Below are 144,179 nucleotides of genomic sequence, written 5' to 3' on the forward strand. Positions count from 1 at the left end.
ATATACCTAGACTGTAGAATATATTCTAAATACATACCTATTAGGTAAATATATATTCTTCTTCAAACAAAATTTATTCAATGTTTTTTATAACCTATCTTCAAACCTTCAAGAAAAGAGCGTACTCCCATCTTAAAGGCCGGCAACGCGCTTGCACCCCTTCTGGTGTTGCGGGTGTCCATGGGCGGCGGTAATCGCTTACCATCAGGTGATCCGTCTGCTCGTTTGCCTCCTATATCATAAAAAATATATAGAACGGTTCTGGTCGGCATGGAAGAAAAATAACGAGAGCTTCCAAGACAAAAAGGAACCAAGACTGTGTGTCACTGTGAAGCTGAATAAATAAACTATGTCCTACGATCTGTGAATAAGGCGCTGTACTTATCGCATTATGCTGACCTGGCTAGTGAGTGCTCCTGGTTTCCTATACAAAGATTGGTTCCGAAATCGGGAATTTCCGGCTCTCACCTTTCATTCGCTAGTCCTGGCGGACGATGTGAAAGAGTAGGTATACCGCTACAAAGACCGCTACGGAATGCTCCGCCGAGAGCGCTGCAAGAGCCTATTTCTGTTCACAGGCGGTCGTGTGGTGTGGTGTGGTCGTGTTTGGGCGCTTACGAAATAACCTGCTGAATTTTGGCACTTAGCAGAGCTATACCGTCTGTGGCCTGAAAGTAAAGTTTTCATTTTTTAAGTCCCTATTTTGCATGTAGTACCATTTGAAATATGGGTCAAAATAATTATATACTAATTAATCTTGAGGAAAACATTCTTTTTTTTTGGTTATGGCAAGATATTTAATGATTCATATCAGGGTACGACTTTATAACGTACTGAAAATATGGTCCAGCCACTCTGACGTTCATCGAATTCAGGGCCGCTTTGAGATCGTCCCGTCACTTTTCTACTCAGATTAATGGAATTTCAACGACCTCTCTGTGCACAGTAAAATAACAAAATCGTTAGCCTGAAACTTTTAGATACGCTGCATCCATCACCCGCCCAATAACTGTGAACTAAGTGAATCAGTTTTTTATGGTATTACGTCACAAAGTAATTAGTTTTTAGGTATGAAATATACCATTTCTTTATTTTTTTAAAGTACTACCATTACCACCTGTCTGGCCAGAGACCAGGCTTGTATTGATTAGTGTAACTCATTGGTATTGAAACATGTAAGTATAGGTACCTAATAATAAATATAACTTTTTAAAGTCGCTTCTACTTATTTCCAAAAGAAAATAAATAAAAACATGAAGAATCCAACTAATATGTCAAAGCCCTTAATTTGGGGATAGCGTGGTGCGCCGTGTGTTGACCGGATTGATTGTAGCAATTCCCGAAATTATATTATTTCTACCGTTAGGATTTTTCTACCGTTTCATCAAGACATGCCGAAAAATATACATATATGTCAAATGTTATAATTAGCGGCAAATAGTGATGATGATAACTATATTGGTGTTTAAGTTTGAAAATAAATAAAAACAAAATAAGAAGTATTGGACTTGAGAGCAAATTCTCATTTAATAATGGTTTTGATACGATTTCAGTGGCGGATTTACAGTCTTTGCCGCCCTAGGCCCCAGGCTCCAGGCCCTGTAGTAAGCACTAGCCACCCCTTCCTCAGCACCTATCATATGTATAGATTGCCGCCCCAAATATCTGGCCGTCCTGGCCTTAAGGCAAATCCGCCACTGACGAGCTTGATGATAGCTCGCGCTGATTGAAGCTAGTAAAATGCACTGTGAAATTGTGTCAAAGTCGTACCATAAAAAGAACAAAACCATAAACATTTGGTAAATAAATCAGAATCGGCATACTAGCGGCGTATTCTTTTTGTAATAACGGGTTATGAATTTAATCTGTATATTGTTAAATACAGTCCGTTAACTTTCAGAATGACCTTCGGATTTTAGAAAGATTCATCGGGTATCGGCGCTAACACACGAAGGTGATACTGGTGTCCTGATTTCTTATTAATTCACAAAAAGTTTAAACTTACCGCAAAAAGTTAAGGATACCTATTGTCTCAATGTAAAAAAGCCCTGATTTAATGACATTATGCTTAATATTCGGTGGATGACTATATTGCGATATATATGACTTTTTGTCATAATCTAAATCCCACCGTCAACTACTTCTGACGGAAATTATATAGAGTTGTAAAACCAGTCACATATTTCAATTCATATGGTAAAATTATGCATTTTATGTATGAAATTAAATATTTACCTACTCTATATAACTACTAACTACTAACTAACTACTCTATATAGTTTAAGGCTGAAAAGACGACTGCACTCTTTAAAATGTCATTCAATAGAACTTGCTAACTATGTAAACAAACCGCCATACTAAAATTGACACTGAATGTCAATTTACTAGTAACTTTTGTTTACATAGTTAGCAAGTTCAATTGAATGACACTTTAGGTGTTGGATTGCAACTTGAGAGTTAAACGGACTGTATTAATTATGATTTGTCAGTCTCAAAAGTGACGTTTCTGGTTGAATTAATTGGTCCATTGTATAGACTCTTATCAGGATATCAATGACGTCCAATGTTACTGAAAACTTTGTGTGGTTTGATACAAGTGAGCCCACGTATTAAACGTAACTTTTAGGGCCGATAAGGTGTATTCGGGTATTTCCGAATGAACGAAAGTGGCGGATAATTCTAAAAGCTGACTCTTACTACAACGGAATATGAGTGATTTTACAATGATTTTCAGGATTACCCGATTTCCGGAATTACCCGAATAAACCTTACAGACTGACTGCAACTTGTATGGGAACTGCACGATGTGCACGCCGATGATGCAGGTTGTAACGGCCCTAAGTCATAAAAATTCGATGTGGATATCTCACAGGTAGGTACACATCTCCAATAGTCTAATTCTGGACGATCATTAAAACATTTTAGTAACTTTCCGTAACAGTATTTAAACATCAATCATCATCAATATTTGATTTACTTTTAACGATTTTATTTGATCGCTGACCCGGATTTGACTTTTAGTACTAAATTTACTAATGTTTTATCTTTTCATTTAAAAATACCTAGGTATCTACCCATATTATTATTCTCTTAGGTACATATATTATACTTATTATTAAAATATTCTTTTTTCGCGGTTATTTCTAGGTAAATAAGTACATTGAATTCTGAAAGATACCTACTTAAATTAGAATTAGTCATACGGTAACCGAACGAATTTTTTCCAGAAACAAAGAAAACCAGGCTTAATGTAACAGAAATACAATGAAAATGGGAAAATTAAAACAAAGCAATTCCAGTTTCTCGTATAATCACAGAGTATAATAGAACAATCTAAGCACCAACCCATTCGTTATCTTGATGACAAGGTTGATGGATTGACTAGTCAATTGTGTCGTTACTAAAATGTCGATGAACTACTATGTATAAGTAAGTATGTAGATATCTTGTAATATGGAACGCGTAAAAATATATATTTTGGCGCGCTTCATTGTGAAATATGTATATGACTGCGGTGACAGTACCAATAAAATCTGTAACGTCGCTTGCGTTGAACCGTCAGTAAACGTAATCTTAAGTCGTTAAATTTTACTTGTATGAAAAGTTTACTTGCTATGTTTAATTATTCCAATATGTTTGATTTTTAGATTCATCCATGACATGGGTCGAGGGCAGCTCTTGGGTAGGTACGGGTCTAGTTGCATTTTGCCATTAAATATGCACTATATTTGCGCCATTGACCTCGAGATTCATAGTAACTGTAAGTTAAATAAAGAACGCTCTCATAATGCAAGCGGTGGGAATCACACCTTATCTTCGTGGTGGTGAAACTGCCCCACCCAACGCTAGTGTACTCATTCTGTGTCTGTCTAGTCTAGGCATACTCTGCACAGAGCCACTGTATGTTATGCCATTTTCATATAACTTTTATTTTATACTTATGTTGGCGCTTCCACACTCTGTCGCATGTCGAGTTGTTGAAGAGTCAACTTCGGTGGATTCTAACACAAATTTATAAACAAACCAAGTTTCACTCGTAGGCACAACATACCCTATGTCATTTATGCATAAATAATTTATGTAGTTAAGTTTAGCCACATCATTTTAGATTTATGACTTCAGATATAACAAAACTTGTTACGTGCTCCTATTCTTGAACTTTTTCCGTGATGTTGTTAGGCTAAATATTAGTGATGTACCGACTATTGATTTGGCCGACTAGCCGACTAATCGGCACTCGGATGGCCGATTAGTCGGCCGACTAGTCGGCTAGTCGGCCAGATCATTAGTTTGGTCTAAGTTCGGTTCAAATCCACTAAAAAACAATCGTTTTACCCTTTCGTCGCGCTATTTATCATATAGTGACGGTAAACAATTAAATAAAAAAATCCTAAGGTTATATTTCATACAGCGACCGCACAATCGGACATAAAATAGCGACCACAAGGTCAATAATTTCGAACAAAAGTTTTCGTAAGCACCCTAAATAAAAATTTGGGTAAAATAGTAAAAAGCTTATGAAACTATGTGCTGTTTATTACTTTTTGCCCTGTTTTTCTGTCACTTATAAAGTGCCGACTAATCGGCCATTTTTGCCGACTAGTCGCCGACTAATCGCCGACTACAAATGAGGCCGAATAGTCGGCTTTCCCGACTAGTCGGCGACTAGTCGGTACATCCCTACTAAATATGTATTTGTAAGTATAATCGTAGTTGTCAGGCAAGGGAACGATTTGCTTGGTTCCGGAATATTATGGTTAGGTATGCAATGTTGACAATGATCTTTGCTGGGGATATTCTAATTTAGCTTGTGGCCATTTGACGTAATGGGATCTATAATATTTAAAACCTTCGCGTTTTGAACACATATTAACTCACATTTATAGACATCATCATTTGATTTTGCTGGGACATCAGTTGGCCGCGACCATGACCAGTGAAACCTGTGTCGAAACGTCGGTATATAAAGGTAATTGAATAAATTTCGCGTTAGACCTGTCTATAAATGTAATGGGATCTAACCTAAAGTAATTATTTTGCTTGAAAGTCTTAACTAAATATAAAAATATAAAATTATAATACATTACCATCATTAGTCTCAACAATAGTTCACTCTACTGGCCAAAAGCTTACATGTGCCATTATCCAACACCATTTGAAAACATAATTTGAAAATGTGATTCGCGTAACAGATGTACTAATCTCGGCTGTAACACACTCACTCATATAAGTTAAACCCACAAATGTTAAAAAAATATCTCTACAGCCACTCTATACTTTTTCTTACTCGTATTTATATGTACCTATATTTTTCAGTTTATGATAAATTGATCATAATTAATCTCATTCCTCGTCCCTGTTAAATTGTCTTAATTCATCGCACAAGATTCACATATTACGTGATTTTACCTGCGTCGTGAGAGCAACATTTACCTATGCCTAAGAACACATGACGTCTGCCATAATTCACAAACAAACCATCTCCGGAGCCCGTCCCTAATATATGTTGACCTCTTGATTCGCGGGAAAGGGGTGAAATCGGTGATCACTATTATTTTTCCGCAGTTATTTTCCCAGTGTGTTTTGTGAATGGGAGCCCAGGAAGCTCAGAAACCGTGTCAACCGCCACTCGTGATCCGCTTAGCGCCGAGACATGCCATTAAATAGGTACGTAATTGTTTTATCAAACACAGTGCCATGACTTCTTCAGGTAATTGTCAAAGAGCTTAACATATTCATTGCCACCCAGCCAAATAAGACATCCGCGCCAGGCCACAACAATTTCGTCATATAAAGCTGTAGTACCACGATCCCGACTATCGGGTCGTCCGGCCTGGGAACGACAGGACATGCAAGGTATGCCTAGCGTGGAAGTCAACATTAAATGTAACACTGTTATTTTTCTATTTCAGAAATAATGAATTTGTAATTTGTATCTTCAGGGTGAACACTAAAAATAAATGTATGGTTCACCCTGAAAATTATAGTATCTACTAAGAAGAAGAAGAACCGTTAAAATAAAATAGTACTTACCGTTACCTTAACCAAATTTTAAGCTATCAAGAATTTTAGGGACATTTTTAATAACACCATAACGCAGTTCTTATTACGCCATGTACGTAACTATAGTACCTATGAAGAGTTATCTACCCATGAGTACCCTCTAGATCTACCCACGCCTGCAAAATGACAATATTTTTGTAATTACGCACGTTAATCAATCTATGAGACCATTATTTCGAATCGATCGGCTGAGGTGTTTCATTATTGCCCCGGTGTCTCAAAGGGGTGGAAAGTTCTAAAATTAGATGTACGAGCCTCAACACTGACTTGGTGTAAAAGAATAAGTAGCCTTGATGGTAGATACTTACAATGGTTTGTGGTTTTACTTACATAGTGATTTATCGTTTGTCTAAATTTTGTAGGTATTAGGCTTATTGTCAGGTATTCTTACCTATAATTACCTCGTACAAGTACCTATATTTCTCTGTTGTAAGCATTTGTGGATTCAATTTACATCGATGTACATGTATGTATAAGGAAAGCATCCACTAAGTAGTTGTGCAAGGTAGCAGTCAATACGCTAGGAAAAATGCATACCTACTTACATTACTTACATGATACCCATCAATAACGCAGCTCAGTACCTACATAGGTATAGGCTTAGTCGAAGAGTGCGGATTTGTATTTTAGATACGTAGTTCACAAGTGTAAAAAATGCTTGGGAATGGTACCTAACTTATATGAAAAGACAAGTAACGCGAGCGAAGACTGTGAGACTCCATATTATGGACATTATGGTGCAGTCCAACTAGGTACCTGCCTCTCGCGGCCACCATGTCACACAAGACTTCCCAACAAACACGGTTGCGCTGTAAACCGTGGAAAACTCGCGTCGAACACAAGTGGAAGGATTCTACACATACCTAACTCGCTCCTCTCATCTTCTTCGTTCATCTCTGGCACGAGTAGAATTGCACACATGTCACATCGTTTCATAGTTTCGATAGGCATCTTCGCTCCGCTCCGCAACCTTGCACAGCTCTGGTGGACGCGCACCTTAAACCATTGCTGGCAGCGAGTCAGTGCACCCGGCCAAATACCTAAAATGGTGACACAGTAATTCGGGTCGAACAGGAACCATTTTTATCAGCTTCCATGACATATTTTCTGTTAAAGCTTTAAGCTTTGACATCATTTGCACAAATACCTCTTCACTACACCTTATAAAATCTAGTGCCCCACGTAGTGATTATATTATCTTTGTGCCCTGCCGCGTCCGTCTGTTTGTGTGTATATATATGTTCGCGATAAACTCTAAAACTACTGAACGGATTTGCACGCGGTTTCCATCTATCAATAGAGTGATTCTTGAAGGTTTAGGTGTATAATTTGTGCAGTTTTTGCGTAACCCGTGCGAAGCCGGGGCGGGTTTAACTATATGGCGTGTCAAACAAATAAATATTACTACATATACATGCATAATAATTAGTCTGGTAAGCCAACTTTTCCAATAAGAAAAGGCGGAAAAATTGTAAAAAGTAGGCGCAATGGGTCGCTCTCCCATACAAACAAGAGCATCGCCAGCCGATGGACCAGGGGGGGCAAGTTAATATCGCCGAAGACCTAGGCGCAGGAGCATTATGTTATGGTCTCATCGGAAGATCAGCGCTGGAAGTTGCCAGCAACATGCTGTGGTGAGACCATTTCGTGGCACTCTATCCTTTTATTCCCTGTTAAGTATAATTTTTAACCGACTTCCAAATCTAAAAGGAGGAGGTTATCAATTCGGTTGTATGTTTTTTTTTATTTTTTTTTATGTTTGTTACTCCATATCTCCGTCATTACTGGACCGATTTTGAAAAATTTTTTTTTGATTGTATGTATACGCATTCAGATTGGTCCCGTTTTTGTCAAAACCCAGTTCTGATGATGGGATCCATGAGGAATCGAGGGAACTCCTCAAATCTTAAAGGCATACATATAGTGATTTTTGTGTTTTTATCAACAAATCAAGCATATACATTTAAAAAAGTGACATTTGATGAAGTGGAACTGCTGATGATGATCAGAACGGAACTCTTCAACGACGCATAGTACACGTTTGACGATTTGTCCTCTTCGTTATGTTTGTTAAGCAAGTTAAGTTTTTAAGCCACATTTTTGTCAAGCTCGAGTTCTGATGATGGGATCCATGAGGAATCGAGGGAACTCCTCAAATCTTAAAGGCATGCATATAGAGATTTTTGTATTTTCATCAAAAAATTAAGCATTTTCATTAAAAACTGTCGCATTTGATGCAGTGGAACTGCTGATGATGATCATAACGGAACTCTTCAACGACGCATAGCTCGCATTTGGCGATTTGTCCTTTTCGTTATGTTTGTTAAGCAAGTTAGGTTTTTAGGCACATTTAGGTGAGGGTGGGGAGGGTCGATCCCTAGGGGACACTTGGTAAACTTCATTTTTAATCAAACCAAACGAGATACAATTTTTTGCGCTGGTAACACTCATTCATTCGTTCCTAACTTCACGTTCTGTCATGGCACTGTATCGGAAAAGTCAGTGGTTCAAAAATGGCGGACGGTGAAAGATTTTCTGCGTACTATATTAAATTTTCGGTAAGCTTTAAATGGATTTATTTTATAATATGAGATGGAAATGATGTTAGTGAGTGTGCTTATTTTATTTGTTGTTTATTGAAGTGATGATTAACTTGGATTACATTGATATACGCGAACACATGTTTCGAGTACGGCACGTTTTATAATCTTACTATGTATGGGGAGACTGTGTCTTTTTCTTCAGGGGAGATATGATTCCGGGATCATGTCACCCCCAAAGCGATCAAGTATACATTGTAATAAATTTACTTACAAAATGATTCATAGAGCTATCATAAATATTTTCTTTTCTTTAGTAAATCATGCCGCGAAAGTACGACCAGAGAAACACTGATTTAAACTTTCAAGGTTTTTGACTCATTATTGTTTATTAAAACGGAATTTAATGGCGTATAATTCAGTTTTTAATTATACAACCGACTCCGAAAACGGAATTATCCCCGTGGCCTTTGAAAAGACTGACTAAAGTTGACATCAACATTTTACGAACTACCCGTACTTGGTCTTTTTTATCAAGTTAAACGTTTTACACACAGGGGATGTTACTCGGTCGACAAAAAACACTTATAACGATATTTGGTTTCCAACCGGCGATATTTGTTTTTATGGATGAAATGCTATTTCAATGGCTTTCCGACCTTATGTATTATAGAACCGACGGTCCATAGAAAGGATTTTAGGATTATGCAGCTCAAACACCGTCCTCGAAACGTGAGCAGTAAATTTCTAAACTTATTTATTATAGTAAACAATAACGACCAGTGATGGGTAAAAAAATTAAAATTGCTGTAGGTATCTGACGCTAAAAATACCTTCATAAGAACTTTAAAAAAAATTAGCTTGTTACAAGAAATTTTATGTTAATAACTTAGATTTTTGTTTTTTTTTTTGGTACAAAAATTGATTCCCTATTTTATGTTGTTTTATGGATAATACGATTACATTGTTTTTTAAAAGTATAAGATTATGGATTAACATGTGTTTGATATCTTCATATATTAATTTTCTGTAGATAAAGTGAATAAATTAATGTAGATACTACCCTCGAAATATGACATTGCCACTTAAAATCATTTTACCAAGTGTCCCCAAATCTGGAAGACTTGATCCCTTCGGCTTAGACATCTGATTACCGGAAATACAATTTCAAAGCATGAAAGATGCAATATATATATGTTTGCTGTGTATTTTACAAATTATAGATGCATTGCTAATAGCGATCCGAGTTATATAATCAATGAGAATCTGGTATGGGGAGACATGGTAAAAATATGTTTACCATGTGTCCCAAGAACCAGGGTCACTTGATCCCCCTAGGATCAAGGTTCCCGACCAGGGGTAAACAAGTCTCCCTTACATAGGGGACACATGGTAAAAGTCAACAGTATGGGTTTTTATTAAATAATGATCTAATTTATTGCACAAATCTGTTCTAATTCAAACTATTAATGAAGAGATAAATTCTGAGTCGTATGGTCTATAAAGTTTTTCAATACTACAAATAGTTAAGAAAATGTATGCTAAAAACAAAAGGGGTGATCAACCCTCCCCAGTTTCCCCTATGTCAATCTCAAGTCCTGAACATGGGATCCATGAGGAATCGAGGGAACTCCTCAAATCTTAAAGGCACGCGTATAGAATTTTATATATTTTCATCAGAAAATCAAGCATTTACATTACAAACTGTGGCATTTGATGAAGCGGAACTGCTGATGATGATCAGAACAGAACTCTTCAACGACGCATAGTACACGTTTTGTGATTCTGAATTTCGATTTTGACTTGGACTGGGCCCCGGACTCCGGACTCGGACCCGTACTCGGACTCGGACCCGTACTCGGACTCGGACCCGGATCCGGACACGGACCCGGACCTTGATCCGGAAAACCACTATGATACCTAAACTAAACAAACCACTATGATTACCATAAAATGTATACATATTACCAAATAAAGTATAAGCGCCGTTAAGTGGGTCCAGGCTAGTAGTTAGAGAAGTCGGTTTTTTTCTATTAAAGATTATCTATTTTGTGTTTGTGCTCACGAATAAATTAATTATATTCTATTCTATTCTAATATTTGGTCTCCAGGGGGTCCCTGCCCCGGGGGACGCCCTTGCATACCAGATTTGAATTTCACGCTTTTTTTCTACTTTGGTCAGCCCTACTCCATTTTCCGTACCGGGCAAATACTTTTCAAACCGTTCAAACTCCAATGTATACTTAAGTGTATCCTTCCTATAAACGCCCTTACTTATGCGTCGGGAGTGTTAGACACACACCAAGTTGACAAATTCTACAGAACTTTAGTTTGCTTAGGACCCGTATCGTCAAACTTCGCTGTCAGTCTATCGGAGTTTCAGTAGGTAATGTAGCATCTCGAATATTATGGCGAATTTGTGAGAAACCCTACATTATAATTAAATAAGTTCCATCTCTACATTCTAGTACGAATTGAAAATCATTGGGTTAAAAAGGTTCTTGGCTTGACATAGGTTAGCTAAACACTGGACAGAATCAATAAAATTTATTTTAACGAGCTTTAAACATAATTCACTTATTAATTAAACATAATTCACTTATTCTAGAGTAGGTATCTACGATCTAGCAACTATCGTTTTCATTAGGTAACGTTTTGGTTCCAAGAAGGAATCAATTCTAATGAAGGTTGAGCAATTCAAATGGGATGAAGTTAAATCCATAACTAGGTACCTAAAGAAAATTGGGTACGGTATTTTGTTCAAAAGAGTACTTAATTTTAATGAAAGCCTCTTACTAGCCAGGGAAACGATCCTGGGGCCGATTTTGATGAACATTTTTTATGGTGTTGATACGATCTTGACGATAATCTTGGTGATTGATGATCATCTCACACAGCGTGAGTAATCTTCAAGGTCGTATCAAAACAAGATCAAACTGTAACAAATTTGTTAAATCAGAATCGGTCTCCCTGAACAAACTTTTTTTATGAAATTAATACTGGTATTGTGTTACCAACGATCAAAACAATATGCCTTTTGATTTTAATTATGGATTTGACTGTTTTTTTTTTGCCGACGGTTTATTCTTTGGAGGCTTTAGTTTTATTTTCTAAAATCGGGTTTGCGCCTCCTGAGAACATCACGTGTCATTGTTTCAGATTTCTACTCATTGTCCCATTTTAATGCTCGCCTTATATAATTTAAGTTTTATTATCTTATAGAAATATTATGCCGTGCTACGCCAAAAAATTGGTTTTAAAACCAACCAATCCTAAACTACACGCCCCTAAACCTGCACTAATAGAATGTATTTAGATGTAGGTAAGTGTAACGCCTTGGCGGAGCGTGTAGTTCAAAATTGATGTTAAACAACTTATTTGTAACGCTTTGATATATAGGTAGGTACTTTTCATTCCTTGTCTAACGTAGAGTCATTGGGTGCGGACATAGGTGATACCTAATCATGAGAAAAGTCGGTAGCACATGTCTTACGTAATCTTATGAGAATCAACAATGTACTTATATAGAGAGCGCGTACTTATTGCGCAAATAACTATGTATAATATTATGATGAGTGATGACAACACATCCTGTTAAAACGAAACTAAGGTACGCAGCATGTCCAGCATAGGTATATTTAGATTCAACGATTGCTTAGGTTTTTTATATCTACCCATGTATACTGACCAGGCATTAGGTTTTTTAAGGAACTTTCTTATAAGTAATTCGAAATGCCTAACTAGAAGTCTGCCAGTCTGCCTCCAAGAACGTATTAATGTCAAATTCGGAACGCCAGGATGAATAAAAACAGTACCTAACTTAAGTGCACGCGATAGTTCCTTTTCGGTTTAAAAAATAAGTAACTGAAAGTGTTACACACACAGTGTCACATCGCAATTTAGTACACTTTTTATGCCAGTCTTTTAGTACGAGGTTGCATCAGTATTTTATACTCAGCATTGTCGTACCACGTGGTGAGTATGCCCTTCGGCTGGCAATCAGAATACACCGTGTTTAGTCGCATTTCGGTATGCACAGCTTAGTATCCCAGTCTCTTAATAAACCGGGGTTGCACCAGCATTGGCACTCTGTACTGGCGTGCCACGTGGCGGTATGGAAGCCCCGAGGCGGACAGGTGGGCTCCAATCCGCAGCTGGGGCCGCCGGGGTGGTACTCGCCTAGCGGGCACTGCTCGGAATCTGAAATTTAGATTTACAATTCAAAATTCTATAGGTAGGAGTCGAGTGCTCTTTTACATGTTTGAATTAGTCTATAATGTCTCCTGTTGAGTAGGAATGCAGCCAGAAATTCAGCAGAAAATGTTGGCATTAAGTAGTAGTATTCAGAGTAGGTAAGCATATTAAAACATTTTGACTTTCAATTGTACTTAGGTAATAAAGATACCTATATTTAATTTGTTTACTTATAATCTTCAGACTTTCGTTTCGTCAAACTTTACCTACACTAGCACTATAAGAAGGTACCTAGAGTCAGACCAAGAAAAGTCTGCAGCGGATTTGACAGCCCTCGCAGTGCCAGTGTTATTATAAACGTCAAACTTCTATGAAATTATGACGTGTAAATAACACTTGCACTGCGTGGGCTATCAAATCCGCTGCAGACTTTTCTTGGTCTGACTCTAAGTATGTGAAGATACCTAAGTATGAACTTTGTTGTAGGTATTACCTATCTAACGCGATAGATAGATTACTGATGTGCCTAAGGAAACTTTCCAAAATTGCGAAATGTTTCGGAAATTTAACGTAGGAAAAATTCGGATTTTTTTTACATTTTTGTATGAGAATTGAAACTTTCCAATTTTAAATTTAAATTTCTTATATTTCCTAGTGAAAGTTTCATAAAATTTCCGAGAAATTATAGAATTTTATGGAAACTTTCCGCAACTTGCACATCTGTAGGATAGATGAACCTTGCGTTCACCCTGAGAAAGATGGACACTCATGTTTCCATACCGGTCGGGAAAACCCGACTGCTTCCTACAAATAGCTACGTCGTTGACTATGTCGGCTATGATCTAACCAATTCGTGACTATTGTATTAGATAGCCGGTTTAATTAATTGCAGAAATAATCGGCTACAAATATATTTACTTACTCTATTATAACAATTTACAGTAAAGGCACCATAATACCTATTAATTAACTGGCTCCATAATATGTTGGTGCGATTTTTTTCTATGAGCTAACCGTAGCCGGCGTAAATATTTTCTGCAACCGACAAGTACTGTCAAGTACAGTCAGCAAGAATAGTAGCAGATAGAACGACGCGCTAAAATGCGCTGAGTTGCTACCGCAAAAACGAAAATCAAAATTTCGTTATCTGGCTCTTAATCGCACGAATATGGAAAAGCGATAGAGAAGCAGATAACGATATTTGGATTTTCCTTTTTCTACGGTAACTCCTCAGACTCTGATATCCCTTAATAGACTTACGAGTAGGTACAGTAGACGTCAAAAATATGTTTACATTTTTCGCCTTATTTACAAAAGAGTAAAGTGCAAAAGTGTAAACATATCTTTGACTCTGTAGAAATAACTGCGTAAGAATGGTAATAACAAATTAAAATTATGTACAAATAAAATATTTAATCCGGCACACTTACATACCTCATTCGTAGGGTTGATTTAAACCCTATTTCGTAATAATGCACTATGTACCGTATCAAAAAAAATGCATATCACACACATTATAACTTAAAACCCAAAAGGTACCTAGTACGCTCCCTTTTCTTTGTAGGTAGATAAAATTTAAAATACATTTGAAATATCAATTAATTTCGCTATGTTTGCCCAAATACGTTATTGCATTTTTTTCTCAGTAACTGCAGAAAAACAAAGAAGTTAAGCCGTAATGAAGCCAACAAAGCCAAGCTAATTACTATCATTAATTAAGAGTTGATTTTATAGGTAAAACACATTAATTAGGTACGTACCTTCTATAACATTCGATTCGGCGGCAGGCGCCGCCAAACTTGCACACCACAAGTTTAAACAAACCACAAACACCAAAACACAGGTCTTCATCTTCGTTATTAATGACACTACCTTATGTTGTGATATGTACTCGAGCGTTACTAACGAGTAAATGACGATGTTTTCCACATCCTATTCAATAAGTACGGATCACATTAGTACTGCTAACTAATTCACAAAAAAAAATGTCTGACTTGTAATAACTAGTATAATTTAACCTCCATATTGATAACAACGCTGCAGAGTTAAAGTTCACACTTAAACTGGGTGGCTTGAGTACGCTAGGTGAGAATGAATAACAGCCTTGTACAGTTTTAAGATCATAATGCGATTTCCATGGCTCTTATTACCTTCATCACAAAGGCTAGTTTGGAAAACATATGTGCGTCTTTACATGATTATTATAATAAGCTTGAAGCAAATGAAATGAGTAATCAGTATGACGCTATTTGCAGATGAGGTTATCAAAATTACGATGTATCTGGATTGGAGCATAATATGAGCAGTATGGTTTATCTAACTAGTTTAGTGGGTCTGTCCATATATCACAAGGTCTGGTTTTTTTATTATTCGACTTTGGCCCACTGCCTAGTTCCCGATTGGGTTGAGATGTTACATGCCTACCTGTCTAATTTACGTACCTGTATTCGATGACAATGCAATATTATATTGCTATTAAAGTTTTGACCGCCACAGGGAAAATCGTAAAGTTTAAAATGTTAGGTTAACCGCAACATGTTCCAAGGTTAACCGAATATCGAAGTTTTAGTATTTTAATTAAAATTATAATATTGATTTGCTAATCGGCGATTATAATAACGTGCTAGTCAAATCACTGCTAAGGCTTAACCCTTTTCCAGGGCGCACTAATCTACAAGGACTACAAGGTTTTGGCAAGAAATCCAAAAATATTTAAATTAATCCAGCTTTGACAATTAATCTGAAGACGTGGCTTGCGTGCGTGACTTCGCTTCCCGAAGGTGCAATCTAATTTGAACCTTAAATGGGAAAGCTAAAGTTGAAAGTCTGTTGGCGTGTATGTGGTCGATAAATCGTACTATGCCTGGAAAAGGGTTAACCCGTTATACTTAGGTCCTTACGGATTGTTTACGGGTTGTGTAAGGTGGTCTTAATAAATATATTGAAATGACCTGTGAGGGCTGTGAGCATAGAAATTGCACTACAACAACGCAATCTCATTTTGTTCGAGCTCGTTACAATCATCTTTTTGAGTACCTACCTACTAAATTTCTATCTCAAATCGTACACTCTTAATAACAGCAACACCTAGGTATCTGACCATTTGCATACCTTATTTCTTTACAGTAAGGTTTAGTTTAGTGTCAGTTAAAACATACTTTATATTATAGAAGACTTGACAAAAAGTTGTAAATTGGAAGCGAAGACTTCACAATGACCAACGACCAGCGAGTGGCAAATTCTCACCGATAACATCAGTGGGAAGCCCATGCCTATTATGGTACGCTGTACCCACATAAAAAGAGGTCATAATTAACACCTACTTATGTTTAGTTAAAGGTGACACAGGAGATGTGATTTGGCGGCATTCGAATTTATTCTGGCCCACCCACAGGTCTACAATGTAGGTACAGTGGACCAAGAAAGTGGTCTACCACCCTACGGTTGAGGTTCGTTTGAACGTCATGAGACAACAAGGTCGATTTACGTTAAACGTCAACGTTAAAAGTCAACCTTAGTGATCGTTAGATCTCGCAGAAACTTTTGTCAAAACTGGTAGACCACTTTCTTGGCCCACTGTACAAGATTGACCCAATATCGGAATGATGTCAAATGTCATTGGAAGTTTTGAATTCAGAATATGTGCTGTCTTCTAAATGCAGCGTTTCGTATTTTCCAGTCCGCTAATCTTACGTTTTGTACAGTCACCTGCACCCCTAGCACATGATTGCCGGTTTGCCGCGACAGTATCTCGCGGCAATCATGTGCTAGCCCGGCTGCAATAATATGTTACTCTTCGAAGGCTGCAAAAATATGTGACACGCTCTTATGGCTCTACAAATAAAATCGTGTCAGATAATTTTGCGGCCTTCATTGTGTAACATATTATTGCAGGTGACTGTACACGCTACGCTATGGAGCGCATATGTGGTCACTATTTTTCATTTGTAGTCTGCCTTTTTTGCACTCGTGAAATGTTTACATAGTTACATGATGGCTTCCCTTTTGCACACTTCAATTGTCTTTAAGCGTAAGCGACATTCTAGATCGGTGGGCCCACCACACATAACAACCGTAAGTGACATTAGTAAATCAGTTTGAACTTGAAATTTACTTCATAAACGTGGTAAACAATTCAATGAGTTTGCAGAAAGATTTGTGATATTGGGTAATGATAAGTGAAAGTTGCATAGACACTTATGCAAATACTTAGGTACATACTTTGAAAACATGAAAGAGGAAATTCAGTTGATAGCTTAGAACTCAAAAACCTATAGGTACATACGGGATACAAGCCGCATCCGCATTTCAGAAAAAGGTCCCTTCTGTGGACATAACAAAAGTTGCCAATGCCGACCCAGGTGCGCATATAATTTATATCATGTTTTTCGTAGTCAGACCAATAATTTTGCTTTCTTTTTTGGTGAAATAAATAATATTTACTTACAATATCTTCTGTTGATGTTTCAGGGAAAACTCATGGTCTCTTTACAAATGGAACTCTATAAAATGCTAAACAATTAGTAGTATCTATTCAAAATACATAATTTATTAAAAATTAATAAAAGGTAGGTAGGTACATTAATGACTTACATTAATCAAATTAAACTTATTGACTAGCTTGCCGCAGGTGCTCCCAAGGATCTTTTAGCATTGAAGGGTGCAAATATGCATCAATATTGCTTTTATCTCTGCCAAAACTACTGTTGCTGTCACTCTGAAACAAATACGAGTCATTTATTTATTTAAATACTGAAATATGATATAGCAGCAAATTCAATAGTATTATTTTGTCTATGACTATAAGGTTTTTCTCAAGATTAGCAATGCGCTCCAAAAAACTGCAAACGACTAAAATTTCTCGGTAATAGTAAAATATCAATATCAGAAAAGCCATATGAAAAATAGTTTCAGACACACACTTTGCAATACCTTATGGGGGAGGGGAATCTATCCTGGAAGATAGCATATGAAGTTACAATTCTTAGTATTTTAAATGACTAGAAGTAAATGTGCTAACATCTATAGCGTGGGCTGCATGAAGGCAAAGAATAATGGAAAAGTTGGCATACAACTTAACTCCGGAATTATCTATTAGGTAAATAAAAATTGTAATCACTAAAGGCAACCATGCCAACCAATACACATACTCACACACACACACACACACATACGAGCAGGCCAAAAGCACTTATTATGTTTTCTCGGATATTTGTATTAGTTAGATTTAGTTTTAGTTATAGTTTTTGTTTTATCAGGCCTCACTGAAAATCAGCGTCACTCACTTCGTGACATCAAGCTGAGTGAAGAACTTTTAGCACAATGTTCTTTTTTTCTTCTGTTCGTCCTAATGAATTTTTGTTATTAGGTATATTTTGTTAATTTTTGTGCTAATAAATATTACTTACAACGTAAATACCACGCTGCCATATCTAATGATTAACTTACCCCAAAACTACTGTTCCTTTGAGAATTATTAGCCCATCTGTTATTGTAACCACTTCCTCTTCTATTGCCGTTCTGAAATCTGTTATTTTGATATCTTGGTTGACTTTGGTTTTGTTTCCTGTCTTGCCATTTCCCTTGCATTGGCGTGCTCTGATTGAAAGGTATAAAATCGTCGGACATATTTATAGTCAAAATACAAGTTGAAACAAAACAAAGGAGTTGTTTTACCACACAAAATATAAAATCACAAAATAAACACGATTGATTTTTTATTGCTATAGCATAGCTTTATTGACTTGACAGTTGACACTGACTCACGTCGTGTCAGTTTGACGTAACTACAGATGGTATTTCCAAAGCACAATTCAGGGGGGGGACACTAGGAATGTAGTTAACGTCAGTAAAGATGCAGGCGATTTCTATATTTTGCTCCCGACAACATACTATTGCGTAAAGTTGACTTCCGATTACACAAACTACGTCACCAGATGTCACTATAAAATTCATATAATTTTGGTGGCATTAATAATAAAATTAAAATAAGTACGAATTAATATTTTTAATTATTATAATTTTCAATTAATTTTGCGAAAAAATAAGAGTTTTGTTAAAATGTGATTTAATTATGCTGTTTGTTTATGCTGGCAACATTGCATAACCGCCAAGACCATAGAGGTATCTACAATGTACAATCATAATTATATAGATGAAATGGGCGAGGAGCCAGTTGACCGAACGAGATGCACTTATAGAACTTTTAGTATGGAGTAGCAGAGAAAGCGCTTTTGAAATAACCCGACCAAATTACGTAGGTTATGTTTGGTAGGTTGTCAGGAACGTCAAAAAGTGTTTTTAATTTGGTCGCATCACGTATGTTCTGTCCCTCACGGGCGCACGCGTATAGCTCATCTAAGTATATAATACTAGGTATATGGCCAAGACATGAAATTTTTTAGCTGTCACTGGAAGAGCGTAAATTAAAAATATTTTAGTGATGGTTGAGCCATTTTCTTCGTTATGGTTTGGTTATGGTGCTGGAGGAAATTAGATTATAGCCCGAATGAAAACACATGCCTGCCCTGCCCTGCCATGCCCTGTTGTGAAAACCTCCAGAAAGTGCGTTGAGTTCTGTGTTATTTTGTGCAATATGGACGCTATTTTAGAGTAAATTTATTTCGTGGTAGGTATCTAATAAGTACCTACTTTTGATAAGGCACGCCACTATCGATAAATCTGCTACAATGCCTAGACTATGTGCTTGTATTGTGCGTAGTAAATTAATCATATTTTCTTAATCATGTATTTTCTTGTGTGTGAATGCTTTTTCACCACACTCGCTTTGTTTTCTATTGTTTACCTAAAACTGTACTTTCCTAGCGATAATGTGATGTAAAACATGTATGCAATAAACATATTGAATTTAATATTCTGTTTTTTTCTTTATTCCATTATTGATAACATTAACCTTTTCCACATAATGTTAGGTCTACTTGGGCGGTTTACAAGTACATTTGTTGTTTGATTTCTTGTAAATAATTAAAGGTTTTTGTTACAAGAAACCAAACAAAAAATGGACTTGTAAACCGCCCGAGTAGACCTAATATTATGTGGAACGAAAGTACACGTATGGATGCATATGTAGTTGTGCACGCACACAAACATACTTAGTATCGGCGGAGAATCAGAGATGGCTCTTTCAAATGAGTTTCCATAAAATGCTTCAAGAGGGCTCTCTTTACCTATATACTTACTTTACTCTTTGGCACAATTATTCGAAACAAAATATATATGACCAACGTAATAAAAAAAAACGGCCAATTGAGTATCGGGTCACGGGTGAAAAGAGAATAATCGTGGAATGTATTGAGCCCCATATATTCCACGACATTTCCGCACAAACTCTATAAAGCTGTATCCAAACGAGACAATTTTTCGCCAATCTGATGAAATTGTCCGATTAAATCAGGACGTGCGGACGCAAACGCCAATTTGGCTCGCCGAATTCGACCGCCGATTATGACCTATATCTGGTCAACCAAATCTTCATCATCATCTTCCTCGCGTTGTCCCGGCATTTTGCCACGGCTCATGGGAGCCTGGGGTCCGCTTGGCAACTAATCCTAGTAATTGACGTGGGCACTAGTTTTTACGAAAGCGACTGCCATCTGACCTTCCAACCCAGAGGGTAAACTAGGCCCGTATTGGGATTAGTCCGGTTTCCTCACGATGTTTTCCTTCACCGAAAAGCGACTGGTAAATATCAAATGATATTTCGTACATAAGTTCCGAAAAACTCATTGGTACGAGCTGGGGTTCGAACCCGCGACCTCCGGATTGCAAGTCGCACGCTCTTACCGCTAGGCCACCAGCGCTTCTCAGATCTGGTCAACCAAATCTTGTCAGTAAAAAAAGGCGCGAAATTCAAATTTTCTATGGGACGATAGCCTACATTTTTCAAATTTGCCGCCTTTTTCTACTGTCAAGATCTAGTTGACCAAGTATATATTACCGATAAAAATGGGGTGCGGACGCAAGAATACCAATTTGTGACGCTAGTATTTTCGTTTTGGAGTATTTTTTTCAATTAGAGGACTCAAATATCACCATAAATCTTAAATTGGCGATTAAATTGGAGATGGCGCCAATTATTTGATTATTATTATTATTCTATAAGCAGGCAGGCAGTTGTGACAACTGATATTGCCTGTATCCAGTAATCATTGACAGTTGTCATTGACAAGTAGATGTATAGGTGTGCTTGTCTAGTTGATTTTTAAATTGGTTCACATTTTGTGCTGAGACCACATCTTCAGGAAGTTTGTTCCAAGCCCTCACTACTCGGTTGCTCAAAAAGTGTTTGTATGGGTTACTGTGGGACTTATGCCTTTCTAACTTTAAGTGATGACCTCTCAGACGGGTGTTGTTGTTGCGCTTGAACATTTCATGAAAATCCTTGAGGTCATAGTGCCCAGAGAGTATTTTATACGTCTCTATTAGGTCTCCACGTTCTCTGCGGTGCTTAAGAGTAGTGAGCTTCAGTTCCTTCAGTCTCTCCTCATATGGCTTGTTCTTAAGTTGCCTTGGTAATTTCGTGAAACTCCGTTGCATCTTCTCCAGCATATCTATGTCCTTGGTAAAGTAAGGGCTCCAGGCTTGAAAAGCATACTCCAGTATGGGTCTGACGTACATTTTGTAAATTTTTAACATCATTTCTGGTGTCAAGGTTTTGAAAGCTTTTCTAATGAGGTAAATGAGGCTTCTGGCTTTTTTTACCATTGTAGAGATGTGCTGTTCCCACTTTAAATCCTCTGAGATCTTAACGCCTAGGTCAGTTTGTGTTTTTACAGCCGTTAGTGGGGTGCCATCCAAGTTGTAAGTCAGGCGGGGGTTCCGATTTCCTATGTGAAGTATAGTACATTTGGCAGAGTTCAGATTGATTAGCCATTCTTTAGACCAGCTTGTTAATGCCTCCAAATCATCTTGTAGATGGCTGTAGTCTACGAGTGGGTTAGCAAATAACTTGGTGTCATCCGCAAAGGCACTAATACTGCATTTTAGGCGACATGGAAGATCAACAGTATACAGTATATAAAGCACGGGGCCCAAAACTGAACCCTGTGGTACTCCACTATGTATCTCTCGTTGCCGTGACTTGGTCTCACCAACTCTAACTTTAAAGGTTCTGTGCTTTAGGAAGGCCCTTATCCATAATAATATTTTCCTGATCAAATCGGTCGATTTGCTCAGCTCGTCTGAACACGGCTTAAGTGGATACAAACGAGACAATTTTTCGCCAATCTGATGAAATTGCCAGATCGAATCAGACCGTGCGGACGTAAACGCCAATTTGATTCCCCGATCAAATCAGTAGCTGCGGACACAAAAATGCCAATTTTTGTAGTTAGAAGCCGGGGTTTTTAAAATTGGTGATTAAATTGTGTACGCGCTAGATGAGCTTGGTGCCAATTATTTTCCTGATCAAATCGGTCGATTTGCCCAGCTCGTCTGGATACGGCTTTAATGGTTCGGAAGTGGTTGTGTCCTAACAGGGCCCAATATAACTGTGTAAGATTTTATCAAATTCAATTATTTAGTACTAAAGTCCGTCAACCAAATCTTGTCAGTAGTAAAAGGCGGCAAATTTGAAAAATCGCGGGTTAGCAACACTGTGTTCAAATAATTCCAAAACGCGTGTCATCTGTGTTTTATCTGTGGAATGTGGATCGTGAATAACAGCCGTCACCTCATGGACCTAGAATATTACGGACGGACTGTCACCTAAGACAAACTGTGACACTGCAATGGCGGACGGTTTGAATGTGTGCGTGTAGACGAGTGTTACCATGTAACACAAATTCTCCCCTAATGGTGAAACAATTATTTTTAATATCGTCCTTCTTTTCAAATAGATAAAATAGGACAGTTTTACGTTAGACAATAAAAAAGGTGTGTACGTATCTGATTTTATAGGTCTTGAAAATGCGCAATATTGCACAATTACTTTGTGCAAACATTATTTTCAATACCTAATGATACTTAGCATCGTAATGAAATCAGTTCGTCATGTTTTTTTAATTTATACGTTTAACTTGAAACATATCTGGTTTTCAACAAAAAAATTATAATACATAACATAACAAACAAACGTTAACTATCAAACATGCATGTAAGCGTCTAATCTCCTTAGTATCGGGAAATTACCATACCGACCTAGTTTGAAATGCACAATCAATAATTTAACCATTTACCTAAATGATCTCTTAATACATAATGATTTAATAAGAAGGGTAGCAATTACCCTACTTTCGGGAAATTACCCTATTCATGTTACTGGTCACACTCCTGTTTTGCAGTTTGATAATTTATAAACAACAAATTATCGTGATTTTACGTACTAATTGTTAAATTTAAGTATGAAAAGTTATTCCGTGACTTTTTTTCTTTCGATCGGTACAATTCTAGAGTCAGACCAAGAAAAGTCTGCAGCGGATTTGACAGCCCTCGCAGTGCCAGTGTTATTTTAAACGTCAAACTACTATGAAATTATGACGTGTAAATAACACTTGCACTGCGTGGGCTATCAAATCCGCTGCAGACTTTTCTTGGTTTGACTCTAGCAGGATTTAACTACGCATGCCGGCATATTTTATATTTTTCTTCGACATGTTTACTTCAATGACGTTTCGATTCGTCTGACGGCAAACTGGTGGATGTGGGCTGTCAATGTGTGTGTGTCACGCGTAAATACTATCAAACTGGTGGATGTTGGAATCACAGTTGTGTTGTAAGCGAAACTCTGTCCGTAATATTATAGGTCCATGCGTCACCTTATTTGTTTTCATTTGGTTTTCATTTTGAATCGTTTCTGTTTCAAGAGATATTTCTGCTGTCACCATTAAATACCAATACATTAAATAAGAATAAGCAAAGCTAAGGGGCCTACAATGTACAATCATGCTCGTTGATGGTAAACATTACTAAAAATTGAGGTTATGACAAGTACTGGAAGAACTCTTTCGAACTTTTATGATTATGTTTGTTTTAGGGTTAAAAGGCATAAATAAAATTAATACGTATGCCTAAATCTATCCAACAAGACCATAAATTGTGTACTGGAAACCGTCCATAGGCCCACATGTCTAATATTTTCAGCAATCAGTTGTGACTATTTACAAAGGTAAACCTTTTAAACAGTATTAAGAGCCTTGATTATATCGCCGTTCTTTCGCAATATCTACCTAATCCATACATGTTTGTTGCAGAATTAAATCTTGCCCAATATAAGGCGTTCGTAGTAGGTAGTATCTTTTCAGACAATACTTACCTATGGCGGTTTATGTACGTGTACAACGCAACCAAGTCGAAAAGTGACCCTTATCTTATTTACCTTTAAATTAAATAAACACCCAAATATCAGTTGTTTTATTTTTAATATGTATATTGTACAATATATACCAATCAAAAAAATTACACAGGTATGTCATATTCATCCAGAACAGTACACTAATTTACATTAACAAGTGGCATATTATATTGTAAATAACAAATATATGCACTATCTAATTATCTGCATTTTGATATGATTTTATTTTAGTAAACTTAGAAGACATAGATAGGGAACAAAGAGAATATAAGCAGTTGTTTTTGATATCTTCAGATTTGTTCATCATTTTGATTAACATTGTTTTAACATCGCTTTTAAATTGTCCGTCCATGTTTCAATTTTTTTCAATAAACCGCGAGTGATAATTTGAATTGACGTAAGCAGGGCGCGCTCAGCGGAAAAACAATCTGTTGGTTCGATGTACATTGCTGCTTTTCTTAGCGCAATACTGCTCTTTGAGTGTTGCCCTACTTTAGTTTGCTTTACATTGCTACTGACAAGATTTGGTTGACGGACTATATTTAATTAATCTTGGTATAATCACTGCTGTCATTGATTACTCTTTTTGCTGTTTTTTTTATTATTTTGTTGGTACTATGCATTTATTCTTTTTTTCGTTGCTTCTTTCGAGTTCTTTACAAAGGTTTTAGTTCTTATCTGTGGTCGAAGCTGTCTAAGACACTGTTTAATAAATCCGATTTTATTTTTACATATTTTAACAAAAGTCAAGGATGCACATTTTTTAAAAGTAGCAACACGCAGAAGATATTTGTCAAATCTATTAGTCGATTCGATTGTCTTTCTTTGAAGCCAATAATAATTATATTGGAGATTTAGTATCCTTTCAAACATTAAACTATTTACGATGTTATTGTGAACTTCTAAAACGCGACAAATTTAATATTGTTGCGGCACAGGATGTGGGTGCCGACTAAGTCTCCTAAATTAGCAGTCGGTAAGACAATCCTTTTAAGTATTCCGTCGGCAATATAATACATCCTGTCCGGAACAGCGGAAACGTAAAAATATGTGTATTATTCATGTTTATATGGCTTTATGAGATATTGTCATACATACATTGTTTGCGTTTATCTCTTTATTATTTACCGGACAATGGTCAGACTTAGTTAAGTATTTTAATTATTAGGATGGATCAATTAGCAATATTGTTAATATTATTTCATAAATCATACATCCTAAATACAGAGGAGTGAAGATTTATTTTTAAATTAGGTTACTGAACTTTAGATGTCAAAGTCCTGACAAAGAAATACTGCATAGTCTTCAATGAAATACAGCCTTTTAACACTTGTTTTTAAGTTATATAACTTGTTATAAAATTGTAATATAGACATAACATGTCTCTGTAACGTTTAAAGTAATTTATATGAATTTATGGATAACTTTGGCATCATGGTGATCAAATCAAATAAAATTCAAGTGTTTATTCTTAGTATATTACATTGGATACACTTCCAATTAACATACACTATAAGGTTGTTAGAGTAAGACCAAGCTAAGTTGGCAGCGATGTTGATAGCTGAGACAGACAGTGCAAGTGTTATTTTAAATGTCAAACTTCTATGGAATTATAATGTTTAAATAACACTCACATTGCCTGGGCTATCCAAATCTCTGCTTGGAAAAAACTTAGCTTGGTTAATGATTAGGGATAAGAATATTTATTTAAAAGAAAAAAATTATTTCCATTTGCAATGTGGCCCCACACTATAGTTCGTTTTTTTAGCATTAGAAAGAACTTGAAAGAAGGTAAGCGATCTTGACATGTCTTTTAATTGAAAAAGGCTTTTTAAAAATCAGTAACTATTACTTATGAAAGCAGAAGAATATAAATGATCGTATTAGATTCATAATTGTTACATATTTGCCGTAACTTATTTTTAAAATGTGTTTTTCTATTAAAAAACACATCAAGATTGTTTACCTTATTTCTAATGCTAAAAAAACGAACTATAGGCCATATTGATTGCATTTCATATTTGTAAAACTTGTAGTAGGACTGTTAATGAAAATTGAAATGCATTGAAATTGATTCATTCTCTTTGCCTGCTTCCACTTAATGAATTAAATTCATTATTTTGTTAGTTGCTCCATTGACTACAAAGTACCTTTATGACAATAAACTGATGACTCTTAAGAATTTGCTAGTTAAGATCTTTCTGGCTCACATTGTATTTTATTTACAGATTTTTATTTTAATCATGAAACTCCATCTGCTCCTAGTATTTAGTACAGTTATAATAATTAATAAAATTATTACAGCTGTTTACAACTGGAAGGGAGATGTTCGGTCCGGGTTGCCGCTGGAGATAGGAGAGACTGTGCAGATACTAGAAGAACACTCAGGTATATCATCAGATCTATCATACCTTGAATACATTCGGAGTTAAAGCATACTTGAGCATTCCGAAAAAAAAAGTACTTTCATTACTTAATGAATTGTCAGCCATTTGTGTTTACATTTACAGGGTCAAAAAGCTCTTTGGATCATAATATTTATAATAGGAGAAAAAAAGTTTCCATGTGCACCCCATTACTTTACCATCATAGAGTGAGCAGCAGAAGTTGCCAAGCGCTCGAGGTGTTCAAAACTACCTTGACACGCTCTTATTCTCTTAACAATAAAGTCGCGTCAAGATCATCACAGATGAAATGCTGGCCAACATAATCTTTCTTTAGGGGTCATCCATTAATTACGTCACACGAATTTCTAGGTTTTTTGACCCCTCCCCCCCTCCTTGTCACACTTGGTCACATTTGGCAAACCCCTCCCCCCTAGTGTGATGTCACATTTTTTCTACGAAATCGCCAAATCTAATTAAGTAAGTACCTAAGTATTATTAATATTGTATCAAAATATTTTTGACGATATAAATATTAGTAATTTTATAACCCAAAACTGCTTAGGAAAGAAAATTAAACGAATAAAAACGATTATCGTTTTAAAAACTTGTTATTTAAATGTACAGCGAATAAAATAATTTAAATAAATTTTCGGTTACTGATGAAGTTAAAGTGACGTCACAAGGTTTGTGTCTCCCCCCTCCCGCATGTCACAATATGTCACATTTTCTTGACCCCCTCCCCCCCCCTAAACGTGTGATGTAATTAATGGATGACTCCTTACCTGACTATGGCAAAGCCAAAAAAAGTGTCTATGATTGAAGCAAGCTTTGGGTTTTATTTGAAATATAAACTAATCTGCAAATTAACTATGATCTTTTCAAACAGTGAAATGAGAAAGTGATTATATCTCTGTTTACTTCCTTTGTCCCCAACAACACAAACAACTCGTTAGGCAAACATTTATGAATGGTAGAATTTATAATTTGCATATTCATAGATTTATGTGATCAACTTATGAATAAGGCGTTTGGTTGGAAAACAGTTTACCTAAGATGAGTTATTTGAATTTGGAGATAAATTTTGAATACATTACTTTATATGAAATAGAAACGTCTGTTTCGTTAGAAGAAATATCTAAGGAAACCACAATAAACTCGTATGAAGGATACGATGGAAATATTCATATAAGCGGCAACTTAGTTGTTAGAGTGATGGGTTGTTGTTGTTAGTCTCCTGGCAGCCACGAGGAAAACTCACACCCTAGGCAGTGAAAATTAAAATGTTTCTTTTAATACTTGATTATAAACATAAAAGCAACATAAGCTTTCTGCTACACCTACTTTTTACATAAATACGTAATTTATACAAATGGAACCAATCAAAGAATTTTAAGACACTGGTTTCGGCTTTAAGAACTATATTGTCTAAGAAAATACAGAAATTTCACTTATAAGACAACTTATCAATAGATAACTCAAAGTAATTGCAAGTTACGCAAATCGCAATAAGCAAGCACTAATGGCAGTGTTTAATTATTTTTTTCTAGGATGGTGTCGCGGCTTCAGTACGAAGGACAGATCAGCATGGGGCATCTTTCCCCTCTGCGTGGTGTCCGTACGGCCCTGCACTGTAAAGGGTTCTGGACCAACAGCAATAGCAGAGTTGAAAGACGATCCTCTAGTTCGCGAGATTGCTGTTGTGCTGAGAGAATGGGCGCGACTATGGAAAAAACTTTATGTGGTGAGTATGTTTTAGTAGCTTTATGAAAAGTATTCAGACATGTCAGAATGGGTTCCTTTCTACGTGGAGTTGAAAAAAGAACCTGTAGTATTGAATGGGCGCGACTCTGAAAAGTCTTTGTCAGTATCTATACAGTAGTCAGTATTTTTTAAAGATTATAAAGTGTACTCATGGTTAGGTTAGACTTTGAAGTCTTCATCTATGAAATCCGTAGTCCCTGCAAAGTGTCCATTATAGAGCTGATACCTTTTGGCTCGTCAAAATGCTTAATTTGTACAGGTTAACCCTTAAAAGCATAGTGATTGATGCAGTCTACACAACAAAAACATACAATTTTATGCATAAGTAATTAGATAAAATCTATATATGATACATACATATTAATTTCTGGCAAAATAAAAAAAAATGCATTTAAGGGTTAAATATGACAAGACTCTCGCAGCAGTATAGTTCTTTTCATTCATGTTTGCTCTGGAAAATCGGTCTCTAAGTAGAAAAGATTCCTTTGGTGCACTAATAAGTTTTAATGTCTAAATGTTCAGTGCACTCAATGGTACAGTGTGTTAGCTATTAGCATCCAATTGTCCCTTAACTATTCAATACCTGAAGGGGTACTGAAGTAAACCCTTTTAAACTTAAACGGTCGGCAACACGCGTGTGTCTCCACTAGAGTTGCTAAGCGCCCATAGGCTGCGGGGCCGTTAAATATCAGACGGGCCGAACCCTTGATTGCCACCGTAATGGTACTAATGGTATTTAAAATACCTACACAACTAGGTATAATGTTACATTAGCCCAACTTTCTGAGGTGCTCATTCCCAATGAATCGGGTGTCGTTAGGTACTTTAATGCTTCTATTTTATAAAAATAATCCTACAAATTAAACCAGGCGTGGCTCACTCCGCGATTTCGTCGCTTTGCTACAGGTAGCTAAAAGTACATCCGTTCTGCCCCAATTTTGGGGAAAGCCATAAGCCGCGCGTGGCGCTGTCGCTGTGCTGTGCTGATCGTAACAGACGCGTTTTGTTAGAGAGTGAGTCTTCTGTACCTAGTACTATTATTTATTCTGTGATTAAACTCAAACCCGAAATCACCAACTAAGCCTCTTTAAATACATAATATATTCACAACGTCAGCGTGTGATTATGGACGACAAAGATGAACAAAAGACATGACTTGCTAAATGCTATTTGCATATTCTAGTAGTTTTTGTTTATCGGAAACATGCTCAAAAGATACCTACTTACTTAGATACATATAACATATGTAGCTTAGCGTAGGTTATTTTTGGAGATTGATTCTGATCTTTAAAAAATACTATAAGGTACTTTACTGTAGATATTAAGAGGAAAGGGGGCGGCCGCTTCTCCATACAAACGTAGTCCCCATTTACCTCTTTGGATATTGATATTATGGAAAATATTTCTACATAATTTGATGGAAATTAAACTTTTGTTGATTTCCTTTTTTGGAATTCACGGGCCTATAAATCCCGGTCTTTTTATAGACTTGCGTGGGGATATAGATCCAACACGTAGAGGCCCTTTGGGGAGCTTTAATGTCATGTAGAAGTCATTGTATTCTTATTTTGATAATTCTTATTTGATTTCATTAGGAGCGGAAAAACAATTACCATGCATATTTTTAACTGCTCCCAACTATAATATTAATTAAAAATTCTAAAAAATCAAACGAAGGAGCATAGCTATAAAGTGTTATTCTATAGAACTTGCTAACTATGTAAACAAAGCGCCGTATTAAAATCGTCTCTGAATGTCAATTTACTAGTGACTTTTGTTTACATAGTTAGCAAGTTCCATAGAATGACACTTTAGTTGATATACATCTCACTGTGTCTAAACAATTTCAATAATGTTAATATCCAGAGAAGAAAATGAGGACTACTTTTGTATGAAAAGACGATTTTTCTTGGTCGTCTACTTTCGTCTTTCACAGAATTTGTATAGAATAAAACGAAAATAACCCAGTTTAACAACAACAACAACAATGTTGAATCCAGAAAAAAAAACGTTAATTTATTAAGTGTACCTAATAGTTCTACGATACTTACTGATTTTCAGTGAATACAAGATGATGAAACTTATTATACTAGTGTTAGTTAAAAAAAAACCGGCCAAGTGCGAGTCGGACTCGCGCACGGAGGGTTCCGCACCATCAACAAAAAATAGAGCAAAACAAGCAAAAAAACGGTCACCCATTCAAGTACTGACCCCGCCCGACGTTGCTTAACTTCGGTCAAAAATCACGTTTGTTGTATGGGAGCCCCACTTAAATCTTTATTTTATTCTGTTTTTAGTATTTGTTGTTATAGCGGCAACAGAAATACATCATCTGTGAAAATTTCAACTGTCTAGCTATCACGGTTCGTGAGATACAGCCTGGTGACAGACGGACGGACAGACGGACAGCGGAGTCTTAGTAATAGGGTCCCGTTTTTACCCTTTGGGTACGGAACCCTAAAACAGCAGTAGGAAATGATTATATTCTGATTAATTTCAACATACAGATTGCTAAAACGTTGCACATATATAAAGAAAAATATAAACAACAAAAAATAAAAAAAACCGGCCAAGTGCGAGTCGGACTCGCGCACGGAGGGTTCCGCACCATCAACAAAAAATAGAGCAAAACAAGCAAAAAAACGGTCACCCATCCAAGTACTGACCCCGCCCGACGTTGCTTAACTTCGGTCAAAAATCACGTTTGTTGTATAGGAGCCCCACTTAAATCGTTACTTTATTCTGTTTTTAGTATTTGTTGTTATAGCGGCAACAGAAATACATCATCTGTGAAAATTTCAACTGTCTAGCTATCACGGTTCGTGAGATACAGCCTGGTGACAGACGGACGGACGGACGGACGGACGGACGGACGGACGGACGGACGGACGAACGGACGGACAGCGGAGTCTTAGTAATAGGGTCCCGTTTTTACCCTTTGGGTACGGAACCCTAAAAACGGTCAGCCGTGAGTCGGATTTAAGGCCAGAAAAAAAAACTTGGTTAGTCTTCTTAGGTAGGTACCGACTGAAGCAATATTGCGAAAGCCTTACCGGAACTTGGCCACATCGCTCATCACATTCCTTTTAGTAATACGTTTTTTTTTTGTAATTAGTCATTTTAACTTATTCCATTTCTTTGTTCTTGAATGAGTCATAATTTGTCACTAAGCAGAAAATGTAGATCTCGGAGCCTTACGTAAGCGTAGACTATATGCTGCAATAATTTCCTTGCAATAATCTAGATGGCGCTAAACATTACTCGGCCCTAAAGGTCTTAAAAACATTATTATATATGTACAGTCAGCAGCAGAAGTTGCTAAGCGGGCGAGGCGTTCATAATTACCTTGACGCGCTCTTATTCTCTTAACAATAAAGTCACGTCAAGATTATTTTGAACACCTCGCCCGCTTAGCAACTATTGCTGCTGACTGTACACTGAAATAAGAATTTCAATTTCTCAGGAACGCGAGACTTACCGGTTCAGTGCCGTGGCGAAGGTCATGAGAGAGCTGCTCAGCGGCCGACGGGCGTTACTAGCTGGCACTCTAACACAGGACCAGACCAGGGCGTTGCGGCTGAAGCTCGTCGCTAAACTCGACTGGGGCAACCGGTAAGTGAATTCTTTACTTAGGACTATTTCTCGAACGATATTAGAATAATATTATTGGTCCACGAATTAGAGTACCGGGCAGCCGGGCACAACTCCTCGGTTCACCGGGGTCTCTCCCAGAAGACGTCGGTAAAAAGGGTCTGCTAGGCTTCTTGGAAGAGTTGGGTTGGCAAGAATAGTGCCACCAACCCTGATAATATTGGTCATCTTCATACCCCGGAACGTAAATTCCCCTATCAGGCGGGCTGTAAGCTTGTTTGACTCGCAACGTGGAATAAAAAATGTTTAGTACTGTTTGAGAAATAGGTCCTAGCCCGAAATATTAGTTGATACAGTGCCGTAGCATAGGTTATGAGGGACAACCACTGCTCTCGCTGGGACTTACACAGGAGCAGCAACGGCGCTGTGTCTTCTTGGACTTGTCGCTGTATTACGGGAATGTGTAAGTGAATAAGTACCTATACTTCTGCCCAGTATTTTCAAACATAGCGAGTGAACATAGCTGAGATACCTAAATGTAATTAGGGTTATCGACGGCTGATGCCCTCACTTTATAGCATCTTGAATATTGGTAAAATTACTAGAACTTTTCACGCTGAACATTGAAACTTCTACTGTAATCAGTAAAGTGGTCCCTTACCCTTATTTTCTGACGTAACTGATCTACTTAGATGACAGAGCATTGGAAACTATTTTATTATTACCACTTACTACCATAAGCTTGCTAAAAACATATTTATTGCTTAAGACAACACTTTGTTCGTTGTAAATAATAATAATCGGTGGTGGTTTATTGGGGTTAACACGAAATAAATAAGATGAAAACTTTTAATTCGTTTATTTGAAAGAAAATATAACCAAACTACATAGAAACTACGTGAAAATGTGTACACACTTTCACAGTAGCAGTCTTTCTTACATAATTGTACGCAATGATCGGCTACAGGTATTTACCATGAAATAATAAAAACAATATCTTGTTTATGTAGTAAAGTAAAATAATATAGTTAATGTCACAGGCATACTGCTAAAACTGAAATAGTAAAGTCTTACTACAACTTATTATACAGGGAAATGTAGGACATTCTTTCAAAATGATTATCTTACTCTTAAGAATATGGCTAAAATGACTGAAAATAATATAAACTACAACTAAGTATATCATTTGCATAAAACATTCGAGATATTAAAATGGAAAACATTGTACAAAGTATCGTAGGAAGTCAGGAAATGCAAATCTGGTGTCCAATTTCATCTAAAAAGGCATAACAAGGATTTGTTACAATGGCACAATATTTCGAGTCACTTACTTGAGTACAAAAATATTCTCTACACGTTTAGTACCTTATAATTTGCACCGAAATCCTACCACTTAAGTAATTAATTTGTACCTATTACTAGTAAAAAGTAAAATTATATCATTTCATGCTGCTGATATGTGTATTCGTCTTTTTTGTGTAAATTTAAGTCTATTATAGGTAATATCGTCAATTATTAGGTGTAAAATGTTAAAATATGGAATTACTCGTTAAAGTGCAAAAGTATTGAGATAAAAGCATTTATTTAGTTATACCACTAATTGCATATTAGAACAAGTCTTCATATGCTTATTTTAAAACTAAAAAGGAGTTATTTTATTATATTTGAACTAGAATAATATCTCTCACATGTTCCGTCTAAACCACCCTGTAAGAGGCCTTCCCTGCGATTTTCCGTCTATGTTAGCAAAGTCATCTTTATTGAGATTGAGTTTTTTTCTTAGACACAAAGTTAACAAACTGCTTCGTTTTGTAACGATAATTGAATTTCTAACTACTAAAATTCGATAATTTCAATGTGTTAGTTCACATATATCATCGTCTTTTACGCGACAGTCTCACACAATTTAAAACATCGTAACAATTAGATCACTCCTTACATCTATCCGTTCACACTATAAAATTCAATTTATTAACTATTTTATTCACAAAATACCAACGTACGATTTTGAAAAAATATTTTACACTAATTTATTTCATTGAGACCCAAAGTTAAAGCTTAAGCTTAGAAAAAAGGCAAATCGAGGCTTAGTTCTTAGCATGCGTAGTCAACGTTTTCGTCTTCTTCTCTATTCTAATAAAAAGGAATGTCATGAACCGTCTATTTTCGTTACCTGGAACATCTAAAGGTTTAAATTAATAAACCCAGTTACAATATAAAGTAATACACATTTCCTTCGAATGCCTCTTTACCAAGAATTAAGATAAAATTATCTTTCCCTGCCCATTATTTGATAATAGAGGCACTATGCCGAATATCAAATGACTACTGGACAAAATTGTGTACTACTTTAAACATATCGTCGCTTACGTCTCTGTTTCCTTGGAGAACTTGTCTATATTGGGGTATATGGGAGCCATCTCGATGGTGGATGGCGCGGAGGGCGGGTTGGACCCGAGGTGGAGCCGCCGAGACAGTTCGTCCAGGACCTCGCCGAATACCCGCATCGACATGTTTTGCCCGAGCAAGTGCAGCAGCAGGAAATCACCCACCTGTTCAAAAAAAAAAATTACGCTTGATTTTTATGGTAAACATATGCGTGTTCAATAGAACGACGAATGATTCTAAAAAAAATTTATGTAAAAAGTTGTGCAGTGTTGCATGCAGAGGGCAATAATATCCTCCCATCGTAAACGTTTTTTTGTAACATAAGTCAGGTGATGCAACTAACGGTGTAATTGATGAATGGATTACAGATTAAATAGCAAACTCGTGAACTTATAACAATAATCGTAACAAATTATAGCTGGTCAACCAAATCTTGTCAGTAAAAAAAGGCGCGAAATTCAAATTTTCTATGGGACGATATCCCTTCGCGCCTACATTTTTCAAATTTGCCGCCTTTTTCTACTGTCAAGATCTGGTTGACCAAGTATAATCTAAACACTTGATCTACATACCTGCGTCTTTCTAACAAGAGCCTCGACACCCTTCGGCGTTCCAAAGCGGAAGCGACGCTTCAGGATTTGTTCACGGGTGCTGGGCAGGAGGATCACAGCCGCTGAGTACACTAGCGCCAGCCCCGATACTATCGACAGGATGATGAACCTGAAACACGTCAAATAGTACCTACATTCAGTCATATCTTATACCTTTACACGAGCAATTCTTGTTATGTCTAAAGTGTCATTCTATGGAACTTGCTAACTATGTAAACAGTCACTAGTAAATTGACATTCAGAGACAATTTTAATATGGCGGTTTGTTTACATAAACACCATATTTTCGTTCTATCATTTCAGTGTTTTGGAACACAACATCCGCTACATAATGATTCTGTGGAATCTGACTACACAGTATATACCTCTCACTGTGTCAGTCCTTCATAAAAGAATATTCTAAGATAATTCCTAAATTCTAGGATGTCCTAACAGGCTTATACAGACCGGTTGATTGATGATTTTCAGTCATATAATCATACAATTAGTTTAGTATAAGTGAACAAAGGAGCTATACGTTAACAATTAGTATACTTATAATGGCATATAGGTAATCAGATATTGTATCTGTCGGCTGATGAATTGAGCTTGTATTATGTCAAATTGCTAATTAATAATAGGGATCAAATTATCAATACTATGCCAAATCTAGAGTTGTCTTTAAACTTCTCGTAATTAAGAGTTGTACACTTACCAAAACCAGAGGAAGATGAATATCTTCTCGTTCAGGATGTTCAAGGCAAGGATGCAGAGTGAGTCGTGTTTCTGAATTGAGCCAGAAGCACCATATTTGTGGAATGTACACTTCGTCAGTCTGGGGAAGACTTCGATCTGGAATTGACAACAATAATATAAACATAGTGAAACAGTTAGAGAAGTATGAGTATGCAAATTGTAGTCGGATAGTGTGTTAAATAAATATGAACGAAATGATTTACGATTTAGAATCACAGTACAAGTAGTCAACTAATGTTGATAACTAATGAGTCTTTGTCAAATAAGTATCCCAACATGCAGCTGCGTTATAGCATTGAAATTCGATAATTCGATATTGATTACTTATTTAGAGGTTACAAGTTGAATCGATAACATAACACTCATGCATGTATCGTTGCTAAAGGAGTCTATTAGGGATAAAATAGGTTAAAAAAAATGTATTTTACCATAGGATCTGTCCTCTGTTCTTGGTTCATGTTCGAAAACCTCACTACATCAGTTCCGTATGTCAAGAAGGCGCCGTTGAGGAACTTGTCTAGGAAGAAGATGTTGCCAACCTGAAATTAATAAGTGCATACATGTCAGTACATTTTGTTCTTTGTTAATGTAGTATGTGTTGGATTGTTAATGTTGGATGGTAGGTACGGACTTGAAGATATTCACTTTATAGTTTTATTTGCGCAAATATGATCCTGCGTCTCATTTGTTTTACTATACTAAGGAAAGAGTTCCAACACGAATATTTGCAAAGGAAAGGCGAAGTTTATTGCTAATATGACGACATTTACAAAGTAGTAAACTGTGCAGCAACTTTTGTTACGGTACTACTATACTAAGTACTAGTTGAGTGAATGGTCCATACTTACAACATTGACAAAGTTCAAGGCTTCACAGAAGAAATATCCAAAGGAATAGGTGTTGTGCATGTTCAAAGTGTCTATAAGGTATTCGACGAGTCGGTTCTGAAAGTAGATAATTATTTGTTTAACATTATATTATTTGCATAGTCGTGATAACAATAGTGTTTTAAAAACAGGCCAAGGCCAAACACAATCACTAAAACAATAACGAATTAGTTTTTTACCAAACACGTGGTGGTATGGACTAAAAAACAATGCCAAATCTAAATCATAATCAAATCGGATTCGTTTGTTTTGTCTCTAGGTATATTTTCAGTGTTCGTCATACAAACTAACTGGTGATGTTCTAACAACAGTTAGAACATCACCAGTTAGTTTCTTCAGGGGTCCGGTTTTTAAAATAATTATGACCATCGCGGTCTGTTTCTACTCGAGTTTATTAAATAAGTAAAATATATTGGTCGGCGGTGCGGATCCGGACCGCGGTCCGCCATTTGGTGACCCCTGAGTTAGGATGTAGATAATAAAAAGGGTTCATATCAATTTTGGTGACTTGGTGCCGTTTACATTTATTCTTGTGTCTACTAATGAGTACCTACTAATGAGTCATTACTTAGAGATAATTAGTAAACCTTACTGTCTAAAGGACTATTTGTGTTTCGTCTTCAAACTCAAGAGCAAAAACACGGGTCACTTGACTTTTACTTGTTTTCAAGTCTACTTTATGTTGTAATTAGGACTTTAAACATTTACCTGTCGTTTATTCCTGTCATCGGAGATGTTGGCCACCGTGCCACGTATGCCATCGGAGATCATACGCACTTTGCCCTCCTCCCAGTTCTTCCAGATCCAGTGGGGGATGTAGAACAGGAGACCCTGACAATTTACAACGCGAATGGGTCATACGAATACAGTTAATGACTAAACATTTGTAATGCATGTATTTGCACGAGTTGACGATTAGGTACGTGCACTTTTCTTGAATATTCAGACATGTAGTCATGCACATGGTACTCAAACTAACTTTTATCTTTTTACGTAGATTAGACGCCTAGCCAATATAGGGAAGGGCCTCTATGTGATTAGTTCGTCATTGAACTTTTCACTGCGCGGGTTTTCATGTTTATTCAATATAAGATGTCGTCATAGTTGCATGTATTTATGCGACATGTACCTATGTATGTCTTCGAGCATCTTACAAAAACGTGCATGTTCTGGTGCGTAGAGAGTGGTTCACTTAATATACATATTCAGTATACACTTTTATAGTTATTAAACTGCCATACTTAAGATAATGGACCTAGCGACCTTACTTAAACCTTCTAAAAACACATCAGTACTTTGCTTTATTGGTCGTTTGCGATCAAAGGTTAAAATGAAACGTAAGTACGGTCTGACATAAATTCACTTGGCTGGTTGTCCAAGTCGATAAAGTATGTAAGAAAACAGTTATTTTGGGACCTGCGCCTACTTGAAATTAGGGGAATAGAGTCTCTTTACACATAAACCCTAAATAAAAGTTGCTAATGTTGGACAATGCCTTACTCTTAGGGATGATCAACAGACCAATAAATGGATCGATTGAAGCTAACTACTATTGTCAAATATATTGTTAGTTCATTCTTACCTGGAAGAAAAGCATAAACGGCACCCATTGATAGTAGGCATGTATGCGTTTGTCATCCGCTCCGTGATTGTTCTCATTGCCAAGATTATTAACGCCGGGATGGGCGTGCTGGACGGCCGGGCTGTACGGCAGTGTAAACGTGTATGTGATCCAGCAGAAGTTGTTTAACACGTGCTGTGGTATCGAGCCTTCGGTGATACAGGAAATTGGGTCGCCTGAAAGAAACAACACATCATATAGGTATTATGCTATTTACAGGCTTTGTAGTTGTATTTGCTAACAGCAACACTTTTAAATGACAATCGGTGAACCTTGTGTTTGCAGTAAAATTTACGTATTGCAAATTAACAGTGTGAACAATGGTACACACAATAACCTTCGTCAAGTGATGAGCACGTATAATCACAAGTCGAAAACTATTATATTCCTAACGAAAAAAAAGCCGGTTGCCCTATGCGCAGTAAACTATTCCTAGAATACTACTTTGTCAACTTTAAAAAAAAAAAACGAATTATCTAACCAGAGTGCCAGTGGAACTCTTAGGATTACTTCTTCAAGCGTCTAGTCGCGAAACTTACAATATGTATTTACTATAATACCTACGAGTATTAAACTTAACTGGTAAATACTAACTAAATCAATATAATTACGGGACAAACAGTTTATCAGACGTTATAACGATTTTAGTTAGTAATTACATAATGTGGGTCGTATCATACGACGTCCATCTTAGTACTAGTTATGCAACTTTATAAAGGCCAACTCCCAGACCCAACGAATACTCAGGGTCGCAACACTCGCAACTAGACAAACGGGTCAGCCGACAGACAAAGTTTATGTTCAGTCCCACTAAAAAGGAAGTATGCACCTGCATTTCGTGACTTGACAATAGCAGAGAACAACTGAAAGCACTGTCAACCTTTTATGGGTAGGTACATAGATGTAGGATAGGTAGAACTAAACTTAAATGATGGTTTACTTATATGGACAGGAAGAACATAAACCGAGCAGTGTCTCAGTAGAACAAAGACTTCACAAAAGTAGTTCCTTTTATGCCGCAAGCAGTTAACAAAGTATGTGAACTAGAATGACAAAAACTATGGCATCATCATAGAATATTAATAGAAGTCTGTGAATAGACGCAAATAAATGCAATCGTAAAGTCTATGTAAGATTGCAATCATTCATTATGTCCGATGACCTCGACATTGTACAATTATGATTAAACGCCTTCTTACAATTTACTTAAATCTGCTTTGGCGATACATAAATAACACGCGTATTAAATCGGCCAATCTTTACGGGTGGCTGGGTAAAAATATTGTACGTAGTATATAAGCAATATTAACATACGCAATTTAAAAGTTCTAAGTTTGGCGAATTTCATACTATAACAACAGACTAGTTTCTTATAAAAAATGCTAAGCATTATTAAATAAAATAAAAAAATACACGAAACAAACATTTCCGTGAGTTATTATCATTTGTCGCATCGAATGTTTGTTAAACGATAAAGAACAAAAACTTGCACAGCAGACGGCCTGGTGATCTTTGCATTTACTCGTATTGACGTCATTAGATGCGTTTTCCTTACAGTCTTCATGGTACCAAATGGTTTTAATAGTCATAGCCGATTTGTCTCTCTGGGGAACAAGGTTCATATAATACTTTGTCGTTCGCTTGTTTCCGATAGTGCAATAGTGCAATAATGATATCCCTCGACCTCGACATTGCACCGGCGGATGGCAGTAATACTGTAATGACTGCAGCTGCCCTGCCGTCACAATTGCGCCCGTGACTCGATCACCTTGCCCGCTGGGGTTACCATGGTATTTATAGAATGCACGTAAATTTATAAATATAACGTTTATGTCCAGTCGGCGGCAAACCGAATTTACTTAGAACTTGCTTGAGACACGATCTTAATGCTTCAGAGGCAAGAATTTGATTTGAGACTGTAGATAAATGATACCTACTTTGACAGAACAAGGTATAGGAATGTAAGTGTCATTATACACATCACGTTTTCATAGAAATTAACCATATATGATGACAATGTTACACTTTGTCAGGGCAACTTCAGTCATGCAAAGTTGGTTTGGTCCGACTCTACTACCCTTATCAATAGCGAACTAGAAGTCACAACTGTTATAATATTTAAATAAAATCAACAATTTTATTTAAATATTTCAAGAGTTGAATGAATACACCCGTATTCATAATGGTACTGTTTGTATTTTATAACGCGGTAAACTAGTAACGCTTGCGCACAGTTTTATTGAAAATACGTATGCTGCGTCAGTTTCCGAGAATGGTGTCAAGCCGCGACTTAAAGTTAAATGCCACATCGGCAATGATAAATATGAGCAACATGTGGGTTCTTCGCGTTGCCCTCCGGCGGCAAACGATAGTGACCAATATTTACGAGGCCGCACCGTTTTTATGACAATGTTCATGTTTTAAATTTTGATAGTGTGCATTTGTTACGAAATCGAAATTTAATCAAATGTTAAAGTTGTTCATATAGTCATTAAGTTTTCAAATGTAATTATTTTTAAGATGCCTTAATGGATTTGCATGCTGTTATATACAGCCGAAAAGGTGAAACAAGCTACTGTTTATTTACATTAAGACCTGTAAACGTTACCCTTTTTTTGAAAAAAAAAAAATTGTTTATTTGTAAATCATATCTTAGAATATCTTGTAACAATTAAACAACTTCCTAGTCCTAATAAAGTTGTAATTTCTTAGTCTGCTAAGAGTTCATTGATCTCTGGTTCTCAGCAACTATCGTGGCTATAAACGTTTTTATGGATAGGTCATGCTGTCTACAGAAAGTTGTCGTTGCTTGCGGTTGCTAAACTAACCTGTCTGCCTTTTCTGGATATAAAAATCTCAGTAAGTGAACGGAGCTTAAATAAAACTATAATGATTTCTTGGCCGTAATAGTACCTACCTACTAGCTAACTCCTGTTGCTTAGTTATATTATTGCACGCCTCAAAACACACAAAAACCACTGATTTAATATAAAAGAAATAGACACACAAAGCAGAACAAAAACGTCAAGAAATGTGGATCCCAATGACGTTTCGCACCATTTGCATTGATGATAAAAACGCTTACGTAAATTTTGAGTCAAGGTAAATGTTTCGTACAGAAAAGAACTTAATGTCGTAAGCATTAAGTGTCAAATTTGCAAACATAAGTACCAACACTGTTAAAAAATTTAGTCCGATGGCACTAAACGTAACGTATTTACGTCAAACAACGTCAAACGAGAATAATGAACGAATGGAGTCACTTTGGTACACTTTAATATGTATTACTGTACAGGAAAACCAATTGAAGTAATAAATAAAACAAATTTAATTTAATCGGGAGCTCAAATAAAATTAATTCGTGGTTCAAATTCAAACAAATTAAATTTTTAATTCGTAAGTATACGTCTTTAAATACTAATTTCCTTGAAATAAATTCTACTTATTAAATAACTGTGTATTTAAGATCTACATTTACTCATAGCACGGGTGCACGGGGAAATTTAGATAGATACTGATTGGATTTTTTTTATAAAGTCTACCTATACTTTATAAAAAAAATCCTGTGGTTGTCACTGTGTTCCGACAGGTTTAGCATTTACAGTTAGTCGATATAAGCCCTTATTGGTGGTGTATATGTCGGAAACAGGGAAATGGGCCGAACACACAAGTGCCGTTTTGCCTTGTTTAAAACTGCATCACCCCTATCTCTTGCTATAATTAAATAGCAGTCCACTTTGCACGTCGCATAGGTTTTCTTGGAAATCTTGAATTTAAACATAATATTATTTCTTATGAATTCCATATAAAAATAAAAATAAATATTGACCTCACATCGACTCATTAGAATTTTGTTCCTTGACATCCCTTCTTTGGTACTAACAAATTAATTTATTCAAAACCATAAAATTACCACCAGATTACATAAATTATGTAATGCTATCCAAAGAACTAACCGAAAGAAATACATTCCATCCTTTTTCCTTGCTTTATCATTGTTATTTTTACATATTTTAACGGCACATTTCGTAATTGTTGACAACTTCACATTTGAGCGTTTCAAACAAGACTAAACGAAAAAGTAATGCATGATCTGTTTTGACATCACTTTTGTGGGGCCATTTTTGGCGGCTGATTGGGTATCCAGTTCTTTATACTATATCAATGACAAAAACATAAGTCTTAAAGGTCCCGGCCGTAATCCAAGTTCAGGATGAGCAAGAAATCAGTTGTTGTGTGGGTACTGAAAGTGGTACTACAAGAATAGTTATATATGTGCTTATAACTAAGCCAAACGGTTAAAAAATAATCTAATTTGGACCCGTGACTTCAGTATCATAAGAATTAAATCCTTCGCAAACAAGGAAAGTACAACAAACACTCAAAACAATGTCTTAGCCCGACACATTACATGACTCACTAATAACAGCCTAGGTGTGAATTTGACTGACTCGCCTCGCGTTGATTGAGCAATAACGAGTATTTAGGGCATTAGTTAGAGCATTTATCATCAGCGCTCGCTATTTATTACCCCGCGTGCTCGACTTCGGTGTTACGCTGAGCGGCCTGAGCGAAGCTTACAATCATTAAGAGATAATACTATAGAGAGGTTTATAAACAGTTATCGCGAGATGGGTATGGCGCTTATGTATGTAAGAAAATATTGAATCGAATAAATATTGAAGCGGTGTTTGCCGGTCGTATGTATGTGTATGTGTCGGTGCAAACAATTGTGATCTCTTATTTAAACATGAAGTAGATGGGGCTGACAATCCATTTACCACACGGCTTTATTTAGAAGGAAAAAGTGGAAGTCATCAAACTGCCATAAAGTAATGTTTTAGAATTGGAACGTGTTTGTCCTGGCTTATATTTCAATTATATTTGAAACTACACGTGCATCGATTATACACAGCATCATAGAGAAAAAAATACATAGAGTGCTCACTCCATACATCAGTTTTAGTAGCAAAAAGACTATTAGCATCTAGCATCGAGTAGCGGAACTATCAGTACTGCTGCTTGACAATAGATGTAGCCGGAAAGTCTTATGCTGTTGAGATAAGACTTTCCGGTCGGTGCTACATCTATTGTCAAGTAGCAGTACTGATAGTTCCGCTACTCGATGCTAGATGTAGACACTGAAATTAATAGTCTGAACTGATGTATGGAGTGAGCACTCTATGTATTTTTTTCTCTATGACAGCATGCAAATATATCATGTATAAGTTCTAGGAAATGGTATATCATTTTCGAAGTTTGCAGAAAGTAATGCAATAGCGAAATCACGAAAATTCTGTTATGATTACGAAAGGACTAAATAGCTTGACTGTTTGGCAATGGTCATTGATTGAACGTTTCGAAGTTAATGATATAATTAGCACGCGAATCGCTTGATAGTAATCGATAGTTAAGTCATCGAAGTAAATATTTTACGACGTTCCCTAGCTCACCCTAAGCTAGTCCCACATCCTTAATTTAATGTTTATTCTATAATTACGTGTTAACTTTGTATGGTGCTGATGATATGTATCTCGTTTCAGCTGATCCTGTCTAAACCGCTTCCTTGACTCTAGCTTTTAATTAATTAATATTGAGAGCATTGACGTATATCTCAGGACAGGCCTTACGGACAATAATAATTGGGTCAGTACAGCGGTGTGCCACCGCTATAACGCGATTGATTGATGAGTTCGCATCACGCGCGCGATTGGTCGCAACTAGTTGCGTTAGACTGCACCATTCTTAGCCCTGAGATATACGTCAATGATTGAGACACTATGGTACCCGCCTCTCCTAAATCCTGTATAACAAGCATGGTTATACCAGCCAGACATGTCCTACTTTACAATATGTTTCCAATAACACCAAACCTTCAGCACCGTGCAATCGATTCAGGTTATTCTTGTTATGGTAATTACATTCGTCTGGGTACCTACATAAAACGCGAGATAAGGGCTTTAATCGCCGTAGGTGACCGCTCGCAGGTTGCACAGCTGCAGGCGGCTGTTACTGGGTCACCGAGAACTTTGCAACGTTTGAAATTTATTGACGACTTCATCATTGTAAATCCAAACAGTGATCAAGATTGTACCTAGTGTAAGAAGTACTGTTCGAAACTTCTCACCTGAACGGTCCGAAAGACTTCACAAGTCTGATTTAAGTCTCAAGGTATGTTAGACAAAAGATGCATTTATAAATTTTATTTGATTATTGATCTCGTATATAAATAGACAAACAGGCTACACAGATGGATGTCTAATTAATTATATATCTGTTAAGCATTTTACTCTACGAGAAATATATATTTTTATCTAAATACGAATATGTATCCGGCAAGACTGACGTGAATAATATTTGCTTCATCGTCATAGATTCGTAATGTTGGAAAATGAATTTTCAATATTCTTATTCACAATAAAAACCTATGACTAAACAGTACCTTATATGAAGGAAGGTAGTCAATTCGCAACAGGAAGTCTTGGTCATCATTTCTTGGAATTCAAATTGAATCGATATATTCTGCAAATCTTCATATAATATATGAAAAACTGCTACCTTGTACTTGATTAATTCAGGTCATAAGGTAACAACGGAAGAATCATTGTTTGGTGGACATTGCAACATCTTCATTGTCAGTTTTTGAAATAAACCTTATTCATAATAACTTATGGACTTTAATTGTTATATGTACAAAATTTAGACCATTGTTGGCCACAGACGATCTATAATATTTTCCAAAAAAAAGTGGAGAGGTCGATACTACTTACACACATGATACATTTTAATGGACAACATTAGATACAAAGAAATTAGTAAGTTTTCAAATTAGAAATGTCGCTTGATCTTTCCATGCCAAAACGGCACAGTCGGTATCGCTTACTTGACTATTAAACCAGTTACATCTAGGCGACCTAGCAACGGCTGACGCACATGATATCAATTGTTTTGCTTATTAACACCTGGAGCACAAATGTGCATGTTTATACCTAATCGTGTTATGGGCAGAGATCACGAACTAAAACGTTGCTATCTTGTAAGGGCAGAGTATTCTAAACATCGTGTTACTAACTGCAATCTGCAATACAAGTGGCATTTGGAGGTAAAATATGCAGCATTACATTTAAAAGAAATTGCCGACTGTCGCTACCTCGCTACACATGTGATAGTAAGCGTTTCATATTGCACAAGTAGGTTAGTGCTCTAATAAGATAGCTGACTTTTAAAAAGCAGAAGGTTCTCAAATCGTCTTCATGTTTCTTATCTTAAATAAATATTATAAATAAATAATCAAGCTTGTGTTGTGGGTACTTAGACAACGATATCAATTTATACTAATAATACTTAAATACATAAAAACACCCATGACTCAGGAACAAATATCCGTGGTCATCACGAATAAATGCCCACACCAGGATTCAAACCCGGGACTATCGGCTTCACGGCAGGGCACCCACTAGGCCAGACCGGTCGTCAACGATCTTAGATCTCCGTCATCTTATATTAACTAATTAATATTTTATTTGAAACAGGATGTTCTTGCCAGAACTGCGATTTGGTAATGACTATAATAGAACAGGACAACTCCCATAATGTTATTGGGATATAGGATAAAGGGACTGCCTATCAGTCAGCCTGATTATGTATTTGTATAGGTATTTTTAGCTTAAAAATGTGCAAACGCAGTGGAAAACTAATTATACGAAGGTCGGAGGCATCTATGAATAAATCTGTAGATCTTCAGGCTGACTGATAGGCAGTCCCTATATACAAATATTCCTAATAAATAACATTATAGGAGTTGTCCTATTCCATTGTCCTAAGGACAACAACGATTATGTATTTGTAGGTATTTAAAGCTTAAAATGTGCAAACGTAGTGGAACACAAATTATACGAAGGTCGGAGGAATCTATGAATAAATCCGAAGATCTAGGACAATGGAACGGGGTAACTTCTATAATGTTATTGGAATATAGGGACTGCCTATCAGTCAGCCTGATTATGTATTTGTAGGTATTTTTAGCTTAAAAATGTGCAAATGCAGTGGAACACAAATTATACGAAAGTCGGGGGCATCTATGAATGAATCTGTAGATCTAGGACTGCCCACTTATTAAATTACCTGTTCCAAAATTGACATCTCATGTCACTCTTAAGAGAGTTACTAAAGTACTTAATCTTAGAGTGGATGAAGTCAATTTTAGGAGCTAGGTTAATTAACAGCCACTTAGAGACAAATTGCGGATGGCGAGTCTCTTATCATATATCATTCTAAATTGCACGGCTAATTCATGCAATTTGCTAAATTAGGCAATCATTTAATAGTAAGTTTTGAATAGAGTAACTCGCCCCGCTAAAATATCAATGAGCATTTTTTTCGATTTTATATCGTAATATTTTAAAGAACTAATAGGTAAAACTGTGCATTGCGTTGAAAATAAATTTGGATTATGTACCTACGTAGGTACGAGTATATATATACATACATACCATAATATATTCTTACACTTTGGAATTTAGCTCGAACGATCTAAAAAGACGGTCGTAATTAATAACCCACAAGACCGACATAATATAATCACGCCGCAACATGTTACAAACAATAGTACGACAATATAGTATTTCATAAGTGGCTATTACCGAATCTGTTTACATCGGCTGAACGAGGGGCATGCGATAACGCGAACATAAACACGGTATACTCGAGTTCCCGCCTTTGTTGCCACTTCACTGCGGCGCTACAGAACAACCTCTAATTACCTACTAGTAGGTAGCTAGCTGATAGAACATCCACTTGAACGTGAACACACACGAATTTATCTAATTTAATAATTGAAATTAAGTAAGAAGAAGAAAGATTAAGTAGGTATTGGTTAAGTAAGAATAATCTAGGCAAGATTTATATAATAGGTGAGCTAACTTTGTTAAAAATTTAAATATTTTTCCTGTTGGTTGACTGAATAATTCTTTTCACACCTCCTATTCAGAAAAGAGCTTTTTCTTCCCTGCTAGGAGGGATCAAAGTGGCACTTTTCCTCCCTGCTAGGAGGGATCAAAGTGGCACTTTTCTGTTCAAGCACACTATTTTTACATTATTTTGCACATTTATTTAGCTTAAATAATCTGTTTAAGCATCAGATTGTGTCAACACTAAGATTTTTTTATTTTCCTCATAGTTGATGTGAAAAGCAGTATGTGTCACACGGTACCTATCAAAATTATTTCGTCTTGGGCGTTAACACTTGAATCCCTCATTGCGCTCAGGATTCTACTTTAGAATTGTAGAATCCATCGCTTCATTCAGGATTCAATGTACGCCCTTGACGGAAATATATCATTTTGATCCCTTGTAACACAAACCACTATTGTTATATAGGGCACAAGATTTTGCGTTTTTCTTTAAGTATATAGTGCTAGTTTATTGCACTGTTTTTACTTTGCGGAGCCGATTTAACGTATATAGGTTCGTAATCCCCTATTAACAACGGGCGTCGTAGGTACCCAATACACATTAATGGGGAACATAAAATAATTGGGTTTATTAACCGTTTAGCAAGAAAGCAGTGCTGGATTTCCAGAGCCTCCTTTCTTTGACTACCTATTTTAATTTAATAACTGAAAAATCTGTAGGTACACGAATGACGAACGTTGCAAAAAAGTCTTAAAAACAAGTCTACATACCTATATCTAAGTTGATTATGCGCAAGGTAGTTATGATTAACAAACAAAAGACATCATCTTGTTAATATTCATGAAGGGAATAGTTCCATAATTGACGGTTTAATTTACAATGGAATCGTTAACATTGAATGATTACCTATCTCAAGTTTCCGCACTTAGCTACACTGTCACAGAATGATTTGGTAATTTAAAACAATAGCACTTGCTACCTGAGACGGTGCACGACAAATCCTTAACTAGCTGCAGTTCACTGACCCGATTCGCTTCAGTGACTCCAACATACGTATTTGAACGGCCATGTTTTGTTTGTACCAGCAATTTGCCGATGACGTATCAATTTGGGTAACTGTTACGTACTGCGTTTCCGCACCACTACTGAATGACCTGAAAATGACTCATGTTACAACGGACTGTTATCTTTCATGAACGGATTCATTGTTATATGTCTAGTTCATCAGGTCAATAGATTTGCGATTTGTGTTAAAGGAATATTGATTACTTTCACTGTATGTCTGGTTAATGTTTCGAAAGTACGAGTAATGTTGTTTCTACTTTCACGTTATTCCCTAATGTTTGTTTTACTTTCGGTATTCGGTGTTGGTTAAAATGTAACTGTTATATTGTCTGTCGATACCTCATTGGGGTTAAGAGGTCGCTTTAAATCACGAGTAATTCTAGTTGTTTGCTTAAAATAGATAAGTTCAACTTCTTGTACAAAGTTACCCCAGCTAATGATATATAATTGATAAGGAAAATAAATACAGCAGTTTTTTTTTCTATTCCCGGATAAACTACGCTTGTTTTAATAATATATTGACACCGGCGCTATGTAAGGCTAGCAATAGTAGCAACGTATATTTTTTTCTATAAATTACACTATAGTTCCTAGTTAATTACTTATTTATTTCTGCTCAAATGCTCATGCTCATCACAAAACTACTAACACTCATCGGGATTTGATCCAGATACCCCAAACTTCCCAACTAGGTCAAAGGTTCCCGAGTATTTTAGATCGCGACCCCTAAATGTTGGAAAGCGGTATCTGCCTTTTCCCCATGGGACGCGCCCCCAGTTTCAAACCTATGAACTAGCCTAATTAAACTTGTAAAAATAATGCAACTCACCAATTAAATTGTTGGCCGTAACGAGTATACAAAACAGGAACAGCATGGCGGATGTGATGCGATAGTGCATCCTGAACACCATGTTGTCGATCACGGCCTTGTCGATCAGGTAGCGGACTTTGACGAAGCCCGCCACCGCGGACACCATACCAAGTACCGCCATCTTGAATTAGCTGAAACAAATAAAGAAATTTATGTACTTACGACATGGATAATGAATGGATAATGGGTAGGAGGGATATGATATGATCCAAGTAAATCACAAATATGTATTGACACTAATCTCGGAATAAATTTATTTTAATTTAGTCTAATTGAAACTTAATTAAATATTCATGATATAGAGATATGGTAATAGACTTTCAACTTTCAAAACATCCCATGGATTTTGAAGTCTATATATAATCTTATCTCGTTATTGACGAAAATAAATTCAAAAAATATTGAATTCGTTAATATAAATATAACCAAAAATTAAATAAAGTAGGTAGGTACCTACGTCGGAATTCATACACTACTTTTGTAAATAAGTTACAAGAGAATCTAACAAATCATATAAACAAATACAGTAGTAAAGGGGACTATAAATAAATTCACGCGTCCATAGCATCCTAGTCGTGACAAGTGCCATGCGCTACCCATACTAAATTAGAACTTTAAACGGTATATTTTACTCTTTCCGATATGATTGGGATCAATGTGTTAAACAGCTGTAGCGTCGTTCGTCGTTCAACATTAATTGCTAGCATCTTAAATTTAACTTTCAGTCTTCTATTGTTGAATGTAGTTGGGCATAAAAACAAAAGCCTATTAGAAATCGTAAGTTAGGTACAGTTTGAATGTAGTTGTAGCTCACATAGGTGCAGCATCCACAGCCGTCTCCCAATCAATGACCTCTCAGCATTATTTAACGATGCGGCTACCTCTCGCCCACGCTTCGCATTAGGCGCTCGGGGTCTATCGCTTTTTATAAACTAATATTTTCGGCCCGGCCCGAACACCTTAAGCATCATAATTTCGATCATTACTTATTTAGAATCCGCCCGTTACGTCTTCTTGTATTACTACTGAGATAAACTCATAAATGAATACGTCTATGAGACAATTTGTGGTTAATGGGTCCAACCTTGGCATGCCAAGTCTGTTCCTGTGCTATATCGCATGTCCAGCACTTTATGCTATTTAGGTCGTTTACTAGGGGGCATAGGCTAATGGACAATTGGAATTGAATATCATTGCTTGATGCCTTGTTACAGAATAAGATTATAATTAAGTCTTGCGTAAGCGTGGTAGTAAGTGGTAGGAAATAATCATCAGTAACAAATAACTTTATCAGATTTAGTGACCTCGCTTTTAAGTAGATTTTTTGCAACTTAATTAAAATTTTGTTTTGTCTCTGTATGTGACTTAGTGCTGTCGGGGAGTTTTATTTTACACCTTAGGACATTTTGCTTTTCGATTCACTGTAGGAAATTCAGTTCTTGTAAAGAATTTCGCCAACGTCGTGGTCGTGTTCGTGTTAGAATAGTCGGCGGTAGAGGCGAATGTTGCGCCGGCGCAGGGCATGCGGCGGGTCGTCGACCGGCCGCTGCTCATGCGCCTCCTGCGTTTCCAACCGCCCCCTCCCCTCATCTCTCCCTACCCTCCTGACCCTGTGCTGATGCACCGCGTGGCAACGCGAATTTTACGCGAAAACCTGTTTGCGCGGCGACAAACGTTGCCCGATTCGCATGGCGCGATCTGCCAATCGATTAATTTTCGGAAATTCTTTACAGTCCGGAGCGTAGCATGAGTCAGCTCAACCATAACTCCAAAAATTACAGTTATTATATGCCGTCAACTTCTTCGAGAAAATATCTCTGAATATATCGACGGAGTGACATGTCCTAAATGAACATTGTTTGCTAACGCGGTGACCGATAATAGGGCCACAGGGCGGGCGCAGCGCGGGCGCGGGGTGCGGGAGCATTCCACCGTTTATGACAGGCACAGGCGCACACGCTGCCGGTAGGATCCATCCCTGAACCTGCTTTGTCACTCGTAACATATTTATTCGTATGCTCGTTACCGAAGCTCTTAAACCTTAAGTGTGTCTCATTCGCAGTTTGCCGCAGCATTTTGCGATAAGCAATAAACATTTTTATCGCGAATAGCGATCTCATGTTTAAATATAAATTGATATCCTTACAGCACCGTCTCGGCGCAAGCAACCCACACAGTGCACACACTTATTGCTGACTTAACAAAATGATAACCAGTTAAAGTAATCAGCTGCTGTACTTATATAAGAGCGCCGGCACGCGTCGACTCGCCGCTGAATGGACACTAATTACGGCAGATGAGAGCGTCCGACAGAGCATCACACGTCTACACAGTCTCACACAATATGGACAACCCGTACGTGGGAAAAGAATCTCGGAGTCACTCGCCGACAAAACACAATATCGATACTCCTCGGACAATAACGGGCTATTTTAAGCTGCAGGCTTAATAAGAGAGCGGTAAAAGCGTGACTAATGACAGGAACGACGAGGTCGGTTGAAATTATTGAGCAACCTGGAGATTTGCGCGTTCCGAGTGAATGGAGAAGTGTCAATTCTGTTGAAATGCATACGTAACAGTGATCACGATCAAGCCATTAATCTCTTTGATTAAAACATTTTTACTATCATCAAGTTTTGAATGGCAGTGGCAGTATGACGCTTCGCTCGGTTTGGGTCGCATTCAGTGACGTCGACTACAATTAACTGTGTTGTCGGCGTATGCTTGTTCCGGTTACTCTTTCATTGTTTACCTCGTAGAAAAATCACGTGCGTTTAGTATCACAGGCTTCATATGGGAACTTTGTATTTGTGATTGGGCGCCTTCGAACTTGCCTTTCATAGTCATGTTCGATGTTCGAGATAAGCTAAGATAACCCGATATCAATTCTACCGCATCCGTTGTTGAATGTTACGCACGGAATACGCCTGTTTTTCGTCATAAGCTTACGTACCTATATGGAGCTGTATAGAAACGATAGATAAGTACTCTGCGGTTGCGATAGCTCGATGAAGCTTGTGCCATACAAGGAGATTGGGTGCTCGGTCAATCATAAACCACATCATAAGGCTTCATATTGACGACTTATATAAAAATACTATACCAAACAATATTTTACAGTGTATCATGAAAAAGATAATTGTTATCAAGCTAAGGTCAAAGTTGCTTAAGGTTGCAAACAAACGCACGCATTGTGGAACATGCGGGTTAATTGATATCGCGTGTGCTGCGTACGGAATGAGCAGGGTCTTATCTGCACACGTACCATTATCGATGAGACCCGCACTCACCCAGCTACGAAATGACGAGTAAATGCCACGCAAGTCACCAGATTGAATACTAAACTGCGAATTCGTGGGTAAAATGGGGCTGTTAAAATTTAACGAGAGGTTATCACCAGGCGCCGGAATCATTGGTTATGCAGGTAGCGTGGTGCAAGCTCCGTGACATGAGTCCAATGACTGTGACCTGTTAAAGATGCTTTGGCCAGAGCGATGAGAACCTCGCACACCGCGCGGTGGGAAACGAATTCCTACGCCACTGGTTGTCATTTGAAATTTAAATGTGTTGCTGCTCAAAATGCAGGTGTTTAAGACTATATAGGATATTTAGCTTAAATGTTCATGCTAGAGTATAACTTTTAACAGAATTTGTCAAAATTTGAAACCCTTACCCTCTATTGGAAAAGCAGGTAATGTACCTACTTGTATCTCCACTTAAATGCTAAGGATTTTTAGTACGGTTTTCTTATGTTTGTTTTTTGTTTTATGGTACCTATTTATTATTTGCCTTGACATAAAACCGATGTATGATTACCCTTGAAACAAAGATAGTAAAATCTTGTAATGATCTTTCATTAGGAACAACAAATAGGACCTAGTTTTAGAGATAACTAAACTTTATTGCTACAATAACTTTTTGAGTATTTCGTATGTAGGTAGGTATAAATGCATCTACATATACTTTATTTCATCGTTGCATACTGATTTCATAAATTTTAATAGCTTATATCCGGGTGATCGGCTGTGAATGGGCAGGTACTGAACATTGACCAGTTTAAATATGTTGTTTAGCTTGTCCTTGGCCGGAACATCTTCAATAAAGACCCGTGGACCGTGACAATTCACGTGCTACCACAAATTCGAGTGTCTACCTGTTTCGGGGCATGTGGGCGATTTTTCGATAGTCGTCGGCGTGAGAAGTTACTTTTGTACACAACCTCCCTTTTTTACGAGAACAATGATCTCTAACTTTATGATTTTCTCGGCCAAGGTGTGAAACACATTCATTACTTAAACCTAGAGTTGCTTTGTCTATTCTATACAAACAAATATTCCCGGTAAAGGGAGCTGCGTCCCTTCCCCTTCGCTTGCCGCACAGGTAAATGGGGACAACGGCGCTACCTGCGAGATACTTCATCCTGATAAGTCAGATTATGCTCATTTCGCAGCATTACTGCTATCATCTCATTAAACACATCGTATCGGTTCCATATTACTCACTGTCGTAGAACATACCTCAAACACAAGAAAGCGAGCGAAAAAAAAGACCAGGGATGACTATGCACAAGGCTTTTGTTCCCGCATATGTCCATTATGCTGTCAAACTGCATTCCTCGCATCGAAGACAGGAGCTACGCGTCTCGATCCGTCCCTAAAACCAAGCTTTTGTGACACAACTTACCTGTTTTAAACCTAACAGTTATTTTTCTAGCGCCACCTCCGGTTTCTCAAAACTTACAATTTCACGTTTACAGTCTAACCACAACACTAAAATACGGTCTCACATTTAATTTAAATAGCACGTTCTCATATTAATTGAACACTGGTTTCTTAGATTCGGAGTATTTCATAATGGAACGATTTAAAATGAGTTAAGTAAAACGGGTGGTCCGGGCGGCTGGCTCGCACACCAGCTGCACGCGGGTCGAGACACTGACTGGGGGATCAGTGCAATCGGTCCGCCGGCCTCCTGCCTTTTCACTACCGAACTTGCGTATGCGCAGCCATGCTGCCTGTCCTTGTCACTCGCGCCTCGCGACCGTCGCTTGCGCTCTGTCTTAAACAAAACCGTAGCACAGTAGTCAGTAGCTCTGAACCAGTTCTGTCGAGCGTTGGACCGCGCTGCGCACCGTACTTGCGTTTTCTCCACGAGCAATATGTCGGAAGTTTCATTATGCCATTTTTTAGATGAGACTATGATTACCGGTTTTAAGAGCTGTAATTAGCCCTGGGCTATTGATTGTCTCGATGAGCCATTTGACTTCTATCTTACGTGCTAGAAGACCTGCTTACTGATGAAGATATACCTATTACGTTCTCCGAAAAAAAATTGCAATTGTAGGTTGTTCAAATGGAAATAAAATAAAGAAAGCCGCTAAATGTATAAGATATGTAATTATTTTATTTTGTTAACATCATTTGACTATTTTTCTAAATTTATCATAACTTAGTACATAAGTACATACCAAATGTGTGGGTCTGCTGTGGGACCATGTCATTGGATAGGCATCTGACCACATGTTCAAAAAAACCCCAGATTTCCGATCGGTCGCATAAAAACTGTAGTCTTGTACAAAAGGAGAGACAAGTAGGGTATTCGGGACGTGTTTTTAACAAAATGTAGATTTTACGTAAAACAAAGTTTTTGACGGTTTTTCAAAACGACAACGCAACCGTAAATATTTATTCGTAATATAAGCCTGAAGCGGTTGATTATTTCAGTGTGTAAATTTTTCCTTTCATTATAATATTTTTAATACATTACTTGAGCCAATCGCAACAAGAACCTTATACCTATCATTATGAAAGCTCGATGAACTAAGTCCACCTTGTTCACCTTGTCCCTTTTGTGTACAAGTGTTACAAATTCCTTTACGATCCATTTAGTTTTTAGCCCGGAGACTTAACTATGTTTAAATCTAATAAACAATAAGATTAACATGCCTGTTATTTTATCTAGCTAGCAATAGACCAGGTATGTTAGAGTCTGTGCGGAAAGAGAACGAGTCGTAGAATGTTTTGGATCCCATACATTTCACAACTCTTCTCTTTCCGCACAGACTCTAAAATCTAAATATGTGTCATGGGAAACTGGATAAACTCGGTTTGGATAATTTTATTTTTTGATCTGCGTATTCAAATATTTCTTAAATTTATCTCTTTATTTTGTAGTTAGTTATTAATTTGTTTCACAAGGGAGATTAAAAAGTACTAAATCATCCATTTTTTTTCAACTGATTTAAAAAAAAATGACATAAATTCTAAGCCGCAAATTTAATACTACTTAATAAAGTGTTAACGGTTAACTTTTACAAAATCACTGATTCACTTCGCACATAAAGTCGTAAAGTTGAATTTACGATGATTAGCGAAACCTCATAGGCATATATTAACTTGAAATTGGTCATAATTTATATAATAACAATCGATGTCTAGTACAGATAAGATTTTTATCTCTGCTCGTTCTGTTGACTCATGATACCTAATATACCAATATATTTTGATGACTCTTTTAGTAAACTGTATCAACAAACCCCGATTTTATGAAGTTACAAGTATCCAGGTGTACGAAAACGGCGAGTAACACACGCTTGTCTAATGGCGAGGGAAGTTTTGGTCACATTGCTCACTTTAGGCTAATACTAGTAAAATTGTTACTTATAGCTTTATAATCATTGTATTTGCAACAATTTTATAAAAGTGTTATTGGTCTTCTTCTAAAATGCACCCCTGGTCATTACAAATTTTAATCATGCCTTCCCCTTATTTCGTCTTCCATTCCTCACGGTTGCGTTTACATAATAGTTCAAGAACTACATAATTCAGATATAGGTACCACTTAGATTGGGTGGCAAGTATGCCGCAAGCTTTGCCAGCCAGACATCTTCCAGTGTCGCTTGACTAACTGGTTTGGCGACCTTTCCGTTGCACACCGATCGGTCCCATGCCACGAGACAATTAGTCTTAATCTCAGTATACTATTACTTATTCTGTGTCTCAGTATTAGTCATACCCTGGGATATATATTTTTAACAGGAATGTGTGGTAATATAGTTTCCGTATTTTAACTTTTCCGCAAACCTGCGATGGGACTTGGTTTTTCGTTTGCGTTTGTATATTTTCCCGATGTGTGAAAAGGGGTTTTTGCAACTCAGTTCATCATCATACTTAGTAGGTATAAAAACAAATAAACCGCAAGTATTTACCTATTACGCTCAGCAGCAATAATGCTTATTTAAATCATCGGAATTAAACTTTTGATATTTCAAGTTTTAGGCTAAATATGGCCACAGCAACAGGTCTAGTTTGGCGGGTTTAGACGACGGAAAGGCTCCGATCTTCGATCATATTTGCGTGAACACCGGCCAAGTTAATGGGGCACATAATTAGCTAATATTTGCCCTCCATCACGGTCTAGTGTTCAATGTAGAATGGAGATTTGAGGTTCTTGCTCATTTGCTTATATCTATAAAATACAAGATCGTTTATAAATACCTGTTGTTTTTTGCATTAGGTCATTGGCCAGATTTTGTAATCTGACAGCCGAAAGGAGTCATAGTTAGTTTTTGCTACATGCTTATTTACGTGGGAACAAGCGTGACTTCATTAATTGTCGCCTTGATTATGCGATTAAGAAATCATGATAGCATCAATTAGTGTTCAGTTTCAGTGTCTCCGCCAGACTGCGGCCAATTTAAAGTAAATTGGCTCTCTGCAAAATGACTATTAAACATCCTTTCTCGAAATCACATTTAATAATTCCACGATTTCACATAAAACACGGTCAATTAAACGGTCTACTCAAATGTTAGTTTAAACGTGAAAGGTTTAAGGCTGGTATTCGCCTGTTCCAGCGCCCTTTTGAATGAATTGATGTCGCCATCAGTAATGAACTTTATTGCTTTGTGATAGGTTTTGTTTTGGCATAGTGCAGAGAAGGGATCATCGGTGTGCCAACCAATACGCGACTTGATTGAAAGCTCGAACTACAACGTCGGTTACGTGACCGATTATCCTCTCATTTGGCCTTTCAAATAGTTTTTCTTAAATAAATTACTTAGCAATTTTAGGCGCATAGTCTTTTTGTACTACTAGGACGGAAAGGAAGATTAATAAAAAATAGAGGAATTAGTTGCCGCGCACTATTAAATTTTTCTACTCCAGCACTTAAATGTGTCAATTAAATGACTGACAGTGATATCTAAAGCAATGTCATTTGAATGATTTGTCTATAGGCTCATAAGATGACTGCTAGCAGTCATCTTATGAGTATAATACAACTGCTTTATTTTTTTTAAAGATACAAGTTCCGATCATCTTGATTGAAAGAGGTATGTTTTCATTTACAATAATAACTCTTTTTTTTTTAAATAATAACTCCATTTTTTTAAATAATAACTCTTTTTTTTTAATAATAACTCTTTTTTTTTTTGCTGCAGCTGTCATAGAAAAAGTAATGTATGCAACAGCTCATAATTGGTTCTTAAAATTCTCGGGTCTTTTTTTACAAAACTCGACTACGTCTCGTTTTGTAACTTCGACCCTTGAATTTTAAGAACCCTTATTATATCACTGTTGCATAAACTACTATTATAGTGCTAATATGTAATAACCATATGCCAAAAATGGGTTTGCTTTAGCAACACCTAAAACACTTTACGTTATGTGTATAAGTAAACATTACAGCCTATATAATTATTGGCTACTAAAAAAAACTTGTTTTATTGTATAGGCATGTAGGTACTGGTAACGTAATGCGATGACCCAGCGCGGCGTCATATATTATGAATATTGTGATCTGCAAAAAACAATGCAGGTATAATGTCACGTACTTTTTAGTCATCTGAGAAGAATTTTCCTTCAGCACTTGCAATGCATCAAACCATTTTCTCGTAGGTGAGATTCTAGATTTTTTTTTTTTTTTTACTTTTTAGTAAGATTAAGATTGCACATGGAATTTTTGACAGAATGTATCAAGTTTTCCAACCGACCCTATTTATATGACGTGATATGTCTTTAAAATCCTTTGAGCTCTTTGAACTGCTGTCCTTGTTAAAGAATTGGATATCCGAATATAAGTACGTTCAAAAAGCATTAGGTACTTATCCTGATTTCATGGTGTTAAGAACATTTTATGGCATAAAATTCACTATACATACCTTATTATCTGGGCAAAAACGCCAATATTCGCGATAAATACGATCCGATGAGCTAACAACGTAGTGTTTAAATATTTACCCTCTCTTTTTTTACTGGCCCAGCCTAAAGCGGTATCCGGTTTAATAATTCTTCGAGACTTTGTCGAGTGATTCATTACGCTCTCACAGCCTTTTCGTAGACAGGTTACATTGCGGTTTATTTTTACAAAGAATTTCGATACCTACGACCGCTTTTGCATATCAAATTGGTATTTGAATGCTGTCCAACACGAAGCTACATTTACACGTATTTAAATTCAACGCATAACGTTTCTTTAAACATGAGCCAAACGAATCGAGTTTTGTCGTAATATGAACTATTTTCAAACGTTTGCGTTTTAAAGCTTTTAACTCCGGTTTCCTTTAAAGGAAAGCGTTTAAAGCTATAAGGCTAACGGCAAGTGTAAGTAGTAGGTATTCTGACCTGCTTTTTCCTCATTATTTAGCCAAGTGCATTTGGGCTTCCCAGACCACACGGTGAATGAATGCTGTCATTGCAGATGACACGTTGGCATTCCAAGTGAATAACTAATTATTACTGCTAATTACGTTTGTTTTTCTTATACTTAACTTATAACAAAACAACAACATTAGGTTCAGAAAACCCATAGAGGAAATTACTTTAAAATCGGTCGCCCAATACATGGCCAATACATTCGCCTACAACTTGATCACAGGCTTCCTACATTAGAGATTATGGGGACACTTGCCTCTCTATACGGATTAGAGACGACACTCAGACCTTTTAGGTTTTATTTCCAAAGGATAATAGCAAAAAGTAAATGCCAAAGAATCTCAAAATGGAACATAGCATAGTAAAATACACTTTACATCTACTATAGCATCTGTCACCAGACACCAGACCCGTCCCTTATCTAAATGTGTTTTCAATGTTTTCATCAACGAAATTTTGTCGTATCTAACTTTTTTTATTTTTTGAATACTTATTTGTCTTTATACTGAAAGAAAATACATATTTAAATACAAATCACTATTACATAAAATGTCTCGTATAGGTAAAAATAATGTCACTCGGGGCAATATACTAACTAGGGGCCCAAGGTAAGGAAACGGAAATCTCGGTCACGGTAGAAAAGCCTTAAGCCTTTATTTACGGTCGTATCTAATAAACTAAATTACTAAAGTAAGCGCAATTGCCACAATGACCGCCTTGTCTCAACTGACCTAATCCATCTATTGCACTAACCCTTATCTGAACAGCGGCATTTTAATGATCTCACACGACCCTCCAAATTTGTAGTTTAAATTGTTTGAGTAAGATTGACAATCCATTGTCAATTTTGAACTGACGCCGACGGACCGGATAAGGGCCAACGTGCAGGAAAATGCTTATCATTTTTCAATTTATTTTATGGCCTACACGCCAAGTTAAGGACACAGTCATTTGTTACATTTATAAATAAGGATCCACAGAAACGCATTGAAGAGTTTTTGGTTTGGCCGTGATAAGTCTCAGCCACGCAATCAAACACCTGATGCTAGACATCTTTAAGTATATAGCATGAGTTGTTACGTATTGTAATTTTACCCCACCCTCTGTTTTAACTTCCTTCATAAGTTATAACATTACTAGTGACCCGCCCCGGCTTTGCACGGGTTAACAAATTATACATAAACCTTCCTCTTGAATCACTCTATCTATTTAAAAAAACCGCATCAAAATCCGTTGCGTAGTTTTAAAGATCTAAGCATACATACAGACAGGCAGCGGGAAGCGACTTTGTTTTATACTATGTAGTGATTGTGCGTTGCATACTTTTTAGGTATTGAAATTTTATAGATTGGTGCTCCTGAACCCTGCATTTATAAAGCGTATTTTAGTTTTCGTTAACTTGTTATAGGAAACTGGGCTTGGAGCTGGTGCCACGGCGGGGAGCAGCGGCGGTGGAACCGGAGGACATGAGTCTGGTGGAACTGTACAGGGTACACGTAGAAAGTGCCGAGCGCGCCGCGGCGGTTCGTATATCTTGATATACATGTTAAATGTGCATTACTTGGATTTGCACTTCATATTCGCACCGAACCACTTACGTCTAGAGGCACTTAGGGTTCAAGCATATTTGGTTGTTCAATACTTACGCTATGAAACATCCAACGTAAGCTGGCTAAAAAAGTCTGTCATGTTACTGTAACCTAACAACTTGAAGACGCAAGTTGGTTTTAAGAGATTTGTTACTAAAATCGTCGTGTTATATTTATTGTAAAAATAGACCTCGCTACAGATAAATAAAATGCTCCGTCTTAAATGTGTTGTGACTAAAGATTAGATTGGTAGTTGTATAAATCGCACATATTTGTTAAGACGTTATTGTCTCGGCGGGCCGCTTGTGAATTCATTGGTATATGCGCAACGGATGCGCACATAAAGACAAGGATAAATCCTCTTGTGCTTGAATTTGAACGGGATCACACGCTATACCCCCATCACTTAGCTATTTAGTTATGTCTTAGACAATTGTCCTAAAGTCGTAGCCATATTTAATGTGTTATTTATCTTAGCGCATTTCGGTCGCAATCAAACAGGGACGCAAAAAGTCTAGTTTTTTTTTGCGTTTCCTAAACGAAACCTTCCCCAAGCAATGTTTACTTTATTATGTGTTACTGTTACAGTGGCGTGGGACCCTGCGCCGCGCCGGCGGATCAGGCAGCAGCTTCAACTCCGGTACCCTCACAAACACCAGTCTCACCAACGGCCCCACCACAGTCCAAAGCCATCACCTCATGTGTAGCATGAGGGACTTCGGCCATACAGCCGGGGGTGACGAAGCGGAACTCTTACTATGGCTACACGATGCGAGAAGAGCACAGCCTTTGTCAGAGAGGTTCAGGGTCAGGATAGCGAGGGACGGCTTCTCGAACTATGTGGACAGGCTGCACGCGAATAGCACCTTATTTGCAGTAAGTATTAAGATTGTTTCAGCTTATCAAAGTCTAGAATCATCGCCTCATGTCGCAGAGTGACTTCTTCGGCGGAGATGAAGCGTAATTTTCAGTAAAAATTAACTAAAACAATTTGAATCAAGTATGTAATTCTCAATTTCACTGTATTTTATGTTAGTCATGTAAGTTTTATATGTGGTTAAGGTAAATGTCAATCATATTATATGTAGTCATTGACGGGAATTGGGAATAACATCTTAGTAGAAGCTGAGGTATTAAGGAAAAGTAAATAAATAAATTATTATAAGTACCATGTTCGTTATAAATTTTGCGAATGAATTGAATTGAATTTTGCTGCACAAAGTATGTACAGACTATTACTAGAGGTATGTATATTTGGATTCCTAAAGGAGGCAAAGCTCTTGATTAAGTCATTCTGGCAAAGGGGTATCAATCAAAGGTACATTAAGTCGCCATGTACTGATAGGTAGGCATTATTAAAAACCTCGGTAGTTTTTTTAAATGCCGAATGCCTAAAAAAACAGCGCATGCTACATTGGCAAACATATACAAATCGTGAGGTATATGTTGGACGTTATCCAAGGACCCGTATTTTTTAACAAAGATATACTTTCATTATCACGATGCCACGTCCGTTTATCATTACTCATTACATCCGTACAGGACTTCAAAATGCATATATATTAAACTTAATCCATCTAAAGAATTATCTTGTCGGTGCCCTGCTTGCTTTGATCTCGGACTGTCTAGAACACAAAATGACTAGTGTAATATTTTGCCTATATCTCTTTTAGTCTACATCGCAAACGGTCTAGAACACAAAATGACCACATATAGGTAGGTTAGGTTCGTTAGGTATCTTCAAATGGCCGAATGCCAAACCGCACAGAAATAGGAGCCCCGCGGGAGCGGGGCTCCGTCGACATCGCTAACGTAAAGATAAACCGACGAAATGTAGGTAAATAAAGGTCTAAATAATTGTAGTCATTTTGTGTTCTAGACCGTTTGCGATGTAGGCTAAAAGGGATATAGGCAAAATGGGGTCCCGTTGTTTCCCATAAAGTTTTAAGTCATAATGTATTGTTTGTCATATTATCATTTGTCATAAAACTGAAACCGTTAACATTTCAGGATTTTCGTTAGGTTATCCTATAGATAGGTTAGGTTAGGTTAGGTTTGTTTTATGGCAATCCTGAAAAGTGACGCGTTTCTGAACCAAATGAATTATGACTAACGAAAATGCGGGCAAACAATACATTATGGCTTAGAACTATTTGGGTAACAATAGAGACCCAGGCAAAATATTACACTAGTCATTTTGTGTTCTAGACAGTCCGAGACCAACCCCTCTGCTTTTCATTAACACTTGTCAATCCCCAGGACCTGTCAACGACTGATCTCTCCCGCGAGCTATGGCTGGTCGCGTGGGTGGTGCGCGTCGGGCGCTGGGCGGGCGCGGGCGGCGGCGGGAGCGGCACGGGCGAGCGGCGCGGCCCCGTGGCGCGGCGCCCGCTCGGGGCCGGGGTGCTGCCGCTGACGGACTTCCTCCGCCAACCGGTGCAGGGCTCCACGGAGAAAGAATACACTTTCAAGGTGGGTGACTAAGAATCCTGCCGATGCTGCCAAAAATACGGGGGTGCGGGGGACGAGGTGAGCTAGTCCCGTGCCGTGATTGGTTCGTTCAAAGACACGGACCAATCACGGCACGGGATTCTGACACTTTGACTCGAAGATGGAGTAAAACTACCGTATATAGTGGCAGAGGGGGTAGCGTTACTATGCTCAGTCTAGAGGATGTCTTGTCTGTGCTAGGAATCCTCTAGACGGAGTTTAGGGCAATTATTTCATGAAACCGATGCTGCCAAAAATACGGGGGTGCGGGGGGACGAGGTGAGCGAATCCCGTGCCGTGATTGGTTCGTTCAAAGACACGGACCAATCACGGCACTGGATTCTGACACTTTGACTCGAAGATGGAGTAAAACTACCGTATATAGTGGCAGAGGAGGTAGCGTTACTATGCTCAGTCTAGAGGATGTCTTGTCTGTGCTAGGAATCCTCTAGACGGAGTTTAGGGCAATTATTTCATGAAACCGATGCTGCCAAAAATACTGGGGTGCGGGGGATGAGGTGAGCTAGTCCCGTGCCGTGATTGGTTCGTTCAAAGACACGGACCAATCACGGCACGGGATTCTGACACTTTGACTCGAAGATGGAGTAAAACTACTGTATATAGTGGCAGAGGGGGTAGCGTTACTATGCTCAGTCTAGAGGATGTCTTGTCTGTGCTAGGAATCCTCTAGACGGAGTTTAGGGCAATTATTTCATGAAACCGATGCTGCCAAAAATACTGGGGTGCGGGGGACGAGGTGAGCTAGTCCAGTGCCGTGATTGGTCCGTTCAAAGACACGAACGTCACACAAAGACACTGACTCGAAAATGGAGTAAAACTACCGTATATTTGTGGCAGAAGGGGTAGCGCTACTATGCTCAGTCTGGAAGATGTCTGTGGATGGGTGGTACTGTGCCGGTTCTGGGCCAGTACTGGCGGCGGTAAAAACGTAGAGACTTTTGACTGTAGCTCGATAGGCTATACTGGTGGGTAGGCTTACACGAATAAGCAACAATATACTCTGTTATCAATATCACCACAATGTTCCACTATCCGCAATAAATGAAGGCAACTATTCCGAGACCTATTTATGTTCCTCACATTTAACTGACATTAAACCTTATTGCAAAGACAAAAGGCCTACCAATGATCGCTTTTAGTTCATATGTTTCAGCACTTTAAGCACTGGCCTGACACAGTATTGCTTCGCAAATGAACACGGACGAAATCTATTAACGGTTGACCTGTATTAATATGACCGCACTGATTGTCAAAGACATAAAAGAACGACTTATGACGATTTTAATATGGCCAATCAAAGTTTCCTTGTGGCATGTTGCCATGGTTACTTTACATGTCTTCAGTGTTTCTTTTTAACTAAATTCATGTAACATATCTATTTTTTTGTATCTAGTTACCTTGATTATAATACAGGATAGGTGTGGAAGTCAGTAGGATCAAACGTTGGTATTCCACCTATCCAATTTCTTGGTCCAATGTGCATTGCGTCTCACTCTTTTACGAAGCAAAATGTGAGACACAAATACACATTGGAGAAAGAAATTGGACAGGGGGAATACCACCCAAAGGCACAAATAGAGAACACTGACAATTTCTTTACAAGACCGCATGGATGACAAAATTGCCACATCATTGTTCTAGATGGCGCTATCTACTCATTGTTTGCATTTTAAAAAACCAATAAAAAATATCACCACATGGTCGTGTGTCCTTCTAGTCTTGGTATGAAAAATGTTTGTTGATAATTTACCTTATGGATTCCTTATCGTTTTCAGGTATACCAAAGCGAAGAAAAAGACTTTCACCAGTTACACGATATGCTGATTAGGAAGCAGACTAATAAATGTAACGTATTACCTGGACAACCAAACTATGGTACGTATTTCATATTTCAGCCTGCAAGCACAGAATAAGTGATAGTATTATCATACAGAACGGGCACGCACCGCCCCGCCCCGACTCGCATTACCTCGCCCCGCGACATGAATCTGGCGGACTTCTGGCGTACTCTCAGTAAAGCGACTTACCCACACATACACAATGACGCGTGTACAGACGTGCCGTGCACACATATAAACGCAAATGATTTTTGATGTATGGCGTGTCCGCCCTGTGCTGCAAGTTATGCTTTCTGTTTTGGGATCTTATGTCCTTAGAGCCCGCGCACACAGAATGCGGTCTGGAGTTCTGCTGACCGCCTGATTTACGAAAGCGTTCTAACGCACACAGAGTGGCGTCCAAAAACTTGCGTTCCATTTTTTTAATGCTATCGTACATGTAACATGTCGTTATATAATAATTAATTAATTTATTTTTTCTACTTCCGTACTTTTATTTGTCATTTAAAGGGTCGTGCACACACCTTTAAACCCCTACCTTATAGTGATCAAAACAAGTCTTTAGTCTATTCCCCAAAAAATAATTTGTGCATACACGCAGTATCTTTTTGGCGATTTTACAATACTTCGTGTAATGACCACTCAAAAAATATGAATGAAATACAGTGTTGCCAACCTTGTTTTAAATGTCATCTCTGACAAATAAGTGAACCATAGACATGTTTTTTTTTAAATTTCATTCATTCATTCATTCTTTTCCCGCCCGTACCCTCCATTTTTGCTACTTCTTGAATTAAAAATATTTGTTAATGTACAATTTTATTTCAAAGTAAGTGCTTGGTTGTAGAAAAAGTATTGTATGCAACGTTGTTTAACTGAGTCAAAAAATACTCGTGGCGTCTTTATTAACAATTTTCGGCTTCGCCTCAAATTGTTACTCACGCCACTCGCCTTTTTTGCCCTCTCTTAAACAACGGTTGCATAAAATACTATTATTTCCAGGCATAGTAGTGGCATTACGACTGCTAACCAACGCAGGCAGCATCAACGAAGCAGTGGCTTCAGGCGCGACGGTGACAGCAAAACGGGGCTTCCCTGACGTCATCATGCCAGGAGACGTCCGAAATGACCTCTATCTGACTTTAGAAAAGGCCGAGTTTGAAAGGGGAGGGAAGAGTACAGCGAAAAACGTCCTGGCTACGGTCACGGTGCATGACAACACTGGACAGACTATTAGTGTGAGTAAAACTAATGTATAAATTGTGTAACAGAGACAAAACGAGGCTTCTCTGACATCGTCATTCCTGAAAATGACCAGCCTAGACAGACTAATGATAAGAGTAAAATTAAATTCTTTATTAGATTAGAAATACCCCATATTTTCTTTAAAAGATAGAAAAACCGACAAAATACATGGATGTTGTATCTGAAACGCTTGAAACAAACAGATGATTAACCAAGTCCGTCAATAGATGGCGCTAGTAGTGATAAGTTCTGAGGCGAGATATTGGTTAAATATAATCCTTAAATCGTCCGTATGTGGAAGGTTAGCGGTACTTTACATAGCATACGTTTTTAATAATGGTTAGTTACGAAAATGGCGAAATTCACTAATGTTTTATCTAAAACGCTTGGAACAGCTTTGTAAAAACGAAAGTTCATCAAAAGATGGCGCTAGTCGTCCTAAACTTTAAGGCATGATTCCATAATTTTGTTGTTGTATATTATTCAAATAGATTTTTAATAACCTAAGCGTAAATAATTCCAGTTTATCGATGTTTTAGGATTGCGTATGGGGCGCGAGCGGTAGTGGTGCGACACTGTACGAGTCACTAGTACTGTACCACAACAACAGCCCCGCGTGGGGCGAGCAACTGCGCCTCACCGTGCCACTGGAGACCTTCACACTAGCACACGTCCGCATCGAGTTCCGACACTGTTCCAGTAAGTGCTGAGATCTAGCTTAACAACGTTTTAGGATTGCGATTGGGGTGGGAGCAGCAGTGGAGCGACACTGTACGAGTCACTAGTACTGTACCACAACAACAGCCCCGCGTGGGGCGAGCAACTGCGCCTCACCGTGCCACTGGAGACCTTCACACTAGCACACGTCCGCATCGAGTTCCGACACTGTTCCAGTAAGTGCTGAGATCTAGCTTAACAACGTTTTAGGATTGCGATTGGGGTGGGAGCAGCAGTGGAGCGACACTGTACGAGTCACTAGTACTGTACCACAACAACAGCCCCGCGTGGGGCGAGCAACTGCGCCTCACCGTGCCACTGGAGACCTTCACACTAGCACACGTCCGCATCGAGTTCCGACACTGTTCCAGTAAGTGCTGAGATCTAGCTTAACAACGTTTTAGGATTGCGATTGGGGTGGGAGCAGCAGTGGAGCGACACTGTACGAGTCACTAGTACTGTACCACAACAACAGCCCCGCGTGGGGCGAGCAACTGCGCCTCACCGTGCCACTGGAGACCTTCACACTAGCACACGTTCGCATCGAGTTCCGGCACTGTTCCAGTAAGTGCTGAGAATCTAGCTTAATATTATTGACAGAAAATACAAAAAAAAACTAAGTTGATTACAAAGCAGACAAAAACTAAATACGCACAACGTGTTGCAAAGGCATTCATTAATTTATAACTTGTAAATTGCAGCACGCGATAAGAACGAGCGCAAGCTATTCGGGTTCTCTTTCGCACGTCTGATGGAGGCGAGCGGCGCCACCCTACGAGACGGCGCGCACGAGCTCTATGTTTACAAATGCGACGATCCCACCAAGTAAGTCATTTGTATTGTTCACTCCCAGACTGAACCATAGAGAAATATAGTAAGACAAGAGTGCTCACCATAAATCAGTTCAGACTATTAATTTCTGTGTCTACATCTAGCATCGAGTAGCGGAACTAACAGTACTGCTACTTGACAATAGATGTAGCAGTACTGATAGTTCCGCTACTCGATGCTAGATGCTAATAGTCTTTTTGGTACTAAAACTGATGTATGGAGTGAGCACTCTATGTATTTTTTTCTCTATGGCCGAACCATAAAGAAATATAGTAAGACAAGAGTGCTCACCATACATCAGTTCAGACTATTAATTTCAGTGTCTACATCTAGCATCGAGTAGCGGAACTATCAGTACTGCTACTTGACAGTAGATGTAGCACCGACCGGAAAGTCTTATCTCAACAGCATAAGACTTTCCGGTCGGTGCTACATCTATTATCAAGTAGCAGTACTGATAGTTCCGCTACTCGATGCTAGATGCTAATTGTCTTTTTGGTACTAAAACTGATGTATGGAGTGAGCACTCTATGTATTTTTTTCTTTATGGCCGAACCCTCCTATCTCAATAACAAATGATTTTGAAAATGGAATTTTCAGGTATAGAAACTAAAGTATTAGTTAGCAATGAATTTTCTTTTGAGATAGCGCTATTTGGCTTAGTAGGGCATGAGTGTTGTGTTAAACCTAGGCTAAAATGAACGGTCTGAAAGGGTTAGGTAATCTGGTGTTTTAAGATTTGGCAAACGTCTAAAATACTGTATTGAAAAATAACAGTATATGACCATATGAATAGACACCCAGAAAAGTTCGTTGTGTTAGAGACTATTGCATTGAAATAGATGGCTATTTCATTTTATGTAAGTGTTTCACTTATCATTTATACAACAAAGAAATCCCGTAAATAACCACTCTCGGGCGAGACATCGCTATGAGAAATTGTATAGACTACTAACGACATCTATTGGAGGACTTAACATTTTGAAGGTTGCATTTCAACATTTTGCTTCTTGGTGTTCTTAAGCTACGCTAATCGCTTTCTATCACTCGGACCGTATTCTTGTTTGCCACTAACAGGTTAGTAAAACAGAAAAAAACATGAGTATTTTTTATAATTCCAAAACATTGTTGAACTTAACTCTGCAACTAGCGCCATCTTGTTCTAAATTGTGACAACCCGGGAGAAGTACCAAACTCTTTGTAATTTTGTACGCTATATTTTATGTTGCCGTTTAAAGTAACGTCTAAAGTGCCCTTATTAAACTAAAAATACCGAAAAAGCAAGACAGGCAGACACTACTATTAAATACCTTGATCGTATTTCTAAATTATTTCTAGAGTTCCCAAGGAAATTGACAAACAAAAACGTTGTATGGAAAGATAATCGCCAATTTTTACCCATGCACCTCATACTAGCGTCTCCCGAGCGTCGGCGTCTAGTCAACTCTTTGGATTCTACAGCCTACAGCGACGCCATTTTCTATAGCGCTGACTAGACGCTGACGCTCTAAAGGCGCTATTAGTGTGGCGCGTTTCCCGAGCGTCGGCGTCTAGTCAACTCTTTGGCCGCTGACTAGACGCCGACGCTCTAAAGACGCTAGTAGTGTGGCGCATTTCCCGAGCGTCGGCGTCTAGTCAACTCTTTGGGCGCTGACTAGACGCCGACGCTCTAAAGGCGCTATTATTGTGGCGCGTTTCCCGAGCGTCGGCGTCTAGTCAACTCTTTGGACGCTGACTAGACGCCGACGCTCTAAAGACGCTACACCGTGATTCGTCTAGAACAAGCTAGCTGGACAAAAGTCACTTTCACATTCCTTGTTAATTCTTATCTATACTGATAAACAACACCCTGGCGTTAATGAGTAAAGTAAAGTTGGTAAAGTGGGAGTAATTACGGTAAGTATATAATGAGTTGTGATATTTATGCAGTAATCAGTTGCAAAATTGCGTTTTGATTGTCGATTTACTGTGTGTGCATTAGAAAACTTGTGTATAATTTTTGTGTCGGAAATGGAAAATGAAGGTAAGAGATATCTAAAATTATTATTTTTGTAGCAAATAATGCATCATTTTATTATTAAAATTGGTCATATTTGAAAAAAGTGGTCAGTTTTTGCCTCTTTTTCAACTTTATTGGATTATCTACTAAAGTACCCCGCTTGTCCCCGGTCTAATTTTTTTATATATTGTAGGTAATTTTATCTACTTTTCCATAAATGTCATTTGAAATTCCACATGAGTTTACAACATTTTTTTTTATTTTTTTTCTAGATGCCGTATTTAAAGTGTCAAGAATGGATTTTTTCGAAGAATGGCAAAAACACCCAAAATTATCAAGAAATGAAGATTTATTTCGCTTTGTATTGTCAAGACATGACTGCAGTGGGGTTATAGAAGAATCTATCAGGGATGTAAAAAAGAATATTTCGCGGTTTTCATAAAAAATTGGTGAAAAATGGAAAAGTGTAGGATGTAATCTAGAGAGATTTAAAAGTAAGCATTTAGAGTGGTTACAGGGTCCTGATATTTCCTTTGAAGTAACGAAAGTACAATGCTCCCCATCTGCGTCGTCAGATAGCAATACAAAACCAGGTCGACCTACGATTGACTTTTCTGACTCGAGTCTTAAGACAAAGCGTCGGCGAGTCGATGACTTGATCCAGTCCCGAAAGAAGCTCAGGCTCAAGAAGCTCGTAATAAGGATTGTAGGAGATTTCGTGAGCATAACACACGGAAAATGTCACGTAATGCTACTAAACATGTTATTGATAACGTCTGACCCCGTTATTAACAGTTTACGAGATGTCCCGCAAAAAAAAAATTGGAAAGATGCCTTCTGAAGTTTTAGATTTATTAATTGCCCCTAGTGTTAAGATAACGAATATTAGTATAGAAACTAACCAAAGTATGAATAGGTCCCATGATTATTCAACAAACGACTCTTCAGATGATAGTGATGATGATTGATGACTAACAATATTTTTTTATGTAAGTAAAATCAGTAGATTAATTCAGTTTATATTTCCTTATGTATTGAATAGATTTAGCATTAGAATTACATATTACAGTATATTTTATTAGATTTTTTATATCATGACGATGACTATAACCATGTATTTTGTGTGTTTAAGTAAAATAAATAGTTTATGTATATTTAATCAGATTTTTTTGTATGTTTTTTTTCATTTTATATTTATTTTTTATTTTTACCCTTTTTTCAAAACAAAAAACATTTTTTATAATAAAAAACTTAATAATCATACATACGATCGGTAAAACAACCAATATAAACAATAAAATAATTTTGTCCAGCTAGCTTGTTCTAGACGAATTACAGTGCGCTATTAGTGTGGCGCGTTTCCCGAGCGTCCGCGTCTAGTCAACTCTTTGGACGCTGACTAGACGCCGACGCTCTAAAGACGCTATTAGTGTGGGGTGGACCATATGGAATGAAGTAACATGATTGTTTCAGACTAGCAACAGCGAGCTACCTATCGCTCCCTTCGTGTAGTACTGACGCAGCCCGCGCGCCCGCCAACGGCGTCGTGGTGTCTTTCCAAAGAAGCTCCAAAGAAAACTGTACCATCAGCACGCTCTTATGCTCTACTAAATTGACACAGAATGGTAAGTTGTTAATTAATTGTTTTTATATTTAATTTTTAATATGCACCCTTACAATAATAAAAATCAAAACAAAATATGAAAGTATTTATTTTAGCCAAATTACAGAAATCACAAAGTAATCATTACAATCGGCTCCATAATATATGTACATATATGTAAAATATAACTTATAAAATAATTATTTATATTTAGTATTCAATTTCACATAATATACAGGATGTTATAATATTGTTTCATATTTCCAAGATGTCTTATTTCAAAATACGATACAGCAAGATAGTTTTTTTAATTTAATTTATTATCATTTCTTTCACTCAACCTAAAGTAATACAAACAGGCAATTAATTAATATAATAATAGGTATATTAATTAATTCCTTGTTTGGCCCGAGGGTAAACTAGTAAAGAATGCTTTCTGGCATTGAGTTCGCGTTCTGTACAACGTTTACTGTGAATATAGTTTAAATACATAAATAAATAATAAAACATTAAAAATCCACATATAATTAATATTTAATTATATACCCTAAAGTTTCTGAGATAATTGTCAAAGTGAACCATTCACACAGATTCAGTTTTAACCAATTAGGCAAAAAAAAATATATTTTTAAATAAATTATTTATTATAAATTTAAAAGCCTCAATGATCAATAAAAAAAATACTACCTGGTTTTGTTTATATTTGATTGTATCTACGTGTCAGCACATATTTTTAGGATTTGAAAGTCTAGTCGTGTCTAGTTCCAACATTTGCCGCTAGATATCGCTGTACCGTCCGCCTCGAATCCTACTTCGCGGTGTTAAGATTTTTCCTGCGTTAGTGACCTCCCTGGCCCAACGATGTGAAATCATACTTACCTGGCATAGGGGATACCGTGATCAAAAAGGCGGTTCCCCCAGGGCGAGACTCTTCCATTGCACTGCGGTTGGGTTGACCCTTGCGATTATCCCTAATGTGGATAACTCGGATGCGTAATTTTTGGTAGTGGGGACTGCGTACGCGCTGTCCCCCCGTAAAAGTCAAAAATAGTTGTCAAATTAATCCATGTAAAATTTACTCAAATAGTAGTTTATGCAACAGTGATATAATAAGGGTTCTTAAAATTCAAGGGTCGAAGTTACAAAACGAGACGTAGTCGAGTTTTGTAAAAAAAGACCCGAGAATTTTAAGAACCAATTATGAGCTGTTGCATACATTACTTTTTCTATGACAGCTGCAGCAAAAAAAAAGAGTTATTATTTTAAAAAAAATGAGTTATTATTGTAAATGAAAACATACCTCTTTCAATCAAGATGATCGGAACTTGTATCTTTAAAAAAAATAAAGCAGTTGTATTATACTCATAAGATGACTGCTAGCAGTCATCTTATGAGCCTATAGACAAATCATTCAAATGACATTGCTTTAGATATCACTGTCAGTCATTTAATTGACACATTTAAGTGCTGGAGTAGAAAAAAATATATATAGGTATGTGAAATTGTGAATGAATAATTGAATATGTTGATGTTTTTACATTGGGTAAATAGAATCGGAGCGACCTAGCGAAGTTGTTCAAAAATATCTGAACATCCATAGCATTTTAGCGATTTTATAAATTTATAACAGAGGGTCTACAGTATATATATTTTACTTTCGTATTCATAGAAAAAGTTGTCACTCGATGTTTTTTTTTAATATATTACATTTTTTATAGGATCAGTTTATGGAATTCGTAAGCGTTGCAATTTTCTTCAGACCGGCTCATTTATTGATCGATAAAGTTTGATGTGTATCATTTATTTGTATGTAACTATTTGTTAATGTCAACATTTCCTTTCAAGCCCATGAAGAAATATCTTATCCTTCCTTCCTTATGATTCTAAAAATTGTGATTCAATTTGCGCAGAGGACCTACTGGCGCTGTTACAATGGCGTGCTCGGCCAGAGAAGGTACAAGAAACGCTTTTGCGGGTGCTGCGGCTGGGCGACGGACTCAGTTGTGAAGAGCTCATCAAATTCCTGAGAGACGTCCTCGACGCGCTTTTCGCACTCTTTTCCACCGAGGACGGGAACAGGTACCGTGTAACCCTCTTATGTAATAATTCAATCTATACAGGGTGTTGCCTGTAACACGAGCAAATATTAAAACATTTATTCTACTCTTCAAACTATAAAAGTTTTGTTAAACAACTTTTAAAAATTATGAATCCTTTAGACTTCCCCTTTTTGATACAAAATAAATATTGCCTTCAATGTACGTTGACATCAGTGTGTTTGACGTTGCTTGTCACGCTTTAAACTTTGCAATAAAAATCAAACCATAAGTTTTTTTTTTCAAGTCGCTGAACAAATGTTGGTCAGTTTGACGAGTAGTCTACAGTTTCATTTATTCCTCCTGTTATAGGCAACACCCTGTATATGTTCCACAGCAGGACCAGGCGTGTCTCACTCCGCGATTTCGTCGCTTTGCTGCAGGTAGCTAAAAGTACATCCGGTCGGCCCCAATTTTGGGGAAAGCCATAAGCCGCGCGTGGCGTGGTCGCCACCTAGCGGCCATATCTGTGCTGATCGTAACAGACGCGTTTTGTTAGAGAGTGAGTCTTCTGTACTTAGTACTATTATTTATTCCGTGGCAGGACACAGGCCTCTCATGTGCTACAGGACTTGGGGTATGTTCCCCACGCTGGCCCCAATACCTTTAAATTTCATTGCGGATGTAAGGTAAAAGTACTGGTGCACGACGCGGTACCAGTACATGTCATCTTGACACTTAAGTCCATGTCAATAGAGGTGACAGCAGGGTGTCATCTATTGGGCATTAGCATATCGAGCACTATAATAGTATGTTTACCTTATACAGGTTTCCTCAAGATGGTTTTCAAATGACATTCCAGTATGCACATATACGTATGCCGGATAGGTAACGTAACATGCAGTCATGCAAACGTATTACTACTAGGAACGTAACGTAACAAATTACAAACTAAAATTCTTAATACTCGTTCAATTATAGATTTTAGGTAATTAAAGGTGTTTAAAAACCAGCCACTCAGACAGCGACAGTACCCCACGCCTCTCTCCGAAGAGAGAGGTGAACGATCATCGATGGCTGATGACATGACAGTCATCGCCTTTCTCACGCTCAGGGCACCGCGCCACATCTCATCTTCGTGGATGGGGTCAGCTCACGTATTGTGATAGCCTGGTGAAGAGCTTACTATAGAAATGATCCTATGAAGTAAGGTCTTGCCGGAATAGATTCAAACGGGGAGAGTCATGATCTCAAGAAAAATCTTAACACCGCGAAGTAGGATTCGACGCGGACGGAACAGCGACATCTTCCGTGAAATTGGGTAAACGTGGCCACCACGTGGACTCTATATTTAGTTGCCGGGTTACGTAAGAGACGTAGATTAGATTGCTACATCTCAACAGTAGACCGCACACGTATAATGAATATGCATACTCGTATTTTACAGGTATTTTAATTATCATGGCACTGTACAGTTAGTCGCATTAATTTTTATTTTATTTATTTACTTATTTTATTCGGAGATCCAACAACTATGACATTAACATAGAAATTTTAGTAGATACAATTAATTTTAGTAGATTTGTATTACAACTTTGTATTTACTCACCGGTAGTGTTGTACTATTTTTGGGGTCGTAATATTATCACAAGATTGGCGATGTATTTCTCTCTTAAGAAAAAACATCCACTAATATGTATGAAGACTATCTAATAAGTACCTATAGTCACACCAGTTCGTAAAACTATAGTATGTAATGACGATTTATTTACATAATAAATATATACTGTGGTACTACTAAAAACTAAATTAATAACTAGATTAACTAGCTTAAATCTAAAATAGACCCTTGAGGCATAACGTAACTTCAGGGTCTATGTATGTATATGTTCTTCTGTGACATAGGAGGATTAGGAAAAGTTGCATTTTATTCACATGTGAGGCAAAGTAATGAAATGCAAATTTTGAGTTGTTTTCTTATTTGCTGGTAGATTGGACTTTTAAGTGATGATTTTGAATTATAAATACTTAATAACATTAATTTTGATTTGATTTACATAGTTTGATATCTTACAATTCATATCTTCTTCGGGTAGGTGTGGTGAATTTTTTTGTATAATAACTATTCCTTCTTACAATGAGCTTAGCCCGTACGTCATTGAAAGTGTCAAAACTGACATAAACGCTTTCGAGAACGTAATTTACTTTCTATTCATCTCGCTTGCCCTAATATGCGAGTACGAGCGAGATGCATAGAAAGTAAATTACGTTCTCGATGGCGTTTATGTCAGTGTCAAACTGGTGGTAGTGGTACTTGTCTATAGTCTTATCATTGTTTTGCAAGTTTTTTATGCGAGTATTATATTTGTTTTCAGTACGCCGCACTCAGGAACAGTATTCTTGGTGCTGGTTTCCATCTGCAGTCTGTTGGACGAGAGCCGCTTCCAGCATTTCAAGCCCGTGCTGGATGTTTACATCGAGGAGCACTTTTCAGCTGCCTTAGTGTACAAGTAAGTGAACATTTCTTTTCTATCTCAACCCAAATGTTGGTGAGAAATAGCATTATTCCTTCCTTTAATTACAACTAGCGACCAGCCCCGGCTTCGCACGGGTTAACAAATTATACATAAACCTTTCTCTTGAATCACTCTATTTATTAAAAAAAACGCATCAAAATCCGTTGCGTAGTTTTAAAGATCTAAGCATACATACAGACAGACAGACAGGGAAGCGACTGTTTTATACTATGTAGTGATTAGTTGACTTTTAATTTGTGTTTTTTCAGCTTCAAAATTTCAACGACAACGAGAGCGTTTTAAATCGACACGAGTTGCGAATTACCCTTTCGCACGTGTATTGTACAACGTTTTACAGTACATAATTGCTCTTTAAATTTTTTACATAGCCACGTATTACCCTTCTCGCCCTAGGGCGTCAAAGTAGCACCATATGTACTGTAAATATTTTTTATAGGGTCATTTAGTCAAACTGTTGTTATGTTACCTACGTATAATAGTTCGTGCTCAGTACGGTTTTTATTTCCACAGAGGCCTGCTATCATCAGTGCAACATTGCGCCGAATGGGCGGCCGGCGCCGAAGGCCAGGAACCAATCAGAAAGTGCCTCCGCTCGCTCGGCGCGGTGTTCCGACTCGCAGTTCGCTCCCGACGCCTGTTCGCGCGCGCCACGGGCGGACAGTATGAAGACAGCTTTAGGCGGGACGTAAGGGCTGCGCTGCATGCGCTTAAGGCGCTTGCGCAACATCCGCATAGAGACCATCTAGCGCCTGCGCAGGTACATTACTCGTCACACCTTATGTAATTGGAATAAGAGCTGTTTGCGATAAAAAATCAGAAAGTGCCTCCGCTCGCTCGGCGCGGTGTTCCGACTCGCAGTTCGCTCCCGATGACTGATCGCGCGCGCCACTGGCGGACTGTATGAAGACAGCTTTAGGCGGGACGTGCGGGCTGCGCTGCATGCGCTTAAGGCGCTCGCGCAACATCCGCATAGAGACCATCTAGCGCCTGCGCAGGTACAATCATCACACCTTATGTAATTGGAATAAGAGCTGTTTGCGATAAAAATCAGAAAGTGCCTCCGCTCGCTCGGCGCGGTGTTCCGACTCGCAGTTCGCTCCCGACGCCTGTTCGCGCGCGCCACGGGCGGACAGTATGAAGACAGCTTTAGGCGGGACGTGCGGGCTGCGCTGCATGCGCTTAAGGCGCTCGCGCAACATCCGCATAGGGACCATCTAGCGCCTGCGCAGGTACAATCATCACACCTTATGTCATTGTAATAAGAGCTGTTTGCGATAAAAAATCAGAAAGTGCCTCCGCTCTCTCGGCGCCGTGTTCCGACTCGCAGTTCGCTCCCGATGACTGATCGCGCGCGCCACGGGCGGACAGTATGAAGACAGCTTTAGGCGGGACGTGCGGGCTGCGCTGCATGCGCTTAAGGCGCTTGCGCAACATCCGCATAGAGACCATCTAGCGCCTGCACAGGTACATCACACCTTATGTCATTGGAATAAGAGCTGTTTGCGATAAAAATCAGAAAGTGCCTCCGCTCGCTCGGCGCGGTGTTCCGACTCGCAGTTCGCTCCCGATGACTGATCGCGCGCGCCACGGGCGGACTGTATGAAGACAGCTTTAGGCGGGACGTGCGGGCTGCGCTGCATGCGCTTAAGGCGCTCGCGCAACATCCGCATAGAGACCATCTAGCGCCTGCGCAGGTACATTACTCGTCACACCTTATGTAATTGGAATAAGAGCTGTTTGCGATAAAAAATCAGAAAGTGCCTCCGCTCGCTCGGCGCGGTGTTCCGACTCGCAGTTCGCTCCCGATGACTGATCGCGCGCGCCACGGGCGGACTGTATGAAGACAGCTTTAGGCGGGACGTGCGGGCTGCGCTGCATGCGCTTAAGGCGCTTGCGCAACATCCGCATAGAGACCATCTAGCGCCTGCGCAGGTACATTACTCGTCACACCGTATGTGATTGGAATAAGGGCCGGTTTCGATAAACAGTGCGAGCGCGACGTCTATTTGTTGTGAAATAGGGTATTTGACTGTATTTGAAATAATTTTACACCATGCCTGAAATAAACCACTAGAAGATTAATATAGAAACGTTAGTTATAAAAGCAGTTAGTTTTAGACACATTTTCTATTTTAAAACCCGTATAAAACCATAAAGAGTAGATTATTTGATTGTGACGTCACATGCTTTCATATAAACTCCATAGTAGTGTAATCGTTTTGACAGTTCGAAAAAAGAACCTATTTGACTAGTAGTTAAATACTCTATTCAAGCAGCTTCGCCCCTTTAACGTGCAAAAATCAGCTACCGTGATTCTTAATTCAGATAATTCTGGTTATCAAAATTAATTTTACATTTTATGTTCCTAATCTACGCCGCGTAATAACAGGCATGGTTTAATTTCCAGGTGGCCCTAATGACGTCATGGGCGAGCGTGGCCAAAGAAGTGGCGTCAGCCCTAGGGCCGGTGGAGGCGGCCCGCGTGACGTCATCCATGCTGGACGCGCCCGCCGTCAACTCGCCGCCCGCGCTCGCCAAGGCGCGCCTCGCCGCCGCGCAGGACATACTCAAGGGGCCGCTGGGGGAGGATCCCGGTACATTCATACAGTTGCCTTTATCTTTGCGTTTTTAACTTGGACTAGCGTGTCAAGAAGTGTCGTCAGCCCTGGGGCCGGTGGAGGCGGCCCGCGTGACGTCATCCATGCTGGACGCGCCCGCCGCCAACTCGCCGCCCGCGCTCGCCAAGGCGCGCCTCGCCGCCGCGCAGGACATACTCAAGGGGCCGCTGGGGGAGGATCCCGGTACATTCATACAGTTGCCTTTATCTTTGCGTTTTTAACTTGGACTAGCGTGTCAAGAAGTGTCGTCAGCCCTGGGGCCGGTGGAGGCGGCCCGCGTGACGTCATCCATGCTGGACGCGCCCGCCGCCAACTCGCCGCCCGCGCTCGCCAAGGCGCGCCTCGCCGCCGCGCAGGACATACTCAAGGGACCGCTGGGGGAGGATCCCGGTACATTCTCATACAGTTGCCTTTATCTTTGCGTTTTTAATGGGGTTGGCCGGTCGAAGTATTTAGCAGATGGCGCCGATGTGTCACATTTTTGTATTTTTTAATGCCCTGGATGCCAAATCTCATAGAAAAAGGGGCAAGCTATGATGTCGACATCTATGCAAACCTTTGAAAGTTGTCAACCCCATTTGGACTAGTTAGCGTATAAAGAAGCGGTCTCAACACTGGGGCCGATAGAAGCGGCCCGTGTGACGTCAAGACAAATTTTACGCTAACCCTAATATGACGTGGGATAATGTAAGATCTAAAAAAAATAAAAAAACCGGCCAAGTGCGAGTCGGACTCGCGCACGGAGGGTTCCGCACCATCAACAAAAAATAGAGCAAAACAAGCAAAAAAAACGGTCACCCATCCAAGTACTGACCCCGCCCGACGTTGCTTAACTTCGGTCAAAAATCACGTTTGTTGTATGGGAGCCCCACTTAAATCTTTATTTTATTCTGTTTTTAGTATTTGTTGTTATAGCGGCAACAGAAATACATCATCTGTGAAAATTTCAACTGTCCAGCTATCACGGTTCGTGAGATACAGCCTGGTGACAGACGGACGGACGGACGGACGGACGACCGGATGGACGGACAGCGGAGTCTTAGTAATAGGGTCCCGTTTTTACCCTTTGGGTACGGAACACTAAAAACGGACGGAAAATTGCTACTCACGTGTAACAAAATGCCATTTGCAAAACACACGATTGTGTACTAGAGATCAGTTTGGATTCGTCGTCAGTAAAATTGGCTATAAAACTATCTTCATATATCAAATAAATTAAATAGGTTTAGCCGAATCGAAGATTAGCAATTGTTATTTTATGTGAACTTTCCAAATGCTAATGATAATTCTTGATGGATAGTTTGATGGTATGATTTATAAGCTTGATAATTAGTGTTTAAGACTGTAATATTTGCATGCCGTTATTCGGCTGAATTATGTCGTGACTATAAAAACTATTTAACATCTGTTAATTACCATAATTCACGCAAATAAACGTTATCTTATCTTATCTTATATACTCTTAATTTTACAGAGGCCCGCAACATAGTCCTAACAACAGCATGCCACCACCTCCGGGTCCACCTCGCGCGGCGCGACGAACTCTCCCAATGCGCCGAGATGCTCGGCGAACTAGTCTCCCTGTTATGGAAGAAGGAAGACCCGGACGAGGCGGTCGGTCCGGACGAACTGGACCCGGACGTGGACGTGCTGTGTCTGAACACGCTGGATGTACTTGTGGAGACTGTGCTGCATTTGATTGGGGGGAATTCGCCAGTACTGGTTTGTACGATTCCGATATATCGATTTAGTTTGAAGAAAATAGCAGAATTATAGCCGGTCAAGCAGATCTTGTCAGTAGAAAAAGGCGCGAAATTCAAATTTTCTATGGGACGATATCCCTTCGCGCCTACATTTTTCAAATTTGCCGCCTTTTTCTACTGTCAAGATCTGCTTGACCTAGTAATCCAATTTTTTATATATTCCGATTTGTAATTCAGTATTATCTAGGCCTACTAACGCAATCTATGTTAATGCATGAAAACTAAAGGTACTAAGCTTTCTTAGCACCACTTGCACCATCTCAATAACCCGGGGTTCACAGGTTAAACCGGTAACCCAGTGTCCCATTGTACTGGTAACCATGGTAACTCCTGGTTTAACCGGTTAACCCCGGGTAAGTGAATAGTGCAAGTGGCCCTAAAGCTTTACTTTTACTATAGAGTTTTTAAATATCTGAATAGTTGTTTATTATTTTATTGCAACATTACGAAACGCGATTTTTTGTAGCTTTTGACCCTTTACATAGACAATTACTGAACACTAACTAGATAAAATATCTGTCTGTATCGTACTATTGTGTGCATTTTTTAAGAAAATATTATAAATTAGTTATTGCTATCAGATTTTTTTTTCCATTTCATAAAAAAATATCAGAAGTTTCTAGGTCTACTAACGCCATCTGTTTATATCTGGATATATTATAGGAGATTATAACTTAGATAAGATATCTAAGGCCGCTAGTTGGAGCTTAATTGTTTGAATACAGTATTGAAGCTGTATAGTACTACTATAGTGTGCATTCAATCAAGGAAATAGCAAAATTTAATCATTTGCAATCAGGTTTCTTTTATTTCGCTTTCTTAAAAAATAATTCAGTACCTTCCCATTTGTCAATTCAATACACCTAACTAGATTATCATTATTAACCTTTTGGACGCCAATGACCGATATATACGCACCGCAGGTCCAACGCCAAAGACGGATTAATCGGTCATAGACCACAGAGCAACATAGACCTAGGTGCATATGCATAAAGTTCAATTTCAGTTTTGACACTTCGGTGATGTGGCGTCTGAGTGACAGCTTTTGTGTTTGACACGGCCTCGAAAAGGTTAACACATGCTTAATATTCCAGGGATCAATGGTAGCCGGTTTGCTCGGCTGCATGGAGCTGCTAAAACCAGCCCACTACCAGAGGCTGTGGAGCCATCTCGCACCGCACCCACAGGACAGAAAGCCGCTTAAGGATTTCCTCATGCGCGCCTTCTTGGTGTTCCGACACCTTATTGAACAGGATGTAAGTTAACGTAGTTTCTTATTTAGATAGTTTACTAATCTAAGTTTTAGGTCGGTTTTTTTGAAGATAATAACAGAATTAGTCACCCAAAATAATACTTTTCCGATTTGTGATTCAGTATTTTCTAGGACTACTAGCGCCATCTATGTTAATGCTCGAAAACTAACTAACTTTACTATATAGTTTTTAAATATGTATTGTGAATAGTTGTTTATTATTTTAATGTAACATTACCAAAAGAGCTTTCTTGTAGCTTTTTAACCTTTACATACACAACTACTGAACACTATAGCTAGTTGGAGCTTAATTGTTACAATACAATATTGAAGCTGTATCGTACTATTGTGTGCATTCATTTGAAGAAAATGTTATAAATTAGTTATTGCAATCAGATATTTTTCCATTTCATAAAAAAAATTCAGTACTTTCTAGGTCTACTAACGCCATCTATGTTTATATTTGGGAACTAACTTTGATAAATTGTTCTCACTGCTTTTTCTATACTTAAATAACCGGAATACTTTCTAAATACTCTTTTTTTATCAAACTTTGCATGCAGTAGGACACTGTAATAGACCAAGAAAAAAAAACATTACGGCACGCACTCTCGTATCAAAACAAGCCATCTATGTGATATATGGCCGCTCGCTGGAACTAAATTGCATAAGTATTGTACAAAAGCTTTGTTTATAACTTTAGTCCTTTTTGTCACAACATCATGTTTTCCCGCAGGTTTTCCCGGCCGACTGGATGGTGTTGAGAGTACAAAGCTGCAAAGTACTGCTTTCCGCACTACAAGATTTGGCCAAGCCTTTATTGGAGAGGTTCATGGGCGATGAGCCTCCGCAGTTTGATTCTCAAGTAAGTCCTTGAACCTTATCGAAAAATTCGAAATAAAAGTTGTCCGTGAAGGGTCGAATTCAATTTTATTCGTATCTACTTTTTAGGGTTCCGTAGCCAAATGGCAAAAAACGGAACCCTTATAGATTCGTCATGTCTGTCTGTCTGTCTGTCTGTTCGTCTGTCCGTCTGTCTGTCCGTCCGTATGTCACAGCCACTTTTCTCCGAAACCATAAGAACTATACTGTTGAAACCTGGTAAGTAGATGTATTCTGTGAACCGCATTAAGATTTTCACACAAAAAAAACAATAAATTTTTTGGGTTCCCCATACTTCGAACTGAAACTCAATTTTTTTTTTCATCAAACCCATACGTGTGGGGTCTAGGTTAGGTTAGATAGGTCTTCGAAAATGATATTGAGGTTTCTAATATCATTTTTTTCTAAACTGAATAGTTTGCGCGAGAGACACTTCCAAAGTGGTAAAATGTGTGTCGTCGTCCCCCCCCCCCCTGTAACTTCTAAAATAAGAGAATGATAAAACTAAAAAAAATATATGATGTACATTACCATGTAAACTTCCACCGAAAATTGGTTTGAACGAGATCTAACAAGTAGTTTTTTTTTAATACGTCATAAATCGCCTAAATACGGAACCCTTCATGGGCGAGTCCGACTCGCACTTGGCCGCTTTTTTATAACATTATTCCGAATATTTGATACTGTTTTTTTTTGCGCGGAGTTAAGGAGTCTTTTATGAAGCAAAATGTGAGAATCTAATACACATTGGACAGGTGGCGAATAAATTAGATGATAAAGGAAGTTTTAGACGGTAAAATTTTAGGAGGTACAGTCGCCATCAGATACAATATCGGAGTGCCGACGTGCTCAAAAATATCCGAACACGCACTCTAACGCCTTGACAATAGAGGCGTGTTCAGATATTTGTAAGCACCATGGCCGCTCCGGTATATCTGATGGCAAATGTCAAAGAAGTAAGTATAATAGGTAGCAAATGTACAGCTTCAAAAGAAACGTGTTACCGAATTTGTCGCTAGATGTCGCTGCGCTACTCCAATGGAAATCGTACATCGCGGTGTTAAGATTTTTCCTGATTCAATGACCCTCTTCGAATAAGTTTATGCTGTTATCGCTTCTCGGCCTTTTGGCTAAGATCAAAGTGTAGTATCTGTTCTTTTCAGCTTAATATCTGAAAGTTCCCTCACTGAGGGACCAGTATATTAAACTGATTTTTGTAAACCGACGGGATGTTCGGGGCTCGCTCCACTCCCGTCACGGGTCGGCCCGGCATTGCAGTGCCGCCGGGATTGGCCCACATGATTACTTTGAAAGTTAGTTATAATTGTATATTAATCAATAATTCAATATACTTTTCACCTCAGCAGCTCGAATAAGGGTACTTTGCTACTTAAAAACAGTGAGCAAAATCGAATTTTGCTCACTGAGTGAGACAAAATGAGCAAAATTCGATTTTGCTCACTGTTTTTAAGTAGCAAAGTACCCTTGTTCGAGATGCTGAGGTGAAATAGTTATTTGTACAACAAGAGATCAAAGTTTGATATTTCTTCGAGTGCTTATTTTGAGTCCCGTGCAAGCGAAAGATTCTATAATATAATTTAGAATCTTGAGCGTAGTAAGGGACTCAAAAGCGCACGAGATGTAAATAACTTTGATCTCGTGTAGTTCACAAAACTTTTCACCTCAGCAGTGAGAACATATTAGAGAACCAGAAAAATGTATTCCTTCTTCATCACTTACCTCTATTCACTCATGTTTTCTTAAGATATGCCAACAATTAAATATTGTAATTCACTGTGCGTGTGCATTGCGTCTAGGTTTTGCAATCCGGATCCGAAATGTATGAGATTATCCGGATCTGGATCCGCGGATCTTCCCATACATTTCGGATCCGTCGTGCAAACCCTAATTGCGTCTGATTTCTTAAGAAAAATGTGAGACTTATAATACCATCGACCGTTTTATTTATTTTTTACCTACCTATTCAAACTTTCCGTAAATAGGAAGAAATCTAAAAAACGTTTTAGAAGGTAAATAATACGAGTACTGTTCTAAATTTACCTACGGAGTCAAAATCAGAAGATATCATATTATTTAGTCTATTTTTTTATTCGGTAGACTAAAATGACATTTCATAGTATGAAATGACACATGATGTTCATACTATGAAATGTCATTTTAGTCTACCGAATAAAAAAATAGACTAAATAATATGATCTTCTGATTTTGACTCCGTAGGTAAATTTAGAACATTATGGTTACCTTTCAAAAATGAAATGACCTTCCATCGGGCTAAATTTGGATGGTAAAATTTCACAACCATTGCCTTCCTTTCTAGAAGGGATATTACCGCCCGAGTCAAAAGGAACCAAATACCTTCTTATTTCTCTCAGTGTGGTTCGGATATGAAAGAAAACAGATTACCTGTTATTTGAAACGACCAACGACTCATTGAGTTTTGGCGTGTTACTTTTGTAATCTTTACGTGATTTTAGACTTTTACTAGATAGTGGCAGTATCGCCCAGCGTACTTTCACTGCCAGCTTGAAGCGGATTATGTTTTTAAATACCGCTTTGTAGTGAAAAGCGTCGCTGGCAGGGATTTTTATTAACTAATGTAAACAATTTTCAGCTATGGTCGGGGTACATGGAGCTGGGCGTGGCGCTGGTGACGTCGAGCGCGCTGACGCCGGAGCGCTGGGCGGGGCGCGGGCCCGACCGGCCGCGCATGCGCGCCGCCGCCGGCCTGCAGGTGCTGGCCGTGTGGGGCCGCCTCGGTAAGACGCGCTAAAGCTCTACGGAAATTATGTGTTTGATTTGACCCTTATTTGAATACAGTGGAATATCTTACAGTTTTCTCTCGCGCGGTAGCTTTTGAGCTTAATTTGAATTCGGACTAAGCTTAACGAATCAGCCCAGTTGGAACTCAAAAAAATGAAAGTACCCTTGTGAAATATTTCGTGTAATTTTACCCCCGCCATTTCCGGCTATACAGGGTGTCCTAGAACTACTACGTCACCGTGACACCGGTGGTAGTGGTAGGTCAATTCAAGAGGAACCTAATCAGACTAATATGACCTCAGTAAAAGTTGCTAGGTTTTGGAGTTATTACCGAAAAAACATGAATTTTAATCACCTGCCATGAAAATTCTCATTTTTTTTCGCCTAATAACTCGAAAACCATACAACTTTTACTGAGGTCATGTTAGGCTGGTTAGGTTCCTCTTGAGTTATCACGGTGACGTGGTAGTTCTGGGACGGCCTGTAATAGAAGTATATTTTTAGGGTTCCGTACCCAAAGTGTAAAAACGGGACCCTATTACTAAGACTCCGCTGTCCGTCCGTCCGTCCGTCTGTCACCAGGCTGTATCTCACGAACCGCGATAGCTAGACAGTTGAAATTTTCACAGATGATGTATTTCTGTTGCCGCTATAACAACAAATACTAAAAACAGAATAAAATAAAGATTTAAGTGGGGCTCCCATACAACAAACGTGATTTTTGACCGAAGTTAAGCAACGCCCGGGGTCAGTACTTGGATGGGTGACCGTTTTTTTGCTCTATTTTTTGTTGATGGTGCGGAACCCTCCGTGCGCGAGTCCGACTCGCACTTGGCCGGTTTTTAAATTATCACAACTTGTAGGCGCAGCCCAACTCCACCTGGTGCCGGGCGCGGTGGGCGCGCTGCTGGAGATCACGCTGGTGGGCGAGCTGCGGCGCTGCGCGCTGGGCGCGCTGGTGGCGCTCATGGCGCAGGAGCGCGAGGCCACGGGCGCCGCGCGCCGCACCGAGGCCGCGCTCGTCGACAAGCTGGACTCGCTCGTCGCCGACAACAAGGCCGACGACCACTACCGCCGGCTGATCGACTGCGTGTGAGCACCGCACCTTACTTTCTTAGGGCTCATTTTGACGGTGCGAGAACTCGCATGCGAGTTTCATTAGTTCATTACATTGCGTCATCTGATCGGTCGGCTGAATTGATGTAACCTCAATGTGATTCGGTTAAATTGTGTTCTAATGTATGGGGAAGACAAACAAATTATAGCCCGCCTTTTATGAATGTAATATGATACCTTTGGGTATGGTGCTTTACGCACTAGCGTTCCAACCCCTACCACTACCACTACCAACCCCTACCACTGCCGCAACCCTCCCTTTTAGTATGAAATATGTCCCGGTTGACGGTTTATTTTTATTTTTGGGGAAAATGCTAGTGTGCGTAAAGCACCATGCCCAAAGGTATCATACTACATTCATAAAAGGCTGGCTATACCTAATTAGTTTTTCATAAAAAAAAAAACAATTTAACCGAATCAAATGGTCCGCAATGTAACTAAAATCTTATACGAGTTCGCGCGCCGTCTAAATGAGCCCTTAATAACGTATGCCTTGAGGCAGTTCATCTTACCTCCTAGGGTGGTAGCTGCTTTCGGGATCCTTCGCTGATTAGATGCAGGGCGAGCGGATTTTGTCGTAAGGATCTTGGTGTAAAATTGATTATCGAATTTGAACGTCGCCGCGTCGTCGAACAACAATTATTGTTGTTCGACGACGCGGTGTAGACACATGCTTTTACCCATACGGACTTATAATTTTATAAGCGACTGGTCAGCTGTAGCAGATTAGGACTCGATTTATACTGGGAATATGTTAGGTAATTTTTACGACTTTCTTGAAGCGTATGTCTATGATTATTGATTAAATCTTGCTGTTAAATAAAATTTAACTTAGTATTATTTTAATCGCTACATTGTGTGGATTCTTTCATTAAATACTTTTTTATTGCACATGCCACATTATTGCAACGCAGGGAGCATCTAAGTTCTGTGTAAGTATTCGTTTAGTTTTAATTTGTAGCATACAAAATGGAACTGCCTAATATACTTGTACCTATAACGGAAATAGCAATACAAATATACATATTAGTAAATTGCAATATAAATAGTATCGGTTCGAAGTTGGTAGATATTACGGCCTCTAAAATAAGACCTGCTCCCGCATAACAAGCCAGCCAGTAGGTACTATACAAGTGATACATTCGAGAGCAATGTCTAAACTCCGAGTCGTAATTAGATTCCAAAAAAAGCGGCCAAGTGCGAGTCGGACTCGCCCATGAAGGGTTCCGTATTTAGGCGATTTATGACGTATTAAAAAAAACTACCTACTTCTCTAGATCTCGTTCAAACCAATTTTCGGTGGAAGTTTACATAGTAATGTACATCATATAATTTTTTTAGTTTTATCATTCTCTTATTTTAGAAGTTACAGGGGGGGGGGACACATTTTACCATTTTGGAAGAGTCTCTCGCGCAAACTATTCAGTTTAGAAAAAAATGATATTAGAAACCTCAATATCATTTTTGAAGACCTATCCATAGATACCCCACACGTATGGGTTTGATGGAAAAAAAATGTTTGAGTTTCAGTTGTAAGTATGGGGAACCCCCAAAATTTATTGTTTTTTTTTCTATTTTTGTGTGAAAATCTTAATGCGGTTCACAGAATACATCTACTTACCAAGTTTCAACAGTATAGTTCTTATAGTTTCGGAGAAAAGTGGCTGTGACATACAGACGGACAGACAGACAGACATGACGAATCTATAAGGGTTCCGTTTTTTTCGCCATTTGGCTACGGAACCCTAAAAAGCAAGAGAATGTTGCCACTGCAATAATTTGATTGTAAAATAGTAAATTCCTTTTTATAAATAAACACGCTAAGATAATTTATTTATTGGTAATTTTACTCCTACTATTTAAAAAAGTAGAAGCGCTGGTGGCCTAGCGGTAAGAGCGTGCGACTTGCAATCCGGAGGTCGCGGGTTCGAACCCCGGCTCGTACCAATGAGTTTTTCGGAACTTATGTACGAAATATCATTTGATATTTACCAGTCGCTTTTCGGTGAAGGAAAACATCGTGAGGAAACCGGACTAATCCCAATACGGGCCTAGTTTACCCTCTGGGTTGGAAGGTCAGATGGCAGTCGCTTTCGTAAAACTAGTGCCCACGCCAATTACTGGGATTAGTTGCCAAGCGGACCCCAGGCTCCCATGAGCCGTGGCAAAATGCCGGGACAACGCGAGGAAAATGATGACTATTTAAAAAAGTACTTTTATTTACTTATTTTTACATAAATACAAGACGCGCTAGTAAAAAGTGGCAACATTGTCTTACTTTTTTTGGAATCTAATTACGACTCGGAGTTTAGTTTGAAATGTGCGAAACTCCTATTGACCGAGCGTTAGGGGCTATTCATAAATTACGTCATCTATTTTTGACGATTTTTCCCCCCTCCCCTAATTTGAAATGACGTAATTTATGAATAGCCCCTAAGCGAAGTTTTTGTTGATTCGGTTTTCGGATTTTTTCAAAATGGCGGGGCAAAATTGCGAGGTCTACATAAATAAAATGTATTACATATTCCATCACCAGACTTATGGAACGCGTGTCAACCGAGGGTTGGCGCGAGGCTGGCGCGGCGTTCGTAGGCTGCGTGACGCGCTTACTGGAGAGGTTGCTCGACTACCGCGCCGTCATGCAGGGCGCCGAACACCGCGATAAGAGAATGGCGGCTACCGTCAACCTACTTGTGAGTACCGTTGTTATCTATGGGCCATACTGAAAGTCTCTGGATTCTAATATATGAGACGACTTATATTTTCTAAGTGGCCAGTCCAGGAATTTTCAGTATGCCCTAAGTATAAACTTACGGAGTTACGGCGTTATTCATTAACGTCTGCTAAGTTAATCAGTTGATGAACGTCGTTTGTCCCTACTGATTAAGTTAGCAGCCGTTTATGAATAACGCCATTAAAGTTAAAATTTCATACAAAAATAATTCAGTACTTTCTGCGCCTACTAACGCCATCTATGTTCAAGTTTGAAAATTAAGTGTGTAAGTGTTGAAATTTAATTGCCTTGTCTCTTTTTAATTTAAAATAATCAGATTAACGTTTCGCGTGTGTGTGGTGGTCTAAAATTGTGGGTTCAAACCTCGGTTATGCTGTATAGAACAAAAAAAAATACGTTTTCGCATAAAATGGGAAGAAATGATTGAAAGATTCGGCCCGGATCCTAACCAAATACAGACGAAAGGTTAATCTAAATTATATGTCCTGATATTTACCCTAAATTAGGACACTGTAACAAAAAAACATTACGAAACGCCCGCTTTCGTATCAAAACACATGCACTACTAGCGCCATCTATGACCGCTCTTTGGAACTATGTTACACAGTTTCGCGTTTTTACGCAGTTTGTCGGCAGTTTTTTATGTTTACTCTTTCATCTGATTTGTTACAGAGCTTCTACAAGAACGAGATCGACCGCAAAGAGATGTACCTACGCTACGTGTACAAGCTGCACGACCTGCATATCGCGTCGGACAACTTTGTAGAAGCCGGATGCACGCTCTTGGTACGTTTACTGCACAAAGTTTCTTCGAATTAGCATCTCAATACATAAATAAAATAAAATAAAAATAGCCTTTACTTCCCTGGAAAGTAGGTAGGTACATAGTTTTTTTACTTATTAAACGTATTTTTAAAAAACTAAATAAAACAAAATTAAAATACTAAAAAAATTAGGTGGTAACAATTGGTTTAGGTATTACGCGGGAATCATCCATTTCTGGACGAAGGTCTCCGCCATCTCATGCCAGTCGTTCCTGTTTTGGGCCAAGCGGGTCCAGTCTCAATACATACCGTATTCTAATCGTTTATATTAAGCGAAACTCGAAAAAATAAATTAGCACATTTTTGCACCTCTCCAGTTTCTTTGTGCAATATCATTGCGTCTCACTCTCTCATTAACGTGAGACGCAATACACATTGGAATTGGAATTGCAATACATAGGTGGAACACCTCGATTTTTTAGGTCGTTGCATGTTGCTTAAAGCTTTGGTTTCCTCCGAAAGCGGTGCCGTCATATAGCGGCCGTCTCCATACAAATACTACGACATCCATATTTAGCCGGGTGGATCAACTATTTCTTGTTGTTATTGTGTCCGGTCAGCCAAGAGACAATGGTAGCATAGTTTGTTAGAAGACATTGTCCACCACCTTCTTCTGACACGCTTGGTAGACAACCCTCAATGGAAAGGGTTTATAAGTATCACAAAAAAGCGTGTTTGGTGAATTTAAATGCCTAAAAATCAGGTTTTAAAGAGTGACCCAGGAGAACGTAACCATGGCAACGAGTGACAAGAAAAACTTGATTCACCCAGCCGTATTATTTAGTATGGAGACGGCTGCTATATGACGGCACCGCTATCCTAGGAAAACCGATCTTAACACCTACGAAGACTCTGTCCCCTGACTCTGTCCAGTTTACATGATGAATTCGTTTTTTTATTTTATTTAATATCGGCTTAGAATCACATGAGGTATATAGTTGATGAAATGTAATTTGCACCAATTCACCATACAAATTGTTCGAGAAATCGATAAAAATTATATTAATTACCGTACATTGGACATTCTAACTATAGGCTGATGTTTATTTTTGCAGTTGTATGCAGAAACATTGAGTTGGGAGAGCGATCAAGTTGGCGTAGATCCAGAATACCCCGAGACACCGGAATGGAAGCGAAAGGAAGCTCTATACAACCAAGTCTTACAGTACTTCGATCGCGGAAAGGTACATTTAGCTTAAATCATAATCACAGAATCAGAGATGCGATTTATTTGAAATACTTCTATTTAAAATGCAAATACAAAATGCAAAATACCTATTTTGTATTTTGCATTTAAATGCCTTTTAGTAAAAAACATTTTGTATTTTATTTGAAATACTTTTCGAGATGTATTTTGCAGTTTTATATTCATTTCAAAATGCAAAATACTTTGTGATTAAGTTTAGCCAACATTACCAGTCAAACAAAATGAAATGAACGAATGACGCTTGTATTGCCAAATTTGACCGATAGAGGCGCCTGCTAGCGCCTGGCGCCAGCGCCAGGTATTGTTAAAAAGCGTAATAAATAAAAATTGATGTTTTTTTTTTTTTCACTTTTTAACAATACCAGTCCAGTTGTTATTAATAAAAGAAAAGTGTAATAATAATAAAATAAGAACTACATAGAATCAACCGAAATAAATGGCCACACAAGTCACAAAATGGAGCCATGGCTCTCTTTTCGTTAGTCTAGTTTTTTACATTATTTTAAGTGAGTATTCTCTTTATTCATTTTTCGTCTTAAGTTAGGTTTTATTACAATATGGATATAAAATTAAAATATAAAAACACTTACAAAAACAATATAAAAATATTATAAAAAAACCTAACCTAGGATGCCGCCAGCAGCGGGGCAAGGCCCAAGCTACCGGTGGTCAGGGCCACAGAGAGAGGAACCGGCGGACTATCCGCGCCGTGTCCAAGATCACCGCCTTCTGCATCTGGCCCTTGATCCAACCACCTAGCGAGAGTCTCAAGATGTTGGTCGAGACTCTTCGCTATTAGACGAAGTATTATTATTATTAATAACAGAATTTATTGATACGCGTACTGATAAATATGACCAAAATGTCATGCATAAGGTGCCATGTTATTAGACGTTTTTGTTCGGCTCTGCATTGTGTCTCTATTTCTCATGACAAATACCTAAAATAAATAAAAATATCTGAGATTTGGTCAAAAGGTATTTTATTTTGAAAAAGTATTTTGAAAATACCTATTTTGCATTTAGCATTTGAAATACATAACGCAAAACTATTTGGTATTTTGCATTTGAAATAGTAAATCTGAAAAGTATTTTGCATTTTGTATTTAAATGCTTTTTTAAAACCATTTTGTCCATCTCTGCACAGAATAAATAATAGTACTAGGTACAGAAGAATCACTCTCTAACAAAACGCGTCTGTTACGATCAGCACAGATATGGCCGCTAGGTGGCGACAGCGCCACGCGCGGCTTATGGCTAGCCACCAAAATTGGTGTGGAACGGATGTACTTTTAGCTACCTGTAGCAAAGCGACGAAATCGCGGAGTGAGCGACGCCTGTCATAACTAAAGTCCGTCTAAGCTAACTTGATTCCGAATTATCATAGATATTTGATATTTGACACTGGTGGGAACGAGCCTGTCTAGAAATGGGGTTGGCAATTGTCAAAGGTTTGCATAGATGGCGCCATCATAGCTTGCCCCATTTTCTATGAGATTCGTCTTAAAGGGCTGGCATCTACAAAAATTTGACCCAATTCTAGGGATTTGCAGGGCAAGCTATGATGGCGCCATCTGCTAAATACTTAGACCGGCCAACCTCATTGGCAAAAACAATTGTCTCCAATAGCAGGGCCTGCCTCTAATTTTAAACCAACATATAAAAACTTATCGAAAAGTCAAAAATCTGCTAATCGTTCCTGAGTGTTGTTTTACTACAATCACTTTTCCGAGACATTCATGTCATAAAACATGGGTATGTTTTTACAGTGCTGGGAAAAAGGTCTACCACTACTGCGAGAACTGGCAACCCTCTACGAACAGAAGCTCTGCGACTACGCACGTCTCGCTCACTGCCTGCGAACGCATGCTACTTTCCTGGACTCTATACTGACGCAACTTCGCCCGGAACCCGAGTATTTCAGGGTCGGGTTCTACGGAAAAGGATGTCCGCTGTTTGTGAGGGTAAGTCATTAATGTAGTCTCCAACTATGGAGACTTCAGGGTTCAGGATTACTAAATCCTGAGTAAGTAATAATTACGACTACGCACGACTCGCTCACTGCCTGCGAACCCATGCGACTTTCCTGGACTCAATACTGACGCAACTTCGCCCGGAACCAGAGTATTTCAGGGTTGGCTTTTATGGAAAAGGATGTCCGCTGTTTGTGAGGGTGAGTCGTCATTCCTGAAGTCGCCTTAGTAACCCTGAGTAAGTAATAATTACGACTACGCATGACTCACTCACTGCCTGCGAACCCATGCGACTTTCCTGGACTCAATACTGACGCAACTTCGCCCGGAACCAGAGTATTTCAGGGTTGGCTTTTATGGAAAAGGATGTCCGCTGTTTGTGAGGGTGAGTCGTCATTCCTGAAGTCGCCTTAGTAACCCTGAGTAAGTAATAATTACGACTACGCATGACTCACTCACTGCCTGCGAACCCATGCGACTTTCCTGGACTCTATACTGACGCAACTTCGCCCGGAACCAGAGTATTTCAGGGTTGGCTTTTATGGAAAAGGATGTCCGCTGTTTGTGAGGGTAAGTCATTCCTGAAGTCGCCTTAGTAACCCTGAGTAAGTAATAATTACGACTACGCACGACTCGCTCACTGCCTGCGAACCCATGCGACTTTCCTGGACTCTATACTGACGCAACTTCGCCCGGAACCCGAGTATTTCAGGGTCGGGTTCTACGGAAAAGGATGTCCGCTGTTTGTGAGGGTAAGTCATTAATGTAGTCTCCATAGTAATCCTGAGTAAGTAATAATTACGACTACGCACGACTCGCTCACTGCCTGCGAACCCATGCGACTTTCTTGGACTCTATACTGACGCAACTTCGCCCGGAACCCGAGTATTTCAGGGTCGGGTTCTACGGAAAAGGATGTCCGCTGTTTGTGAGGGTAAGTCATTCCTGAAGTCGCCTTAGTAACCCTGAGTAAGTAATAATTACGACTACGCACGACTCGCTCACTGCCTGCGAACCCATGCGACTTTCCTGGACTCAATACTGACGCAACTTCGCCCGGAACCCGAGTATTTCAGGGTCGGGTTCTACGGAAAAGGATGTCCGCTGTTTGTGAGGGTAAGTCATTAATGTAGTCTCCATAGTAATCCTGAGTAAGTAATAATTACGACTACGCACGACTCACTCACTGCCTGCGAACCCATGCGACTTTCCTGGACTCGATACTGACGCAACTTCGCCCGGAACCCGAGTATTTCAGGGTTGGCTTTTATGGAAAAGGGTGCCCGCTGTTTGTGAGGGTAAGTCATTAATGTAGTCTCCATAGTAATCCTGAGTAAGTAATAATTACGACTACGCACGACTCACTCACTGCCTGCGAACCCATGCGACTTTCTTGGACTCAATACTGACGCAACTTCGCCCGGAACCCGAGTATTTCAGGGTTGGCTTTTATGGAAAAGGGTGCCCGCTGTTTGTGAGGGTAAGTCATTAATGTAGTCTCCATAATAATCCTGAGTAAGTAATAATTACGACTACGCACGACTCGCTCACTGCCTGCGAACCCATGCGACTTTCCTGGACTCGATACTGACGCAACTTCGCCCGGAACCCGAGTATTTCAGGGTTGGCTTTTATGGAAAAGGGTGCCCGCTGTTTGTGAGGGTAAGTCATTAATGTAGTCTCCATAGTAATCCTGAGTAAGTAATAATTACGACTACGCACGTCTCGCTCACTGCCTGCGAACCCATGCGACTTTCCTGGACTCGATACTGACGCAACTTCGCCCGGAACCCGAGTATTTCAGGGTCGGGTTCTACGGAAAAGGATATCCGCTGTTTGTGAGGGTAAGTCAATAATTTATTACACGTGGTGCATGAAAATTCGCAATTTGATTGAATCAACTATTCAGCTGCGACTAAACCTGAGTGTTTGACTATTAACAATTAACATTTGATTAATATGAAATTTCTTATTTTTCCTCGCAAGTGTGTTGAAAAACGTCGTATGAAACGCATGTGCATTGGTCATTACACACATCGGCTTTCTTATTCATCATTACAATTTCGCATCGTGTGTAACGACCAACGTATCACACTCGTATCACAATGTACTATAATATAACAGTCGTGTATGGCTAAAAAGTATAGGGTAAGTTATTACAATTTATAGGGTAGGTAGCGTTTATTTCATGAGGCAAAGAAGCAGCTTAAAAGTACTGGGTCGGGAACGGAACACCAAGCTGATGCGTGGTGAAACGTGTTGTTACGTATAATATGTATGTTTTCTCTTTACAGAACAAGCAATTCGTGTATCGCGGCTACGACTATGAGCGCATCGGCGCGTTTACGCAGCGTCTGCAGTCAGAATACGTCGCTGCGCACATTATGATGCGCAACACACCGCCAGACGACTCTATCATCGCTAACGACTCGCAATGTCAGTGCACAAATATTATATATCAATCTTACAAAATGTCCTAAGGTCGCATCTCTTAGTGGGCCTAGGAAAATTTCTATAATTTAAGTGATAATTTCCACATAGACCGATCTAGAAAACGTCTCAAAGTATCCCAAGAAGAACTTTCCAAAATGCATAATTCATTTAATTTCTGTAAAAAAATACAGATGTTTCCTGTTCGGATCTCATCATTTATAACTCGATTTTTAATTTCTATCATGTCGCATAATGTAGTTTACTTCTGTCATATATCATAGTGCCAACATATGCGTTAGAAGCAGGGATCGGAACCGGTTTTTTGCAAAAACTTAGAAATAACCATATTTTTCGAATTATTTTATACTCGAAATGTAGGACTCAGTTGTGTTTTTAGGTTACGACTTCGTGTTATTAGATTGGCCAATTAGAAATGAAGTAATTAGCAAAGAACGAAAAAATACCGTTTCCGTTCCCATACAAAAAATACCGGTATCCGATCCCTGGTTAGAAGGGTTGCTGTATACGTAAACAGTTGAACATGTGTGTGTTGCAGACATCCAGATCTGCAACGTGAAGCCGGTGGCCGCGCGGCGGCAGTGGGGCCCGGGTGCGCCGGAGCAGGCGCGGCGGTTCTACGCGTGTAATGACGTCAACACCTTCCTGTGCGACCGCCCGCTGCACAAGCCTCCTATAGACAAGGATAACGAGTTCAAAGTGTGTTCTGGGTGAATCAACCTTGTCACTCGTTGCCATGGTTACGTTCTCCTGGGTCACTCTTTAAAACCTGATTTTTAGGCATTTAAATTCACCAAAAACGCTTTTTTGTGATACTTATAAACCCTTTCCATTGAGGGTCGTCTACCAAGCGTGTCAGAAGAAGGTGATGTACAATGTCTTCTAACAAACTATGCTACTATTGTCTCTTGGCTGACCGGACAGAATAACAACAAGAAATAGTTGATCCACCCTTCTAAACTATACGAATTAACCTTTCATATGTGTGTTGTAAATATAAAATACTAGGAAGGGACAGGAAACGCTGGAAGGATATGGAGGCGGCCTTCACCCATAAGGGATCCACATAAAACAAACATGCAATATCCAAATACCATATTATATAAACAATGAAATGTAACATTATGTAGAAATAAAAGGCTATATTATTATATGTGTGTTGTGGTCAAAAATCGCGGGTTCAAGCGCCGTTTGTGATGTATAAAACGGCAAACTCGTACTAAAAAAATGCAAAAAGATGACTAAATATTTGGCCAGGATTCTTTTAATACACAGACAAGAGATTAACTGCCGAGGGTCACTATTGTGTTGCTATTCTAACAACATTAGTCCTTTTTTATTACCAATAAAAAAATCTGTAATTAGCTGTCCAACATGTTTCATCTAACAAGCTCTCCATACAGTCAAGCAAAATCTTTAGTATAATTTCGAACAATCTGCCTTTTTAATTAAATGTATAAATTATTTTCCATTTTCAGAGTCTCTGGATTGAAAGAACAACGTTGGTAACCGAAAACACGCTTCCCGGCATTCTGAGGTGGTCTGAAGTTGTATCAAGATCAGTTGAAGAAATCCCTCCGGTTGAAGTAAGCTTGAAATTTATAGCATACACTTACCTACTTACCTATTCTTAGATTTAATACTAGAATATACTATAGCCACCGTGTGCGAAATGCGGCAATCATGACTCGTATACGTAAAGGCAGCCGTAGCTATACTCTACATTAAGAATGTCCTAATAAAACAATATATCCTTCAACAATTTTCAGTTCGCCTGCGAAACCATGGAGTCAACGGAGCGCGAACTCCGCGGCCTAATATCCCAGTACACCGCAGACCCGACGCGCAACATCAACCCCTTCTCCATGCGGCTGCAAGGCACCATCGACGCCAACGTGCAGGGCGGCATCACCAAATACGAGCAAGCCTTCCTCACGTCCGAGTTCGCGCGGACCGCGAGTCCGAGGGATGCGGCCGCGGCCGCCAAGCTCAGGCGGCTTGTGGCCTCGCAGCTGGCTGTTGTAGACGCGGGGTTGACTCTGCATGGAAGGCTGGCGCCGGAAGATGTCAAACCTTTGCATAGGTGAGCTTTCTCGATACCTAAATTTAAACTGCTGCACTAAAAATGCGAGCGCAAGCGTTTGTCACGTCCGAGTTCGCGCGGGTTGCGAGTCCGAGGGATGCGGCCGCGGCCGCCAAGCTCAGGCGGCTTGTGGCCTCGCAGCTGGCAGTTGTAGACGCGGGGTTGACTCTGCATGGAAGGCTGGCGCCGGAAGATGTCAAACCTTTGCATAGGTGAGCTTTCTCGATACCTAAATTTAAACTGCTGCACTAAAAATGCGAGCGCAAGCGTTTGTCACGTCCGAGTTCGCGCGGACCGCGAGTCCGAGGGATGCGGCCGCGGCCGCCAAGCTCAGGCGGCTTGTGGCCTCGCAGCTGGCAGTTGTAGACGCGGGGTTGACTCTGCATGGAAGGCTGGCGCCGGAAGATGTCAAACCTTTGCATAGGTGAGCTTTCTCGATACCTAAATTTAAACTGCTGCACTAAAAATGCGAGCGCAAGCGTTTGTCACGTCCGAGTTCGCGCGGGTTGCGAGTCCGAGGGATGCGGCCGCGGCCGCCAAGCTCAGGCGGCTTGTGGCCTCGCAGCTGGCAGTTGTAGACGCGGGGTTGACTCTGCATGGAAGGCTGGCGCCGGAAGATGTCAAACTATTGCACAGGTGAGTTTTCCCAATACCTAAATTTAAATTGCTAAATGAAGCGCAAGCGTTTGTCACGTCCGAGTTCCCGAGGGAGGCCGCTACGGCGGCCAAGCACATACGGCCTGTGGCCTCGCAGCTGGCAGTTGTAAATACGGGATTGACTCTGCATGGACGGTTGGCGCCGGAAGATGTCAATGTTTTACATAGTGAGTTCGTCATAAAAACATTTGTACCTGTGAAGATTTCACTCTTTAGTAGCTAAATACTATCCCTGTCGTTTATAAATATTACTTGTTTATCGTCATTCTCATGGCATCGTCGCTCGTTTAAAAATTCACGCATAGTCCCACTGGCGGATGAAGATAATCAGATTGATCTATTTTGCAGGCGACTCGTGGAACGATTCAATCAGCTGAGGCAAAACCTTGGGCCTGGCTTGGCCAGAGCTAGGCGACAGATGTCAGAAAGCATTGTCAAGTAAGTATCCATTACCTTTTCCTGACCTCTTTGTTTGAGTGTCCCAATACTTGGCAAGTATTGGGACACCTCTGGGATACCTCTCGCCTCTATATCCTCGACTACCGATTTTGTTCTTCTTTCGAACAATTTCTGATAAGAAATGTGTCTAAGTTGTGTCATCTTCATTTGAGTTTATCCCGCCTACGTCCTGGCACTTTGTGGCCACACAAGCCCACCTATCCGAATGCATGACGTATCTTCTATTTCTTGTAGACTGAGGAAAAAATAACGCACAAAAATGAAACGTTGTCATATATACTTTTCAGTACCCCGCTACCTCCAGTGCCGCAGATGGATAAACGATCGCAGAGTATACAACAGAATGACAACTTCTATGAGGATGGCCATCTGTATAACAAACCTATCGTAAGTAATTCATACATGATACCACTTCATTGTCTCACAATCTAATTTATTATCGCTATAAATTCTAATCACTATAAGACTCTCGTACACCATCTTGAGGCCGAAATTGAAATTTAATAGCCTTGCATTGACACGACTCCATTACATAATTCCTACTGTTCACGCATTCCCTTTGCAGACAATTTTTTTTTTTTTTTTTAAATCGACAAAAAAAATCCTACGTTTTGGGTAATAGTACTCATACAGCTACCCAGTACCAAGTGGCAATGGTTTATAGAGAACGCCAATCAAAACATAAATAAATGATCACGTGATTTTTCGTTTGCATTTTCCATGCAGATACATTTTTGAAAACGTTTGTCATCTTGGTTTCGAACCAGTACACTACCCTAAGTTTAATCTTGTTTTTGTAGTCTTACTTAATCAGTGACATTTTATTTCAGTACTCACTAGAGGATTGCGTCGAACCACGACCGGAGAGCATAATGTCAACGAGTTTGCCATTGAGCGGTGATAAGAGTGATGGTGACGACTCCATGATCAAGTCCGCGCCGCCCCTGCCTTCGAGGCCCAAGTCCGGAGACCCCAGGAGTCCTACTCGGCCTCCACTCGACAAGTATCGGTATTATCATCATCATTAACTTAAGAGTTATTCTCTTGTCGGTGGAGTATCTTCCAGCATTCCCTGTCTTGCGCCAGCTCTTTGACTTTCTGATACGACACGACCCCCACTTTCTCTTTCACTTGGTCTAGAAAGCTGCGTCTGGGTTTTCCTTTACCCCGCTTGCGTCCTATCCGTTCCTCCAGGATAGCTTTAAAGAAGTGGTCGTGTCGTATTAAGTGTCCAATCATTTGGACATCGGTATTAACTCCTCTATAAATTAGCGCTTATCCAGTGACATCCTAATAGAGCTTGAGGCCCGCTTTGGACAACTTAATCCTAGATGCGTTGGTTTGCACGAAAGCAATTGCTATTTGATTTTATAACACGGGAAACTAGGCCTTGTTGGTTGAGTTCAGTTTTATGACAATGTTTTCTTTTACCGCGGGGCAACTATTGAATATCAAATTATATTTCGGTCGTAACTTTAAAAGAATATTATAGCTACGAGCCAAGTTTCTTACCCACGACCTTCAGAGGGGGTCTCTTTGTTTACCATAAAGTTTTAAGTCATAATGCATTGTTTGTCATATTATCATTAGTCATAAAACTGAAACCGTAAACTTTTCAGGATTTTCGTAAGGTTATCCTATAGATAGGTTAGGTTTGGTTAATGGCAATCTTGAAAAGTGACGCGTTTTTGACCTAAATGAATTATGACTAACGAAAATGCGGGCAAACAATACATTATGATTTAAAACTTTTTGGGAAACAATAGAGACCCTCTTCAGATTCACACGCCTGATCGCAATGCTATACCAGTGCCCTAAGTATTGGTATTACTATTGTTAAGTATTTATTTCAGGCTTAGAATATTTGATCGCTCAATTAAAGTCTCGCCTGTATTAAGTTTTCAATCTGTCACGTTTTTTAGCAATTATTTTTTACGGAAGACATATAATCAGTCTTCAAAATGGTTATATATAAATGAAGTGAAAGCGCTGGCTGGCCTAGCGGTAAGAGCGTGCGACTTTCAATCCGGAGGTCGCGGGTTCGAACCCCGGCTCGTACCAATGAGTTTTTCGGAACTTATGTACGAAATATCATTTGATATTTACCAGTCGCCTTTCGGTGAAGGAAAACATCGTGAGGAAACCGGACTAATCCCAATACGGGCCTAGTTTACCCTCTGGGTTGGAAGGTCAGATGGCAGTCGCTTTCGTAAAAACTAGTGCCCACGCCAATTACTGGGATTAGTTGCCAAGCGGACCCCAGGCTCCCATGAGCCGTGGCAAATGGCCGGGACAACGCGAGGAAGATGATGATAAATGAAGTGGAATATTTTCAGCGACTCTTTGGACAGCGATGCGGTGGAGACGCGCCGGCACAGCCGCGCGTCGTGGAGCGAACCCGGCGACGCGCCGCCGCTGCCGCCACGAGTCTCAGGTACATTATCAGAAAACTAGTTCAGCACATCAATTTTTTGTCAGTACGCCGCCTTTTTAGGGTTCCGTACCTCAAAAGGAAAAACGGAACCCTTATAGGATCACTCGGGCGTCCGTCTGTCCGACCGTTCCCACCCAAAAGGGTGGGAAACTGGGTCTAAAATATTGAAAAAAGTACACAAGTTAGTTCTTTAGATGTGCAGTCAAGCGTGTGTCGGACTTAATGTACCCTTGGAACGCGAGTCCGACTCGCACTCGGCCGATTCTTTTTTCAGGGAAGCGGAGCTATTCAGCGTGCAATACAATGAGTCGTTCGTGTTGTTATAAAAAAAAAATAGTTTGTAGCTTTCTAATAGACCCCGAAGGCTAATCCTATTGTCTATTGTTAAGAAAAACCGCTCGTGCCACGTGCCACAACCACCGGCATACAAAATCGGTACTTAGGTTACTGAGTGCCGGCGAGTCGAACGCTACAGAACCAGTCTAAAATGTGTCATCGAGATGCGTAACAAAGGCGCGTTATCGGAGAGCGCACCTACACTGTTTTTTTGAGCGTTGGACTAGCCCGCGCTCAGGTGCCAAATAGAATAATTAGGACCCTTTTTTGCAGGTAAGTAGCACGTGCGGTTTTACTGAACAATAGACAATAGGATAAGCCTTCGGGGTCTACTAGAAAGCTACAAACTATAACAACACGAACGACTCATTGTATTGCACACTGAATAGCTCCGCTTCCCTGAAAAAAGAATCGGCCGAGTGCGAGTCGGACTCGCGTTCCAAGGGCACATTAAGTCCGACTCACGCTTGACTGCACATCTAAAGAACTAGCTTGCTAGCTAGCTTATACACTGCAGGTTCGGCGCGGTCCTGGACGGAGGTGCCTCCGGCCGTGCCGCGGCGCGCGCGCGACGAGCGGGCGGGCGGGGAGCGCGGCGACGACGCGCGCGACTCCGGCGTCAGCGTGGACCACAACTACACCAACGCCGGCGACCACCGCCGACACCACGGTAACCGTCACCCCACCTGTGGAGCGTAGACTGTAGTTTTGAAGTTGAATTGTAGTTCTGCGAGAAGAGAAGAAACAGCACTCAGGAACGCGCCAGCCAGGATACCTTTGAAGTCCGCTTGCCGTACCTCCAATACCACCATTACCGGGTTAGTGGGTTAGTATGTTAATAAGAACACATATATATGGTTAATATGTTACGTGTTAAGGCATATGTCGCCTGTAGTAGTATGTAGTGATGAGTGAGTAAGCTACCACGGCGGGGGGCGGTATTTATAGGCGCGCGCCCCACCATAGCCACTTAGGCCACGCCTACTTAAGACGTGGGTGTTACGTGCAGAGTCAGTTTTCCTTTATTCGACCAATAAGCTTACGCTATTACATTTGATTGGGGAATGGGTAAAATATATTTATTAGGAACATAATTGACTTAAATCTAGGCATATAACACAAATAATATGATTAATAACACAATATAAGTTAAAAATACACATGAAAGTAAAGGGTACATAAAACATAATAAAAACGCTTAAAACTAACATGCTTAATTTTAATGAGCTATACACGACACCACCCTAGCGTCCCGAGGACGTCGGCGCCTAACCTAAAGCTTTGGATTCCTCCGAAAACGGTGCCGTCATATGACGGCCGTCATATAGCGGCCGCAAAAGACGGCCGTCTTATGACGGCCGTCATATAGCGGCCGCAAAAGACGGCCGTCTTTACGGTGGCGACATGTGGAAAGTACCACGGCGTCATAACACACCGTCATCCACCAAGGTCAAAGCGGCAAATTTGAAAAATGTAGGCGCGATGGGATAACGTCTCATAGAAAATTTGAATTTCGCGCCTTTTCCTTCTGACAAGATTTGCTTGATCATCTATAATTTACTTGGAGGATGAAATATCATCGGAAGAGGAAAATAATCGTAGTACGGAATCATTTATTTAAATCTCGTGTCATTTATTCAAAATGGCGTCACCGCTATCTAATAAAACGTTCACGAAACTATCGACACCGTCATGACGGGTGTCATCTTACGTTACGTTGACAATCAACGTAACGTAACGCCGTCTAGGAAACCGCGCCATCTTGTTTACATAGACAACGTTCTAGTGACGTCAGTCAACGCTATATAGCGGCCGTAATATGACGGCACCGTTTTCGGAAGAATCCAAAGCTTAACTCTGTGGCTGCTGCGAGACGCAACGTTGGCGCAACCGCGCAGCGACGCCATTTTCTATAGCGCCCAAAACACGTTACAGAGTGCGGTAGCCCTAATACTGATAATAGCGTACCGACTTAACCAATCGAATCGGCTCCTCTTTATAAAACAATCACAACGTTTTATTAGGAAGCAAAGACCTGATTGTAAAAGATATATGCAATTTAAGAATAGATTTATAGTATGTAATTGAAAGCACTAAAACACAGTTCTTGTTTTTTCTACAAATTTGATTCCACAACCGCATTAAGGAAACGCTAACAATAGTTGGGTTGTTGGCGTTTTTTTAATGCGGTTGTGGAAAACAGAACAGTACGAACATTACTAATTATTACACATTTGTGTTCGATATAAAAACTGTTTCCGACAAACAGGCCCCTGCTTAATTATCACTGTTTATTGGATATTTTATGTTCTTTAGCTTATGTGATGTTTTAATAAAATCCTTAACCGGATAAAACACCTACCTTTCTGTGAAACTAATAAAAAGTTTTTAGTTTCAGATTTCGACTTGACAGTGGAATCTTTGCGCTACGAGGAAATAATCTCAATGATGTCAGAGCCTCTGCACGTGGACGAGGGCGAGACCCCGCCTCCCATCCCGCCTAAGGGGCTCGGCCATCTCAGCAGCTTCGACTCGGGACACCACGAAAACGGCGAGACCAACTGCTAACTCCAACTAGGTAAAGCTTTGGATTCCTCCGAAAACGGTGCCGTAATATGACGGCCGCTATATAGCGTTGAATGACGTCACTAGAACGTTGTCTATGTAAACAAGATGGCGCGGTTTCCTACGTTGACTGTCAACGTAACGTAAGATGACGGCCGTCATGACGGTGTCGATAGTTTCGTGAACGTTTTATTAGATAGCGGTGACGCCATTTTGAATAAATGACACGAGATTTGAATAAATGATTCCGTACTACGATTATTTTCCTCTTCTGATGATATTTCATCCTCCAAGTAAATTATAGATGATCAAGCAAATCTTGTCAGTAGGAAAAGGCGCGAAATTCAAATTTTCTATGGGACATTATCCCATCGCGCCTACGTTTTTCAAATTTGCCGCTTTGACCTTGGTGGATGACGGTGTGTTATGACGCCGTGGTACTTTCCACATGTCGCCACCGTAAAGACGGCCGTCTTTTGCGGCCGCTATATGACGGCCGTCATATGACGGCACCGTTTTCGGAGGAATCCAAAGCTTAAGCCGTTTAGGAGAACTTATCGAACATTTAAAACAAAATCTCAGGCTAGGCTTCCTTAAATACGCTAGAGCTCCAGCTTAAGCTTTAGTGTAAGGCCTGAGTAGACGCTCGAAGCGGAGCGTTCGGCGGAGCGTGCAACGTGGCGTCGGGCTCACAAGTGATTTGAGCAGCGTGTACTAAGGCCGCTCCTATACGCTTGCATTTGTTTAACATGCACGCCGCACGCCCCGCCCCGCTGCACGCCCAACTCGAGCGTCCACTCAGGCCTTACACTTAGTCTAAAATATCCTGCCAAACTATATTTTAAATTTAAATCCTGTGACATCGAGATTAAAGTTCAAAGTTGCCCGTCAAAAACGTTAGAACGATTAGCGCCTACAATAAATATATAGCAATGATTTTAGGGCGCCTGATTGCTTCTCAAATTTACTCCGTCACTGCAACTCGTAACTTTAAGCTTGTATTATGAGATATTCCTTTTTATTGGGTAATATCGTATTCGCTAGATATATAGCATTAGTAAATGTATTATTTAATTAGGCGTGCATATCATTCATTTTAGAGGTGTAACTGCGAAGTGTGATTTGTGACGTTTTATTTCTTAGCTATATACCTTTCGTTTTTAACCGGGGCCATATGATACGTGATACAGAATAAAATAAAAACTCAGAGATACATCGCCAAAATCGAATAAATCGTTCCACTAATGTAGATACGTGAAATTCCGCTATTTTATTTTGCGGTAGCAAAGATAATCATTTTAATGGTAGCTCTGAGAATTTATTAGATATAAGAAGATTATGACATGGAGATTTGTATTAGGAATTGTTTTGGTGTTTGTGCAGACATTTTACTTTATCATTTTATTTTATTTGAGAAAAAATGTATTTATATTTGAATTTTTTTTTAGATAATTTATATGTATACTTGTATAGATTCCGTGTACACCGTCAAACCTGAAAAGCTATTGTTACGTTTTGTCTACTGTTCTCCAATGCTTAGTTACGTAGGTTTATTATTTTTTTACACCGTTCAGGACCAAAAATATAACTTTAATTATTTTAATGAGTGTTTTTGCAAAAAAACCATTGAAGTGCGGTGGTTTAAGTTAATTGTTCATCTGCCAAATAGTACTTATTGTGCAATTTAACTTATATACATTGGAAGTTTACGTTAATTATTTCTCAAACTAAATTAATGTACCTACAATTTTTTTAACATGAAAATATGGATACTCTTTCAATACCTTATTAAACAAGGGATTTGAAAATCTACATGGTAAAATTACGCTTAAGCTAGAAACAGCATTTCAGAGACATGTAAAAGCTGGCAGGTTTCACGGTATTAAGTTACACTTGAATGTAGATTTTCTCGTAATAATTGTATATGAAATTATTAACGCGCAATCAATTATGTAGTTAAGCTTCAAAATAAATTAACGGTACGGTCTTGGTAGCTCAGTTGGAAGAGCACTGTACTAGTGATCCAGTGGTCGTGGGTTCAAGTCCCACCCAAGACAGTGAATTTTTCCACTTTTAATTTATTTCGAAGCTTAACAGCATCGTTCGCAGACGTTTCTGCTTAATACAAAATTAATTTAATTATGTAGTTAATTATAAGACAATTTTACTTTGTGACAATACAATCCAATATTATTCAATTTTATTTAAATGTTCTTCCGCTACTGCTCAACTATATTCATACCATTTCCACTAAGGCTGATTAAAAGCAATTTTCTAAATATAGCTGGTCAACCAAATCTTGTCAGTAAAAAAAGGCGCGAAATTCAAATTTTCTATGGGACGATATCCCTTCGCGCCTACATTTTTCAAATTTGCCGCCTTTTTCTACTGTCAAGATCTGGTTGACCAAGTATACGTTACAAGCATTTTTTTTATTGCATCAGAAAAATATAGGCAATAATGAAGTCTTCACAATCCTATATTGACAACAATTTAGAAATTGGCAGCATTATTAACCCTTTTTCAGCATAGCGCGATTTACCGACCACTCGCGCCAAAAGAATTTCAATTTTAGAATTCCAATTTAAGGTTCAAATTTTATTTCATTTTTGGGAAAAGTGACTTGTCTTCAAATTAATCATCAAAGCCGAAATTATTAGAAAAATTTTATATTAATATTTGGATTTTTTGGAAAAACCTTGTAGATTGGTGCGGCCTGAGAAAGGGTTAAATGCATACAATAGTGTTTAAATATACTTGGTCAACCAGATCTTGACAGTAGGAAAAGGCGGCAAATTTGAAAAATGTAGGCGCGAAGGGATATCGTCCCATAGAAAATTTGAATTTCTTTCGCGCCTTTTTTTTTACTGACAAGATTTGGTTGACCAGCTATATAACATTTGCTTGAGAATTCAACGCTGTTGGCAGCAAGCAATAAAAGATGTATCCCGTTTTTTCCATATGTCAAGGTACTCATTAAGGCCCTCTTGCACCACTCTACTAACTCGGGGTTAATCGGTTAAACATGGAGTTATTATGGTTACCAGTACAATTTGACACTGGGTTAACGGTTTAACTGTATAACCCCGGGTTAGTGGAATGGTGCAAGTGGGCCTAAGAGTTTCATCTCGAGTACTTACCAACCCAGTGTTATAACTTATAATAACAATGTCTTTCTTTTCATGAACGTATGGGAAATACCTGCAATTTATAGACCTCATAATGGTGCAATTTTTTCATTATTTTATAAATTAATTTCTCAGTGTTTTGGAGATTTTATACGATCTTTTTACATTTAATGTTCTAACTAAATATATTACTAAATTGATGTGAGATACATATTCCAAATTAAAAGTGATTTAGATTTAGATAAATATGATTGTCATTTAATTTTTCGGCTTTAAGTTTAGATCTCGAATGTTTTATGAATTTCTCTTTGAGATGACTTTAAATTAACGCATTTATACAAATTTTTAGGCATTCTTTAAAATAAAATGTGCGAATAACACATATTTCCGACTTCTTACACAGGTTTTCATGATAACGTGATATTTTTATACGTTTCTATTCGATACCGTAGTTTTTTTATCTTGTACTCTTAAGACTTAGCTGTTAAGTTGACGTTTTCAACGAACAATATACATGTTTATTCATATGTTATTATACACTCGTAACTAATACAATTTGGTTAGTACATGCATGTTGGTATAGTAAGTAAGCAATGGACACTTATGTCTATTCGATGTTCAGCATCATAACCAAGTAATAAAAGGTGTTCCTAAATAGGTTTTTTTAAGTTTGTTTCTAGCTAGTGTTAAAGGTGGTAGAAACGTCTACTAGGAACGAGCCGCAAAAATAATTCCAAAACCGTGTAATTTATAAAAACAGGAATCTACAAGGGGGTTAACATATTGGGATTAAAGCCATCGTGACATTAGGTTGGAAACAAACTTAAAAAAATATATCGATATCTTTCAATATCATTAATCGTAAATGCAGTCAGACATATTATGCGCATAATCCTGCACGTTGAAGAAATTAAACGTGCACGATACACTTTTGAAAACAAATAGAAATAAATTTATTTTCCACCAACTGAATGAAAATATAAAAAAAAACAAATATATAGGTATCCTTGTTTAGCCTTGGCCGTGGAAAAATCCTGTTATTTATTTCAAATAGTTTATCGAAAACAGATTTAAAATAATGGGATGTTCTTAGGGTTCCGTACCCAAAGGGTAAAAACGGGACCCTATTACTAAGACTCCGCTGTCCGTCCGTCCGTCCGTCCGTCCGTCCGTCCGTCCGTCCGTCCGTCCGTCTGTCACCAGAACGCCTACCGCGAACCACGTTCGACGTGTTGCCTCTCTGTCGCACTTATAAGTTCGTACATAAGTGTGACAGAGAGGCAACACGTCGAACGTGGTTCGCGGTAGGCGCTCAGGCTGTATCTCACGAACCGTGATAGCTAGACAGTTGAAATTTTCACAGATGATGTATTTCTGTTGCCGCTATAACAAACAAATACTAAAAACAGAATAAAATAAAGATTTAAGTGGAGCTCCCATACAACAAACGTGATTTTTGACCGAAGTTAAGCAACGTCGGGCGGGGTCAGGACTTGAATGGGTGACCGTTTTTTTGCTTGTTTTGCTCTATTTTTTGTTGATGGTGCGGAACCCTCCGTGCGCGAGTCCGACTCGCACTTGGCCGGTTTTTTTTCTTTTGTGCTCGGTGCTTAATATGTCTAACTCATCGATTATACAATGAAACAATTAAATATGTATTTATGTTATGTGCATATTATCAGGCTTAACATTTTTAATAATGACTAAGTTACCTAAGTTGGAATGAATTTGACTGATATTATTGATAGTTTGTATGTAGACAAGTGATTATTGTATTACTTTAATGTATTATCTCATTAGGATAGACTATTATCATTATTCCATATAGCTAAAACCTTATTCGTAATTAAACCAAAAATGATTCGGCTATTTTTGTAATCTTAATAACTATTATTTGGATTTCTTATTTAGTAAATCGATTATTTCGCATAGATGCTACGGTCTTCCACTAAGATTTCTTCAGACTGTTCGAACTTCCTATCGGCTATTTTATGGCACTGATTGAATTTTGCACATAAATTAACTATTTCTATTGTCAAGGTGTTTCAGCGTTATATCAAAATAGTGTAAAAGCAGCGAGGCGACTTAGCGATCGAGCTCTAACCTTAACTACGTTTATATAGTGTTTTTGAAATACTTGACATTGTCGATAAGACTTGTACATTTATAAAGTCATGAAATACCTACAAATCGCCAACTGATGTAAGTCGCAATCAGTATTATTGATATTATAAAATAATAATAAAATTTCGTTTGGCTGTAAGAACTTGCACTTCACTGTTTATGATTGGTGTAGAATATGGATGGAATGATTGGTGTATAAACTAGCGTCTAGTGGAGGCCAATGCAATGTTAAGTACAAAGCTTAGTCTTAAATTAAATGGAAATTATTAAATAGTGAAGACATGTAGCCATTTGTAATTCAAACGGTCGAAATAAATATACCTATAGAATGGATCGTAAAAGTTGTTTGATTTTAATCTCCAAATATACAATATTATATTGTAAGCTGTGTGCGGTGTGCAATAAAAAATTAATATCTCGGAGACCGAGCTTTGCTCGGAAAACATATAAAAAAAAATGCGCATTTTCCCAGAGATAAAACCTAGCTAGATCGATTTTTCACCCCCAAAAACCCCCATATAGCAAATTTCATCGAAATCGTTAGAACCGTTCCCGAGATCCCCGAAATATATATACATATAAATAAATAAATATATAAATAAATATACAAGAATTGCTCGTTTAAAGGTATTAGATTAGATACATAGAAGTCCATAAAAAACCGGCCAAGTGCGAGTCGGACTCGCGTTCCAAGGGTTCCGTACATTAAGTCCGACTCACGCTTGACTACACATTTCTAATAGGTTTTTCTGTCATTTATAGGTAAAGAACTAATTTATGGGCGTTTTTTTTTAAATTGTCCCCTACACTTTTTTGTTCAAATTTGGAATTTTTATGTTATTTCTACTCAGAATCACGAGCTCTATCTATCCTAATAGGAGAAAAAAAGTGTCCTAAGGTTTTTATTTCCATTCCGTCACCATTTTTCATAGACTTTGTATGGCGGTCGCGGAATGGAAAGATCGAAAAATGTATGGTATTTTTGGGACACTTTTTTTCTCCTATTAGGATAGAAAGAGCTTGTGATTCTGAGTAGAAATAACATAAAAAATCCCAAATTAAAAAAAAAAGTGTAGGGGACAACTTTAAAAAAAAACGCCCTTTATGTATTTTTTTCAAAATTTTAGACCCACTCGTTTCGGAGATAAAGGAGGGGGGGGGGGGACAGACGCACGAGTGAGGGTTACGTTTTTTCCTTTTAAGGTACGGAACCCTAAAAAGAACTTAATTCATTAATATTCACGAAGCTAGCAAAGGCTAAGAATTAAATTAGATACACTGTTAAGTCCATCCAACAGGTTTTAAAACGTCGATAGCTATAATTGCAGAAAAAGGTAAATGGCTACTCACAAGCTACTCAAACATTATAATTTTCTTTACAAGCTCTTTAAGTGGAGCCTGGATGTATACTTAGTAAGTCATCTGCAGACCTTTGTTCTTACGTGACGACGAGACAAGTTCTTTGTGAAGACTGTTAATCATTAAAATAAGCAACGTGCCTTATTGTTGTTGTAAGCATTTTTAAAAATTGTTAAAATATTAATAATAAGTGTCAGAATGAGTTTATTTTATTCTTATTCTTAAAATTACCGTTTGTTTGGTTATATGTATTATGGCTAGTCTAGGTAGGCATTTTGTCTAATATAAGACCTTTCAGGTCTTTATTAACTAACGATAGCCATGTGAGCTGGGGTTTTCCGGAATTACTCAGGCCTGTGTCAATGTCTGGCTCGATCAATACGGGCCATGAAAATTACAGAGTCGCATCGCATCTCGTTTTGAGTAAAGTAATACCAACATGAGATTAGATAAATAACATCTTGCGTCAGTGAGACACAGTTCTTGAACTGCACTTTTTGGTCGCTGCGGATCTACCACGAACACCGATGTTTGCAGATCGAGGGCATCATTGTCTGGCAATCTAATTAGAGTAAAAGAGAAAGATGCCGTACTGTAGGGCCTCAGAGCTCACACTCCGCTTTAGTTATGCTCGTGTTTTTAGATTAACAGTCTTTAATATCAACTTATCTCTAATGATGACTATTACCGACAGCCCCGCCCCGGCTGCCCTAATGGACGTTGTTTGACAAAATGTGACGCCTTAATAAGAGTGAAGCTCTGACCTGGTGTTACAACACGGTGTAATGTAATCGGAGTTACGTGCAAGTTATACTTATTTTGGAGCGAGCCACGGCGCTATTGATTTGGTAACCTATTATTTTCTGCTTCATAAAGTCATATTTTTATCCTACAAAGAAATTTGGATTTCAGGTTCAACAAGGTTCATAAGGCGTTCTTCAAATTGGTTGCGCGATGGGCGATGACCCGCGATATACGAGCATAGCGCTGTCTCACTTACACACCAGAATGGCGGGCGGACCCGTATAGAGTGTTATAACTTATGTAACACTCGCGGAGGATATCTATAGGTACTAGTCGACCTATATTGGACAAAGTTGTCCCGGGTGATAACTTATAAAATGGTTAGGGAAGATGTATAATGAAGCCTCGTGAACTTCAGCTTTCGCTCTGTTGGTAGATTGAGTAACGGTAGCCATTCAAACACGTAGAAAGTAAATATGTAGGTACATTTATATAGTTATTTGTTACAAGGGAGTAACGTTCTTATTTGGGCCATTTTATATAAAGTTGTATACTCCTACTACACTTTTTAGATTTGGGAATTTTTATTATATTTATCTCTTCTCGGTGCTCTTTCGCTCCTAATAGGAGAAAAAAAGTGTCCCAATATGTCCATACATTTTTCGTTCCTTCCATTCCATTACTGTCATAAGTACAAAGTTTATGAAAAAAATGGTAACGGAATGGTAATACAATCTTGCCTCGAAAAAGCTCGTGATTCTGCGTAGGAATAACACTTTATCTATGAAATTAAATCACTTCGGACTGTCCGGGTTATCAAAATCGCTGCAGACTTATATTGGTCTAACTCTAGATAGAATGGCACCTTTCGTGCTTACCAGCAAACGAAAATCCGAAAATTAAAAAAATATATATTTACGGGTAGTTACGATTTGTCTTCGAAACTGAACGTGCACCCTTAATAACAGCAACAGTAAATTAATAAAAACGAAATTTCATAAATACCCCGAGCACGTGACGAGGCAAAAAGCACCTGCATGTCCTGCATCTTGCAATTAATATCAATTATGGCTGGTGTCAATACGGTGATAAGATCACATCAATGCGCTATCTACTGTGATCCGCGTGAACTCGCTTGCACCAAGTGCGATTACGGACGGAAAAGAAATAATTGTATTAAATAGAATGCTGCGTCTGGTAAGTGTGGTGACCATAACCTGCTATCGTTTTGTCTTTAAATAGCTTTAGGTGCACATTTAGGTGTTTGTGTAGCGCGAGCGATTTTTTGTACCTTTTGTGTAGGTAGATGCCTATATACCTAATTACCTACCTTGCTTGATTGTGTCTGATTGAGCTGCAAGTAGTTTGGCAAACCTATCAAGCTGGTTTGTTGATGAGCACGGAAAATGAGCAATGGGAACTTTGAAATATAACAGCACAACTTATATTACTTATATTATTCAGCAGGCCTAGCACATGATTGGCGCGACAGTATCTCGCCCGCGAGATAGAATAAGTAGATATCCGTCTTTTTCGAATTGTATTAAAGAGGGACGGGTAGTCTATTTTGCGGGTGCGATTACTGTATCTGACTATGACTGGCCCGAAGTCATGTGCTAGCCCGGCACTTATTTGATCATGCCTACCTAGGTATGTAATAATTAAAAGGCTGTAGAAGTATATTTTATTGATAACACTTCAATTTCTCTTGCGCTCTTATAAACGTCGTGTCTGTGATCCAAAATGGGTATTTTTTATAAAAGGCTCAGCAATTCCGCGTTAGTTAACTGCCTAAAGTAAGCAAGACAGTAAGCAAGCAGCTCTAAAGTCAAAGAAAGAAATAATTTACACAAATGGTCCTAGTACGCCTAGTTTTATCTGTTTTGTTAGAAATATGTTTTCAGTTCTTGTAAGCGGGTCCATCTCACAGCTATAAAAAATGGAATGATTCTGAATTCATTAGTTTTATTGCCGTTTTATAGGTAGACGCTACGTCGTGACCATCCACGCTTGTTTTGCTGTCTGTAGGTAAGTACCTTTTTATTGTATTTGTTTACCTTGGCGTTAAATATCACACCATTAATACGTACCTACTTAATATAGGTATGCATTAAGCTGGCCATACACACTAGGGTACGCCTGCGCAGTTTTACCTGTACAGTTCAACTGCGCAGGTAAAAAGGAGCGTGTGTGGCATTCGACTGTGCAGTTTTCTATGACTGCACAGTTGACCTGCGCGAATATGAAAATAGATATTTTTTACCTGTGTGCTCTTGAACTGTACAACTTAACTTTATAAATCAGAGCCCTGCCTAATTCCCTGATGATAAAACATGTTTTTATTCTTGTATTATTTTTTTAGACTTGAAGAATGACTTGAATGACTTGAATGGTGATTTGGTACCATATGTCTGACCATACTCTGAGGTGTGGATAATGTAGGTTATACTCATATTGAACAACTTTTATTATTCGTTATTTTTTGTCTTTCTTGCGCTTTATAATTAAAAACAATAACGTTAATAGTGCTGCGTCAACATCAAGCACAGCTGACGACGGTGCCATGGCTACACAACTGAGAGTTTGTGCAGGTTTACCGCTGCCGTGTGTGTGCTCCACCCAGCTAGGGTTTACCTGTGCAGTTTAACTGTACAGGTAAAACTGTGCAGGCATACCCTAGTGTGTATGGCCAGCTTTAGGCACTTAAAATGGATTGCGTTTTGTTTTTCATCAGTAGGTATGAGTGCAATGTACAGTAAACACTTTTACAGTAGGTACATATGGGGCTACTTTTCCGCACTAGTGCGTAAAATAGCACTTTTCGTGAGATGTCGAAACTTTTGCCATATGTACTGTAAAACGTTGTTCGATACACGTGCGAATAGGTAATTCGCAACTCGTGTCGATTTAAAACACTCCCTTTCGGTCGTGTTTTAATTTATCGCCATTCGTTTCGAATTTCCTCTTTTTCGCACTTGTATCGAAAATAACTATTTCACTTTATCAACTGCTATTATAGGTAGGTGTACCTATTCACATTTTGGCCCCAATTTGGCCCACAATAGTACATTGGTTTTCGTTTTCTATTTTGTACTAACATACTTACCTAATATTTATATTTCCAAATTAAACAAAAAGTGTTGTGTACACAGATTTTACTTGAAGGTGCACTATTAAGTAGGTATATTTTATTCTCAGAATCACCAGCTTCGATAATAAGAGGAAAAAAGTGTCTGAAGATTTTTCTCTCATTTTGATACCATTTTTCATAGACTGTGTATGACGGTGACGGTATGGAAAATATGTGTGGATATTTTGAGACACATTTTTCTCTATTAGGTAGGATCGAAGGAGCTCATTATTATTAATAATAATTTATTATATGAGTAGAATAAACATAAAAAGTTCGATTTAAAAATATGTCATTAGGTATAAAAAATACTGATCCTTTTCTTTTGGGTGCTTATACTAGTGTAAGACAAAGATAGTATGATTCTCTCTGTCTATGTTTAAAATGAGAAAGTCCTTTAACGACCTATAGTTACAACTTTGAAATAATAAAATGTCACATAACATAATTAATAGGTAATATCTGGGAGACCGAGATTTGCTCGGAAAACATATAAAAACTCAAAAATGCGCGTTTTCCCAGAGATAAAACCTAGCTAGATCGATTTTTGGCCCCCGAAAACCCCCATATACTTAGCAACATTCATCGAAATCGTTAGAGCCGTTCCCGACATCCCCAAAATATGTATACCTACATATAAATAAATAAATATACAAGAAATGCTCGTTTAAAGGTATTAGATTAGATAGATATAGATAGATAGATATCAATAAATTACTTACAAGAGTTGCTCGTTTAAATAAGGTATTAGATAAGCAAGTATAATATAAGTAAATATAATGGGTTTATACCATAGAAGGTAGGATCCTATAGAAGTGGTATATGCGTGCCTCCGTGAGGGACAAAACATACGCAATGCGACACTATGATTGGTCGAATTTATTTGTTGCCCACCATAATCCATACTAATTTACGGTGCGGAGTAAAAAAAAGTGAGACTGTGACAAGGGCAAACAATAATAGCGCTTTCGCTGCTACTCTTACTGAAAGATACATAAATCTATCCCGTTCGGTAATTTCCCCCCACCCATCATGCCCGATCCAGTTAAAATACTAGATTCATGGTTTATACCTTTTTGTTGGATTTCATTTGTATCAAACCTGACAAACATCGTCAGTCTGAGAAGAAACTGATTGACATTGACAATCTTAAACTGCTGAATAAAATATTTCAAATTTTTGCTGCCATTGATTTTCAATAAAAATGGAAGCACTTCCAATGGAGTCGAACCCCGATACCATGAACAAGTACTTACAAAAGTTAGGGGTACCCGATAACTGGCGGATGGTGGACGTCATAGGGCTCGAAGACGAGGCCCTGGGATGGGTGCCGCGACCTGTTCTTGCCGTGGTCCTGCTGTTCCCGCTCTCGGAAGCTTACGAAGTGCACCGCACTATAGAAGAATCCCAGTTGCGAACCACGGCCGAAGAGCCTCCTAAAAACGTCTTCCATCTTAAACAAGTCCTAAGTAACGTGTGCGGCACCATTGCGCTCGTACACAGTATCGCCAACAACGTCCATAATATACAACTCGCTGATGGGCTTCTGAAGAATTACATTGATGAAGCCCAAGACCTGAACTCCGCGGCCAAAGGAGAGCTTCTAGAAAGATCTACTGCGATCCTAGAGGCTTACAAACAATTAGTCCGCACCTCTAGCCACGAAGCTGGGCAAACCGAAGAACCTGTGAACTACCACTTCGTCACCTTCATTCATAAGGACGGCCATCTGTACGAGTTGGACGGGCGTAAGGACCAGCCTATCGACCATGGACCCACCACTCCAGAAAGGGTCTTGGAGGACGCCGCTAAGGTTTGCCGTGAATTTATCGAAAGAGAACCAGACAACATTGGTTTCAATGTTGTGGCTCTAGTACCGGCTCAGTAATACCTACCACTTATTTGTTAATTAAACACTTATTTTTCTTCCCTAAAAATTGTTATAATTAAAACGCGCTTATTACATGTATTATGTGTTTAAAGTAATTTTAGTCAGCCATGCCATTAGCCAACCTTTTTCTTCTCTTTTGCGATGAAAGTATCATCGCTAATGAAATAATCGTCGGCAGTGACGCGCGCTCGCCGGCGTCACGCGATTCTTCGATATGGCACTACGAAAAATGGCGTTCATTAATTCTCTTCATTAGCGAATACGCGCAACTTGGCCGCTTGCACCGGCTGTCGATTTAAGACTTCCATTCATAATTAATCTTTCCGTATTCAACAAATCGCATCTCGGTGTTCGAAACGCTATGTTCACGTCTCAATTAAGACATCGGCGCACTCTCGCAACACGGCTCCCGCATTCCTCCTTAGAATTCTCTATCTTTGGAAACTAATTAAAAATTCGCCTCGCCTTCTTGGTCCGGTGTTCAATCGGGACGATATAACTTCATTTAAAAACGAGCAATCTTGTTGAAGATAAAGGCTGGCGAGAACGAGAAAACAACGAAGAGCAGCGCGCCACACGCGGCCGGGCCCGCGTTGCGCCTCCGCAGCCGGTGCGACAAAAAGAAAAACTACGGGGAACTTCAAACTTTTAAATGGAACGCCAGAGAATTCACCGCGTTAACTATGTCGATACTGGGAAGGACGCGACATCGGTAAGTCACGTCACCAAATAAATGACGCCGGGTCTGAAATAAATATATAAATATGTGTAAATAAAGAAAATAATACGGCGGGGACCCGAAATGCTTTAAATATTCAAATGAAGCGAGCCGAGGTGAAATACGGAGGTGCGCTCGCTCGAGTTGAGCCCAATTAAATCGGTGCCACTGAGGTAGAAATTAAAAACAAAAGGAGGATGACGGGGGTCCGGCGCGCATTTTTCTCATGAGTATTATTAGCGCGATGTCAACCCACAAAAAACGGATTTAGAGGCTTGTCGCGGTGATCCCTATCGATAACAACCCGCGTTTTGTACTGTTTTGATAAGTGTGATGGTTGGGGCGCGCGACGTTTTGTTGACGTTTACACTCCGCGTACAGCGGTGATCGATACGCGGCCGCTGCGAGGAATTCGATGGATTCCTTGAGGCAGTTGCACCTTGAATGGGGATCGTGTTTGTATTCAACTAAAATTCATGGGTTAAAAAGTATTTATAGAATATCGGAGTACAGTTTCACAATAACCGGTACGTGTACTGTTTCAGATTTTTGAAAACCACAATTACCTACTGAATGCAACTGGTTTATAAGGGTTGTTTTAATATACCGAAATAAAAAAAATGCTCAAATTGCTTCAGATTACCCACGGATTTCCACAAAGGCAGTCCCTGACGCCTTCACTGTTTGGTAAGTTTAAAAACGCTTTATAAATCACGCAAACAATTGCTGACTAGAAAAAATCTGTTCGACTTTTTTTCCTACCACTAGATACTTAAGTAGGTAGGTAGGTAGGTACTACCCAACTTAATGCATAGCAAGAGTTCTAAAGCAAAAGTATAACTAGGTATACGGAGTATTAATATTACAGAAGGGCAAAACAAGCACAACCTCAAACCGTGTTGGCCACGGTCATCAGTCATAACGCGGAGTGAGAACAGAATATTATTTGCTTTACTTATTCATAAGTTTCGTCTTTTTTACTTAAGATATTTTTAGTGGTGTTCTATCTTTTATAATTTTTATAAAACATAGGAACAGGAGTTCGAAGGCCTGAAGCATCTGTGAGTGGTCTCATTTTTAAGGTACCGTAGTCCACTACCCCTACACTACCCCTTATTCCATCATGCTGTCCGTCTCACATGTGTAAAAACTCCTCATTTTGTCTCATTCCGTTTCTATTTTAAAAATGCATAGTTCTAATCGTTTTAAGCAGCTCACGTTTTATATTAGTCAGGACCTACCTAAAGTGGACATTCATTAACACTCGCCGCGACCTCTGCCGGCACCCGCTCGATTTATTCAAACAGAACACATTTATTTTAGACACAACACCAACAATGAGGATCTAAGTGCTTATTGGGAGAGTTAACTACCATTGAAATATGAGATTTGAATTGGAAATCGTTTTGGATTGTACGCCTTTCATCGCGAACGCGTAAGATATTTAAATTTTTAACAGCAGTATTGAAGAGGCAATGGATATAATGAAATCAGGAGGTACTCCCCTGGTGGTAGGCTCTGGGGTCGCAGCTCGAGGCTCGCGACGGGGAGTCTACGCAGGCCTACCGACGCTCATCACTATTCAATAAGCTCCATTTATTGAAATTACATAATTTGTGTGTGAATAATGACGATTGTGATGAATCTTCGTGGGCGATGCGAGCGACTTAAGCCCGGTTAACTTTTGACCGAGTGCGTATTAATAAGCTGTCTGTGCTCGAAGCCCACTTCAGTGTAAAATAGTAGTAAAGTCTTATAATTTCATATGATTTTACTTTCTTGTCCATCTGGGAATTAGGTGTAATACTAATCATCTGGCTAGGGAACGTTTAAGCAGTGTGTATTGATTTCTGGCGTGGTGTCTGAATGAGCGAGTGGTTGAATGGTTTCCAATTATAGGGGAGTGGTATTAGTCTTGTGAACTTTCTACTTTAGGGTAGTGGAGTTCTAGATTTAGTACCTACTACAAAGTAATTTCTGAAAATACATATAGGCTAATAAGTTGGCTATATTATTTCAGCTAGCAGCCTAATAATGAGTGGCTGGTTAGATTTTTATTTTTTTTATTTATTGAAATATCTTATGGAAATATTGACTACTGAAAGTTCCCCATTATCCAAGTCCCAGTAGAAAAGCTTTCGTAGGTATCACTCTATTCTTAAATTGGACTTAAGCTTTTTCCAACAAAACTACCAGAAATTCGCCAACGTTTATAAATCGTCGCTGAATTTATCATAGTTGTACGACATCGCGGATTCGCAACGAACATTACCGTCTTTATGAATAAAACATCTTCTCCATTGCCAAATATACGGGTATATAGAAAGCCTACTGCTTGCTTACTCAACCTCCTATTTCAGTGGCCTAGATAATTAGAAAAGCAACCCACCGCCGTTTAAATAGAGCTCAAATTCGGAAATCCTACCGAAAGAAGGTAGGTCGGTGTAAGAGTATAGACGTGATGTGGGATGATATCTTGCGCCGGCGTTGCGTTTACGATTTCCACGAACGGCAGCGGTAAGGCACGACGCGGAAACGGTAAATTGTCTAAATTAAATGTAGGTAGATGTCCGCTCGTGACGTGAGATTGGATTTAATGTTATCATGACGTTTTTTCATCTGGTCATTTCTTAAATTCTTTATAGGTGGTGTCACGTGTAACCTGCATGGCTATGAAGTTTACTTAGTTATAAAACATTTTCCCAGTCCAGTTTAATGTTATCTAAGAGAAACGCATAAAATTATCTTAAGATATTGAGTACCTGCCTAACAAATTCTTTATATATTTTGAGTAGGGCTTGCAATTCGAATATTTGAATATTCGAATTTGTCGAATATTCGACCTGTTTTGATATTCGAATATTCGACCGCTCAGGTTTCGAATATTCGAATATTTTTAATTACTATAAAAAAATCTATTTTATCCGCTGTAGTTACAGTTTCTGTGTGTTTTCCGGGTATTTACAGTGAATGAGGAACGGTAGGTACCCAAATACGAAGGAAATAATATTTTTACTGTATTCCTCTCAATAGACTTCGTGAATACAGTGAAACCTAACTCAATTTGAAAGAAAACGAAATCAAAAAGTATGTTATTTTTACGGTGCGTAAGTTTTAAGTTAAAGGGTCATTCTGTTTATTCAGTACAAGCGTACGTTAAGCGAATTTTTGAAGTCTAAATTTGATCATACCAAACCTGCCCGACTAGGTAATCTAACCATGCACTTTTAGCTGACGAATAATCCACCCAGTAGTCAACTAACTTTTTCCCTTAAATATTCCAATATTATATAATTAACCGACCATTAGGAATAAAAACTTGCCAAAACAAATAAAGTCAAAAAAGATTCAAAATACAATGGAATTAAAGTCCTTTTTACAGGCCTCTGAGTGACTACAAGTTAATTTAAATCGGAAAATAATTACCTAATAGAAAAAAATCTTACATACCTAGGTGTTTGGATGGTTAAAGTTATATTATTTCACGCAACGACGCATTTATAATAAAAGTTCTATCTAGAAATATTGAATACGTCTAATTTTGGCGTTTTACTTGTTTTTATAAAATGTGGGCATCTCATAGTAGGATGATAAAATCTAGTCAATTACTTAAGTAGATTTCTGCAAAATATCATTAGTTTTAGCAATATGTGAAAAAAGCTTTTGAATAAAACGATAATAAACCGATTTCTCGTTCCTTTTATTATTTTTTATAATATTCGAATAATTATTCGAATATTCGAATATGTCGTCAGAAAAAGTCGAATATTCGAATACCTGAAAGTTTCGAATATTTGCAATCCCTAATTTTGAGTATTAAAGATCGAGCCACCGGATGGCAACGCAAACATTGGGGAAATCTTTCTTTAGCTATGTATAAGGTACTCCTTTTAGTGCTTACCCAGTTGTAGCCTCCCCGGATCCCAATTTGTATAAAAAAATATTTGTTAAAAAAATAACCGTTTGTATCAATTTCTAATCAGTCAAGTTCAGTCGCTCACTAAATATCTCATAAAGCCTATCTCTGCAACTCGTAGTTTCGGAAGTCCATCGGTACCTAGTACCTAACCAGTATTGAGTGTATCAGGCCACTGGCCGCCCGCGGCGCTTCCCCCAATTATAGCTCGAATTAATTCCATTTAAAACAAACAGCATTTACTGCGTTTACTGCATTAGCTCGACAGGACTCATAAACTCCGCTTTTGATTGATAAATCCTCGGCAAGTAACGGCCGGGCGACGTTCGCGTAATGGTCGCTACTGGACCACTTCGAGAATGCTGCGCGCTGGGCACCTTTGACTCGATGCGAGTTCTGCATAATATTCAAGTCGTTACGGTTAAATACCTTTATTTAAATCAGTCAAATAATCGTTAACATCACACCGCAACATGGACTTTAGTCGCGTGGTTAAAATAATAATAAAAATCGGTATTTTATTAGATTTCTTTACATGTTTATAACTTGCAATAGGTATTATAGTAAATTGTCAGCAAGTTCTGTCTTGAGCGTTTAACTACCTATAGTAAACATAACCATTATGAAATCTATAGGTTACAGTTACAACTTTTCCATCGACTTTTATATTATATTATCTAATGTATTAATATACATACTTCCGATCAGTTAATCCTAACAAAATAGTTTCGGATAAGCTCGAAGATTCCTCGAATCTGTGTACGTATCGCCGTGTCAGGTTAATTGGTGAGTGGCGGGGTGGAGAGGAGGGGGAACGGGTAGATTAATGAACGGCTACCGCGGGCTTATCGCGCAGCATCTGGCGCATGACTGATCATCTGTCGTGCGCGCGCGCTCGCGACTAGGGTCGCGGTCGCGAGCGTCCGGTGGAACTATGGTCTTGTCGATATTTGTTTAGACTAAATAATGGCACACATGCCCTGGCGTAGATACATAAGCACGGTTCAGCGAACTCGATATTTGGGAGAAACGCACTCAAATCATCTTTGGCCGTCATTTTATTCGTCTCAGCACCCCTAGCACATGATTGGCGCGACAGTATCTCGCGGCGAGATAGACTACCCATCTTTTTCTAACTATGTTAATAAAAGAGGGACGGATAGTCTATCTCGCCGCGAGATACTGTCGCGCCAATCATGTGCTAGCCCGGCTGGCACATAAAGCCCGTGTGCATAGCTGATTGTCTTCATATGATCCTCCGAGGACGAGGAAATCTTCGAGAGTCAAACTTATAACGAAGTGCGAAACAGAAATTTCCCGCTATTCGGGTTCTAGTTCTAATTTTTTGCCAGCATTGGCCTTTTCTGAACATTTTCACTAGGTAGTCATTTGACAAATAAGTATCGCGTCCTCGTGGAAAAACTTTTCTTACGTATTCAGGCTATAAAAATCCGATTAAAATCTAGATAGAGCGCTTCGAGATAGCTGTTGATAAACATATTCACATGCCTATTGCCTCATTTGCTGCACAAGGCCCGGAGTTGTGTTAAGTTTTACATCTAATAAGCTCTTTATAAGCATTAGTATCTAACTTGAGCTCGTTTCTGCAGAGTATGGTTTTATCGACACCTGCCCGACGGGCAGCCCTAGCTCCATGATATGACAGTGCTCGGGCACTGCTTCTCAGAAGTCATACTCATCGAATGCCTTACGAGCACCGTGGCCCACTCGGCTGAGGTTTTTTCTCCGCTCCATAGTTTTATTGGGCGCATTGAAATATTTTTGTTTAGATTAAACGTCGTTTAACCAGTAGGTTGCTACATTAGGATTAATGTCGGACATCAGTTACTTACCTGTTTGTCCCGATGGTTTATATTGTTGCGCTATTGAGGGATCGGTCATGGGAACTGATCTGAGTGACTGAGCACTTTGATTTTGATATGTGGCCTTTTTGTGAGTTAAAGCTCGGCTAATCATTAAATTTAAGGTTTGACTTTGTCGTATTCTTCTTGAGAACAAATAAGCCGAAATCTTGCTTTAGTAGGGGGTACTGTTTTAATTCGTAGCGTGAATTAAAAGAGCAAACTATCAAATCTTCTTAGTACCTACCTAATCAAGTATGAGTTTTGTTATATGCGACCTTGACTTATTTACCCCTAATCCTTATAGTAGCGAAAGTCTTCGAAGGGCATTTATTTCTGTGAATAAGCACGGAAATTTAGTTTTCATCACACCAGCGCGTAAAGGCTCTCTTTATTCTTCAAAAACATATTTCAAGAACAATGCATTTTGTCCACAAGTGTGGCAAAATAATTAGATGAAAATTGGGGGTTGTTGCCTCATGTTGGTTAGTAGAATTGACTTTCAAAATTTAAGTGATGATTTTGAATGATAAATAATTAATAGCGTTCATTTGGATTAGATTTGCAATCATTTACAGTTAGTAAGTATTTACCTCACGTTAGTGTGCTGAAAAATTTAAAACCTCGCTTCGCAACGTTCAAGATTCCACATTTTGGAATCTTTCGCTTGCTCGAGTATTAACAAAGAACTCTTTTGAGTTTTAAATATCAATTATGTACAATATATTATGTCGTCGTTAATACCTATAGATATTATATAGCCTTATTGAACTTACTTACTGTTGGGTTAGGTCGAATTATGTAAGATTGTCCCATAATTCATTCATTTAGTAATAACAATATTTGACCCAATGGTTGATAGGGGCTTATTTGTTGCAAATGAACAGTAGAGTCTGACCAAACTAACTCTGCGTTGCATAAGTACCTATGCAATGACAAAGTGTGGCAATGTTATCATAATTGTAAAATTTCTATGAAAATATGAGGTTAATAATGACACCTCCTCACTTTGTTCTGTTCAAGTCGCTCCTTAAAGGAATATGTCCAATTTGACCAACTGTTACATTTATGTTTTGGACAGTCCACACTTTCCACACACATACATCGTCACATAACCATGCAGCACAATCTTATCACAAAACAGAAGCCCAGGAGCACCTCACATAATTAATTGTTCATTTAAATACAAAAGCTAATTTAATAAGTGACCCGACTCGAAAATGTCAAAGTGATTCAAATAAAAAACGACTAAGAAAATAAATATAATAAAGAAGGATGGCGCTCGGTCGGCAACGGGCAGGTCGCCCAGGCCGGTGTCATGGGAAATGTGACTTTTTATACTTGAAATAAATTGGGAGTCATTTTTTAAAAGTGTCTCTTTTTTTGTTGTTTGGGTATTGAGCAGTGCTACAATGGGTGGACACGAACGGCTGTTAGGTAACATTTTTAACATCATTATAAGTGAAAAGCCGTGAGTGATGACCCGTCCGTCCCCCGGGCTCGTTACTCCCGAGTCTTAAGGCAGACGATTCTGGGAAGCGCCTCTACTCAACAATTGTGTGCATTTACTATACGAGGTAGAAACAGCATCTATGTGACATAATTTATTAAATTAAGAATGGTAAATCATTAAGGAGAACCACAAAATACAATGAACGTTTTGTTCTACGAACATATTTAACAGCATCATAACTTTTCTGAACTGTCACCGTTTTACCATTCTTTTGTTTTTTACTGCTTTATAATCTTCTGGACTTCCGTATGTTAGAAAAAAAATTGATTTCTATGAAAAAAACAACATTCCTCGTGTGTTGTGGGTCTTGTGGGACCGTGGGAGCGCCCCCCGGGGCTCCCGCGCCGCCCCGGTAGCGCCCGCGCAGCCCCCCGCCGGCCTCGACACTCGCGCCCCATTACTGATCCAATGCATGATAATTAGCTGACAATTATAATTAAAAACGTATTTAAAAAGCCGGTAACATTCATGTCTACCTCAAGCAATTGTCTAGTGTCAGCGACCTATAGATATCCCAGATTTGATTAACTTGCAAATTACTTTTCCAAGAGAACTTGCGAAGAGATAAAACTAAAGTAAAATCTTCTTCTTTTTCGAGATTTACCTCAGTACTTCAGTGGTTCTCCAGTCCCATATTCCACAATACCAGCGATCAGTGAGACAATACATATCGGAAAAATATGAATGGATTATGCAAGTAGGTATAACTTTAAGTGACGATGTCCACTTATTATTTTAATATATCATCTTCTGGGGCTTCAGAAGCCACAAACGTATTTCTATAGATTCAGAGTGTCCATATCTCAAACAAGAACATGCAAAGAATTTCTTTAACGATGCCATGTTTTTTATTTGAAGTCTTCGAATTCTAACCTCTAGTTACGGAGCCCAACACAGATCATTCAGATAGACGGGCAATGTTTGTTTTTTGGGGCCCGGCTATAAAAGCATCATGATTATCTATCATATTTAAATATCGACAGATACGTCGGGGACGTTCGCTACGGACCGTACGGGCCATCGATAAGTGACGATAAGGTAATGGTCGAGATAGAGCCTCGGCTACCGAATCTGATACGCGACGGTAGCCAGATGAGCGGTCACTCACACCACCATAACCTCCATACTTTATTGAACACCATTTTATTAAACGTGCGATTGACATTCGAGCATTCCGGCGGCGAGAGAATAAACCGAGCAGCTAATAGGCACTTACTTACCGACCGGCTGTGGCGCGGACATTGTGCGCGCTAATTTTATTGATCATCCACCGCCTTATTACGCTCTCCAACCGAAAGCCTAATCTAAAAGCCCTCAATATACCGTTATCTAGAGCGGAGCGTCGATAAACCAAGTATACGATCCATAAATGAGTCTACAAAATGCGACGCCAGCTCCTAATCGCGAGATACTCGCGAGGATGAAACTGCCAATATTTATAACGCGAGACATAAAGTACCTAACACAATAAAAACGAAATGGCAAGACGCGCAAATTTTATGCTAATGGACTGTAAAAATGCAATAAAAAATGCGACCTTGTGGAGTTTAGCTTAGCGTTGACGCGAGAGTTGCATCGGGTCGGACAGAGACACTAGGGTTGCCATATGTAGGTAAATAAATATAGAAGAATATCCTGCCAAAAGTCCGGACACCACCCTACAAATCCTGAAATTTCCTGGTCAGTCATTTCTCTAAACATTTCGTGGACTACTAGCCCCTTAATTCGCCACCATATGCTGTAGCTACTACATCATAACCTTCTTTTTCTCAGTCAAACTCCAAACTTCTAGATGGTTATTTGAAGTTTCTATAAAACACTTGACACTCGCAATGTCCCCCTCGCAATCCTGATAAACAACCAAAAATCCTGCCAACCCTAGACAGAGGTAGGCTGGTGAACAAATAAACCGGCCATATTTGAGGTTATATGTCACGTTTGTTCACCATGACATGCGTTAACGTCAACCATCATACACTATTGAAATTATATTGAAGGTATAGTTAGACCACGATAAGTCTGCAACGATTTTGATATCACACGCAGTGCAAGTGTTATTTTAAAACGTCAAACTTCTATGAAATGATGACCTATAAATAACAATTACACTGCGTGTGCTATCAAAATCTTTGCAGACTTATCTTTGACACACTTATACAATTTAGCTCCATAGGTTTTAACGATAATTAAATATGATCACTAATACGGTTTACATCATACGTTACGTTTTCGGAGTTAGGGCTTAGCCGAACCCTCTCTAACCCTATTTATTTAAGATTAGTACGGAACCTTAAAATTAATGTACCTAATTAGATATTTCAGATTTTCAATTGATAATCATCATAGGGACGCATGCCGTCCACTAACACAGGTAGCTCGAATAAATAAGCATCTCCAATTGGTTATTAATAATGGGGCAGTGGCTCCGTCCGTCCGTCCGAGTGGTGACAGCTCTTTATTTGTCAATGTCCACTTCGACCGACGCATCATCGGTTGCGAATATTTTCAACTGGAGTGGTAAACTTATACGGTGCTGGCATCCAGTAATTCTTTATATATTTAGAAGTCAAAGTGTAATTTATTGTTTCTTAATAAATTGTTACAGGACTGATTCCTTTATATAAGTAGGTACCTAGTCCTAGGGCATAATATAGGTAGGTACATTACCTGATTCTTTTGGCTAACATGCGATATAGTTATACTTACTTACTACTGCAGTATGCAATTTCGTATCCAAACATAACACACATCACGCCGTGAGGAAAAAATACTAAATTCAATATTTCTGTGGCTCCCCAAGTTAGCCGTGGCAAAATGCCGGGACAAGGCTACGAAGACGACCATGACACACGCAAATTTGCAAAAATCATCATAATTATTTAGTGGCCATTGAAAACAGTAGGTACAATAATTTCATTTGGGAATCTATTCCTTGCACCAATAAGCTCTAATAAGTAGAAATACCTAGTGAGAGAACCAGACAGATGGGTCTTACCTTTGTACGTTAGTAATCGCGAAAAGTATAAAAATTTACAAACCACCTTATACTTCTTTTATTTTCTGTAGCATTTATTACATATTTAATTAACCTAATTAAAATATACCTATTTCCTTACCAGTTAATGGTTAACTAACATTAGTGCCTACCTTTTAACCCTATCGCTAATGTAAGCACCTTTTTACTAAACCTACTTGCAGTAATTACATACTAGTCAATCATACATCATATTAACGGCTTTCTCAAGTCAAGAATATTGACTTACAAGAACGGTTCTTATCTATATAACTACACCCTCAGCTGTTTTTAAATTGAGCAAGTTATTTGTAGCTTTATCATACTAGGAACATAATATTACATTTAAGGCCATAATACTCGTACTTCAAGTTTTGTTATAAGTAATTCAACGTTTATTCATACCTAACATTGAACAAAAACTTAAAATTTCATGTGATATCATGTTTTTGCAGCTTGAATAGCATTTTCTAGGTATCGATAGCAATTTAACGGGCGGCATCAGACGCCGGCGCCTGCGATCACTGCAATGTCTTCGGATAACAGCATGCTAATTGCCATCTAAAAACTAACCTTCGCCGGAAAAACTATCAGCGCGCATCGAGGGCGCATCACCGCCGCCGCTGCATTACGATTAATTGATGCTAATTAATAAATTAATTAACCATGTTAATACGACGCTCGAGCGAGCCGGGTTTTTCTCCCAACTGGCACTTACATATTTGTCTGAACTACATTTTTATTACCAACTCCAGCATACCCCTTTTTGCGACGCTCTCTCGATACGGCCCGGTCTCCGCTTTGTTTAGTTCATATTTTGTAATTAATTTATTAAAATTAATTACGAGCATCGAGATGAACCGCACGAGCTCCTAATTGGGACTCAGTTATGACAGACGTTCATATTTTCATTATTGATTGATTTAGAGCTGCAGTTTATAATAATTTATGTCATATTTTCTCATATGTATGATTTCACTATAATTAATGTGCGCCGGTCTGAAGGTTTTCTTAGCTTAGAATTTGACGTCGTTAAGATAAGCAAAGGATTAATGCGTTGATTCATGTGCGAAAGAACTTCTTCTTTCAAAGAAGTTCTGTTCATTATGGTTTTAGTGCTGTTGCGCCATAGCCGTTTAAAGGCTTACAAGTTTTTTTTAAGTCAAGTGTTAATAAATATGTATTATCGGTATAAGAGAGACGTGTGGGCTTTGACGTTGTCGCGACCTATCTGTGGAAAAACTGTGAAACCTGGCACGCACGCCGCGGCACCTGCCGACTGTGCGCCCCGCGTAATGTTCTGGCGAGCAAGTACGTCTGTTGCATATACCAATGCTAATCAAATCTTTCTTACTACCATTTAAGAAAATAATCTCAATTTGTAAACAGTTACAGCATATAAGAGAAATAGGCGCACTCCTATAACAAGTTCTTATGACATGTGTCGGCTTTACCTACTTAAATAAGTAGTGTGTCTCATTCCATTAGGAATACCGACCCATAACTGCGTGCAATTTTATTACGATACGCTAGCACTGGGGTCGGTAGACTTTTAAGAGAAGAGGCAACTGAAATAGAAAACATTAGTTATTGCCTCTCAAAGACCAATAAAAAGTTGATTTCAGTGGTCTGTTTTTTAAGTGTTCATATTTTGGGTGCCTTGAAAGCCGCAAGTGCAGGTTCAAAGATCCGCATGCGGCTGGCGAGCTTTAACATCAATTTTTAAGATCTACGCTGGTTCTACAACGCATCTTTCTCAGCCTTACGCTCGCTGTTTAAGTCAATGACCACAATCAAAGGCTAGGTTTACCTTCCAAAGCATTAAGTAGTTTTAGTATGTAGTAGTATTAGTAATCACTTTATTGTACACAACACCGGTTTACATAAAATTTACAGATATAGAGGTACAAAGATGAAACAGCTCGCCTTGTTTATTATAGTTATTTTCATAGTGTAATGTCATATGGTATTCTGGTTTGGGGCAAAGCAGCTGACATACAGACTATATTTGTCTTACAAAAGAGAGCCATTCGTTCTATATATAACTTAAGAGCGCGTGAATCATTAAGAGAACTTTTCAAAGAAATTAATATTTTAACTGTAGCTTCCCAATACATATATGATAGTATTATTTATGTTATTAAGAATCTAGACTCCTTCACTAAGAATTCTGATGTCCATAACTTTAACACTAGAAATAGAAATAAGCTTGCTATCAGAAAGTTTCGTGTCCGTAAAGTACAAAAGTCATTCGTTGGGCAATGCATTCATTTTTATAACAAGTTGCCTGAGGATGCTTTAAGATTACCCTTTCCAGCTCTTAAGAATTACTTAAAAAAGTCATTGATGTTAAAAGCTTATTACAGAGTCGAGGACTACTTGACAGACAAACATGCATGGTCCAAACCCAGTGGCGGATTTCCCATAAGGCACAGTAGGCACGAGCCTAGGGCGGCGAGATATTAGGGGCGGCAAATTGTGACAAAAAATCGCTGATGATAACAAGAAATAACTTAAAATAAGGCCAGGCAACGAATTCTCAAAAAAAGGTATAGAGGGAAATGCTTGGAACACAATTTTTGACTTCGTACCTTTGTTTGAACTAGTTAGGAGGTGAACATATCATAAGTCCCCGGCCGTAGCCCTTGAGCCGGGGGAAGAGGGAGGTTTAAAGGTCCTATTTTTCGGTTTTTCGCTTATATCTCGGAAACTATGCGTGCTAACGACTGATCATTGTACAAAATGAAAGCTGATTAAATTTGCTACAAGTTTTATTTAGTACAGTTTTTCGATATCTTGAGGGCCCTCCACAGTTGTGCGCGAATCGCGCCGCGAAGCCGCGAACGCGAGTGTGGCGTCGATTTCACAGATTGTTCACGCCTTCGCGCCTTGTTCCCCGTTTTTTGTCGATTTTTCGGCCAGCGTCAAAGGAGGCGCGAAGCGCGAACTTGCAAGACTCCACAATACACACTATTTTGGCTCATCAGTTGCAAGATAAATATTAATTCTATTATATATAGCGGCTATATTTTACGGTTTTACAACAAAACAAAATGGAAAAATAGCTACAGCAAGTATGATGCCTTAGATAAATGACAGTTAAACTCGATCAGCTGATGCTTTTCAGCCATCTTGGCCCGAACTAAACTGCGAAATCACCGAGAAGTTTGCGAGTGTGGGTCATACGTCAACGTCGCGATATGTTCGCTCGCCAAGTCGCGCCGCGATTCACGCACAATAGTCTGGAGGGGGCTTGTATAGAGAACGCGAGTGTGGAGTCGATTTCGCAGATCTGCTACACTGTAAAAATCTTTCGGGTTCCTTTCCTCGTGAGCACCGTGAATATTATTGATGGAAATTTAATGCAAAATTATAGACATTCAAGAGCGGCTATCTCAAAAACTAAACAAGATACCTATCGAAAAACTTGACTGTATAAAACTTGTAGCAAATTTAATCAGCTTTCATTTTGTATAATGATCATGTCACAACGACGCATAGTTTCTAAGATATTATAAGCGAAAAACCGAAAAATGGAACCTTCAAATCAAACCCCCCTTTTGATATTTTCACCTCCTAACGAGTCCAAACAAAGTTACTAAGTTTAAATGTGTTCCAAGCATTTCCCTCTATACCTTTTCGTTGCCTGACCTAAATGTAGTCAATGATATGATGGGTGCTGATGCTGAAGGGGCGGCTACAGGGTCTGAGCCTAGGGCGGCAAAGACTGCAAATCCGCCACTGTCCAAACCAGAAACTAATAAAAAGTAGTAGCAATTAAAAACATTGTATTATGTATAGAGTTATAGGTGACACAGCTTAGGTAAGCAGGAAAGCACATCAAATATTATATGTTGGTAATTCATAATAATCAATCAGATTTATATAATATGTTTTCCCATTTCTTTTAATAACTTTATTTTCTTTTCCTTTTGTGTTTTGTTTGATATGTTTTCTGAAAGAGCTACGAATTTGTATGATTCCATGTACATAATATGTATATTTTCTAAATCAAATTTCTATTACACCTTATGTGTATAATTGCATGAATTCTATAGTAATAGATAGTAGTGTAGTAGTAGTAGTTTTTTTTTAAGTTACTTTGATGTGTAATTCTGTAAATCTGATATTATTGTGAAATAAGCCTAATTTAATTATAGTAAATTGTATTTTTTCCCTTATTTTCTCGTAATGCATGTTAATTATAAGATGTAATTATTTTTGAAAAGATGTGTCCCGCCGAGTTTGTTGCCGGTCCCATATTGGGATACCCTCCTCCAATTGAGGGGGGATTTAAATCTTCTCGGGGCAGAGGTGTAGGGTTGGAGCCGGTCTACCTAGCTTTATTTGACGTTCATAAGCGCATTGTAATTATGCCTACTTTAATTAACTATCTTTTATCTTATTTTATCGTATCCCTATATGGGATCTCTTCCTCCTAACGTTAATAACTACTCAAATCGATCACTGGTCCTAAAACTGACCGCAGCCAATGTTACTTAATCGATGCGAATGTTGCCAACTCCAGAAGGCATCAAGGTAAAGCCAACATGTAAGCTAAAATGTCGAGAGAACCAAACAGGATAAGCGAAAATACTATAGGACTAACAGATAAATCAAAACATGTCTTCTATTGTTTGATTACTTAGTACAAATCAGGATTCCAATTTCAATGAAAACTTCGCCTCCCAAGAATTTACAAGACAAAGGCAAGCAAGCACGAGCACGCGTCGGCACGGGCATGGGCACGGGCATAAATACAAACTGTGCTGGCACATAATATAACGAGTATAGGGGGCCAATTTAACAGACTTATTGTCTCCGCGCAGCTACAATGCAGACATGGTCGACGCAAAACGACCACGACGCCGGGGTCCCCTGACTGCCGATACGAAACAATGGTATTTAATCACCGATGATAAATGCTGTATTCGACCACGTTTTTTAACGATACAGCCGTATTGTTTTGGCGGGAGCTTACCGTTGGATACGAAGATAACTCGCTGCTGAGAGTGGCTTAGCTGACAAATTGGAATAAAAGGAATATTTATTCGTGCTTGCGTCGTGCAAGTTTGGACGTGGCGGATCTCGCGAATTATGGATATGCGCGTGGATTCCTGGCGCGAGTTGTTCGCGGGTTTCGGATATTGATAGGGACTATCCTGACATATTTTAACTTATCGTGGAAAGTTTGTTTTGTTATTCGTTTCCTCAACAACATACTTGCATGAATTTGCAAAATTTATAAAAAATAATCAAACAACATGAAAAAAATCCATCATAAATCTAAGGTTAGCTACTTCACCGATAGTTTGTAATACTTCTTCGGTTTGAATAACTGAATAGGTAGGTCTCCTAAGGCACGCTACGCGTCGCAAAACAAAAGCGCACTTATACGAGATTTACATAAATCACGATATTTTGTTAAAGTAATGCGAAGAAAGGCTGAAGGCTCGAGGCTCGTAAATTCGTGGCTTGTCGTAAACAGCAGGACGCCTGGCGGAACTGAGGACGACGGATAGACCAGCGAACCTTATGATTTACAATTGCAATACTCGAACAAGATCTGTGATTCTATTTTGCGAAATGGTTTGACATGGCATCGAGGCCCGTATGTGATTGTATTTTGCGACTCGGCTTTCTATCTCCTTAGGTAGGCTTTCTATCGCTGGTCTTAAAATCGTTTTCAAGCTTTTGTGTTCTAAAACTGAGTAGGTACCTAATGAGCCGGTTAAACTTTCACGTTGATGTGGCTTATGGCCCATAAGTTGTAGGTATGTCAAGTGTAGGCTGGTCAAGCAGATCTTGTCAGTAGAAAAAGGCGGCTAATTTGAAAAATGTAGGCGCGAAGGGATAATCTTCTTCTTCCTCGCGTTATCCCGGCATTTTTGCCACGGCTCATGGGAGCCTGGGGTCCGCTTGACAACTAATCCCATGATTTGACGTAGGCACTAGTTTTTACGAAAGCGACTGCCATCTGACCTTCCAACCCAAAGGGGAAACTAGGCCTTATTGGGATTAGTCCGGTTTCCTTACGATGTTTTCCTTCACCGAAAAGCGACTGATAAATATCAAATGATATTTCGTACATAAGTTCCGAAAAACTCATTGGTACGAGCCGGGGTTTGAACCCGCGACCTCCGGATTGCAAGTCTTACCGCTAGGCCACCAGCGCTTTTTTGCTAGGCCACCAGCGCTTTTTTTCAGCGCGAAGGGATAATGTCCCATAGAAAATTTGAATTTCGCGCCTTTTTTTACTGACATGATTTGCTTGACCAGCTATATATTACAAAATCAACATTCTAATATTTATTATTCTAAAGGCTTCACAACTAAACGATAATTGTTGAAATGTTCATGTAAGGCATGGGCACTAAATGAGTAGGTAAATGTGTAGAAAACTATAAGAAGATATTGTCTCTTATTGGAAATATCCATCCGGTGTGATTAATAAATCACACCGCCGAATTATTAAAGAAATGAAAACTTTGCCTAAAGTTACTCATAACATAACAATAGCGTTACAAAAGTTTAGTATATTTTTTTAAACTTTTTTTTTTTAATAATGGAGCTAACAATATACATTCTCACAAAGAAATCAATAATAGACAGGAATCCTCGTTGAATAATAGCGTCTCAAAACTGGCACTAGCCGTGCGCCGGCGCTGCATGCCGGGCCAATCTGCAAAAACAATTATGTCGCCGCGGAATGTTGTATATGTATTCGTATTTGTATCGTATTCTGTCGTTGTTTTGGCCTCTAGACGCCGGTGGTGGTGGTATAATGCGTGCCGATAAATATTTATGCAATTTATTCATATTCTAACCGGACTGCAGTCGAGCGGTAGCAGAGTGCAGCGTAGAAATGGGTTCGATTACTGGTTGGATTTATTTTGCAATATGCGCTGTTTTTTGCCTGTAAGCACTGTAACCAAGGGGCTTGCGGTAGCTTGCAAAGCGGTAGGTGGTTTGCATTCTGGATTAGGGCGCTAAGCGGAGCAGGAGGATATGCCGTTTTAAACCACGTAAAAAATAAAGTTAGTAGTTGCTGTTTTAATGACACCTTAGAGTCGCCAGCAAAAACATAAGTAGCATCTATTATGTTCCCGCGCTTGGAGATTTGTAAGCGTCAGATGGGTACTTGTCTTGGCAGTGCCGCACTGGCAAGCAAGGGCCTCTTCCACGTCTCTCCCTTCCCTTGGTTTTTAGCGAGACTCCTAGTCAGACCTTTTGTTGAAATGTACGTCTAGGTGGCCACTACCCTTGGCATGCTTCGTTGGTGCTCATCACCCAAGGGTTAAATTGACGACTTCTTCTTATCCAAACTACCTAAGATGTAAAAATAATGTAATAAGTATGCATTAAATATCTTATATGCATATCTTAACCAAAACTACCTACATAAATTAAATCAGTGCATCAATCGAGTGAAGCTACCAAATATGAATTCTGGCGCGAACGAATATCAAAAACGTTTATAAGAACCAAAGCAGATACAATAGCAGTCGGTATCAAATGCGAACGATTGTCGAATCTGGCATCTGTGTAGGCGATCGTCGGATCAGTGTATAGTGCTCGGCGAAAAAAGGGAATGCGCGGATTTCGGCGCGCCCGGCGGTCTCGCGGCGCGTGACGCTTTTTCCCAGCTTCGACTTCGTATTGTGGTTATTAATTTTAATCTTTTAAAACTACATAGCAGAGCACATTTTTTATAGGCTGAAGAATAGAACATATTAACTGGCTGAAGTATTTCAAACATGATACCTATGTAAGTACAACGAAAATATTAGTTGGCTGAAGGATTGCAAGTACAACTAGTAGCATTTAATGCAATCGTAACATTGTTATACTCGTATTATATTAAAGCTTTGAAAAGCGCAATAAAGGCCCGCGTTTAGACTTATATTAATAAATATTTGAGTTTAGTTTGTGTTCTAGCTCTAGTCTGACACTTTTACAGCTTCACGTAACCCAAAAATTCCTTCCCGTGGACATGAGACATCACAAAAGAATGTGCTTCATATATGTCAAAGTTCGGGTAAGATGTAACGCACGTCCTGCGAAGCGACGTGTAGACGCGTTCATGTCCTATAATATTCAGAATTATGCCACTGGATTGTAGCGCTTAAAATGATTGTAATAAGGTCCTTGTGCGTTGTCGTATGTTACGGATGTTCTAGGAACGTGGACTGGGCGTGCCCTCACGCCGCATCTGATAGCCGCGTCCGCGCAGAGTTTGCACGCTCGCTGCTCTACCTTCCTTCCACACGCAAACGAGCCACGGAATACCATTTAATAGTCTGTTTGATGAAATTGTAAGAACATCCGTCTATCGTACTGACTTTAATTAGTTTTCGGATATCATTTTTACTTGACTTATTTTCGTACTCTATATATAGGAAACATGATCTTTCAAAATAATATGTTCGACTTAATAAAATTAAGCAGTATATACTAGTAAGTATATTATATCGTAGTTGTACATGAAATTCGATAATTTAAGTGATTTCAGTAGGGGACGTGAAAGCTCGAGCTGCACCTAAAGTAAAGATATTTAAATATAAATTTAAATTGTAATGATTTTGTAATGAGTCTAGAATCTCTTTTGGATAATCAAAGTAAAATTACGCAAACCTCCGCATAAGGAACGCATTACAGCGACGTAAAATTCGTACTCCATAACCGAAAGGGCTCTGATAGCTCACATCTCTGATAGCTAGATCTTGCAGCTTTGATAGCTTGCAAACTGCCGACAAGAACTAAGTGTATAGTAAACCTACCATCTCGCACAATAATCTGCAAGTTAGCATGGTGGTTAGATTTGCTCTGTGCGCATGATTAACTCGTGATATCAATTATTTGTCGAAGGATAGGTATGTCATCAGTGATTGCGGACGGCACAGTCGGTCGGGAGTAATCGGGAATAGTCGGGAATAATTCGCGGTGTTGCGGCGCCGGCGCGGTGTCGGCCTTAACAATTCTGGTCCTCGAAGAACAACGTCGTATCTGACAATGGGGCCTATAGTAGATTGCGGCGTTGTAGTTCCAAGGGTGCGAATTGTCGCGGACGTTTTGCGATAACATCGTGCCGCGGCGCCGCGGGATCTAGATCGCGGTGCGCGCGCCAAAGACATGCTCGACGGATAAAGTCCTCACCGGCGACATGCCCGCAAGTGGTATGCCTTTGAAAAACGCAGCAAGATGGATCACTCCACTGCAGACTACACCATATTCTAGGATTTGTTTACGCTTGAAACCCTCAAGTTTCAAGGAAACTGAAAGGACACATTTGGTTTGATTTTTATTGGACATTTCCATGTATTTGCTTAGGTATATTCGTTGTCTACTCTAATCGTACACAGTCAAAGTGCCCGTTTAACACAAACATAACACAACCCGACTACCCGATTGTCTAATTACCCGATGTCTGATACCGTGACAGTAATTTTGGTCTGGTAGCTGTTGGTTTCGCGTGGTCACGTTCATCGCTTCAATAGGACAGAGATGGAATCAGAAACTTGGCTTGTAATTCACTCTGTTAGAAGTTGGAATAGGAAAGAAAAGGAAGCTCTTAAATACAATGTAATCAAATCAAATCAAATCAAATATCATATCATTTATTGTCAGGCAACTAAGGCCCATGGATACATACCTTTTACCTTATAAACTAACATACATAAAATAATAAAAATCTTACAAGCTAAAAATTATGTCGGCGACACGGAGGTTTTCTGTTGTGTCGCATGTTCCGGTGTAGGATTTGACAGATTCCCACGGAACCGCCGAAACACCACACCCTTCGGCCAGAAGTCCGCGCTGGCGATGGTTTCTAGCAGCCTCCTAGCCTAATCGACAGTGACCCTGCATGCGAAGCGGGAGGTCCCGGGTTCGAATTCTGGTAAGAACATTAATTTTATTTGTATTTATCATAAATATTTATATGTTCCTGAGTCAGGGATGTTTTCTACATATAAAATAATAAATTATATAACTATACCTACGTCAAGTACCTACCCACAACACAAGCCTTATTGAGCTTACTGTGGGCCTAGGTCGATCTGTGTAAAATTGTCCTATATTTATTTATGTTTTCCATTGTTAAATTCAATCTGCTTACCTATTGGCTTTTTTTTGATCTTCTGATTCAAGATCCTATCATACTCCGCTTAGATTCACTACTATCATCTATTATCCTATCTTGTAGTGTAAAATGTGTGCATTGCTCCTTGTGTAATAATTATTGACTGAAATTATACGTATTCTGTAAACACAAGCGGAACATACCGCGATGGCCGCTGTGCGCCGGCGCGCCACTCGTGAAGGCATCCTAGCCAACGCAAGCGCATCGTCGCAACCCATGTGTAATGTATTTTTTTATTCAAATCTACTTTGTGAGTGCCGACAACAAGGCACACGTGATTTACACTCCAACGTACAAGCTTGCAAATTAAAAGAATTTTCTGTCCGTCCATTGTTGCCACACGACGCTTTTTATACCTAGTTCCGTTGTTACCAGAAATGTTTAATTATTTAAAGCACGTCAGTGGCTTCGCATTTGGCAGGTTTTATAGAACAGTTTAAAAGTTGTTGCCGGTAAAACACGTTGCAAACAAGTCAAACGTGATGAAAACTTAGATTAGTCGCGTTGGCTATTGGAATAACAGAAAGTGATTTTTATTCGATCAAAGTGCGTCGTTATTGGCACGTCGACGTGGCAAGGCATCTCTAAACACAATTTGAAGCCCATCTTGGGTATAATAAACAGCATTCTTGATTTTTTTCCTAGGCCTGATTTAGCCTGAATGACTTCACGTTAATCGAAGATAACCTTTAATTACACTGCAGACGTCGCACGTTATTATATTCGCTGAATAACATTAGTAATAATCGCTGATGAATTCTGTCGAGACCATTAAAGGCGTCATAATGTATTGTTTAACAATTCTATTGGTATTGGTATAAGTAAACATAAGTTTGAAAATGGTAGCCGTTTAGAAGTGCTTCATTAATTAAGATGATATTGTAGTTCAATGTTTCATGTCACAGTTTTTTTGCTTAAATCAATCATTTTAATGTTCTCGTTGCGATTTTTATTTTAATCATTATTTTCAATCATGTAATTATGTAAGTATAAAGTAAAAGCGTAACACAAACAAAGTGGGCTATAGAGGTGATAACGACCACGGAAAGTTAGCGCGAATTCGTAATATCTTTTATCACGTGAATTAGATATAATTTTGTATGAATAACACATTTACATGTTTGTGACATTAGTTTTATATAGGCTTAGCCTTACCTTTTCATCATGGCTCGGCTGACAAATGGCACGAGATGAATCGCAGGTAATCATATTCGATTCCTAATAATTAACAATAATCAATCCTCTAAGTGAACATGACTAAGCCAGATCGATCATTGATTTTGTAAAAAAAGTCCGTCGGTACGACCCGTCCTCCCAAATTATAGTGTTTAAACGTTTTAATACAACGCTAAGAAATGTGCGTAAAAGTTATAAAATTCCGAACTTATAATATATGTAACACTGCCTTCTGGCGGCCATTACTTAGGTCGGAGCTTGTTATTAAATTCGGCCTTATTTATTTATTTATGAGCATGTTTATTGTATGCGACGAGGCTCTATCGGGCCGGTGCCCGCCGCCGTAGCACGGTATTACATCTTCACGATATTATCATACATTTTCAGATGTTTGCTTACTTGCCATTGTGAAAATAACCTTACGGTACTATACACGTTAGGGGCAATGCACAATTGAGTCTCTAAGTATCTTTATTGTTGATTTATGAATATGAATTTTATCAAAGGAAAAAATTAAACCTATAGGAATCAATTCCATACACCTATTTCATTAAATTAAAAAAAAATCAAATTCGATTAGGGATGTAGAGAAAGAGAACTCGTAGCAGTCTCTTCTACTTTATATGAAATGTCTCTATATTGTTTTTATTACAGTATGTATATATCGTTATATACCTCGTTAAGTATATAGGTAGATTTAATTTAATTTAAATGAATGATGCGACTTGACTCATATTTTATTTTGGTAGAAAAACTTATGTGAGTTCGAGGTGCGGATAACGCTATTAAATACTAAATCGTGTAGTTTTGTAATTATTTAAAAAGCTATCAAAACAAATACGGCTCGATGAATCTTTTAAAAGTGTTAGGGAGCAGCACCATCGCCTAACGCCTAGGCGTGAACATTCAATACGAGGCAGAATTATAATCCAGCCTTAATTACAGACGAGCTCGATCACATGAAATATCGGTTTGGGAGGAATATTCAAATGTACGGTACAGGTGCTGCGGCCCGCCCCGGGCCCCAGGCCTCGACACTTGCGCTCGCGTCCAACCACTTGCACGGCCTTAAATGTTCCAACTTTATACACATTTATTAACTAACCATTCATTTACACAAAATTAAAAGTTTTGCTCGCCATTGCCGCCATGTTTAGATCGGGTCTATCTAATTAAATTTGAAAAACTATCGCGCTGATCGGAAAACGAACAAAAAACTGTCGCTCGAGATGGCAAAAGTTCCTCGCGAACTGTGCATTTCAGCTGCATCCGATAGGATCTTCTATATGCAAGGAACACAGAACTAAGTTAAGTCTTTCTCCTATCGCGCAGATTTATCTTTAAAACCTACTTGGCTCGGACCGTTCGCGAGGAGCATTAGCCGTCTTCGTCTGAGGCAGATGCATCGTGCACGAATGGTGTTTTCCAATAATTTCATACTCGAGGCAGCATCGAAGAGTCATACTACGTATCTGCGGATCCATCTCTCGCCTTTGGCCACGCGCTCTAGCTATGTATGGCCCTTATTAAATGCAAAATACGAGTAAACTCATCTTTACATAAGCGCGATCTCGTTAACATTGCATTACCAATATTTTAAATGTATGTATGCTTTATGCGGCCTTTGTTGCAGTCGAGTCGTCTCTGCGATATACCGAGAATGTTCTGTCAGTTTAAATAGCTTTTAGTTGGCTTATTGTTTTTGACTTTTAGGTAGGTGGGTACTATTAGTATGATTATCGATAGCTATTAACACAAACATTGTTTTATCAGATTTTATCGCAAACGCTGCTCCCTACAATGAGTAAGTAATAAGTATATTGTGTTCCGCATGTCATATATTAGGTCCTGTCAACCGGGTTGAATAGGGAATACGAGGTGAATAGGAATAAATAAAAACTGGCCAAGTGCGAGTCGGACTCGCGCACGGAGGGTTCCGCACCATCAACAAAAAATAGAGCAAAACAAGCAAAAAAACAGTCACCCATCCTAGTACTGACCCCGCCCGACGTTGCTTAACTTCGGTCAAAAATCATGTTTGTTGTATGGGAGCCCCACTTAAATCTTTATTTTATTCTGCTTTTAGTATTTGTTGTTATAGCGGCAACAGAAATACATCATCTGTGAAAATTTCAACTGTCTATTAGCTATCACGGTTCGTGAGATACAGCCTGGTGACAGACGGACGGACGGACGGACGGACAGCGGAGTCTTAGTGTTAATGTGGAATGGTATTTTTTTTTCCTATTTTCTTGAATAACTGCTAAAATATTTATCTTAAAATTATATAAAAAATATATTTAAGATTCTTACAATGAGCTCTTTCATTTAAAATGTAACGCGATATAGTTTGAAAAACATTATTTCTTAATTTGCTCATTTTGCCCCCAAAAGTGGCCTCGATATTTAAAATTCATTTGTTTACGTTACATGTCTGTCTTTGAGTCACAAATTTACATATGTGTGCCAAATTTCAACTTAATTCGTCCAGTAGTTCCGGAGCAAATAGGCTGTGACCCGTGACAGACGGACAGACAGACGCACGAGTGAGGGTTCCATTTTTTCCTTTTGAGGTACGAACCCTAAAAACACATCGTTCGGTGGTAACTAGTGGAAATTGTATATACCTACCTACATAAAAATCGTCCGGTGACAAGTAAAAGTCACTAACTAACATCATTGAAATTATTGGACAATAAACCGTGTTAAGTGTAATAAAGTGCATTGTTACTTAAATTTTTTGATAGTACTTAGTGACTTTTACTTGTCACCCGACGAAATATGGTCCCCAGTGGTAACAACTGAGAAAGAAAAGTTTCAGTAGTTACCACCATCACCAAAAATTTGTTAGCGTTCAATACTAACAAAAAAATAGTTTTTCTTAATGGACTAATAAAGTAAAAGTAAAATATTGACGTCAGGGTTTTTTTATGGAAGGCAGACCTTAAGTAATTCCAAGTCAGTTCACCCCCGTGCCGGAAGGAAGTAGCTTAAAAATAATTTGGACTATTTGGTTCTATGAAAGTTGGCGTACATTCATTTCGAGCAGCCGCGGTAATTTGTTTCTAGTTTCTACGCGTATCCAAATTGTCGGCTGTGACGATTACGGCGTAGGTTACACCTGCGCCATCCTCACATTTACATAAAACGAAATCGCCCCGTGGACCATCCGCCACGGAATTCAGAATATCCATAAACGTAGCTGCCAGCACACTGAGGCCCATACTTAAAAACAAAATTAAAGGGGATAGCCGTACGATAATATGAATTAAAAATAATAAAACAAAAAAAGAGTCACGGATCGCCTCGAGTGAGTTTTTTTAAGTTTTTTCAAGCGAAGCCTGCGAACAGAGTACGGCCGATATCTCCTGACAATATCTTTGACGAGTTTTTTATGCTGCATTATTTTTAAATGAACTGATTATAAATGAATGTTGGGCGATTTAACGCCCAATCTAATTAGGTAAATGATATGTGTTTTCGAGAGAAGATGATGAAGATAGCGAGTTTGCTATTTATTGATTGATTTTTAATTGGGTGTTGTGATTGTTGAAGGCGGTTAATCGGTTTAATGGCACGGCTAACTTGTCGTCGGTTTTATTTTGGCGTTCACTTAGCATGTTTCTATTTCATTAATGCCGTGAACGTGATTTAGTGACTTATAACTTTTATGGCGTGGTAGCGTGGCAATCACACAGCGGGTACAGGTTCTATAAAATACGATAATTCTAAATGGACTAAGTACTAATAAGAACAGTTATTCAGGTTACTTTGAATAATATTCACGACTTAATTTTCGTTGTGCGCGAGGTTCAATATTAAAATAATGTTGAAATTTATAACACAGCAAATACTTTAAACTTTTAATAGTGCCAATGAACTAAATATTTTTGTAATAATTTTCACTTGACATGCATACTAGCATAAGTAGATTAGGTAGGTAGTACCTACTTGGGAAATGACATTTCATAAATATAATTCTTCATTGGCATTGTAAACTGTCTCCAAATGTTAACATTGTTTGCTACTTTTAGTAAAAATTAAACTTATTATACATAACCTACTTAAGTATACCTATAAAAGTATTCTTTTATAGACACAAAATCTCTGAAATCCCTAAGTCGTTATATTTCATTTTACAATACAATACAAAATGTAATTTTTTGCCTGTTTTCTTGAATAACTCCTAAACTATAGCTGGTCAACCAAATCTTGTCAGTAAAAAAAGGCGCGAAATTCAAATTTTCTATGGGTAGATATCCCTTCGCGCCTACATTTTTCAAATTTGCCGCCTTTTTCTACTGTCAAGATCTGGTTGACCAAGTATATTAATCCTAAAATTATCAAAAAAAACTATATTTGTGATTCTTACAATGAGCTCTTTCATTTGATATGTAACATGATATAGTTTGAAAAACTTTATTTTTAATTTTCTCATTTACCCCCCAAAAATGGCCTCCATATTTAAAATTCATTTATTTACGTTACACGTCTATCTTTGGGTCACAAACTTACATAGGTGTGCCAAATTTCAACTTAATTGGTCCAGTAGTTTCGGAGAAAATAGGCTGTGACAGACGAACGGACAGACAGACAGACGCACGAGTGATCCTATTAGGGTTCCGTTTTTTCCTTTTGAGGTACGGAACCCTAAAATTAACATTAAGATAAATTTTCCATTTTTTTTGTAGTGTTTAAAATACAATTTTTTTTTCTAAATTTAATTTAAAAAATTTAGTGTTACTTACGTACTTACTTGATTTTGAGGCCACGCGCGCATCCCGAAAGTAACAGCTATTTTCAACGATATATTAAAGTTATAACTAATAGAGATAGAGTTCCAAAAGTTAAAATTTTTTAATTGTGAATTTCTTACTCTTTAGGAATCTGTTTAAATCTCTTATACGTTAATCGTTTTTGAGATATTGGCCTAAAACTAAATACCATAGGTTTTTTTTTTTCACTTTTAAATATAACTTTTGCATTTTTGATGTGCTCATAAACGCTTCGAATACATTTTTCTAGACACTATTCTGAATTACTAATCACTATTTTTCACCATTTTGATATGGCAAAAGAATGAGAAGAGCTGAAAAACCTCTTGTCATGTTAAATAGACTTGAATTTTATTGGTTCCTTTGTGCACAGTTACCAGCAATAATTTCTTCGACTAAGTTGCGTGTAAGTATAAATAATAATAATCTTATTTTTTAATCAAACTATAAAAACATGTAACATTTTTTAAAATTATATTTGACTAAACTGAAAAAGTTTACAGCGATAAGTATTGCGGAGATAATAAAACACAAGAGCTTATCTTCCACGAAAAAAACTACCTGTGTATAAAATACATATATTTGTAGTAAATTTAGAATGTATATAGTTTATAATTAGGTAGGTAAGAGTAGTAAGTCTCCTTTTCCTCCTTAAACTCCGTTATTTTTAATGTCAAATTACGATAAAAAATAATATGATTCGAATGTCACTTAGGGTTGAATAAGAAAAAAGTTTTTTAATCAAAAAGTAAACTAAACTTTTCAGAATTTTACTATTACAGCGTATAACGTGGCAGGTATTGTAACACTTTACTAATATAGGTAACGATATTTTGCTAATTATTTTGCTACTCGCTTGCGACGACGACATGCAAAATCCAAGAATATTTATTTGCACTGCCGTAATTCGTAAGTATTTTAAAACCTAGGCAATTGCGGGCTAGCCTGGTGATTGCCTACATCGTTATATGTGGGTAACAAAATAGGAAACGTGAAGTAAATAGGTACATAAGTAGTAAAACTTAGCTTTAAGCTGGTAATCAATTAGATATTGTAGG

General features: G+C 38.7%; 5 protein-coding genes and 4 non-coding genes across 9 annotated transcripts; 5 read left to right on the forward strand and 4 right to left on the reverse strand.

Annotated features, from left to right (window-relative positions):
• Positions 1-12,433: 12,433 nt before the first annotated feature.
• Positions 12,434-14,699, reverse strand: LOC134650556 (uncharacterized). Its single transcript, XM_063505512.1, has 2 exons — positions 14,558-14,699; positions 12,434-12,803 (listed from the first exon to the last, which is right to left on the reverse strand). The coding sequence occupies exons 1-2, from the start codon at positions 14,646-14,648 to the stop codon at positions 12,619-12,621; spliced, it is 276 nt and encodes a 91-aa protein (XP_063361582.1). The 5' UTR covers positions 14,649-14,699; the 3' UTR covers positions 12,434-12,618.
• A 2,634-nt stretch (positions 14,700-17,333) lies between these two features.
• On the reverse strand, positions 17,334-18,498 carry LOC134650555 (uncharacterized). The gene is made up of 2 exons (XM_063505511.1): positions 18,246-18,498; positions 17,334-17,514 (listed from the first exon to the last, which is right to left on the reverse strand). Exons 1-2 carry the CDS (start codon positions 18,423-18,425, stop codon positions 17,407-17,409), a joined length of 288 nt encoding a protein of 95 aa, XP_063361581.1. The 5' UTR covers positions 18,426-18,498; the 3' UTR covers positions 17,334-17,406.
• Positions 18,499-24,968: 6,470 nt separating this feature from the next.
• LOC134650059 (dedicator of cytokinesis protein 4) lies at positions 24,969-103,634 on the forward strand. Its single transcript, XM_063504882.1, has 35 exons — positions 24,969-25,084; positions 26,413-26,496; positions 28,043-28,236; positions 31,720-31,868; positions 60,000-60,114; positions 60,769-61,056; positions 62,440-62,652; positions 64,467-64,566; positions 65,532-65,767; positions 66,314-66,473; positions 67,193-67,316; positions 70,795-70,946; positions 72,835-73,003; positions 75,336-75,470; positions 76,008-76,254; positions 77,905-78,091; positions 79,590-79,837; positions 80,973-81,134; positions 81,867-81,995; positions 84,645-84,789; positions 85,657-85,885; positions 88,446-88,602; positions 89,316-89,429; positions 90,523-90,651; positions 92,443-92,637; positions 94,941-95,082; positions 95,636-95,796; positions 96,576-96,683; positions 96,867-97,180; positions 98,186-98,275; positions 98,584-98,683; positions 99,127-99,305; positions 100,633-100,730; positions 101,584-101,736; positions 103,459-103,634. Exons 1-35 carry the CDS (start codon positions 25,048-25,050, stop codon positions 103,632-103,634), a joined length of 5,619 nt encoding a protein of 1,872 aa, XP_063360952.1. The 5' UTR covers positions 24,969-25,047.
• Positions 32,692-53,905, reverse strand: LOC134650058 (innexin inx3). The gene is made up of 9 exons (XM_063504881.1): positions 53,622-53,905; positions 48,897-49,069; positions 38,051-38,265; positions 37,177-37,299; positions 36,430-36,525; positions 36,010-36,120; positions 35,541-35,677; positions 34,808-34,955; positions 32,692-34,399 (listed from the first exon to the last, which is right to left on the reverse strand). The coding sequence occupies exons 2-9, from the start codon at positions 49,057-49,059 to the stop codon at positions 34,214-34,216; spliced, it is 1,179 nt and encodes a 392-aa protein (XP_063360951.1). The 5' UTR covers positions 49,060-49,069; positions 53,622-53,905; the 3' UTR covers positions 32,692-34,213.
• LOC134650613 (U1 spliceosomal RNA) lies at positions 71,796-71,957 on the forward strand. Its single transcript, XR_010097055.1, has one exon. It is a non-coding gene; the product is annotated as a U1 spliceosomal RNA (small nuclear RNA).
• LOC134650621 (small nucleolar RNA U3) lies at positions 73,973-74,176 on the reverse strand. The gene has a single exon (XR_010097062.1). It is a non-coding gene; the product is annotated as a small nucleolar RNA U3 (small nucleolar RNA).
• LOC134650620 (U2 spliceosomal RNA) lies at positions 83,123-83,315 on the forward strand. Its single transcript, XR_010097061.1, has one exon. It is a non-coding gene; the product is annotated as a U2 spliceosomal RNA (small nuclear RNA).
• Positions 103,635-105,615: 1,981 nt separating the features above from the next.
• Trnat-agu (transfer RNA threonine (anticodon AGU)) lies at positions 105,616-105,688 on the forward strand. Its single transcript has one exon. It is a non-coding gene; the product is annotated as a tRNA-Thr (tRNA).
• Positions 105,689-115,313: 9,625 nt separating this feature from the next.
• Positions 115,314-116,042, forward strand: LOC134650557 (ubiquitin carboxyl-terminal hydrolase isozyme L3-like). The gene has a single exon (XM_063505513.1). The coding sequence runs from the start codon at positions 115,321-115,323 to the stop codon at positions 116,002-116,004; it is 684 nt and encodes a 227-aa protein (XP_063361583.1). The 5' UTR covers positions 115,314-115,320; the 3' UTR covers positions 116,005-116,042.
• The last annotated feature ends 28,137 nt before the right edge of the window (positions 116,043-144,179 follow it).

Source organism: Cydia amplana, chromosome 8, assembly GCF_948474715.1.
Source record: "Cydia amplana chromosome 8, ilCydAmpl1.1, whole genome shotgun sequence".
NCBI lineage: Eukaryota > Metazoa > Arthropoda > Insecta > Lepidoptera > Tortricidae > Cydia > Cydia amplana.

Excerpts from the sequence above, each read along its gene's own strand:
- LOC134650556 (XM_063505512.1), bottom strand. The coding sequence starts at position 14,648 with ATGAAGACCTGTGTTTTGGTGTTTGTGGTTTGTTTAAACTTGTGGTGT. Across the intron at positions 12,804-14,557 it reads CGAATCGAATGTTATAGAAG|ATTCCGAGCAGTGCCCGCTA; the intron begins GTACGTACCTAA and ends TCTAAATTTCAG.
- LOC134650555 (XM_063505511.1), bottom strand. The coding sequence starts at position 18,425 with ATGTCCGACGATTTTATACCTTTCAATCAGAGCACGCCAATGCAAGGG. Across the intron at positions 17,515-18,245 it reads AAAGGAACAGTAGTTTTGGG|AGTGACAGCAACAGTAGTTT; the intron begins GTAAGTTAATCA and ends TATTTGTTTCAG.
- LOC134650059 (XM_063504882.1), top strand. The coding sequence starts at position 25,048 with ATGTGGGTGCCGACTAAGTCTCCTAAATTAGCAGTCG. Across the intron at positions 26,497-28,042 it reads GATACTAGAAGAACACTCAG|GATGGTGTCGCGGCTTCAGT; the intron begins GTATATCATCAG and ends ATTTTTTTCTAG. Across the intron at positions 95,797-96,575 it reads ACAAGGATAACGAGTTCAAA|AGTCTCTGGATTGAAAGAAC; the intron begins GTGTGTTCTGGG and ends TTCCATTTTCAG.
- LOC134650058 (XM_063504881.1), bottom strand. The coding sequence starts at position 49,059 with ATGGCGGTACTTGGTATGGTGTCCGCGGTGGCGGGCTTCGTCAAAGTC. Across the intron at positions 38,266-48,896 it reads TACGGCCAACAATTTAATTG|GCGACCCAATTTCCTGTATC; the intron begins GTGAGTTGCATT and ends TGTTTCTTTCAG. Across the intron at positions 34,956-35,540 it reads TTCATCTTCCTCTGGTTTTG|GTTCATCATCCTGTCGATAG; the intron begins GTAAGTGTACAA and ends GACGTGTTTCAG.
- LOC134650557 (XM_063505513.1), top strand. The coding sequence starts at position 115,321 with ATGGAAGCACTTCCAATGGAGTCGAACCCCGATACCATGAACAAGTAC.